Genomic DNA, 119,094 nt, shown 5'->3' with positions numbered 1-119,094 from the left:
AAACGGGTAAAACTCGTGGTGCATTCATGGATAATGTAAAATTGTCGTTTAACATATTCAAAGCTTTCAAAAAATTGTGAGACTTATTCAATATAAATTATTTTGAATAATTGATGTTTTATAAGTCAAACTAACATTTGTACAAATTGCACCAGTATTAAATGTTACTAAAAAAATAAGACTATGACAAGGGAGTACAAATTGTTTCATATGAGTTATTAAGCCTACACTGGTAACACTTTACAATAAGGTTCATTAGTTAAAATTAGTTAATGCAGCCTATATTAGCTCATGAACTAATGAACAAAACATTTGTTACGGTATTTATTAATCTTTGTTAATTAGTTAATAAAAATACAGCTGTCCATTGTTAGTTCATGTTAGTTCACAGTGCATTAACTAATGTTAACAAATACAATCTTTGATTTTAATAACGTAAATGTTGAAATTAATATTAACTAAGATTAATAAATGCTGTAGAAGTATAATTGTTCATTCTTAGTTCATGTTAACTAATGTAGTTAACTAATGTTATCTAATAAAACTTATTGTAAAGTGTTACCCCTACACTGTTACTTGGGTTACTGAATTGTGTACTTCTAAAGAAATTTTATCAGATGTAAAGACACCATCTTGTCTATAATGATAGATATTCATTAGCTGCATGTGTCTAACTAATTTTCTTTTCTAAATTTCAGTTTCTTCCGAGTCCATTCCTGGGGTTAATGCACAAAATGCAGAGAGCATGCCCCCTACGAAACTAGAGGCAAAGGAGTGGACAATTCTTCACAGTTATCTCGACATCAGCGGATTCAGCGATGATTTGTTTTGTGGAGCAGATGAGCTGTTCACCATGAGCACACCAGACCCCACTCCTCTGCCACTAATGACACCAGAGCCTGTGATTGCCCATGTCACGGCCCCCGACCCAGTTCTTCCACCAGTCACACCAGCCTCACCCTTAGCTCCAGAGAACCCACCACTGTCTGTCCTTGTTCCAAACAGTCAAGCACACTCTCCTGCTCCTCCATCAGAGCCCACAAATAGACCACCAATGAGGGGACCATGTGGAGCTAAATGCCGACGGCAGTGCTCTGGAAAAGTTTCAGAAGACATGCGGCAAGAAATCTGGTCTGAGTACTGGAATATGACGTATGCACAGAAACGGGCCTTTATCTTTGCCTCAGTCAGCCAGGTTCCAACGGTAAAGGTCTGTGCCAATCCCAGTCGGCAGCGGAGCAGGTCATTTGTCTACAGGATGCAGGATACCCACAAGACCCCGCAGCAGGTGTGCAAGCTATTCTATCTTTCCACACTAGGCTATCATACCACCAATAATAGCATAGTTCTCTCAGTCATGGGCAAAGCAATAAGAACTGCTCTAGCTCCACCCAACGACATGAGAGGGAGGCACGAGCCTGCCAACAAGCTGGACTTGCAACCATTGATTGACCACATTGAATCCTTCCACCCGTCAGTCAGCCACTACCGGAGGGAGCATGCACCATTCCGGCGCTATCTCCCAAGTGATGTCACGGTCAAGCTCATGTTTGCTGACTTCATTGAAAAAGGGAACCGCTGCTCTTATGAGACTTACCGTAAAACAGTGAAGTCGAAGAACATAAGCTTTACCAAGCTTGGAGAAGAGGAGTGCGAGTGCTGTTTGCTCCAGGACCAGCATGTGAGGGCTGATCACCAGGGGGAGGCTGCAGAAAATTGCCCTGAGTGCGAGAGGTGGCATAAACACCAAACCGAAGCAGTTGAGACCCGACTGTACTACAGGTCGGATGCAGACAAGGACTGGCCTGACGACACATCTGTCAGAAGCGTTGACCTGCAGAAAGTCATCATGCTCCCACGCATGCCAGGTGTGAAGTCGGCAGTGTTTACCCGACGAATATCCACATACCATGAGACCTTCGCGTCAGTGGGCAAAAAACAAAACAAAAGAAAAACCATCTCTGTTGTCTGGCATGAGGGAATTGCAGGGCGGAATGCCAAAGAAATCACATCGGCGTATGCAGCAGCACTAGAAAAAGAACGGGACATCAGGCATGTTATATACTGGGTGGATAATTGTAGTGCCCAAAATAAAAACTGGTGTCTGTTTTCTTCACTGCTGACACTGGTAAATTCTGAAACAATATCAGCTGAAGATGTCACTTTGAAGTATTTCGAGCCAGGACACACCTTCATGAGTGCCGACAGCTTTCACCATGGTGTGGAACAAGAAATGAGGCACAGACCTGGAGGAGTGGTTTTTGATTTTGATGACTTTTTTTCAGTGGTGGCCAATTCCAACTCTAGGAAAGTGGAGGTGGTGGAGTTGAAGAATGATAACATCAGGGCATGGAAGGATGGCCATTCTGCAGCCAAGACAAAAAAAATGCCCAGGCTGGCTGAACTCAAAGTGGTACAACTGCGACGTGGGTCAAGGTCCATGTTCGTGAAGAAATCCCATGGGGAGGAGGACTTCATAGAGCTGGACTTCCTGCAGAAGAAGTTCAATCCCTGTATACCAACCACCTTGAGGCCGCAAGACTCGGGTGTGGAGGAGGCCAAGAAGACGGAGATCCTAAAAAATCTTGTTCCCCTCATGCCTCCTACCAGGAGGTTTTTCTGGAGCTCCTTGGCAGTCAGAAACCTCAATGAGGTTGAAGAATAGGGATAAATTAAGCCCCTCTGCCCTTCTGTGGACTGATTTCCGGACTCTTGTGATTCTCTCTCTCTCTCTCTCTCTCTCTCTCTCTCTCTCTCTCTCTCTCTCTCTCTCTCTCTCTCTCTCTCTCTCTCTCTCTCTCTCTCTCTCTCTCTCTCTCGCTCTTACACACTCACACACACACACACACACACACACACACACACACACACACACAAAACATCAACATTATTCATTTTATTCACCTCTTAACATTCTTTCGTTTCATTTTCTTGTTAATTTAATAAATTTCTTAAAATCAGTTTGTTGTTAGACTCCCTTCTTTGTAAACTGTCATATACTGACTATATCAAGACAATCAATCCTAATCACATAAAATTTGTGAGCGAGAACTGTTAGTCTGTACATGCATGTGGTACTAAATACATTTTCCATTCTGTCCAGGAAAATGTATTAATACAGATTTTTTCATTGATTCTGGAAAACATACACACAATGTCATCAGATATAAGCATATTCCTATATGTTTTGCCAGAAAAGGGTGAATGATATTTGAGAAAGGGTGTCTACATATTACTGGCATAGCCAAATCAAACCTTTCAAATGTAAGAAATATTTGTGGAAGGTTACTTTAACGGTACCTATTAAAGTGTTATTTTACTTAAATTAAGTACAACGATCAAGGTTTAAAATGATCCAGTACATATAATAGCCTTCTCATTTTTTATTTTGTAATATTCTATTGATGTAATATTAAGCCTTACTAGACAGAACTCACTAAATGTTATTTTAAGGCTATCATTGTTATCATAGAAATGTTTGTATAGAGTGATAAAAGTCAAAATGGTCAATAAATTAGAAGTTAAGGTAATTTGCATTTGTATGACCCATTATTGTTTCGCAGATAATGCAAAGGCAGAATACAGTAACTTCCAAATAAGGGTCAAAGGTCAAGTTTAAGCTCACATTTTTTTTAATGTAGATAAATATATTCATTATGACAACTACTTGGCAAATTTTCAGTGTCCTACCTATCAGACAATTGGCTGGACAACAAAAAAACTTTAAAGTCATTTTTCTCAGTTTCACACTCTGGTGAGTTAAGGTCTTTTGCCTTTGTAGGGCAGTATAAAGATAACGATAAAGATATATTTCTAAAAATCGTTCTCAATATAGTATAGCAGAGTTCAACGTCACAACATAGCTATAATGATAACAGTAGAAACAATTTAGTTGGAATCACTTTCAGAACGATTTTATCCAGCTAATGAACGATAAAAACATTGGCAGCCAATCAGAATCCATCCTGCTGTAACAAGCTCTATCGTTTAAACTTTAAAGTGACAGACAAGCACGCGCTTAGAATAAACAACACTATAGGCTATCATCCGATGATGTGGATGCTAATATCTTCATAGTTATCGTTCTTGGTGTGAACGGGCCTTAAGGTTAAACAGTTCACAAAAAAATATATAGGCCTAAAAAAAAAATTCAAAACAATATATAATAATAATTCTGCAGATGCAACTAGGCTTGATATTTTGCTAACTAATGCGAAACAGAAAAATGTTATAGGCTATGTATGTGATAAGTGTTTAAATGCTTTTGGGGACAACTGTACACATTGAGATACATATCAATTAACTTGATCAGTCATACAGTTAATGAAACAATATTTCTTTATGGATATCTTTTTTTAGTTTAACCCTGATGGTGTTGCAGTATTTGGATGGTGGTTGTGTAGGCACAGCTCTCTCATTGAAGCTCTGAGGACGAGCAACAAGATGCTGTTTCTCTCTATTTCCTCAGGAGGGCGCTGTTATAACACAAAAACATGCAAAAGTTTGTATAATCCGTCTCCAATTACTGCTGTTATTTATTTGCCATCTTTATTTGTGAAAATTAGCACATGTACACACAAACTTACTCTTGTTAATGCTCGAATGAGTCTCTGTAGTATAGCATGTTCAAACTGAGGACATTGAACCACCACATGACCCACACAATCCAGCAAACAGCAGATGGTGTGCCGCTGAGACTAAAACAGCACAGAATTATAACCACACAAAGCTGTATAAAATTAGATAAATGTCTTATATGTATGATGCACACTTGTAACTATACAACTGATTACTTTCAATGCTTTTTATGCTTACAAAATGTATATTTACTACATGTATTAAGTCACACACACAATACAGTTCAACATCAAATTGTGTGTTTGTTGTAGTGTGTTCTGTCAAGGGAGGCCAGACTCAGTTCAGACATTCACCTTGTGAAGTGTGATAAGGGAGTTTTGTGCAGGCCAGGTTGAGGTCAGCCTCTCTATGTCATCTTTATTGAGAACAGGCTCCTGTTATAAGAAAGCACACCAGCTAAACTATTGCATTTTGAAACAGTGAGAAAAAACTTTGTAAAAAAAAAAAAAGTTTTTAACAGACATGAATATATTATCTGTCATTTTTATCACTGACATAATTTTGTGCCAGAACTACCATACTGTGACCTCTGACCTTTAGTCTGTCCAGCCAGGTCCATAACAGTGTGCTCAGAACGTCTGGATCTGTTTCCATGACTAATGTAACCCAGCCACATTCACTCAAGTTGAGCTCATCCTGCAGAGAATTAAAAAGAGTTCAAATCTTTTACATACCACAATATTTACTCACTGTAATTTCTTTTATTATTTACAACTGCAGCCACACTGTAAAAAAAAAAAAAGAAGTTGTTGCCGTAAAGGTGCTATATGTAACTTTTCTTCTAAAATGAATAATTTTTTTATTGCTTGTGTGTGAAGGGGTTGTAATCACACATTACAATGATCCACTTTTCGGGTTTTGCTATTACCTCTGAAGGCCAGTATTCCTATTTCTATGTGAAGTCTCTAGGTCGGATTTTCTGCGAAATCCATCGGATGTGACGTGCATGCGCGCTCCCGAGCCTCTCTCCTTTTTATTTACAGTCTATGCGACGGCACTGTAACAACATGGAGTCTGATAACACCAGAAAACGACCTGCCTCCAGCACAACAGACTCAACACAAACTCCACATAAATATAAAAAAAAAAAAAAAAAAAAATGTATCTGCTGAAGCTCGTCAGGCCAAACGTGAATCGGATCGACTTAGGACCAAAACACGGATCAACATCGGCAGAGCGTTTGATTTATGGAGAGACCTCCGCTATTTTTATTGTAATAAATTACAAGTTTTCAGATATGCTGAAAAAATGGTAAACTGTAATAAAATAGCAAGGTAAACTACAACATACATGAGACATGAAATTAATACAAAAGACTGTTCCAGGATAACAAAAAGTGGGTGCTTTAGGATGTAACTTTTATTTTATGTACTAGATCTACTGTCTAACGTCACTCATCCCACTACGATCATATTGTTTATAATACACATTTCCAGACACGTTCAGTACAGTAATGTTACTTCCTACGATCTTACTGTTACACTGAAATTGTTCAGTCTAGTCACTAACCGTTTTCGTTATCATATTATACATTCACCTATGTTGACATTGCTGATTGTGAAAGATACACGAATAGTTAGTGAAACACCACATGTCGGCTAAATGCAGTCAGTAGCCGTGTTTCCACTGCCGGGCCAGGGCCGAGCCGTGCTAGTGCGTGCCAGAGCCAGTCGCGTTTCCACTGTCACTTCCGGGGCTTGATCGGGGCTTACTCGGGGCCAACGGCCAGGATTTCTGGCCCGTCGAATACCTTGGGCCAAAGCGGGCCAGCTCGGGCTAGAGGCGTGGGCAAGGTAAAAGGCGGAGTTTATCGGTGTTATGGAACGTTATGATCTGAAGCAAGATGCACATTTCACTTTTTTATATCACGCAAAATAATCACTGCTCGAAATGGAGAATCGCCTGTACTGGTCTGTAGAAGATACCAAAGCTCTTCAGAGCATTTGGGCAGAAGAAAGGGTACAACGTAAATTTGACTTTCTAAGCTGAGAATTCAGCGAGCAACGCTTCAAGTTCAGGAAAAAATTAAAAAGTTGCGGGTGCAGTATTGTACAAGGTGATTCAAACGCAAAATGGACAAAGCGGAACTCAGAGAGGGAACTTTCCATGGTTCGACTTGATGAACGTGTGCTGGGTCACCGTCCCTCTGTTAGTGGCGACTCGCGAGACAATCGGGACACTATTGCAGCCACGGCCGGTGAGTTAATATACATGCTGTCTTCCTAACTTAAAAAATCAAATTCATAATACCCGCTGAAATGGGTTGGGTTGTATGACGTTTGATCCAGAAAGGCGTGTTGGGGGCGGGGTTTAGGGCAGCGCTGCGGGGCTACTGGCCCAGCAGTGGAAACGCAAGCCCGGTGCTTAAGGCCCGAGGCCACTGGCTCGGCTCGGCTCGCTGTTAGCCCTGGCCCGGCCCTAGCCCGGCAGTGGAAACGCGGCTAATGTAACGTTATCATGGTACGAGCATGGAGCATAGTTCAACGTCAAGCTGTAGCCTATTATTGTAACGTTGCAGTGGGAGTTTACATGAGTTTCCAGCATGTTGTGTGTTGTGCCGAATTTGGACCCCCTGCCAAATTATTACGAAATTCGGCACAACACCTGTACCATGAGTGCTCGCTCTTGTGTTGGAGCACGCGCAAGAGCAAGAGCCAACTTGTAAAAATTGGTTGCAATCTGAAACATCACCGATAGAGGCCGCTAAAAAATACATATAGCACCTTTAAATTTTTTAAAACAATCAACTTTGATGTTTGTCATTTCAACTTAAATTACATTATACATTGAATCTTGTACAACTTCTAAAAAAGGTGAAAATTGCTTTACTTATTTTGATGAGTTAATGTAAAAAATGTCATAACTTATTTGTCATATAATTTTTTACAGTGCAATATGTAATTTTAAAATATTTTGTTATACAGACACCCAGACAGAATAAGGAGACAACAAGATAGATATAAAAAAATTGTCAGTATGGTTATCTGAGTGATTTTAAAGCAAGAAAGTTTATAGATTATATACCATGATTTTAAAAAAATGAATCATTGCTCTGTATACAGTAATTAACTGTACGTGAAATGGATGCAGTCGTATGGCCAATAAAGGGAACCTTGGAAACATGATCATGCTTTGCAGTGTTCCTGCATGGATCAAAATGTTTTGTCAGTCCTGTAACTAACAAGGCTATGAATTCAGGAACATATTTTGCTTGTCAAAATCAAGCCATACATACTATACCTGCAAGCCCGCTGCTCTTTTCAATACAGTGTCCACTGGAGGACGCTGTTGTGCCATTGCTTTAGCGACAGGTCTCGATAATGACGACTGATCTAATGTATGATCCTCTCGTCCTAACTTAAAAAAAAAACATCCACAACTTTTGCACAAATTAAAAGTAATACAAAATAAAAGTTCTCAAAACCATTCAGGCAGTGATCTTATATGCAGTGAAAAAACTGCAGACATTTTAATTAGTTTCACACTGACCTCGAGGTTTGAACTGAACTTTAGGAAAACTTGAGGTTTCTTGGTTGTACATTTTGTCTTCTTGTTCACAGTCTCATTATATGAGTGAGGAGCTGATGTTCCATTGCTTTGGTCTGTCATCCAGATATAAGGAATCTTTTGGGATTCTGTTAGGATTCTCTGATCTTTTGATGGGCCGATTTCTCCATTGCTCATTTTATGGTGTCCACCAGATTGAGGAGAGTAATGTGAGAACATGAAATCCTTGCAGAGACAAGATTTCAAATGTCATTTCATTTTCATAAATTATGTGTTCATAAACAATTCCTGTGATGCAAAGCTGAATTTTCAGCATCTTTACTCCAGTCTTCAGTCACATGACCCTTTAGAAATGGCAGCCAATTAACATTATCATCAATTTTAAAAATTGCTGCTTAATATTTTTGTGAAACTGATAAACTTACAAATAAATGCTGTTTTTTAAACTTTCTATTAATCAAAGAATCCTATATATATATATCACTGTTTCCATAAATATATTTTTCCCATAAATATATTTTTAAAACAGAAAAAATATTCAAAATTGATAAGAACTATTATTGGTAAGTGAGCACCAATAATTGATAATTCAGCATAAAAGCAGCATATTAGAATAATTTAACAATGATGATCATGTGGCACTGAAGACTGGAATAATCACACAATAAATTATATTTTAAACGATAAAACTGTTATTCTAAATAGCAAAAATGTAAATAATAATTCAAAGAAAAATTTCCAACATAGGTGATAATGTGGGTGCATTCAGTCCTGAATTGATTCATCGGATTAAAGCTGCTGTAGGTAACTTTTGTGAATTTCTTTTTTTACATATTTTTTAAAGGGGTCATATAATGGTACATGCACTTTTACAAGTTGATTGTACTGAAATGTGTGTTGGCAGTGCCTGTACACAACCATCATAAAATGATAAAAATCCATCCAGTGTTTTTGTTTTAATCTCCTTATATGTTTTCCCCTGCCTCAAATTGAGCCGTTCGATTTTGTGACGTCACACGCTCGGAAGCCCCTCCCACGATTGTTGATTGACAGCAGCGTTTCAACACAGACCCGCCCTCGTTGGTGAGAGCTGTCAATCATAGTCTGCGCGGACCGGCGCATTCATTGTTGATATGCTGGAGCAAATGAGCAGAATGGCGTCTAAGCGATTGTGGTGTTCTGTTCTTGGGTGCAATAACGAACACAGCAGTCACAGGGGGGGGGGGGGGGGGGGTTAGAAACCAGTCCAAACCCAGTTAAAGATAGATACAGAAACTGGGAAGGAGGGGTTTGCGAAAACTGTATGAAATGTTGATGCTTTGTGAAATCAACCAGGTCTTTCTTTTCCAAGCTGGGTGGCTGTGGCTTGAGAAAAGAGTCCTCAGAAGAATAAACCTTTTCTCTTTATTACAATTTGCCTCTTGGAAGTTTCTTACACCTTTTGATGCTGTTTTTATTAACGTCTGAAAATTGCTGTTACAACAGTTTACTTCTAGAACAGGTACAGGCAGGCAGGATAACAGCCAGGAACACGCACACAAAACACATCTAACTACGACTAACTACTGACAAAGAGTGACAGAACTGAAGGGACTAAATACAGACATTGATTAGTGAAGACAGGTGACACAGATGACAATGACGAAGAACAGGTGGGTGATTGAGGGAGTGAGTTCAGGTGTGGAGACAAGGAGGATTCTGGGAAGTGAAGACGACGACAGAAGGTGCAGACGATGACTGTGACAGCTGGCTTATACTTTCATTTTGTATTTGTTTATTTATTATTAAACTTGTTGAACGTTCGCCGGTTCCCACCTCCTTCTTCCCATAACAACTGAACCCCGTTACAAATGTACTAGCAAACCATCTAGCATTAGGCTTACATATCGCTAGATTAATTCAGAGGTGGAAAGAGTAATAAAATATTCTACTCAAGTAAAAGTAGCCTACTACTACTTCAATGAAATTTTACTTAAGTACAAGTAAAATTACCGGTCTAAAAATCTACTCAAGTAAAAGTAAAAAGTAGCTCATTTAAAATTTACTCAGAGTAAAAGTTACTGAGTTACTTTTTTAACAGCGGGTGGGGGAATCCCCCGTGTAGGGTTGTAATGGTAGGAGATTTTCACAGTATGATAATGTCTCAGAAAATATCACGGTTTACAGTATTAATCAATTATTAAATAAATAAACGGTATTATTAAATTATGGTTATTATTATTATCATCAGTTAAAATGACAGTTAAATGAATGAAAACATGTTTTTTTTTGGTTGAACAAATGCTTTTACTATAACAAACTTGAAACCATTTGTTTGTTTTGTTTATTAAAATTTCAATAAAACATGTCTAATCGATTAAATTCAACGATTGATAATGAATTAGATTAACAACTTATTTTTAACATTAATAATTTATTAAAATGTTAAAGAATAATATAGTGTGGGAGCCATTTGCTATTGTTGATGTAGTGGTGGTGGTCAACACTAGAGGGCAGTGTGCTTGTGCTATAGTAGCGAAGGTCACGGTGGCACAGGCGCGCCAGCTGATTTAATGCACAGGTGTAGCGAGGGAAAGTATGCTAGGGTGGCGGGGAGATCACACGGTTTTTACCGCTGGCACGCCACAGCTAGATTAGTCCTCACGTTTGCATATACTTTGAACTCTGTAAACCATCTTTCTATTAAATGGGAACATCACCCAAAGACGCTAAACGTTGTGGACTTCAAATTCATCTGAAGTGGACAAACAGCGCGTCAAAAACAGGATCTAGCCCTCACCCTGCCGAGTGTCTGATTTGCGTTAAGACAGTCACTACACAAGTAAAAACCTCGATCTCGCTGAGATGTCCTGGAGGAAGAACAAATGAAAAGCTGGTTTCGTTTGGATACGTTGGTGTGTTGCCTAGGCAAACTAAAAGGCAATAGTCGACATAGCGCAATAACAAGGCTCGTGAATCTTACAAAGTAATCTGTTGAAAATGAGTGACACACAAGGCAATGATGAAAATAAAACTACAGAGTTGCAACGTGAGGGTAGCGAAAAAAGGACAAGAAAGCCTACCGCTAAAGGAATCGTTATGATAATTGAAAGACTTCAAAAGGAAAGAAGTATGATTTTTTTAAAAACAAGCAAAATAAAAGCGGACATCGTCCCGTTTTTGGTTGAAAAGGTTCCTGCAAATGTGACAAGCGTTCAACAAAAGCTAAAAGGGTTTAAGTCTCTATGTCAAAATGCCTTTGATCTTCACAACACATTGCTCAATGAGTTTTCTCTGCCTGAAGAGGAACAGAAAAGACAGGAAGAATGGTTTCAGTCAAAAAGGTCCGTTAATGATGCCTTTGTTGAGGAAGTGTATAAATGGTTGAAGGAGATGGGAGCTTCATGTGATGATGAAAATGTGAATGATGTCGCTGACATTGTTGATGATGATGATGATGATGACGATGATGATGATGATGATGGTGATGGCCAGGGTGCACAACGAAAGGTGAAAACCAAAGATGCTCAATCTGTGTGTCAAGATGACATTGGGCCAGGGGACAGTGGCCCTCATTTATCAAAAGTGCGTACACCAAATTTCCAGCGTACACCTGGCGTACACCCAAAACCACAGTGACTTTGAAATTTATCAATATGGACGTTGGCGTATGGCACGCTCAAATCCTACGCCAGCTCAGGAGGTGGTGTACGCACGTTTTGAGTTAGTGCGGAAATGCGCAGAAAAACAATTCCTAACACCACAAAACGCACTGACAAACTAAAAGATATGATATATTATGACCCACTGTAAAACAAAAAAACAAAAACATAGTAATTATTTACTTCAGTGTTTATTTTTGTGCAACATGGACTTCAATGTTTAATTTGTGTGACTTTACCAAAGCATTTGATTTATAAGCGTATTCCTTCAGTTGCGAGCCTGTGCGCTTTACCCTGACGTTTCATGGTTAGGATCGGCAGGTGCGCACGGACTGAGTTCGGTAACGAAAGGCTTTCAATGACCAACAAATAATTCAGACTGACAAAATAATAAAAAATACATTCTTCTTCTTTTAAATAATAATAATAATACAAATAATAATAATGACATTCTTCTTCTAAATAACAATAAGCGTCATTAATAATACAAATCATACTAATAATAAGAAGCATATTACAAATTGTCATGCAATTATTAATGTGAATGAATGGTAGGCCTACTCCACATCACATCATCATCATCACTATTGTACACACCAATACATGTAACGTGATTCGAAATTGAATACTAATTCAGAAGACGTGCTGTAAAATATTGCATTGTGATAGGTCATTTCGCCTCCACGTCAGAGAAGTTTCTCTTCTTTGCCGTCTTCCGTGTGTCCATGGCGTAAAATCAGGGCGTGGGGGAAGCGGAGACTTGAATATATAGGGGCGTGTTATTCTAATGACGATCGTCTTTAGCCGCGGGATTTATCAAGGGCAGGTATTGCGTACACCTGGATTTCAAAGGTACGCACAGCTTCATAAATCAGGCGGTGAGAGGAGTGTAAGCATAATCTTACGCCAACATATACGCTTGTTTCTACGCAAGAATGATAAATGAGGGCCAGTGTGTCTAATGTGTCCAGCAAAAGATCAAGCAAAAGAAGCCATGGCAGTTCCAGTACATCTTCCGCACGGTTAAAGGCAAAGGCAGAAAAGGCAGCTTTGATGGAGAAGGCTGCTGCTTTACAAAGGAAGCATCAGCTCGAGGAACAAGAGGAGGAACTCCGATTGGAAAGAGTCAAGCTGAGGAAAAGAAAGGAACAGTTGGAACTTGATGCACAAATTGCTATGGCTGCTGCAAGGCTTTCAGTGCTGGAAGGCAGTGATGTGGGAATGGCTGCATCAGATGGAATGAACTCATACGTGAGTAAGGCATGTAAAGGGCAAAGTCTTGAACTTAATCCAAACGCAAGCATTTATGTTCCTAAACAAAGCACAATGGCTACAAAACCAACCTCAAGAGAACCACCTTTGTCTCCTGTGCATGTCAAGGACCCCTTTGCACGCTCACAGAATCACGAACGGCGTCGTGTCATATCATCAGCAAGGGATAGCACTTTTAGACTGCAGTCACAGCCACACAATGGAATACATGGTACTGGCCAACAGCATCGGTTTGAAAATGTTCCTACAACCTTAGCAACTGTGCCTGCTGGATCAGTAGCTGCACAAGAACAGCAATTGCACAGGCTTCAGCCAGCACAGAACACTCCACCAATGCAAAGCACTGTGGACCGGAATGCCATAAGTGGAATCTTGCAAAAGCAGAATGAGATTACAGCAATGCTTGTGCAGCAGCAAATGTCATCAAGTTTGCCACAGAAAGACATTGCCATATTCGATGGGGATCCATTGCAATTTCTTTCATTTGTTAGAGCTTTTGAACACTGTATCGAGGGGAGAACTAGCAGCTATCAAGACTGTCTGTACCTGTTAGAGCAATATACTACAGGGCAGCCTAGAGAGCTGGTTCGAAGTTGCTTACATATGTCATCGCAGCAAGGATATCAAAGAGCAAAAGGTCTTCTGAGAGAGCACTTTGGCAGTGAACAGAAGATAGCAACCGCCTACATGGACAAGGTGTTCGGATGGCCTATCGTAAAGGCTGAGGATGTTAAGGCATTGCAAGAATTTGCACTTTTCCTACGAGGCTGCTGCAATGTTATGACTGAGATACAATGTATGGAGGAATTGAATATTCCATCAAATATGAAGAATGTGATAATGAAATGGCCGTACAGGCTGCGGGACAGATGGAGATCTATGGCCTGTGAGCTACAAGAGCGACGAGGCTATCGAGCCACCTTTCCTGATATGGTGAACTTTCTTGAGACTCAAGTCAAAATCTTGTCTCATCCGCTTTTTGGTGATATTGCAGACACACAAGTCAGATTTGAAAAACTACTTAAAAAAGTAAGTAGACCTGTAGACCTCTAGACCTGCGCGTTCACGGCAGGCTCCGCTGTGGGGGAGGAGCTGTGGAGGAAGGGCTGTAGCGCAGCAGAGAGCAAGGGGGTGGGACCTGTAAGTTGTGCTTGTTCAAATTTTCAGGCTAAGTCAACGTTTTCTCAAAACTCCCTACTGCAGCTTTAATTCCACTTTATGATAAATGTATTTTTATTTTCTGAAATTGCAAAATACAGCAAATCTTACTAAAAAAATTATTGGCTCTCACCTTAATGATGGTAATCTTGCTGAGATCTGATTCGCTGTAGCTTCGCTTGTTTAGTAGGACGTCTCTCTTCCTCTCCAAGAACCCGAATGGCTCGTCCCAGGACTTGCAGGAGAACATTCTGCTTGAGCCTCGCCTTTCCTTCAGAGCAGGAAGGTTCCTCTTCAAAAGTGTCTCCTTCACTGCCTTCTTTAGAGCCAGAATGTTCACCCTCTTCTCCAGTTCTCTCTGGACCTCTGGAGGACTGGAAGCTCCCTGGGTTAAAGTGATCAGCATGCTGCAGAGGACGTGCAGGATCTTGGGTGTGTGTTTGAGTGTTCGAGCCTCTTCCCCGTGCAGCAGAAGAGCCTGACGCAGGAGGTACTGCCGAAGACTGAAGGAAGAACCGTGGCGCACGTTCAGACACGGGAATTGGGCCAGCTGAGAGCTCACCACCCGGGCGAAATCAAACACCAGATTGATCTGTGATCGAGTCTGGATTGAACGAGGCCTTTTGATCCGGACGTAGTGGACAGCTTCACTAGCGCTGATTCGACAGGTGTAGACTAGATAACATGCGATAAGAACACCTGTAAAGCAGGACGGATATTAAAGAGAATAGAATGTCACTAAATTTACATTGAAAGTAATGATGTAGAAATTGCAACTTGCCTGTCCTGCCTAATCCAGCATGGCAGTGAACTGCCACCTTCCCTTCCTGCACAGAGAAAGCCAAAACCTTCACGGCATCCACCATCCCCTCCAAAGAAGACACTCCAAAATCAGACATCCCAAAATTATAGAAAAAAACTGTCAGACAAAAAAGGAATATAATTCAGTAATTCGTCAGCTAATTTATGGGGTGAATCTCAAAAGGAACATTCAGGTCATATTTCAAACACAATATTAAAAGAAAAGAAAAAAGATTTTGAATGACATTCATATATTAGTAGGACCAATACATATTGTATATGTTTGCATTGAGACATAATTTTCATGATAACATATTCTATTTTATAATATGTAAAGTACCATTCAAAAGTTTGGGTAAGATGCAGTAAGTTTTTTAAAAATATATATAAATTAATACTTTTATTCAGCAAGGATGCATTAAATTGCACGAAACTGGCAGTAAAGACATTTATAATGTAAAAAAATATTTAAAATAAATCCTGTTATTTTACACTTTCTATTAATCAAAGAATCCTGAATAAATTATCAGTTTCCACAAAAACATTAATCAGCGCAACTGTTTTCAACATTGTTAATAATGAGAAATGTTTCTTGAGTATAGCAAAATTAAAATATATATATAATTTAATCATTTTTATAATTTAAAGAAGGGGATAGGTATATTGTATGTATTATGGTAATACGAATTATAAGTTGCAGAATGCAAAACATATTACTTTAAAATATTTCTTTCTTTCTTTTTTGTTCTTGACAGGTTTTTGCATGTGTTTGGCTCACTTTGGCTGTCCATAAAGACCTGAGGTGAATATGTGAACCCACTGTCAGGCTCCAGAGGAGGGCCGCAGTGAGCATGTTCCCCTGGGAGCTGCATATTAATGATGGATTTAATGTTCAACCTGTAAGCACACACACACTGCCAATTATTAACCAGAAACATCCCCCTGCAGAGTGTAAGTAAATATTAAACATCTGTATTATATAACACTCACTGTTTGAACTGTTCTATGATGCTGTATCTCTTGATGAGGTATGTAGAAGGTCGTGCCATTGCAATAATGTCATCCGTCACCCTAAATGCAAAGTGAAGTGATAAATAAACACATGCAGTGAATATGTGCATGGCTATGTAAGGAGGATATTCTATAAAGCAAAGAAAGCAGGAAATTATAAATTAGGACGCAGTGTGACCATCTTGATCTTTTAGATCTTCTAAAGATCTTCTAAAGTGACATTATATATTTATGCATACATACAAATTCGTGCACACAGTTGCAATCAAAATTTGTTATACCCTCTTGACCTGCAAGACATTTTGCTGCCGAGAACAACATTTCAAACAATTCAACAAAATCGCCTTTCAGTAAACTATTATAGAAAGTTAATTTGTAGAAGATAGAATAGAAAGTAAAGAACGTAAAGTTGAATTCAACTCCCAAAAGTCAAATGTTGTGCAGAATCATTGTTCTTTATAATCTCCAATAAACAGCATGCCTGTAAGTGCTTAAAGGAACACTCCGACTTTTTGGGACTTTAGCCTATTCACCTTATCCCCCAGAGTTAGAAAAGTCCATACATACCTTTTTCATCTCCGTGCGTGCTATAAGTCTGTTTGACGCACCCACCGCTAGCCTAGCTTAGCACAAAGACTGGATGTAAATGGTTGCAGCTAGCATACTAATCCAAATAAGTGACAAAATAACGCAAACATGTTTCTATTTACATGTTGTGATTTGTATAGTCACAGACTGTACAAAAAACAAAGTCACATGAGACACAGACATATTTTAACCGTATAAATACTGGGAACTATATTCTCTGAAGGCGACTATATATTTTCTGAAGGCGAAACACTGCTACTTGGGCGGAGTGATAACCGCAGCACCTGAGACGCGCCGTGGTGAGGAGCAGAGAGCTCTCAGGTGCTGCGGTTATCACTCCGCCCAAGTAGCAGTGCTTCGCCTTCAGAGAATATAGTTCCCAGTATTTATACGGTTAAAATATGTCTGTGTCTCATGTGACTTCGTTTTTTTGTACACTCTGTGACTATACGAATCACAACATGTAAATAGGAAAATGTTTGCGCTATTTTGTCACTTATTTGGATTAGTATGCTAGCTGCAACCATTTACATCCAGTCTTTGTGCTAAGCTAGGCTAGCGGTGGGTGCGTCAGATAGAGTTACAGCACGCACGGAGATGAAAAAGGTATGTATGGACTTATCTAACTCTGGGGGATAAGGTGAATAGGCTAAAGTTTCAAAAAGTCGGAGTGTTCCTTTAAAAGCTTCTGTCACCTCTCTACTGCAATCGTGGCCCATTCCACGCTTAAAAAGCTTCCAGATCACTGATAATCTTTGGTTTTCACCAAGGGCGTAGGTTTAGGGGGGGACGCTAGGTACTAGTCCCAATCAATATTTTGAGATGACAAATTTGTCCCCACCAATATTTAGCAAGCTCCTTTGAACTGCTATTTTGATATTTGCGCTGCATTTGGATCGATTCCAACGGCCAGGACGACGACAGTACAAGATACGCCGTAATTTGATTGGCGGCGGGGTATCTGACAGGCAGGCTACACGCGCGGGCCGGGACTACTTTTTGTGCTTGCACTCACTGGCAGCGAGCGGGTGGTGACGTGTGTGTGTGCGCGCGTGACGACGCCGACGGTAAGTTACCAGGGCTGTCTCTCTGCCTGCCATATACAAAGGCCAGAGTAAAACATTTTAATATTCCGGTTTTTTGCCCCTTTTTGTACTTTGTAGATCAGCTATGTCACCCAAGAAGAAGAAAGGGGACATACGAAGCTTTTTCATAAAGCAGAGTGTAAGTAGGCAAAAATAACTAGCAGTAGTAGTGACTGACCAGGCTTTCAAATGCAGATTCTAGTGGAAAATAGTATTAACTGGTGATCCTGGTTACCCAGGATATTGTTACAGTTAAACCTAGCTTGAAGCTTCTGCAATCTTTCAAGGTTAGGAGCATTAATTAGGGGTGTGCAGCACAGATAGACTCATAGAAGTCGCACTATCATGATAGAATGCTATGTTAGCAAGTCACTGAATGTTAATTAGCCTACCTTAACTTAGAATCTTGCCGTCATAAACAGTGGATCATCTGAGACATTTTTCGTTTCTACATTCTGTTTATGTAATGTATTTGTGAGTGTAGCCTACTTGCTTAGACACATGTGCTGGAAAAACATGTTGGCAATGTTAAAAAGGCAAAAGTTAACACTGTTGGTTATTCAAATATAATAAATCATTATTTGATTGATAATATCCAAAATAACAATATCTGGTAGGAGGGTTAAACTTGCTAGCCATAGGATAGACTACAAAATTAATTAACCATTTTGTATGCAGGAAAGACAGCATCAAACCACAACAGATTTACATTTATTCATTTAGCAGACACTTTTTATCCAACGACTTACAATTGAGAACAATAGAAATGACAAAGGAAATCACCATTAAAGCACTGTTACTTATCTTACAACAAAATAATTCCCGGCTGGGGGGGGGGGGGGGGGGGGGGATTGGGATTGGGGGCGGGGGATGTCCCCACCAAAGCTGAGACCAAACCTACGCCCATGGTTTTCACGCAACCACTGCTTTCTTCAAATTCCACCAAATATTTTCAATGAGATTTAAATCTATAGACTGCACAAGCCACTCGAGAACATTCTATGACTGATCCCTGAACCAAGCTTTAGTAGATGTATACTTTGAGATGGCTGTCCTGCAGGAAATTACATTTATCATAAAGCTTCAGTTTCTGCACCGAAGGCATCCCCATCTTTGCCAAAATGGCTTGATGCTTCAAAGAATTCATGATGTCCTTCATACAGTCAAGATTTCCACTTCCTGCAACAGCAAAGCACCCCCAAAACATGACTGGACCACCTCCATGTTTGACCATGGAGATGGAGTTCTTCTGCTCATAAGCTTTGCCTTTTTGCACCAGATATATCAATGAACCATGGGTCCAAAAAGTTCCAGTTTGGTCACATCACTCCATAAAACATTCTTCAAGAACTCCACAGGTCTATCCAAATGAATGTAAGCATATTCAAGTCGGCCTTTTATGTGCTGCTTGGTCAAGAGTGGCATGAGGCAAGATGTCCCAACATGCTTGTCTAGTGTTCTTCTTATACTCTGCATTAAATTGTTTTTTCCTCCTTTCATCGGGTCATCCTGCCATTGAGGGTTTTTCTCAGTTGCTCTTATCAATCATTTTATTCCCCTTAATGATATTGTGCTTTTTCTTTAACACCCTCAACGTTTTTTTGGTACAACAAATTTTAAACAGCTGTGTCTCTAGGAACTTTTAGTGTTTTGGAAATTTTCTTGTAGCCATAGACTTTCTAATGTAATAAAACAATTTGTTCTCTATAGCTTTTGTGAGAGCTCTTTTGACATGGCCATATTTGCCACTCAGCTACCACATGCATGGGCTTAATGTGTAACAGCACAAGCTAATTCTATTTTGTTATAGAGTTTCCAAAAGCTTAATTGTGTTTTAACACAATTGTGTACAATACAAATAAGTGACTTAAAAACAGCAGCGTTGAATAATTATGACATAGCTATATTACAAAAGAAATCCTATAACTCAAAAGAATTACATTATATATATTCACATTATCACTTTTATTCTGCCACTAAACTGTTTTAGGATTATATAACTTTTATATTGCAATTTTATTTAAAAACACTATCTTTAGAAAAGCTTACATTTGTAAATTGTTACATTCTCCGGGGGGTTGAATCAATTTGATTGCAACTGTGCATTCATGCTCTCAGATATAACCATTCCTATATGTTTGGTGTGTCACTTCTAACATTAAATCGCTCAGTCAATAGAACACTGTTGGCCTCACCAGCTGCTAAAGACTCCTTCAACGGCCTGCTGGCTCGTGCTCCAGCACGCCGGACCCTCATAGCGGCAGTCTCTCCCCCCACAGGCCAGAAGACAGATGATCTTAGGAGGAACAGCCTTCACCAGACTCTCCCTGGCCTGAGAATATGATGGTCTGGGCACTGGAACTTGTGAAATCATGGAGGACAGGAGAGGAAAGGAGGGAAACTAACAGCAAATGACTGCTTCTATATGCACTAATGGCTTAAAATGTAGCAGGCCATTATGTGGATTTGCTGTGCTTTGGAAAGTCAGCTGAGGAATAGTATAGACGGGAATACAGACAGAAAACATGAACAAAACTGTCAGTTTCCTCCTACTATATACTAACAAGACAAGAAATTAATTAAAATAAGAGAAGAGCAGTCAAGCTAATACACTATAATCACTGCACCGCCGCCATGTTAGCTGACCCACATTTTAAGCCCGATGAATTATCTCCAGCTCCGAGCTTCTTTTTTTTTATACCATTTTGACAGTCAAAAAAAAAAAAACCTGACTTACCCATGTGGCTCCATCCAAAGAAAGAGTTAAATGTGAGAGGCGTACATGGAGACGTTATTACAAACATGTAGAGAGAATGCAACATGGCTATACTGCATACATGTTCATGCCTCAAAGCTGACCCAGCGATTGGCTTCTAATCCTTATTAAGTGTCATAAACACATTAGTGGATAGACATTCACGATTCGTATTAAGTCTAATTATATAAGGGTCCAGCAGTCTGATACAATAATATATACCAAACCACTAGAAATATTTTCTCATGTGCATTTTGCTTAATCAAAGGAACTTTTGAAAACAATTGGAAAGTTTTCTTTGGTCTGAATTAAGTTAACCTTACAGAAAAGTTTATTCATGTGTGCTATTAATAGACTTCTTATATATACTAAAAATAAGAAAGTATACTTTGTCTATTTTTATATACTTCTCATAAATATACTTGTACTTAAAGTATACTTAATAAAATGAACTTGAATTATATTTATTTTCTGTAAGGATACTCTTACAAAAAAAATAAGCATACTTCAAATTAATTTTATCAAGTATACTTAAGTAAAGTTCAAGTACATTTTTAAGTATACTTTATGTAGTAAGTATACTAATAATATCAATTTACTAGTAGTAAACTTGTAAGTGTACTATTTCAATACTGCTTGGGATTAATTGTCCCACTCTTTAGTATAAAAGTATACGTTTAAGTGTAATAAGTGTAACAGTTGTAAACTTTAAGTGCACAACTAGTTCATAACTGTTTCTCATTGTACTGCACCTGTACAAGTGAACTTAAAATTATAGTTTACTATTTTAATACTTTTAGTATATTTTTTTAGTTTATGAAAGTAGACTTTGAAGTATACCCTCAGTAAACTACAAGTTTAGTGGTTTTATACTGCAAGTATACTTGTAAGTTTTCTTTAGTGAACATAACATTATAGTTTACTATTGTATTAATATATTATTTTTGGACTTTAAGTATACTAATGTTCCTATTTAGGTATTCTTTTTTTATACTTGAAATACATATCTTTAACTGTACTTTTAACTCTTTCCATTTAAAAAAATATTTTATTCTAGCTTCATGCTTCCTTTTTTTTTATCAACACTTGAATGTGGGTAAGTTTAATTTAAAAAGCAAAACTTTACACAAATAGCTGACACGTTTCAGCTTTTCAAACTTTTCAGCAAAAGACTGCACTCGGACCAGATGTCGATGATCAAAAACATAGATGGAGAAACGCCTGTGTTTTCTTCGCCTGTGTTTTGATCCGGAGATTCTGTACTAGAAGATGCGTATTAGCAGTAGCCTAACAGTGAAAACATGGAAGGCCGAAAATTCAGTGGGGAAAGAAGAGTGAAGTAGATTTGAAGTTGTCCACTGACAGTTGGCTAGCCTACACAAAAATTAGGCTACTCATAATTAGGAACATGTTTGTTTGTATTACATCTTTATACTTGTATTAGTTTCATACAATGTAAGTTTATAAAACTATATAAAACTATGTGGAAAAAATAATTTAGTAGGCTACTCAAACAAAAGAGTAAACACAACTAAGCTAAGTATACTTAATTATACTTTAAATAGGTAATATAAAAAAGATATTTAAGTATATCTCGATCAAAAGATTGAGTACATGTATAGTCCAAATAAACTTCTCTGTCAGTAAGTCAGGTATATTTAAGTGTAATTTTAAGTTTATTGAGAAGTACATAAAAAGCAGACTGAAAGTATACTTTCTTATTTTTAGTTTAAAAGAAGTATACTAATAATAAACTTCTTTTTCGTAAATGAATGCTAAATGCAGCCAAATAAATGAGTCCAAAGCAATGAGACAAGTAAAAAAACACACACAAACTAGACTTTTTTTCTTTTTCTTTTTTACAACATACTTTATTTAGGGGAAGTTTCCGTGTAGCTCATTAGACTGTTATGCATTCAGGCAGACAAATGCACAGAAATCCATCTGCAATCATGATATTTTGAAGAACATCATTGTAAAAACTAAATGTATAACTTTCTAGTGATTCCTTGCCACACAACCAATCTAATTAGTGCTCAATAGGATTTGAGGGCCTCTGATGTTGTGTCACATCTATTAGGCTTCATTTCGGGGCTAGACCTGTATAGGTCCTTTGAATAGGACCATGTTCTGTATGAGATCATATCTCATTACAGGTACGTTACATATGTTGTGTAACTTTTGTTCAACAGCACTGCAATAACACCTGTGCGTGAGATTTAGCAGTGTGTCATATTGTGTAGTGTAAGTAAGGTATCTGAACCAGTGGATTCAACGAAGTCAGCACAACTTGCAGAACCGTTGTGCCTGTGAACCCTATCCTGGTGAACATGTCATCTCGCTATTAGCATGCTCTCTATAGCCAAGTGCCGTTGACGTGGCATCAAGTGAGAAAAAAATAATAATAATAAAACAGTGGGCTTTTACCCCTGACCCTGATCCGCTGCTCCAGAAACCTTCTGTTAGTTATACTGGAGAGCTTTGAATCAAGCAGCCATAGTCTGAATATATCCTTACAACAAACACACCTGGGCTTCAAAGGGGCATTGACCTCCCAAATGTGAGCAACATAGTACATCCATTGGTACATTTTCAAAATGCCCATCCAGCCCATCTCTGTTTGTATTTTAATGGATGTTTGACTACTGTAGACCTGTTGCAGAAACAGTCAGTCCTGCTGAAAGAACTTGGAGTCATGTGCGTTGCTCAATGGCACAATGGTGATTGAGGACGATTGTGATGACAGAAATAGCTGGCTCACATCTTCCAACCTCTGGAACAGCAGCTCTTTAACCATCAGGTTATCACCTCTCCATGTATATTTCATTCTTCTCTCCATGGTTTCTTCAGGGTTGCACAAAACAGACACAAAAGCAGAGCCAGTCTGAAGAAAAGCAATGGTGCTGCCACTGCACAGCGGGTAAGTTGCGAGGTCCATCGTTCCTATGGAGGATCATGGTCTACGTGTCAGGTTTGCCATGGACACACATGGCGCGGGAGGTGCTTGGGTTGTGACATTTGTCACAAAAGAAGCTGTGTGTTTCTTTGGCTGCTGCTTGCTTGTATCAGCAAGCACACACAGTTCATGGATCCAGCGTACTATTGGGTCTTTCTCAACACTGGCTGCATCAAGGTCTGAAGCAGTTGCCTACCCTTGGCGGCAGACAATTACTCCAGCACCTCCATCATCTTCATCATCATCTTCGTCATCATCCCCTTCATCACTCCCCTCGGAAAAGATCTGTTGACACAGGACAAACACTGTTGCTTAGATAAATACCATGTAAAAAAAATTGTTCACTCAACTTAATGGTACACTATGTAACTTTTGGCGCATTAGTGGTTAATAAACTGCATGCGTTTTGCGGAAGAACATTGTAGCCAGAGCTATAATTTGTCTAGTCCGCAGGTGCGCTACTCCGCAGCAGTTGTCGTCCCGCCCGGTCTAAAATAGTCAGAATATAAACACTTATTATAGGCGTACTAAAAAAAGTTACATGTACCTTTAACTTATAGTTATTATTTTGCTTTGCCTTAGTTACGTTGTATGTGCTTAGAATATTACGTTGTATGTGCTTAGAATATTAAGTATTTTTAACTTGACAAGTTATTGCCAAATCTGGCAGCCTCCCCTCCATATATACATACAGTACCTGATTATAGGCCTATACAGAGAGAGCAAGGACAGTAAGTTTCATATAGCACATGATAGACAGTGAACTCAAAACAAACATGAACTATGAGTTTAAGATGCTGCACACAAACAAAGGATTAATATATATAATGTAGTTCAAATGCATATGTATATGTTATAATAGGCTATTACAGCGGCAACTATAGTGTCAATTATTCCAACAAGACTATTTGTAAAGACAATGTGTAAAAGACATCATATCTAAAACCACACGTTGTGTGATTCAAAATGGTTGCTGAAGTGGAAAAGTTAGGCTACTTTATAATATAGTTTAGAAAAAAGCAAAATCCTACTAGGCTACACCTCTAACATAAACAGCATTGCACATCACTTCAAAAGTCATGTATTCGATTAATTCACAGGTTAGCAAAAATATTAACAACAAACCATAAAGCTTACCATTCTGTTGATTTGTTTAAGCTTCAGAGCAGCGTAGTGCAGTTCATGCAGAAATAGATATTCCTCCGTTATTTATAGTCTTTCTCCAGAAAACGGATCACACCTCACCAGAGAACCAGCAGCCAATCCGGTGCAGCCACATTACATTCGATGTTTTCACAGAAACGAAACTTTGCTTGTGAGGGAGTTTCTGAATCATGTGAGTTATCACATAACAATTCAGAACAAGGCTGTAGGCTATTATTATTATGTAAGATAAGCAAAGACGGTCACAGTGTCTGGTTTGTGTTTCCCCGGGTGTCCACTAGAGGTCTCTTCCCCATACTGTCACCATTCACTCTGGAACTGCATTACCCACAATCCTTGACCGTACCAATCACTGTTCATTGCACTCAGCTGTTCCCCGTCGTCATGGTACCCAGCTTTTTCCTGTTATACATTGTTTAGTTCTGTGTATAAATACCCTGTCTGTTTCTGTCCTTGTTATGGAGTCATTGTATATGGTCACCACACTTCTGAGTTCTGTGATCCTTGCCTGTTTCTTGTTTTGTTTATTTGGATTTGGATTGCTAACATGGACTTTGAACCTTGCCTGGATGACTACGAGATGGATTACGCTTCAATAAACACCTACTGCCATACTGCATTTGCGTGTCCCCGTGACAAAGACAGTCTTGTTGACATTATAAGAAACTATGAGAGCAATTAAGATTCTATTCTGTCGCACCTTAATCCTATAGGGCCTAACACACCCTTTTAGATAAACACATTCCCTACAGAGGTGAGTGAACAACACAAAACATTTACATTTTACATTTATTAATTTAGCAAACAATTTTTATTTATTTATTTTCTTCAGGCAATGGCACAGAAAGTACAAGGCAGACAACAAATATTGTTAAGTCATACAGTGCAAAAAAGAAACAAAAAAAACAAAAACAGAACATACAGTATTTAACTGACAATCGAATTCTGCCTGAAAGGGAGTGGGAAGAAGACAACTTATTTAATCCCACCCCAGTTCCCCATTTGGTGATTAATACATTGAGCTTCATTGTTACTTTGGTCACGGATTGTTTACATATGTTGTATCATGGTGGCGTTACCACAGTAACAAGTATTTATTATAACAACAGTACCAACAATTTAAGAAGAATAAACAATGCCAACAATGGTAATGGACAATACAATACCAACGATGGTAATGGACAATATACCAACGATGGTAATTGACAATATACCAACGATGGTAATGGACAATATACCAACAATGGCAATGGACAATATACCAACGATGGTAATGGACAATATACCAACAATGGTAATGGACAATATACCAACAATGGTAATGGACAATATACCGACAATGGTAATGGACAATATACCAACGATGGTAATGGACAATATACCAACGATGGTAATGGACAATATACCAACAATGGCAATGGACAATATACCAACGATGGTAATGGACAATATACCAACAATGGTAATGGACAATATACCGACAATGGTAATGGACAATATACCAACGATGGTAATGGACAATATACCAACGATGGTAATGGACAATATACCAACAATGGTAATGGACAATATACCAACAATGGTAATGGACAATATACCAACAATGGTAATGGACAATACACCAACAATGGTAATGGACAATACACCAACAATGGTAATGGACAATATACCAACAATGGTAATGGACAATATAATACCAACAATGGTAATGGACAATATAATACCAACGATGGTAATGGACAATATACCAACAATGGTAATGGACAATATAATACCAACGATGGTAATGGACAATATACCAACAATGGTAATGGACAATATAATACCAACGATGGTAATGGACAATATACCAACGATGGTAATGGACAATATGCCAACGATGGTAATGGACAATATGCCAACGATGGTAAGGAAACATTGAGCACATGTTAACACTATAAGACAGAGTACAACAGCAATGTAAATTAAAGATCCTCATCTCTGTATTTTAACCAGACCCTGACCCAATGTTTATATAACAGTTTAAATTGATGAATAGTTTGACATTGCTTTTGTGCAAGTCCAGTTTGTTCCAGAGTTTCACTCCGCATACAGACACACAATAATGTTTACGAGTGGTTTGGGCTCTTGGTAATGAAAAATATCCAAAGCCTCTCAAGTTATGAGCTTGCACTGGAATTTGAAAAAAAAAACGTTGTAAGTTAGGCGGTAATAAGTTGTTAAATGCTTTATATAGGACTATTGATGTATTATATTTTACAAGATCATCAAATTTTAACAACTTTGACTGTGTAAACAGCTTATGAGTATGTTCTAAAAAACCAACCTTACGAATGATCCTCACAGCTCTTTTCTGTAATATGATCAGAGGATTTATTGTGTTCTGGTAATTATTTCCCCACACTTCAACACAATACGTATGGTAGTACCAAAGTGCAGTATAAAGTACGGAGTGCATTTTCATCAAGGTATAGTTTTGCTTTATTTATAATTGACAGGCTTTTGGAGATTTTTGTTTTTATGTGTCTGACATGGGGTTTCCATGACAATTTACTGTAAATTTTTACCCCCAAAAATGTATTCTCATTCACAATTTCCACTGTTATGCATTCAAATAAGACATCCACATCTATGGTCATATCAGTTGAAACATTCAATTGAACATGTAGCAACTCTGACAGGGTTTTCGGACAGATGTATCTAAATTAGCGAATCCCGATTTGCAAACAAAGGTCAGTTCTTCGTGAGTAAACAAAGGGGCATTCTGTATACGACCCCCTTCGGGCATGTTGACCAGATTGGTGCCACTATGGCTAGGAGTCTCCCTAACACATGACACATTTGGAACAAGCCAGCGTTGTCTTCAACAAATGGTCAACCATTCAAACCTCGCCGTCTCACGGGACACGCATCCTGACCCCCCCCCCCCCCCCCCCCCCCCCGACCCCCACAGAAAGAGTCCACAAAGCTGCCTGAACGCTGAAGGACAATCACACATTAATGCACACACACACACAAATGTCCTATAATGTGTATATAAATGTATATAACACAGAAATTGTATCCAACCTTCCTGTATGCATGCATATCTTATTAGCTTTGCTTTATAATAAGAAGTGTGGTTTGCTAGTGTATAGCTCTGAAGTCTAAGAGTTCATCAAAAGAATGTTCCAACACATTAACACACAAACACCAGCCATGGAACTTTTCAGAGAAAAGTACCTCTACATGTTTTAAATGTATTCATTTTTGTGCTTAGATGTCGTCACATGCCATACTGGAAGTACTGACAATTTTATTATGTGTTAAGCAAACTTTAAAATGCTTGTAATTCTACATATGAATGTAACTCTATGTTCTTCTACTTTTACCTGCCATGTCTGGTAGCTGTTTGACCGTCTTGTTTTGACTGAACCAGTCATACATAGGATATTACTGTAAAATCTATTGTCCGGTTTGTACAATCTTTCTGGGTAGGAATGACAAAATGTTATACCATCATAAATGATCCTGACAAGACAAAGAGGAATCTTCCGCGGGCACTTTTCTCCCAGCTGATTGGTGCCTTCATGCCAGAAGGGGCGTGAACCTAAGTGTCCTTAAAGAGACGCGCCGAGCTTCCCTTTTTCCCTTCTGAAAACGCTTCTGAAACTCTTCCTGAAACTCTCTTCCTGAACGCTCTCTTCGATGCTTCATCATGTGACTCCTCGTGCGTCTGGACATCGCCTTAGTGTGATGATCCATCGTTTCTCTTTTTGTTTTCTTCAAGTTTATTTTACCTTTTTCGAAGTCTCCTCTGTTCATGTCTTCTCGCGAAGAAAATGAACACAGCCAGACTGGCAAGCTTCACCTACAAGGACATTCAAACACGCCGCGCTCGCTGGACGAACCCGAACTCGTGACACGAGGACAGAGAGAGACACACACGCTTTCTTCACATCAACCACAAAAGAGCTTTACCTGTGCAAGTAACCGTTTACCATTCTTTCGAGGTTTAAGATTTGTGATTCTTGTTGTCTCAAAAGGTTCTGTCTGTGATGAATTTTGCCAAACCAGAAGATCTCTCATCTTCTTACTCTCTCTCTCTCTCTCTCTCTCTCTCTCTCTCTCTCTCTCTCTCTCTCTCTCTCTCTCTCTCTCCCTTCCACTCTTTCTCTCTCGCAACCTCTCTCTCTCCCACTCCTGTTTGTTATTCGTCTGTCTCGTTAGTGTTACTGTTTAACTGTACATACATGCATCCTGTGTTCAAATGTAGAATTCTGTATCCGTAGTTTCAATTATTAAAACCATATTCTTGATTGATCCTGAAGTGCTCATTTACAAGTCAATGAAATGAATATCTCATAGCTACAAAGCTTTACAAGTTGTTACTATATCAGTAACGTAAATTTTATAAACACGAGAAAATTAATGTTCACGGCCGGAACATTGAGATTTCTTGGAGTTTATAAAAAGGGTTAACTTTGTTGAGAAGTTGGTAAGTTAATCTTACGGCTGTTTGCTGGACAAACCGATTGTTTGATAACTAATTAATTCCCTTAAAGTTATCTCATATAATCGATCTGTAATGAGACCATTGATATATGAATGAGGAATTATAATTCGTTATGATTTACCATTCATACATACAATCGATCTGTTTTCAATTTCGATAATATAACTGTAATATGCAAATATATTAATCATATTTCATGATTAATTATTAAAATTCCCTATAAATAATTTGAGCTAATTAAGGCACATCTCAATGTGGCAACAGTATTTGGTGGAGGACGCTTAGCACATTTCAAACGTTGTTTTATGAGCAAATTCAGTTGCAATCTGTTTATATGGTTATTAATAATTTTGTGCACGCACGCTATGGAATTTTGAATGTGAGATAAGTCGCAACGCGATCTCACTCCTAACTGACTGAGGCAAAAACCGACGTCAGTCAGTAACGTCACATTTTAACAGCTGCTAAAATATGCAGACAGGTTTTTATCACTGTTAAATGCTGAGTACACTGCAGTATTAATATTACAGATGTCCTGTTAAGAGATGAAGAAAACTCTCTGCAGGTGATACATTTTAATATGTTTAAAACCGCCTATTAAGACGAAGAAATCTCTTTTTAGTGTGAGACGTAAATCTAATCAGAGCGAGATTCCTTTGATTCAGTAGTAAAAGGCCTGATATATAATCGTTAGATTAACGATAACTCCTGGTAAGAATTGGCTTAGCTAACCAATTGTAAACCTAACATTTGAATCATAAGTGCTATATTGATTGTGTGTGTACGGGAGCCGAAGCAACAGATGAATAATTCCTGTCGTCCACAATTTACGTGTAGTGCAGTGAAGAAGCCTGCCACACACTTTTGTGAAATATAGCACCAAAAATCCGCCGAGATTTTGAAATAATTGTGATTTTTGCAGACCACTGACGCATAGAAACGCACTCAGAGTTAAATCACTCTGAAGCCGAGCGGTCGTAATTCCGCTGACAAACACTGGAGGGCAGCCTTCGTAACAGCCTCAGATCACTTCCGCTCCGTGACATCATTCTGCGCGAGCAAAAATTGCGCCATCGTGTGGGCATTCGCAAACAGGTCACTCTATTCTCATTCTCTCTTGTTTTTTTTTCTCTTCTTCATTTTTCCTGTGATTATGAACTTTGTGGTCTAACTTTCAATACATATTTGCATTGAAAAGCTTTGCTGGTGTTAATATTATTGGATGTTAGATTTTCCTGCCTCTGACGGTGTACACTTATTTTGAATTTGATTCAAACAAGATTTGAATTAAGATTTAAGTAAGTCTCAGCTTAGACTCAGTCACTGATACCCACTTAAAAAAGGGCGCCCCCTCGTGGCATCCCCTGCTAAGTCGGTTTATCACTTTTCCTGCTTTCATTCTGTTTTGAAGTGGTCAATTTCCAGTTGGTTTTATTTGATGTGCCATCACTGATACCTTACAGTAATCGTGATCATCATCAGATATTATTCTGATCTTCAACTCGTCTTACACTTATTCAAATTTGGTTTGGAATATCAAATTCCTAATTTAAATTTGAATGAAGTTTCTCATGTCAATTCCTCTTTTCTCTTTTTTCCATTCCGTTGTGAATTGTTTTATTTCTACTTCTCCCTTCTGACTATGGTATAATTATTGACGATACTTCACTGTTGTCGTTAATTATTATAGGATATCATCTTGCTTTTCAATCCCCTTACACGCATATTTAAATTTGGTTCGAGACCAGTTTGAACTTAAAATTTAGATTGTGTTGGTCTGTCAGCCACTGATATCCACTTGGAGGAAACAGCGCCACTGTGTGGCCTTGTGGATACCAAATCGGTATCACTCTTTTTCCCTTTTCACTATCTGGGAGTGTGCATGTATATCGTCTTTCTCTCCTGATTATTTTATAAATAGGACTGATACTTCAGTGTATCTGGACTATTGTAGGATATCAATCTGATTGTTACATTTCCTTACACGTTTATTTAGATTTGATTTCAACTTCTGTGAATTTAAATTTAAATTAAGGTGGCTGATTCAACCAGGCTAACCACAAGTGCGCCCCCTGGTGGCAAAAACCCACTACTACGGTTCACTTCCTCTTGCGTTCAGCCTGCTTTCTTCAGTTCTACCTTTCGTTTTTGATTATCTCATAATTATGGATGATACTTCACTGCTATCATTAGTGATTATTTGATATTATTCTGATTTTCCTTTTAATTCTTCGTACATGCTTATTTAAATTTAATTTAACCCTCTTTGAATTAAATTTGAATTAAGTTTGTCTATTCAAGTGACACAAACACGCTACTACCTGCCTCCTCCTTTGTGCCTCTGGCTTTCGTTATTTTCTATTTTCTCTTTTGGGTTAGGTAATTTTGATAATTACCAACATTATCATAATTTCCTTTTGTTACTATTATTTAATAAAGCCTTTGCCTTTATTTCTACATACATAATTACTCCATTGGGTTAAACAAGAAAACCTTAATTCACTTTGAGTTTCGCTTGCTAAATCCTGTTCTGTATTTGTACGTAGAATTCCCCAGGACGGTCATCTCTGGCTGGTTTCCGGCAAGCTGGTTTGTCTGACTGACGTTACCGGCGCGGACCGTGAGTGAGTCTCAGACTTTTCTGTCTCTCTCCATTGGTGCGACACATAAAACTGTGTCATCAGAAATCTGGCACTCCAAAGTCGCAGATTGTTTGAGAGGAACGCACCTTGGTAAAGATGAACAGAGAGGCCCGAGGACACAGCGGTTGAGCGTGGGGGACGACGGAAGGATTAACCACGATGCTGGCTCCAACCAGAGTGACCTCAATTCACCCAGGCAAACTAAATAAGGCTTTCCACCGGTAAACCCACTAGCCCGTGGGCCCGGCTATAAATCCAGCTGGATAGCAGGCTCAGGCTCCCTATCCCCTGTAACACTCTCTGTGTTAGTATATCTCCCATTTTATTACAGACCTATTGATTTGTTAATTTTACTGCAATCTTTTCTATCTCGCTATTTTTCCGTTCTGTTGTGATTTGTTTCTTTCAGTTCACCTAGAGACAGAACCTATGAGAGACACCCAGAAAGGCTAAATAACAGATCGACCACCGAGCAGCTAGCGTCACCACCTGACCCACTAGGCTGCCGCCCTGTCAAAATCTTTATTTAGGCCCTGCGCTGACCTACGCGAATTGTCCCAATCTAACTGTCTGCATCAGTTAGCCAAAATTCTCATAGACGGCCTAGGCCGTATTAGCATAATTCATTAGCTCGTAAACGAACTTGCAGTGGTTTTGCTTTCTTGTGTGTGTGTACTGTGCTCTTCTCGCCCGCAGCAAACTAGTTCTTCCAGTCCCGCAGCCCGCTGGGACAACCTGGAGACATGGCCGAGATCCACAACACCTCTACTCCTGCCCAAGGTCGCCAGTGACTCAGAGCCCCCGAGCCAAGAGCAGCTGGACGCCGACTTGGACAAGCTGTTGGCTCACAAACCGAGCCAAAGCTACAACGACAAAGACTGGGCCCGACACGTCGGAAACCTCGCTCGCAAGCTCATCGCACAAGCACGCCTCCACGAAAGGAGCCGCATCGCCCTGGAGCATGAAGGAGCAACGCTAAAGATGCAAGCGGAGGAGGCCCAGATCGTCAATCGTCGAGATCAACTACTCCTCGAAACCGAGGAAGAGGATGACACCGACCCCAAGCTACAGAAGGAAGTGGAAAGGCTTCAAACTGCCCTGTCTGATCTTCGTCTACACACAGACCGAAAAGAGCAGTCAGAGAAAGAAACCAGAGAGGAGCTCAACATGAAACTCCAAAACGGTGAAGCTCTCCTTGCAAGAGCAGAGACTGAACTAAAAGAAAGAGACACTAAAGCCACGGCCTGCGAAAAACACTTGCAAGCGACCCAAGCTAAAATCCACGAGCTTGTTCAGCAAAAACAATATCTCGAATACGAACTTGACATTGTTCGCACAGAGCTGAAAAGGGGGGCGAAAGTCCACCGTTCAAGACACTACCAGCCAGCCCACAAGAACCCCCATCAGCGAAAGGGGGAGAGCCTTTCCAAAGAACCCCTGCCACTAACCACGGCATGGCTCCCCAAGAATTTGACAAGCTGGCCAGAAACATCCCGACATTCACTCCAAACCCTGCAAGAGGCCACGACGTGCACGCCTACCTGCAAGACATTGACTTTCACTTACAGACTGTTACCAACGCAACCGCGTGGGACAGATTTAACCTGATAAGGATTACGTCCAGCAGTGAGGTGCGCAGCCTCCTAGATCGTCAAAAAGACACTGTCAAAACTGACTACCAGCAGCTGCAACAAGCTTTGATCCGTGAATTCTCTGATCCAGAATCAGACCAAGGGTTATTCACCGCCATGGACCTCAAGCAGGCCCGACTTGAAACCCCACAGACCTTCAACAACCAACTCCGACAAGCCTATTTCGGAGCCCAAAATCACCCAGGTATGGAAGAAGATTTCAACTTCAGAACTCTGTTTCCCCGAAATCTGCATCCCACGGTGAGTCATCACCTAGGTGTCCTGGCCTGTCCCCGTAGCATGTCTACCCAACAGCTACGAGACTTGGCCCACAAAGCTCACATTAAGCAAAAGATTGTGTCCGAAAAGACTTTGAAAGACCACACGATCTACTCTGTCTCTGAACACTACTCAGAGCTGCCCATAGAGGGCGCCCCACAACACCCAGCCACGTCAGAGACGGCAGAGATCCTGAAGGTGCCGAAAGAGCTTCTTCACGGGAGATCTCACAAGAGAAACAAGAGGTACGAGCCCGACATCCTGTGTCTAAGCACCCTGAACACTGCTCGTTGGCCCCAGGCCACAGAGCCAGCTGTCACACCACAAAGTGACAGCATCACCCAGCCACCACAGCTGACCGCTGCACAGCCTGAGCATGACAGCACAGTGTCACACAACTGGGACCAAAGTCCCGAAAGACCAAGAAATGCTGTTTTGGCTACCTGCCTCCGCAGCGACCCACACAAGGCCGGCCCTAACCTCCCATCGATCAACACACCAGCCCCAACGCCAAGACTTCTGGGAAACCTGATCCAAAGGGGGGGTGGCCCGAAAACTCTACCTAGCCATCACGATAGGCAATGATTTGAGCATTAGAGCCCTGCTAGACACAGGCTCAGACCTCATTTTGATATCAGCTGAACTTTTTGAAAGACTCAAAGCTAAGAGACAAGATCGAACTCTTACATCTCAAACGTGTGAGCTGAACGTGCAGTCGTACAGCCAGAACAACATCTGGCTAGAACAGGTAGCTCACATCCACCTGACAATTGGTCCTTCGAGTCCAGCCCATCACGTGCTCATCTCACAGATGAACACTTTTTCACTTCGAATTGGCAAAGAGCTGCTAGATCGATTTGAGCCTTTAATAGACTTCAAACAACTGCAAGTTTGGGCTCAAGTGCGAGAACCTGACCCCCTTCAGTCACACAGGTCACCAGAGCCAGACTGGCAGGCAACAGAGATCACAGGAACTCCCACAGCCAGCCATGAAAAGACACAGACTCAACACCAGGTCAAGGTTCAACTGTGCTACCCTGCACCTTACAGCTCACTAAAATACTTTGACACCTGCTGCCCAAAGGTCATGACTGACCTGCAGCTATATGATCAAACACATGCCCTTGCCAAACCTGGCGCATTAAACGAGCTGGGGCCACTTTCAACCCATCCACCTACCCTTAAGGTCAAGGTGAATGCACACTGCTTGGCAACTTTACGAACTAAACTGCCTACCTCAGAGCCACTTCCGCTGGCTCCGCTGTTTACAACAACCAAAATAGCGGACATGCGGGCTTCTGACACAATAAAGACTTTGCTTAACCACCTCTTGACCCCCTCCGTCTTGGTTTCACTTTCGCTTTCACTTTCAAATTGAAACCCAGATACTTTTTGTAGCGCCCCTAGTGCTAACCAATACCAGAATAGGGCAACTAACATCTACCTAGGTCCGGGGTGTGGTCTGCCTTGAGTGACTCACAAAAGAGTTAGTATTGAGTTGAACAGTTGACAATTTTATTGCCTCACTTAAACACAACAATGCACACAGTGCTGTAATGTACCAAGAATGAAAATAAAATAAAACAAAAATAGAGCTCTTTCAATAATTAAAAGAAAAGAAAATGTCCGTGTGAGCTGACACTTCAGCTCAATGCTCCTTTAAGTTGAGGAGTATGAAATTGAGTTCAGAGTTCAGTCCCTGGTCCTTTTGTGTGTGTGCACAAAGTCCACTACTACTACTCGAGTAGAGTTAATAGCGTAAGTGTATTCTTATCTGTATCCTGTCTGAACGAAGCTAGTCCGACATCCTCGGTAGCTGGTCCCACGGTTGGCCACACCGTTCTCACAACCATCCACCGTCACTCTGGGCTGGGCTCGCCATCTTTGATTCGTCTATTTCTCTTGTAGTAGTCAAACAAACAAAAAAAACAACCTACACAAGCAGTGTAAAGTAGTAAGTTATTCTGTTCTATGTCTCCATTTCCAACATGAGATCTCATTAACTTATTTCTTCCATTTAGTGCATCTTACAGCGTATGACCAATGGCTAAAGACATACCGTGCTTACTGTAAAATGAATTACCACACGTAATGGCAACTGGTATTTTAGCACTAAATACATATCATGAACTTCAACATATCAACAATTTGTACTTAACATTGAGAAATTAATCATTTATCATCACATTTATATGTAACATCTTTTTTCCTTAGCTGCTTTTAAGGTAACACACATCTTAATATTAACGCTTTTCAACATGAATTGAATTAAATTATCAGTGCTAACACATTTAACACATTGTAATAAACCAAATCAAACTCTGTAGTTGGCTACAGATCATTAGTGTGTCATTAGTATTTAACTCCATTAACTGGATGTTATAATACCAAATAAAATGAATGTATTGCACTTTAATTTCAAACACTTCCACCAAGCTATAAATCCTCCTTAATACAGTATAATGAACCACTTCAACCAAGATGAACTATTAGCTTGGCGCTTAGCAATTAATGATTAACGGTAAGCGATCAGCTAGCGATCTTTTGAGAGCATAGATACAATGATACAATACGCACCAAAGTACATTGAAACATTAGACAACAGTCTTATAACCCCGATTGGTTTTTATGTTTAGTATCTGAACTTTACAGCGGTTTTTCTGCTCACTGAGGTTAACAACAGGCTAACAAAAAAAATGTTTCAACTCACCGGAGTTTCAAACAGCAACAACCCGACTGAGGCTGCTCCTCACGTGCTCACAGTTGATGCTCTACTAATGAAGGAGCTTATCAATGTAGATACATGTATATAATCAAAGTTTCACACTATTATATTGCATTTCTTACCAGCGATTGTTCACAGCTTACACACGGTTTCAGGACGTTTCAGGAAGAGATCTAAAAGACGCGAGAACTGCACGTCGCACTTTTTACCAATCCTGATACAGTCTGTTTATAACGCTCTAATGTATTGCGCTCTCTAGTGGGACAACATGGAACTACACCTCTAAACAACATATATGCTTTTAGTAGCCCTGTGTTAACCTGACTCCGCCAGATGGATTTGCTCCGCATATCCATCTGGAAACCTTCCGTTGAAGTAGTTTTGGTAAGGGGCGAAAATACTGGTTAGCTGATTGGCCTATGTTGGTGATAGACGGGCCAAATCAACCAATCAGATCAACGAAGCATATGACATACTAACAGAGCGTATCTTTTCCTCTGAGAAAAGCCTCCAGAGCAGTGTTTTGCTCTTCTTTCAGTGAAGAAATACTCTGTAATTCCGATAAAACTTGCTCGATAGCCACGCTGATGCTAGTTTCATCCGCTGAAGCCGACATGTTCTTTAGACTGAACTGACGCGCTTCTCGTTGCGTCACACCTCAACCCGCCTCAAAGCCAACGCTGATTGGACGTTCGTTTGGTGAACTGCTCCCAAATTTTCTTTAACGGAAAGTATCCAGACTGATCTGCGAGTGAAACCTTGAAAGCTCGCGAGATCAGGATGGTCTCACGAGGCTAGCCCTGTGTTTCATATGGGTTACATTTTGTTTTCATTTGTTATTTATTTTATTTTGACTTAAGGCGACCCCTATTTTATTTGTGAGTGTTTACACCTGTTGAGCCTGAACATTCCCACTCAGTTCAGTTGAATTAAATTAAATTTGGGATTTAATTAAATCAATTTGCTTAGTCGATTTCCATTCTAGTTACTAGAGCTATGAGAACACTCGATGTTTACCCTTTTATTTTGATTTTATTTCAATTTATTTACTTCAGGTTTCAGCCTGAATCCTTATTCAGCTCAATAAAGCTTAACTAGATTTGAAATTTAATTTCATTGCCTGATACGCTCTCCCTTTAGTCTCCTAGAGCTATAAGGACGTTCTAACTTTACCTTTACTTTATTTTAGATAAAGTCACTATCACTAGTCACTATCCTCATCTTCTTTCTCTCTATAGGATTACAATATCTAGCGACTGTTGTTTCCTTAGCGAGTTACACAGGTCAGTAATATTCTACTTCCTGTTTGTGTTTTACCCCTCCTCACTCCTTAGCACCAAGCTAAGTACATGAAGTACGGCTAACACAAACGCACAGTAGGCCCCAGACAGAACTGCAAACACTTCCCGTGGTTTCTTCTTCTGTTGATCTTGATGTTTGATGTGTCCCTGCCAGTTTAGTCTAAGTTTAGCAGCTTACCCATAAGGAACACCAGTTTACTTATGTCTCCTAGCTAAACTTAAATAGGTGAAACACTCCTTTCTTCCTCTTCATTTCTGGTTTCATCCTATCTCTTATTTTTGGTTTCACTCTATTTGTTACTCTCGAAGTGTAACATCTGAAAAGAACCAACAGCAAATTTTTTTTGTTTTTGTTTTGAGTAATAGGTTATGACATGTAAGAAACCAGTCATCAGTCGACGCTGCTTAATGCACATCTACTAAGATAATCAAAACCTTTTGTTGTGTGTGCTCACCAACTCTTAAATTTTAGCTGCATCTACAAGCAGAGAGATAGCTAGCGGTCAAAACTGTTCGCTAGCTGAAAAGTCTGCTTTTATGCATAAGAGGGACGTAACTATATAGGCTTAGACAAGCTTTGACTTACAGCTAATCTAATTTCTTACTCTGTAAACAAATAGAATAAGTTGTTTAAAGTAAAGAGAAGAGTTCCATGAGTAAAAGTAACAAATGCCAAAACACATTTGCATTTTACTGAATGTAACACCAAGTTCTTGAAAGACTTAAAGTATAGGAGTCCCCTTTTAACCCGTTCAAACATGAATAACTCAGTAAAATGTGCAGACACTCTGCAGATACTGTTGAATTGTTCTGACATGCTCTGGTTCCCATGACAACAACTGGTCACAGGAAGTGCTAACTTGTGATGTCACGTTGTAAACAAACCAGCCTACATGGCTAGGCTAACCTACCCTAGCATTCACCCAGCTTAGGCTAAGCTAAATAATAACTTCTACAGTTAGCAGTTAGCATCATTCACTGGAAGCCTTAAATTGGCTAACAATTTACTAGGGCACAACTATAGTCCAAAGGATTGATAATAGGCTTAATTTAAATAGAAAAGCTGTCCTTTTTCTCCCCATCATTCACTTCGTCAAGCCGTAGTGAACCACTACTTAAGTCCAGGAAATACTCCCGGAACCACATAAGTCTTAGCCTCCTAACATCCACAGCTAAGATGATAAAGATACAAGAAACACATCACTAGCTAGATACACATCACTAGCTTGATACACATGAAACACCTAACTTTATGCTACATATCTAGCAAACCCATTAAACCGTGGTTCTGAACTTTTAGGGTCATGCATTAGTCTCTCACCACAAGTATGACCAAATGTCACAGAGCCCCTGCTTCACCTGACCTTAACCTTCTAGCTACCAAAGATTGTGACAAAACAATGGACACTATGAGAAACCACCTCTCATACCCCTCCAACCACCCACGAAGCCGTCTGCACCCAGCGACAACCAGTGCCCCTGACAACCTACGTCAACAAGCACATGCTGCGTGCACAGGACAACATTCAGCGTTCTGCACCTGATGCCATCACTGCGCCAAAGCTTGTGATGCCACAGTGCAAAAGGGGGGTCATGCCAATGTACGCCCTGGACGCACCACGTGCTGCACAGCTCAGCACCAGAGACACTTGCAAGACACCGAAGCAAGTGGCATACCGGCATCCTCAAAGCGAAAAGACTGTCCGAGCCAACCGAGGACGACACTCGCTGAAATTTTTCCTCCCTTTCTCTTTCTCTCTCCCTTTCACTTTTACCAGGATGCTGCTGTGGTTCGCGATGCCTGTGCCTCCAGCCAATCAGAGGACAGCCGCAATCGGACATCTCACCAGGTCCGGCAGCAGGCATCGTCCGGAGAGGACAACAACTCCTGATCACCAACTGCAGGACCCACACCCAGAAAGTGTGTGTTCGACGCAACCCCCGCAACGTCCACAGAGCACCTCACCCCAGCACAGTAGCCCAATACAGCTGGACCCGTGCCCGATGGACAGAGGACTCCCTCGCTCACGCCAAGGCCAACGTCGAGCACATGCTCAACCAACTCGAGAAACTGACTATCACACTAGCGGAGTTAGGTGGACACAACCGCCGCTCCAAACGGTTCCTGGGAGCTTTGCTCGGAGCCGCCGCTGCTGTCAGAACTCTGTTAAGCATTGGTATGCCCAGTGCCAACGCAGTGAACCATGTGACTGAAATTCGGACTGAGGTCCCACAGCTAAGACTGCAACTCACAACACAGAGTGCATCCCTACAGACCATCGGAAAGACATTGATGGGAACTGTGGTAATTCTCAACATTCACAGCGTTCTGCTGAACCAGACAGTAAAATCCATGAAACAGTTGTTTACTGTCTTCCAGAAAGACTTTGCTCAAACTCCGCTGGTCACAGCCCCGGACGGGGCGGCCTACCACATGACCAGCGACACACCGCTGCACCTGGCCCCACATGTGCAGCCCACAACCAAAGACATTCACTATCTCTGCCCTAGCAAACCCTTCCTCAAAGACAACACTGACGGAATCTGCGGTTTGCAACCCATGATCAGCGACACACGCTGCCTTGCAGAAGCCAAGCCTCGCACGCAAGTCACCGGGATACAAGCAGAGACTGTAGGTGACGGATGGCTTGTCAACACTCCCGTGCAAACAGCTACTCTCACTCACAACCAACATGACACTGCCACCCGTGTCACCTTGCTTAACCAGAGCGTGTGGTTTCAAGTACCGAAAGGTGCCATCCTCCACCTGGATGACCTGACATTGTTCCATCTTCCAAGCAGAGAGTACAGGTTAGCACTGGAAACCCCATCCTTCTTCCGGAACCACACTGTCACCCTAACTCCAGAACGGGAATTGTGGTTTGCAAAAGGGGGTCCCAGTAAATTGACATTGCTCCTATCAACACAGCCCTCCAAGCCTTGTCTCGACCGCCAGTCTTGACTACCGCACCTGTGGTCCAAGCCTGGACCGCAGCCGACACTGCGCGGTGCATCTCTACGGTAACCGGCCACACTCTGACACTAGGTTTGGCCTACACTCTGCAAAGGAGACTCAACGAGATGCAAACTTCAGCCAAGCTCACGAAAGCTGTGCCTGAAGGTCTCAGACAGCATCCCCCGAAAAGGGGGAGCCAAGTCAGAGACCACGCCGAACCTCATCGGGCTGAGCCCTCAGCTCTAAGCTCCACCTGCTGCCTTACCATCCTGGCCCACCTGCTACAAGCCCATCCTGATTCGCCTGTCATCCTGCCATCGTGATGTCGTCCGATGATGTCCACAACAGGGACGTCATCCGACGAAAAGGGGGACTGTAGCGACTCTGACAGGGTATCCGGACAGATGTATCTAAATTAGCGAATCCCGATTTGCAAACAAAGGTCAGTTCTTCATGAGTAAACAAAGGGGCATTCTGTATACGACCCCCTTCGGGCATGTTGACCAGATTGGTGCCACTATGGCTAGGAGTCTCCCTAACACATGACACATTTGGAACAAGCCAGCGTTGTCTTCAACAAATGGTCAACCATTCAAACCTCGCCAGTTCATCAAAAGTATGTTCCAACACATAAACACACAAACACCAGCCATGGAACTTTTCAGAGAAAAGTACCTCTACATGTTTTAAATGTATTCATTTTTGTGCTTAGATGTCGTCACATGCCATACTGGAAGTACTGACAATTTTATTGTGTGTTAAGCAAACTTTAAAATGCTTGTAATTCTGCATATGAATGTAACTCTATGTTCTTCTACTTTTACCTGCCATGTCTGGTAGCTGTTTGACCGTCTTGTTTTGACTGAACCAGTCATACATAGGATATTACTGTAAAATCTATTGTCCGGTTTGTACAATCTTTCTGGGTAGGAATGACAAAATGTTATACCATCATAAATGATCCTGACAAGACAAAGAGGAATCTTCCGCGGGCACTTTTCTCCCAGCTGATTGGTGCCTTCATGCCAGAAGGGGCGTGAACCTAAGTGTCCTTAAAGAGACGCGCCGAGCTTCCCTTTTTCCCTTCTGAAAACGCTTCTGAAACTCTTCCTGAAACTCTCTTCCTGAACGCTCTCTTCGATGCTTCATCATGTGACTCCTCGTGCGTCTGGACATCGCCTTAGTGTGATGATCCATCGTTTCTCTTTTTGTTTTCTTCAAGTTTATTTTATCTTTTTCGAAGTCTCCTCTGTTCATGTCTTCTCGCGAAGAAAATGAACACAGCCAGACTGGCAAGCTTCACCTACAAGGACATTCAAACACGCCGCACTCGCTGGACGAACCCGAACTCGTGACACGAGGACAGAGAGAGACACACACGCTTTCTTCACATCAACCACAAAAGAGCTTTACCTGTGCAAGTAACCGTTTACCATTCTTTCGAGGTTTAAGATTTGTGATTCTTGTTGTCTCAAAAGGTTCTGTCTGTAAAGAATTTTGCCAAACCAGAAGATCTCTCATCTTCTTACTCTCTCTCTCTCTCTCTCCCTTCCACTCTTTCTCTCTCGCAACCTCTCTCTCTCTCACTCCTGTTTGTTATTCGTCTGTCTCGTTAGTGTTACTGTTTAACTGTACACACATGCATCCTGTGTTCAAATGTAGAATTCTGTATCCGTAGTTTCAATTATTAAAACCATATTCTTGATTGATCCTGAAGTGCTCATTTACAAGTCAATGAAATGAATATCTCATAGCTACAAAGCTTTACAAATTGTTACTATATCAGTAACGTAAATTTTATAAACACGAGAAAATTAATGTTCACGGCCGGAACATTGAGATTTCTTGGAGTTTATAAAAAGGGATAACTTTGTTGAGAAGTTGGTAAGTTAATCTTACGGCTGTTTGCTGGACAAACCGATTGTTTGATAACTAATTAATTCCCTTAAAGTTATCTCATATAATCGATCTGTAATGAGACCATTGATATATGAATGAGGAATTATAATTCGTTATGATTTACCATTCATACATACAATCGATCTGTTTTCAATTTCGATAATATAACTGTAATATGCAAATATATTAATCATATTTCATGATTAATTATTAAAATTCCCTATAAATAATTTGAGCTAATTAAGGCACATCTCAATGTTGCTACAAACAGATTTATGAAGGTACGAAGCAACCCCCCCTCCTATTTTGTTTATTCTGTTTGTATATCTTAGTTCATAGCCATCAAGACAAAAATCAATACCTTTATCATTGTTAAACCAGGTTTCAGTAATTGCAATAATGCTAAATGGATTTTATCCAGAGCGACTTACAAATGAGGAATAGGCCTACAACTAATTTATCATAAAGAGGCAATAAAGTTTCAGAAATCGTTTAGAAGCTAACTGGGAGAGATTGCTTTTAAAAGTGAAAGCATAAAGATTTTATTTATTTATTCAGCAGGATGCAGTTAAGTGCTGACGGAAAGATGAATTATCTGTTCTGCTGTTTCTTGAATATGATTAAATGATTTTGTGTCTCTCAGTCAAGATGTCTTAACGGGGCTTCACTTGGGCCTCGGGCTTTTTTTGCCACGCACAAACAAAGGATTAATATTTAACTTAAAGGACTATAATGTAACTATTTTTCCTAAATTTACATAACTTATCTAATGATCGAGTACATCATGAATCCATCTTCCAAACAGTGTTTTTGTCTTGTCCTGAATTACGGTACGCCTATAATAATGTTGTAATTCTACAGAATTGGTGCGAACTGCTGTCCCACAACCAAAAGAAATATTTAAAAAGCAAAGTATTAAAATCTTAGATGTTTACTAAGATCCTTCTATTATCTATTGAAACCTTGCCTGGTTAAAACCAGACCATTCTCAGTTGTAACTGAGTTATGGTCTGGCAAAGCGTCATAAACAAATCATTTCCAGAGGGGCGTCACCAACGGACGTCGCGGATAGACCTAAACCAATCAGAGCGATGAAGGAGATGACGTATGCAGAGCGGCAGAAACATCTCCGAGTGTTGTTCTTTGCTCGGTTTTTAACAAAAAGGAAACGTTCAAATCGCTTAAAACAGACGTGATAGCTGATTCGAACGAGTGATGTTCGACGGCGGCATCCATCTTTGTAATGTAGGCTACAATATCTGTTTCAAAATCCCAGCGCTGTCGTCATCGTGTAAAGCCCGCTCCAACGTTTCTGATTGGTGCCTCGATTTCGGCGGATTGGAAATGAGCTTGAATGAGCTCTTTGCCAGACTAACTTTCAGAGCAAATCTAAATTTGCCGGAAGTTGTCTGGGTTTTCCCAGGCTAATTGAAACCCATAATGATATGTAAAATATCAGTAAGCTTAATATATATATAAAATCATAATTTATTGGGTAGGCCTACTTTCAGTTGAGAGGTGGCTGTCCCGAACCCAAACCCTACATTTCAACTATATATTGAAATAATTTTAGCTTTTTTTCCATTGTTGTTTTTAAAAATATCTTTTTGATTTTTTTTAAAAAGTGAAGTAAAAAATTTTTTATATATATTTGCTTTGTAAATCATGAAACTTTATGTAAAAAAAATGTGTCCCGTATTTTCATGTCACTATACCGAAACAGTGTATGTTTTAGTCCATTGGCTGAGACTGATTTTAACTACACCCCTACATTTTTTATCAGGAAATATTCTTGTGCCCCTCTCTCTCATAGAGGGGTTTCACCAACGTCACGTTCTGGGCGGTAACCCGGATGCGCGGCCATTATGGAGGCACTCGGATGTAAACAACAGCATGGATTGCACTGTTTATGTACTACTAAACACATTGTTACACTAATAAACCACGGAAAAAACACGTGGTAGGTGCGAAATCATATAGAGAAGGACTTGGGAAGCAGGAGAGAGCGCAACATTTTGACAAACTAAAGTTAATATGTGGTATAAAGATCCGAACGAGTTAGCTTCTCTAGCACGTAACATTACTGCAATTCTTCCATCTATTTATTATCCCGACATAGGATACGTTCAGATTGTCAGTCCAAAAAAGCACATGAAATCCGTTTCAAGTTACATCCATATGTGGTTTGAAATCCTATTCAAATCACATATCAGGACATCAGCCTCAGTCTGAACGATCGGATTTCGCGTGGTATGTCTTAAAATGCAAACGTCATTTATAGGAAACATGCTGAAAGTCACTGCCGAAACAATGCTGTGTTGTTGCAAAGTGCCGGACGAGCAGAAAAGTATTATTTCTGAAACCGGCGCAGACGAGCGTGGGAAAAAAGCAGTAACGTTACATACCAGCCTCCTACAGTTCTGCCGCAGTAGTCCAGCGCGGCGGCTACACATTTCCATGTTGTAACATTTAAATAAGACAACATCTACATTATATTGCAAATGCAACCCCCTCCATCAACGCAAAGTCATTGCCATATTACCAAATAACATGCATGGACACACACGTCGGATCTGAACAGTTGCGATACACAGTGTGGACATCATTTTAGATCAGATTCCAATTTGATACAAAGATAATCGGATTTGGACTGACAGTGTGAATGTAGCCATAGTTAACTACGTCGACATTTTAGCCATAGTCAATGCTTCATTTACACGTACGTGTCTGATGCTGCTCTCTCAACCACAAACGCCTTCTTTCATCAGTTTTTTTGCACTCTTCTCTTTAACTTTTGACAGTCTATAGCACTCGACATATTTTTTCCCGATGTGACCGATTGGTACAGACAAAAACTCGACCATTTTTCAGCAGCAATAATCAGCTAAATTTGCGAGTCCATTCAGTTCAGTGGCATTATTTACATTCTGTGCCTCCAAAATGGCTGACTTCCGGATTGATGACGCGTCGTGAAACCCCTCTATAGCTACATAGTAGTCCCATCATTTTGAGGTAGGCCTAAATGTGCTCAAAAGTCTGAAAATCTGTGTGTAACTTTAAGGAACGTCATTACCAAACACCTTTTTTCTGCAATTAAGCACACTTTTTTTCCCCATAAAATGTTATTCCATAAAATTTCGTTTTTATGTGTGTACAATTGTTCAGAACTGTGCTAACCATGGGCTGATTAGCATCTTTGAGCTAGCTCAAAAGTATCTAAAATTGTCACTATACCTTTTACAAAGAAAGATTGGATTCAAAATACAACAAATCCCATACATTTGAAAATGTTAAAATTGTAATTGTTGATTTACGTGTGAAAACTTTTCAATTAATAGCAAAAAAAATATTTACAAGGTAGATGTAGCTAATCAAAATCTTAATAGCTCAATATAACTCTTATTAAATTATATGTGTTTTGGTAGTGACAAATTTGGGGAGAGGAAAATATTCTAAAACCTATACAATATGAGAATTAACTGCACAATTACTACTAGAAACTAGACATTTTTACTTTGAATATTAAATTGCATGCATACAATATATATAGCATATGTAAGGAATAATTGACGACAGGCCGTTGAATTATTAGAAAAATAATGCACACCCGAGGTGGTAATGCGGTCACGACGCGAAGCGGAGTGGCCGTTACACCTCGGTGTGCATTATTTTTCTAATAATTCAACGGCCTGAAGTCAATTATTCCGCTTATACTACAGTTACCACACCTCAAAACATTGTTCAGATGATGCATTTCAAGATGTTTGTCAAGTTTTTGTCATTAAAACGCTCTTGAATGTAGGACTAATTTCTTACGCATCTAATCCCATGCCTCCGTTGCTAATTCCAAAACGTCATTTTAGAGTTAGTAATGGAGGTTTGAGCCACTGATAGCAGACTAATGATGGGGACACACTTACGACTTGCTGAAACATTCGAAGACTGACTGTTTCCATCGACTGTAGCAGCTGTTAAACACAGACTGTGAACAGACTGAACGCGCTGAACACGTGTTTGGGCATGTAATAAGTATCAAATTACATTCATAACTGGCCTTATAATCAGTGTGTCCCGGCTTTATGCAGTTATTAATGCCGTTTTTAGAGAGAGAGAGAGAGAGAGAGAGAGAGAGAGAGAGAGATGTTGCAATAATGAGACAGAAAAGCATGTGCGTCAATATTATTATTTATTTATTAATTAAATTTGTTTTAATTAATTCGTTCATTCTTGTTTTCTATAATTGACAGTAGATAACCCAATAAATGAAACACACAAAGCCCTTTTAACAAGTAGGCCTATCAATAATTATTTATTTGTTATATTATCTGGAATAATTACGAAAACCCAGCAGGACAATCAATTTATTTATATAGCCTATTCAATTTAATTTTCTATTTAGCCTATAGATAGGACTACATACTTTATTTATTAAAATTAAACTGTATGTGTCCATTGATTGTGAAGTTAGACATAGAAAATTGCAGATCAAGTGCATGGGGCTGCATGTTTTTTCTTGTTATGAATTGTATCCTATTTTCCGTTATTACGCGCAGTGATATGGAACTGTAATGCGGTCAAACCTGCCTGGAACTACTTTAGCCGTGCGTTTCCCTGAAAATAATTGCACACCTTAGAACGTTCTCAACCAATCAGAATCAAGCATTCAACAGCCCTGTAGTATAAATATATATATATATATATATATAATTATTAGACTTATTATAATATTATATTATGCAGCCGTTAACGCCGGACAGAAGGAGATTCACATCAACATATGGAAAGAAGCGTAAATGGATGGAGAGATGGAGAGAGAGAAGCATAGGTTACTGTAAAGCTACGTCTTAGCTTGTGCTTATCTTGGCAAAAATCGAGTACAAATCAGCATGAGGTTTAACATCTACTCTTGTGTAATAGAAATCATGAAGATCTGGATACGTCTATAGTGACTGGGGTGAATAGTGCTGCTGGCAACAAGGGAAAGACCTTGTGACAGCCTGGAGAGACAGCTGACAGGAGGAAAGAGACCCCAAATCGGGCTGGTGAGGGTTAGCTACCCTTGTCGGCAGTATCCAGCTCCGTGATTACAGGATGCTGGAGACACCCGCCCAAGGCTTCTGAGAAATTAAAGAGAAAAATACCCCTAGAGTCTGCGAGAGCGGGGGCGGAAGATGACTCAATGTTGGACAACATGGTTAACGACTTAGGAATGGAAACGGATATGAGTATGGAGAGTAAGACTAGTTCAAGATCTGCAGTTAGTAAAGTCATTGAACTCCAAGCTTGTGTCTGTGGCTGGAGCAAGGCGACAAGGGTCAGGGGTCTGAAGATTCATCAAGAGAAAATTAAATGCTTGAGGGAGAAGGGACAAGGGTCTCGCATTGATCAGTACTTCTTACGAAGTCAGTCAAGTCAGTCGAATGAAATCCAGCGACAGGAAGCAAACCACAGCTCACAGGATATCAGCACCCCTGTCATAGAGGAGAGGAGGGTTTGCACAGTTGGTGATGAACATATTGATACGTGTGAACCCGGTCAGACTAACCAGCATAAGAGAGAAAAGAACCTCAACGGGCATAGGCCTGGAGTTAGATGGCCAAGAGCTTGTGAGAAAACTGCATGTGACACGGTAAACACAGGTCTATGCTTCGCATTGGAAAGATTTACTGGTACAGTTGAAAAGAAGCTGGATACATTTTGGGACATCATTTATGAATATAGAAGTGAGAGGTTTGGTGTGGAAAAAAGGAAGGAAAAAGTACAAACTACTCCTGGAATGTCTAGACGGCAGCAGAAAATTGAAGGCATAGTTAGAGAAAGGAGACAGCTGAGGAAGCAATGGAAAAGAGCAGAACAAAGTCAGAAGGAGGGACTCAATCTCTTACAAAGGGCCATAAAAGATAAGCTGGCAACATTACGCAGAGCTGAGCGCCTACGGAAACGCTACAAAAAGAAGGAACGTGCGAGGGCTAATTTCTAGAAAGACCCATTCAAATTCGTAAAGAAGTTATTCACCAGTGAGAAGAATGGCATCTTAAAAGCATCTAGGGTTGAGCTAGAGAGATATTTGGGGGAAACTAGGGATGGCCCGATACCATTTTTTTTTCAAACCGATACGAGTACGAGTATTTACATTTGTGTACTTGCCGATACCGAGTACCGATACCGATATTTCTACCGCAAAAGTAATAGGCTCCCAGAAAAGAAGACGACTATTTTAGAACACAGGTTAGAAGACTGTTTTTATTTTCTTCTCTGCTTGTTTTAACAAGTCTAAAAATAAATAAAAATTAGTAAAATAATAAATGTATTAACACACAAACCACTGTTAATTTAACATAAAAGCAAGCAGGCTACTGCGTGCATGGTCTGGCATGACTGAATGCGCGCAAAGTGCGCTCCCTAAAGGTACGCACCATGAAAAAAGCAAAGGAAAAATTATTTCTTTGCATTTTTTATTCAATTATGATAACAATAACAACAATCAAAAAAAAAAAATTTAATTAGACCTTACAGTATTTTAGATACAATCCTCTACCAAACGGTTGAGATGTCTGTTCATAATAAAAGAACAACATTCAGAACAAGTCATATTAAGTGCATTTTCTTGACCAATAAAAAAATCTGATGGCTGCTATTGATGGCTCTTACAATGCTAGTCATATAGTAATACACAAACATAGTCAATTTTAAATTATGAAATTAATAGTAACACCAGAATTGGTATTAATTCTTCAAATGTATTCTTGATATTTACCATAATACAGTACAGAAATGCTGAAAAAATGATATTGATCAAATATTTTTTATCAAATATGTAATTGAATAATATTAAAATTAATAATTTTAACAACACTAACCCTTTTGTTCATTGTAAATAGCTAATTTTACCAACATTAGCTAATTTTATTAGCTATTTTTTACTACCTTAAAAGGACAACTCAACCGTTTGGTAGAGCATGTTTTAAAAAAATTATTTGACCCTTATAAGACTTATTTTTGTTTAATTAAGTTACATAATTCTGTTTAACAACTCCTCTGCAACGATAATATGTCAACCAAATAGTCTTACCTTTAAAAGTCCCGCCGATATGCGTCATCAAAGGAGGAGCAAATTTCCGCTGTGTCATGTGCTGTTTGAAGGAACACTGAAATGGCATGCTGCTCACAGACACAGTGCCATCTAGTGGATTTTTTTTAGCATTGCACAACTACACCAAACGGTAGAGATGGATTATTCAGGTTGAGTTAAGCTTGATGCATTTTTCAATAAAATATAATGACTTTAAGTGTGGTCTACCAAATGGTTGAGTAGTACCTTAAAGGGTTTTAATAAATCCTAAAAGCTGACAGTTCATCGCGATCTCACACATCTCTGTTATTATCAATGAAGCTGACTGCACAATTAATCTTTCATAATATCCACACTTTGTTTGTTATAATTAGAGGATTTGCCAGCATACAGAATTCAGCACTGAACAAAAAAGTCCGTTTTGAGCGGTGAGGGGAGTCTATCTTAAATGCTTCTGATTGGCCATTGCGTTCAAGAAATCAACACATATGTCTGTGATTGGCTACATCGCTCAACGCTGTAACCATGTTATGAATAGAAACTCTGGCCTGTAAATCGTTTCTATTTTGTTGTAGTTGTTCTTGTTGCTTTTCTGCTAGAGATGAATAAAAATCTTTTAGTTTTTATGTTTTATTCATAGATATTTCTAGTTTGCGGGAGTCCCGCGAATCGTTTTATTCTCCCGTAACCCGCACACACAGAGTGAGTGCATTACCGCCCGCGCGCGCGCTCGGCCATCAGATCTATGATGCGTCTTCAGATGTTTAATTAGATTGCTGGTGTTAAACGATGTACTTTCTTTCCCTCCTCTCGACACCTTAGCTGAACATAACTCACAGTCTGCCTTGCTGTTGTCATCATCCCTTATCTTGAAATGAGCCCAAACCGCCGACATTATACTTTCCTATGCCTCAGTTCACCTCGACAAAGTACTCGCGGCGGCCAGTTTCGTTTTGCAAAATGTACGTGGTATCGGTGCGTGGTATCGGCGAATTTTTATGAGTACGAGTACGAGTATATTAGGACAGTATCGGCCCGATCCCCGATGCCAGTATCGGTATCGGGCCATCCCTAGGGGAAACGCATACAGATGCAAAAAGGCATGAGCCTATGTCAATTCCATCAGACATCCCACCTATCAATCCACCAGAATACCAAATGGAGGTCTGTGCACCTAAGTGGAAAGAGGTAGAGCAGGCTGTGAGAAAGGCAAGGGCTTCATCATCTCCAGGGCCTAATGGTGTTCCGTACAGAGTGTACAAGAGTGCTTCAGGAGTTCTGCAAATTCTGTGGAAATTGATAAAAGTGGCATGGGAAAAACAGGTTGTACCTAGAGCATGGCGCAGAGCAGGTGGAGTCTTTATACCTAAAGAAAAAGATGCTACAAGCATCAGTCAGTTTCGTCCTATCTCGCTATTAAACGTTGAAGGTAAGATTTTCTTCAGCATTATTGCTCAGAGATTGTCCACCTACCTATTAAATAATGGCTTCATTGACACTTCAGTTCAAAAAGCGGGCATTCCAGGGTTCTCAGGATGCTTAGAACACATCAATATTATCTGGCAACGAATTCAATCAGCTAAAAAGGAGAGGAAGGAGCTCCATGTGACATTCCTGGATTTGGCTAATGCATATGGTTCAGTGCCGCATGAGCTTCTTTGGGCAGCATTTGATTTTTTCAGAGTACCAATGTCATTAACAAATTTAGTGAAAGCCTCTTTTGGAGATTTGCAATTTAGTTTCTCAACTCCTGAATTCAGCACTACATGGCAATGCTTAGAGGTTGGAATAATGGCAGGATGCACCATTTCTCCACTGGCTTTTACCATGGCAATGGAAGTAAATCATTAGGGCATCAAGATGGGTAGTAGGAGGAGAGCGCTTGGCTTCTGGGTTGCGACTACCAACAATCAGAGCATACATGGATGACATGACAACCATGACTACAACAGTAGCCTGCAGTAATCGGTTATTGGGTAAGTTAACCGATAATATTGAATGGGCAAGAATGCAATTTAAGCCCTCTAAATCAAGGAGCATCTCGATAGTTAAAGGAAAGGTAGTAGATAAAACATTCTTCATTAATGGTGAGGCAATACCAACAGTTTCTGAGAAGCCAGTGAAGAGTCTTGGGAGATGGTACGATGGGGATCTAAAGGACACAGTTCGAGTGGGAGAAGTTAGACGACAAGCAGTGGAAGGGTTGAAGAGCATAAACAGCTGTGCTCTACCAGGCAAACTAAAACTCTGGTGCTTTCAGTTTGGTCTACTGCCGAGGTTGCTATGGCCACTGACTGTGTACAAGGTTTCTTTGACAACAGTGGATAAGCTGGAAGCGTTAATAAGTTCATACATCAGGAAATGGTTGGGAGTTCCACGCTGCCTCAGCAGAGTAGGACTTTATAGTAAAGGAATATTGCAGCTGCCAGTCTCTGCTTTAACCGAGGAGTTTAAGTGTGCCAAGGTCAGACTGGAAATTACCTTAGTAGAGTCACGCGACAAATGCGTAAGGGACGCAGCACCTGTGTTAAAAACTGGTAGAAAGTGGTCAGCAAAGAAATCGGTGGTAGAGGCAAAGGCTGCCCTTCAAATTGGTGATATCGTGGGACAGGTACAGCATGGAAGAGGGAGTTTTGGGCTCAGTTTAGCTCCTCCTAAATGGCACAAGGCAGGCCCAGCTCAAAGGAGGAAGCTGGTAGTCAACGAGGTGCGAAAGCAGGAGGAGAGGATGAGGTGTATGAAGGCCATTTCCCAGGCCAAGCAGGGAAAGTGGATGAGATGGGAGAGTGTGGAACAACGCAAGATGGGCTGGCAAGACCTTTGGTCAATGTAAGAGAGTAGGATCAGTTTCCTTATCAGGTCAACATATGATGTTCTCCCATCACCACAGAACCTAAACCTCTGGGTAGGAGACGATCCCTCTTGTCCTTTGTGTTCATCACCTGCCACATTAAGGCACATTTTGACAGGATGTAAGGTGGCTCTTAGCCAAGGTCGGTTTACTTGGCGCCATGACCAAGTACTGCGATGTTTGGCTTTAGCATTGGAAAGCAAGCGCAACATGACCAATAAGTTGCCACCTGTTCTAGCAAAACATTGCACACAGAAGACAATATTCCTCCGCCCAGGCGAGCAACCACCAAGAAAAGGTGTTAACACCAGTTCTCGCCCAGGACAACTGGAAGCTGCTAGGGACTGGAAAATGCTGGCTGATCTTGATCAACGGCTTATTTTTCCACCTGAGATTGCCACCACTAACCTCCGACCAAATATTGTTTTGTGGTCTGGATCAGCACGCATTGTTCAACTGATAGAGTTAACAGTGCTATGGGAGGATGCGGTAGATGAGGCATATGAGAGGAAGAAACTGCGGTATGCTCATCTGGCCACTGGAGCAGAACAGCGAGGATGGAGAGTCCAGGTTTATCCAGTGGAAGTGGGTTGTCGAGGATTTGTGGCACACTCTACAACCCGGTTCCTCAGAGACGTCGGATTCAGTGGCCAAGAGTTGCGTCGCACAGTAAAGAACTTATCTGAAGCAGCAGAAAGGAGCAGCAACTGGCTGTGGTTGAGACGGAAAGATTCTAGCTGGCTGTGTACAGGCCGCCACGCTACGGTTTCGTAGAATTCTTGAAAAACTCAGAGTCTGTTGGTTTATTTGTATGGTTTGCATAGTAATTACTGTTATTATGTTCTTGTGTATATTGCGTGAATGAGGGTTGGTGTTTGGGCAGATATTGTGTTTTTGCGGTAGGTAGTATGCCATACGGAACCGTTGCCACTGAAACTGCATTAACGCACCAGTGGGGCTCGACAGCCTTAGTCAAACGGGTTGGCGGCGCGTATGGTTGGGTTGCGGAGAGATTGTGAGATTGTGGTTAGGTCTCAGCAGCAGGAGGGATGTAGAGGTCAGTAAGCTGGGCTGAGTTGAGTGGGGGACGGAGGGGGCTGACTCTGGGACGCCAGAGTACAGTTGAGCCCTCTTGAGGTGTCGAGGGCTAGTCGACGAAACACTGAGGATGGAAGGTGCCCACTTGAAGACCCTAGAGATGTCCCCTACTCGGCTCAATCCAGACGGTTGTCGTGCTGGTCCACTGGGGAGACCACACTGTAGTTGCAGCCGTTGTGTGTACTGACGCGCCAAGTATACTGCAGCCGTTAACGCCGGACAGAAGGAGATTCACATCAACATATGGAAAGAAGCGTAAATGGATGAAGAGATGGAGAGAGAGAAGCATAGGTTACTGTAAGCTACGTCTTAGCTTGTGCTTATCTTGGCGAAACCCGAGTACAAATCATGAGGTTTAACCCGAGACACGGCAGGCAAAAACATCGTTTTTTGGTAACACTTTATAATAACTGCATGCTATTAATCATTTGTTAAGCATGAGTAAACAGTTAATTCATCATTTATAAAGCATTAATAGACATTAATAAGCAGTTTATAAATACAGCTATAAACGCTTATTTTTCTTGATTTATAAGCATATCTATTATGCGTTTAATAATTGTATTTTCATACTTTGTTAATGATCAATTAATAATTTCTAAATGAAGTATAGCATTATTTACAAACAAGAGTTGTCAGTCATTCATAAGATCACTTAGAAAGTGTAAGTAAATGTAGTAAATACAGGTAGTTATAAAGCATTTAGTAGTGGTCAGTTAACTATTTTGTGAGCTAATCTAAAGTGAGGACTATTCATGCCTTGTAAAGCATTTATAAAGGAGATTTAAAGGCGCATCAATCTTCTAAACAGTAAAATGTAACAAACACAACACAGTGATACAGAACATAGAAATATTTAACAGCCTTTAAATCTCCTTTATAAATGCTTTACAAGGCATGAATAGTCCTCACTTTAGATGAGCTCACAAACATAGTTAACTGACCACTACTAAATGCTTTATAACTACCCAAATTAACCCTGAATTACAGCATAAATACATGTTAATAAAGCATTTATTAACACACTAAGTAACCATCACTATATGTCTGAATAATAAGATGTATGAATGTACATTTAAATAGTTTATTAATCATTTACTTACACGTTCTAAGTAATCTTATGAACCACTGAAAACTCTTAAATAACTGGCTTATAAAAAATGCAATTATTCATTTAGAAATAATAAATTGATCATTAATAAAGGATGAAAATACAATTATTAAATAAATTATAGATATGCTTGTAAATCAAGAAGAAAGCATTTATAGCTGTATTTATAAACTGCTTATTAATGTCTATTAATGCTTAATGAATGATGAATTAACTGTTTGCTCATGCTTAACTAATGATTATTAGCGTGTAGTTATTATAAAGTGTTACCCGTTTTTTTTTTTCACTGGTCAATTTTGAGATTTTGGGCTATTTGTCTTCTTTCAGACTTGTGGTGAAAAAATTTCCAAAATACACATTTAGGTCTTTATTTTACTACACTTTGTCTGTTTGCGTCAGTAGATTTCTCCTAAATTCAACAAAAAGTTGTCGTTCTAAATCAAAATGCTGCTCTGCGATCGCGATCTGCACCCAAGGGGGTAATCCCAAGGGGGTAATCCATCGACCGGAAGTTGAAGCCGGCCGGGTGCCGCCATGTTGTAGCAGAACTTCACTTGCGTTAGCATTTCCATTGACTCCCATTCATTTTTGCGTCACTTTGACAGCGAATAACTTTACATCTGAGGCGTTTAAAGACTCCATTTGTCCATTATTTATTTCTAAAGAAACACGACAATGTATAAAGGGCTCCATTACCTTCTATGTTACACTATGGCCCCGTAGAAACAGATTTAGTAAAAATAGGCTAACGATTGCGTCATAACCACTCGACTCTCTGTCGCGCTGTACAGAAATTACCGTACAGACAGGAGGAGAAGCTCGCAGGCAATCGGGGGGACGTCCCGTCAAGGGAGAAGCCCATAGATAATGAGTCCATAAAAGCAACGGAATACTTACTCCTGCTCACTCACGCCAAATAACTCTTTGCTCAAGTTCCCCGTCTCTGCAAGATTAACGTTGGCAGTTTTCACGCACAGCTACTAGAAGATTAACGTCTGTCAGACAGGTTGCTCACGTCATCAAGCTTAGTTTGAGTCGGTTTGAGTCTGCGCGTCAGGAACGGAAGTTCTCAAAAATCGCTAAAAGTGGGCTTCAACTGTCTCAACTGAGTTCCAATGAGATCGCTCTGTCCATTTCTTTTACTGTCTATGGGTAATCCATTAGCCGGAAGTTGAAGCCTCGCGGGAGCCGCCATTGTAGCAGACCATCACCTGCTGTTAGCATCCCATTGACTCCCATTCATTTTGGCGTCACTTTGACAGCGAATAACTTTACATCTGAGGCATCCAAAGACTTCATTTGTCCATTATTTATTTCTAAAGAAACACGACAATGTATAAAATGTTCCATTACTTTGTATCTTACGTTACGGCCCCGTAGAAGCCGTTTTTTTTTTAAATAGGCTAAAGATTGCGTCCTAACCACGGGACTTTCTGTCGCACAATAGAGACATTACCGTATAGACAGGAGGAGAAGCTCGCTGGCAATCTTTAACTGTCTATGAGGCAATCGGGGGGACATGGAGGCACAAAGTCAAGGTAGAAGCCCATAAATAGAGAGTCTATAAAAGCAATGGGACAAAATATTTCAACAACGTTTTTGAGGAATTAGGTGATTCAGATTTGGCTTGGCACAGCTACTAGAAGATTTTCAACTGCCAGACTGTCGTCACGCTCAGTTTGAGCCTGCGCAGTCGCTCAGACATCAGACAGGAAGTGCAATAATCGGGCTTCAGTCTTCTCCGTTGAAATCAATGGGATCGCTCTGTCCATTTCTTTTACTGTCTATGTCTGCACCCTGTCATCACATACACCGTTGGGAAGCTCTCTCTCTCTCTTGCACATTGTTGTCTGATCCAAATATGGTCATTTCCTTTTTATCAGCCACCAATCGTGAAAGTACAATGGGCATTTAACTCTAAAACCGAAATCTCATTGGCTGATGTCAATTTCTGACAACGTGATTCGTTCAGATGCATCACGTGACGTGCTCTGACATTTAAGGCTATGGACAGTATATTTTGATGTAATGCAAGCATATACCTTGAAATCCCTCTGAAATTATTTTTTCATCTTGTGTGTGAACAAAATGAAAAAATAATTTTGCACCTGGCTTTATCATATGTTCAGATCTATCTACCGAAAATATATGCAAAATTATGCATATTGTATGAGATAATGCCTAATTTGCATAATTAAACATACATTTACATTTATTCATTTAGCTGACGCTTTTGTCAAAAGCAACTTACAATTGCTATATTTGTCAGAGGTCGCACGCCTCTGGAGCAACTAGGGGTTAAGTGTCTTGCTCAGGGACACATTGGTGTCTCACAGTGGATTCGAACCCGGGTCTCTCACACGTCACACCAAAGGCATGTGTCTTATCCACTGCGCCATCTGTTGAAAACATACAAGTTTCAAAAACTTGTAATACATTTTTTATATATACTTGTGTAAATAATCAACTGAGAAAGTTTCATGGTGATATCTATTATTTAAAAAATTTACCCTATTCACCTGTAGTGTCTCGCCATAATATCTACTCTCGTGTAATGGAAATCAATCATATATATTATTATATTAGTGCTGTCAAATCGATTACCGGTAATCGTGATTTATCATTACTAGAAAGAAATTACTAGACATTTGTACTTTGAATATTAAATTGCATGCATACAATATATATATATAATTATTATAATATTATATATTATTATATTAGTGCTGTCAAATCGATTAATCGTGATTTATCACATCTAACATAAAAGTGTTTGTGTTTATATAACATGTGTATGTATATATTATTATATTTATATAATCCCTAAAAATATTCCCATATTGGCCTATACTGTAAGATGTGCTGTCGTTAGTAAACGCATCATAAAAAAAAAAAATAGGTAAATGATCAAAAAATAAACACAACACAATATGGACTTTCGTTGCGGATTTTGCTATTTTTATTTAGTTTTTAGTTGTTGTTTTTTTACATTTTGTTCCGGGGCTTTTGTTTTATCAGCTGGGCCCCGGACCAACCGAACCAAGCAATGCAGAAACCAAAGGTTTCACCAAAAAAGACACTTCTTCATTTCAGTTCACTTTTCATTTGTAGCATTTTTCAAGAGTCGGCAATGTTAAAGAGGTTTCTCGGTTCACTTTTAGCATTACATGCATTGGTATGATTTTTTTTCGGGTCGGTTCTTCGCTTTGTATAGACTTTGTTGTAGACTTGAGGCTTCACGTAAGATGTCAGGCTTCGCAGTATTACGGCGCTGGCCTCTGCGCATCTGGACACCAACGCAAAACAGAGAGTTTCCCCTCTGAATGGTGCTGGGCAAGATGACCCCGCCCGTGGCAGCGAGGATTTACATGAGATCCGCCTCCTTCATGATGCTACAACAAACAATAAAACCATTCAGAGACAGGTACTGTATATGGTTTCAAATACCAACATGTGGTACAATTATATAACAATATTGCATTTGAAAGAAGTCGTTTAGCTGTAACATTGTGAGGTTTGTTTGTTTAGTTCACTAATGTCTTTTACAGTATCTAAAAAAAAGTTTGAAATATTCAGTATAGGCTACTCACATATTAGTGCGACGAGATCACTCAAGGTTTCATGGCGTCTCCCACAGAGGAACCACCATAGACCTGTTAAGAGGATTCAGATTCCAGGTTACACAGTGACAAACCACCAAAATAAATTTTGCATTACAAAATTGTGATGATAGAAAACACTTTAGGAAAACTTTTAGGGAATACATTATTCTAAGTAATTATCATAAGTAATAGTAATTGTGAGAAATGATCTCTTACCCTGCTAATCCGTCAGCAAGAGGCTCTCATGAAGGACAGATCAATGCGTGTCGCTGTAATTTATACTGGTACACCGTTGCCAATATCCCGCCCTCAACTGATCTGAGAACTGCTGTTGCCCTGGTTTTCATAGGTTTCTTTTTCTCGGTAAGTTTCTGTTCTTCTGTCTGCCCATCCCTCTACAGGACGGGTTTGTTATTCTTGGTGAATGACACAGCATTTTTGTTAATACTTCATTAGTTAATATAACATCCACTAAAATGAACTCTTCTTTGCTGAGATAACAAATTTTTCTGACTGTTACGTCGTCCCAGGTCATATATTTATTTTTGTTCATTTTTATTGGGCATGTGTGTGTTGCATTGTATTTTTGGAGTGTGATTGGTGCCAGCTGTTCCTCGTGATTGTGGAGAGGAGCCTATATTTAAGCAGAAGGAACTGGTTGTGCAAAGAAAGACACTGAGCTATATTATTTTAAGAAAACCTGTTGCTCCTGCTGTGGTGGCAGCCAAAGTTGATGTGTTGTAGTTTTCTTGTTATTGATTGCAGAAGCAGTGCTATTGCCCTTTTCTCGGGTTAGTATTAGGAAGTCAGGGAAGAGTTTTGTTGTTTACTTGATAGGTTATTTCGACTTTCTTACTCCCAGTTTACTTTATCTTTGTTATTTTGGCCTTATTGGAAATTATTGTTACTATTATTATCAACATTTTTATCATCTGCAAAGACCTTGTAAATAAACCCTTGAGAAGTATGTAATTTGTGTGATGGGTGGTGGTGCAGTCATCTCTCTTATGTTCTTGCTCTTTTGATCTCGTTGGTATGTTTTTGATATGCTACCGCGGCCGCGCAATCATGCCAAGGGGATGTAACACTGACCAATTGCTTTGCATCCCTTTCTAGGATCAGAACACTTTTGTTTTATTATATATTGTTCGAGAATATATAAAATTGGGGCTGGTAGAAATCTGGCTTGGGAAATGATTTCAACAGCTCTCAAAAATTAAAACGGTACTTGCCAGTATTAGTCATTTCAGTAAAAGCCTATTACAAGGTTCCATTCGCATTTGCATGAACTAATAAAGAACGGAAAATACTTAAACCATTCATTAATCTTAATTGGAAATTACACTTTAAAAAGGGCCGTGCACAGAAGATGCAGAATTGCAAAGATGAGTGGAAAAATATTCCCAAGTTAAGATGTTCCAAGCTGATAGACTCATATCCAAAAATATGGATATGAGTCTATCAGCTGTAATAGGGTGCTGTAATAAAATCATAGTTCACACTTCTGCAGTAGTTATTTTTTATTTTTCTCTGAAATGTGTCACTTTGGTTTTCAGTGGCATTGCATATACTGTAGGTTGTAATTTTTACAATAAAGGTGCAAAAGTCCTGATATGATTTTTACATCTCAAAAACATTTAATAAATTAACCAGTGTTGTTACTAAAACTGAAAAATTTAGGGTATTATAAAAATAAAAGCTAATTCAAAATATGAATAAATACTACAATGGCATACAAATAATACTAAATTAACGCTTTAATTTACCCCAAAGTCTTCAAAATGGAGCCAAACAACATGACATTATAGACTATAAAATATGAAACTATTGGCTATCAGGGGGGAAAAAACACACACAGACAAAATATGTTTTACATTTTATTAAGAGGGAGTTGCCTGTAGCACATTAGCATTAGCACAAAAAAAATTGTATTTGAACGAAGAACTAATGTCCCTATTGCTACAAACCAAGTGGCTATACTGAATGAAAGCCGCTGATGCCGAAGCGGCATTAGCGGATTCCCTTCTGGCTAGATCTAAAGGTCCTTTGATTCGGACAGTTTTGTATGAGATCATTTCTCAATACAGACACTATAAGTTACCCAACAAAAGTTGTGTAACTTTTGTTTAACACTGCAACAGTGTCATCTTTAGGAAGATATTTGATCCACCGGATTACTACCAGGCCAATCTGTATAATCAGAGGGCCTGTGAACCCTACACTCATAAAAATAAAGGTTATAAAAAGATTTCGCAGAGGAACCATTTTGGGCTCCCTAAAGAACCTTGAACAGTTGTTAAAAGAACCATTTTTTCTAGAACTTTTTAATAACCTAAAGAACCTTTTTCCACAAAGAACCTTTTGCGCAATGGAAAGTTGGAAGGTTTTGTCCCATGGAATAAAGAACCTTTATTTTTAAGAGTGTATCCAAGTGGACATGTAACAAATACATCTGAGCGTCAAATGGGCATTGACCTCCCATTTATAGCAATGTAAAAAAAACAATGTAAAACATTTTCACATATACTGAACATATGCCCGTCCAGTTTGTATTTCAAACAAATGCTTGACTGCTGCAACTACAGAGAGTCTATGCAGAAACAGTCAGTCCTGCTTAAAAGTTTTTGGAGTCATGTGTGTTGCTATGGCACAATGGCGATTGAAGAAGTTTGTAATCACAGAAATAACTGGCTCACTTTTTCAACCTCTGTACCAGTAGCTCTTTAACCATTAGGTCATCACCTCTCCATGAACATTTCATTCTTCTTTCCATCGTTTCTTCAGTGTTGCACAAACAGACACAAACGCAAAGGTTTTCTGAAGAAAAGCGATGGTCCTGCACATAACAGCAGGATTGTTGCAAGGAAATCATACGTGTAAGGTTTGCCACGAAGATGTCACAACAGAAGATGTGTGTTTGCCTCAGCGATACATATCAGCAAATACAGCAAATATACACTCACCGGCCACTTTATTAGGTACACCTGTCCAACTGCTCGTTAACACTTAATTTCTAAGCAGCCAATCACATGGCGGCAACTCAGTGCATTTAGGCAAGGGCGTAGGTTTAGGGGGGGACGCTAGGTACTAGTCCCAATCAATATTTTGAGATGACAAATTTGTCCCCACCAATATTTAGCAAGCTCCTTTGAACTGCTATTTTGATATTTGCGCTGCTATTTGGATCGATTCCAACGGCCAGGACGACGACAGTACAAGATACGCCGTAATTTGATTGGCGGCGGGGTATCTGACAGGCAGGCTACACGCGCGGGCCGGGACTACTTTTTGTGCTTGCACTCACTGGCAGCGAGCGGGTGGTGTGTGCGTGTGTGTGTTTGTGTGTGTGTGCGCGCGTGACGACGCCGACGGTAAGTTACCAGGGCTGTCTGTCTCTCTGCATGCCATATACAAAGGCCAGGGTAAAACATTTTAATATTCCGTTTTTGCCCCTTTTTGTACTTTGTAGATCAGCTATGTCACCCAAGAAGAAGAAAGGGGACATACGAAGCTTTTTCATAAAGCAGAGTGTAAGTAGGCAAAAATAACTAGCCACACAAATAAATAACTAGCAGTAGTAGTGAGTGACTGACCATGCTTTCAAATGCAGATTCTACTGTGGAAAATAGTTTTAACTGGTGATCCTGGTTACCCAGGATATTGTTACAGTTAAACCTAGCTTCTGCAATCTTTCAAGGTTAGGAGCATTAATTAGGGGTGTGCAGCACGGATAGACTCATAGAAGTCGCGCTATCATGATAGACGTTAGCAAGTCACTGAATGTTAATTAGCCTACCTTAACTTAGAATCTTGCAGTCATAAACAGTGGATCATCTCAGACATTTTTCGTTTCTACATTCTGTTTATGTAATGTATTTGTGAGTGTAGCCTACTTGCTAGACACATGTCTGGAAAAAACATGTTGGCAATGTTAAAAAGGCAAAAGTAAACACTGTTGGTTATTCAAATATAATGAATCATTATTTGTTTGATAATATCCAAATAACAATATCTGGTAGGAGGGTTAAACTTGCTTTTTTTTAAGGATAGAATATATCAATAGAACTTGATATAGAATAGAAGATACATAATAATTTATGTTAAATAAAATGTTTGGTTGTTCAGCATTACAGTCTCAGGTTTTTATTTTTTGAGAGTGCATTTTTGAGATTATACAGTTATACTAGCTCTTTATTGACAGTATACAGGATGGTGTATCGGGGGTCAGGATACAATATAATGAGATGAGATGAGATGAGATGAGATGAGATGAGATGAGATGGGGGGGGGGGGGGGGGGTCAGATGGGATGTCCCCACCAAAGCTGAGACCAAACCTACGCCCATGCATTTAGGCATGTAGACATGGTCAAGACAATCTCCTGCAGTTCAAACCGAGCATCAGTATGGGGAAGAAAGTTGATTTGAGTGACTTTGAACGTGGCATGATTGTTGGTGCCAGAAGGGCTTGTCTGAGTATTTCAGAAACTGCTAATCTACTGGGATTTTCACGCACAACCATCTCTAGGGTTTACAGAGAATGGTCCGAAAAAGAAAAAACATCCAGTGAGCGGCAGTTCTGTGGGCGGAAATGCCTTGTTGATGCCAGAGGTCAGAGGAGAATGGCCAGACTGGTTCGAGCTGATAGAAGGGCAACAGTGACTGAAATAACCACTCGTTACAACCGAGGTATGCAGCAAAGCATTTGTGAAGCCACAACACGCACAACCTTGAGGCGGATGGGCTACAACAGCAGAAGACTCCACAGGGTACCACTCATCTCCACTACAAATAGGAAAAAGAGGCTACAATTTGCAAGAGCTCACCAAAATTGAACAGTTGAAGACTGGAAAAATGTTGCCTGGTCTGATGAGTCTCGATTTCTGTTGAGACATTCAGATGTTAGAGTCAGAATTTGGCGTAAACAGAATGAGAACATGGAACCATCATGCCTTGTTACCACTGTGCAGGCTGGTGGTGGTGGTGTAATGGTGTGGGGGATGTTTTCCTGGCACACTTTAGGCCCCTTAGTGCCAATTGGGCATCGTTTAAATGCCACGGCCTACCTGAGCATTGTTTCTGACCATGTCCATCCCTTTATGGCCACCATGTACCCATCCTCTGATGGCTACTTCCACCATGTCACAAAGCTCTAATCATTTCAAATTGGTTTCTTGAACATGACAATGAGTTCACTGTACTAAAATGGCCTCCACAGTCACCAGATCTCAACCCAATAGAGCATCTTTGGGATGTGGTGGAACGGGAGATTCGCATCATGGATGTGCAGCCGACAAATCTGCGGCAACTGTGTGATGCCATCATGTCAATATGGACCAAACTCCCTGAGGAATGCTTCCAGCACCTTGTTGAATCTATGCCACGAAGAATTGAGGCAGTTCTGAAGGCAAAAGGGGGTCCAACCCGTTACTAGCATGGGGTACCTAATAAAGTGGCGGGTGAGTGTATGCAGGCTTATATCAGCAAATACTGCACACTTTTTTGTGGATCCAGCCTATGAGTCAAAGACTGTAAGCAATCTATCCTTGGCAACAGATGCTTATTTCAGAATGTACATCAACTTCTCCATCATCATCACTGTCCTCCTCTTCATCACTTCCCTCGGATAAGATCTGTTAATGGAGGACAGGCATTGTCACTCAGTTAAATTTATACAATATATATATATATATATATATATATATATTCAATTTTAATGAGTAATTAAAATATAATGAGAAAGCATCTGCTATAATATTATTGTAAATATATACATAATGTATATATTCTTAGTTTAATATTAATCTTCTGTTTGTGCGTGCCACCTTTAACTCACTATTGTTTTGTGCGCACCTGTGTTTATCTAAGAGGAAGTGCCTCCTATCTCAGGTTTCAGGTGGAGTGCTCTAGAACAGAACATACATCAATGTACACATAGTTTCTTCCACATAGTCTGTGCTTTTGTTAATCTTCAATTTGCATTATTTCAACTTTTTTTAAAGAATACTTATATTTTTATTATACTTACATTTATTCAAATTATATTTTACTTATAGCAATACTTATTTCACTGTGCATACAGTAGTCAACATTTGAAGTGGAGCAAAACCTTTCATCAAAGTTATACATGAATTTTGAACAATACCCGTTCTTGTCTTAGGACAACTTTGATTAACTTTTTTGACCCACTTCAAATGTTGACTCTGTGTGTGTGTGTGTGTGTGTGTGAGAGAGAGAAATGGAGGATTTGGTGGTGTAAGAAGTTTTGGGGGAAGTTTGAGGTGCAATTGTCAAATTGGGGAAACATTTGGTTAATTTTTGGCTCATAATGGTTTCTGATGCATATGTCCCTCTCTCTCAGATGCAGGAAGAAACTATGTGTACATAAATGAATGTTCTGTTCTAGAGCTCTCCACCTTAAACCTGAGATAGGGGGCAATTCCTCTTAGATGAACACATTCTCTAAAGATGTGCACACAAAACAATAGCCTGAACTGTGAATGCACAAACAGAAGATTAATATTTAACTAAGAATATATATATATGTATATCTACCATAATATTATAGCAGATGCTCTCTCATTATATTTTAATTACTCATTTACATTGAATTCTAAGTCCCGATATGCCATTTGCCAGTCATACCTACAAGACCTGTTTCATGTGTACATTTTTAGCCTATGCAGTGACACTTCGCTGCATTCCATTGCTGAAAATTACGGAAGTTGAGTTCACAAATAAATGATTTAGATATCGTGATGTTATTTACAGCAAAAACTAAAAAACCTTGTAAAAGTAAACTTAGTCTGATTCAATTTTGGAAAAGTTACTGTAACGATGTTAACATTGCTTAAAAATTCGAATTTCTACCACTTACAATGTTAAACAGCAAGTATTTGGCATGTAGGCTATTTGGTTGTTTTCACATAATTAAATATGGACCCGACCCACACATATCATTAAAACTTGTATACTTACCGATGATTGTTGATTTGCAATAATAACAGCATTGTTTGCTTAAGTTTATTGAAAGAAATCGTTCAAAAAAGCTTACCATGCTGATATTTTTTTGTTGAAGTTTTGGAGCATTGCAGCCTTAAGGAGAAGTGAATCATCATCCATTATTTATACTCTTCCTACAGAAACTGTTCACACCTCCTCAAAGAACACACAAGCATATGGTGACCTGCAGCAGCCAATGAGATGTTAGATGTTTTCACAGAAAAGAAAGTGCAAGAAAATATTTAGTTTAGAGGGACTTGAGAGCTTTTGAATCCTGTGTGTGTGTGTGTGTGTGTGTGTGTGTGTGTGTGTGTGTGTGTGTGTGTGTGTGTGTGTGTGTGTGTGTGTGTGTGTGTGTGTGTGTGTGTGTGTGTGTGTGTGTGTGTGTGTGTGTGTGTGTGTGTTCTTTGTATCGATTGCTACCTGTTGGATTATTATAAGTAAAGTTGCCCGTTTGAATCTTCATCTTCTGTATCTACGTCTTCGTCTTCCTATCTGCACGCACCTGCTATGGCGTAAAATGAGGGCGTGGGGGAAGCGGAGACTTGAATATATAGGGGCGTGTTATTCTAATGACTATCGTTTTCAGCCGCGGAATTTATCAAGGGCAGGTATTGCGTACACCTGGATTTCAAAGGTACGCACAGCTTCATAAATCAGGCGGTGAGAGGAGTGTAAGCATAATCTTACGCCAAAATATACGCCCATTTCTACGCAAGAATGATAAATGAGGGCCATGAAGTGTCATCAATGTGCCGCTGTAATTTATACTGGTACACTGTTGCCAATATCCCGCCCTCAACTGATCTGAGAACTGCTGTTGCCCTGGTTTTCATAGGTTTCTCTTTCTCTGTAAGTTTCTGTTCTTCTGTCTGCCCATCCCTCTACAGGACGGGTTTGTTATTCTTGGTGAATGACACAGCATTTTTGTTAATACTTCATTAGTTAATATAACATCCACTAAAATGAACTCTTCTTTGCTGAGATAACACGTTTCTGACCGGTTCTGAACTTAATATTGTTTGAGAATATTAAAAATTGGGGCTGGTATATCTTGCTCAGGAAATGATTTCAACAGCTCTCTCCCTAACACAATTTAAAAAAAAAAAAACAGTACTTACCAGTAATTTCGATACTAAGGTTCCATTTGTTAAGATTACTAGCATTACCATTAACTAATACGGAATGAAGAATAGGCTACTTTTACATAATTTCTTATTGTTAATTGATGACCATTGCGAATTAAACATTGTATCTGTGAATGTGAACTAACTTGAATGCACAACAGAGATTACTAAATGCTGTTAATAACTATACTCTGTTAGTTCATGTTAGATATGCATTAAATAATGCTAGCAAACGAGACTATATTGTAAAGTGTTTCTGTAGTTGCTTTATGCTATTTTAGGATTTCTTTCTCTGTTTGAAATCAGCAGGGTTTCTGTGGTGTCAGGTTTTGTTAAAACCCTTGGCCACAGAATACATGAGCAGAAGGGGTTATAAAGATAATGTTCATAAATGTGGATGATAAAATGTCATTGACATCTGTATGTTTAAAACTCAGATTAGATTAAGGTAAACCAAAAAAAAAAAAATGGAACAATGGAAGTTAATGGGGTCCAAATGTTGTATGAATTCCCTGAAATTTATTTTTTTATGTTTAAAACAAGAAAGTAAGTCATACATGTTTGAAACAACATGGGAGTGATAAATCTACATTTTCCTTTCACTATCCATTTAACTCTCTTATTCTTTAAAACAAAATTTGTTTCAATACTCCAGGGTTCCTATTTTCCATTTACAAATTCCATACTTTTCCAGATTCAAATTTCCAAACCTCTCTGTAGATTTTCAGACCATTTTTAATATAAATGGTTCAGCATTATTTTCAGCTTTATATTTGGTATAGGCTGTAGTCATCTGCAAATATTTTTTTATTTTCTATGGGTTTTTTTCATCGATTTTCTTGAAGTGACAACATACATAGCCCCTTAAATAAAATAATAATAATATAATTGCAGGCTTTTGCATATACACAAAAAACTTTTTCGTGCCCTCAAGACACTATTCACATGCGTACTGGAATTTGTTTGCGTGCTTACGCATTACAATTTCTAGTATGTTATATAACCCATTTCCTTTGTGCGTCACTGCCATCTTACTATGAAGAAAACAAGCTGGATGGCGCCTTGCATGGCTGACACTGCCGTCGGTGTATGAATGAGTGAGTGAATGAATGGGTGAATGTGAGGCAAAATGTAAAGCGCTTTGGTGGCCATTAGGTCTGTGAGTAGTATTAACATAAACCATGTGTCAAAAAAGGTGATTTATGACTTTGATTTATGGTTCTGAGGTTCCCCTGTCTCTGATTTATGATGGGTCGCTGACAGGCTCCGGTATGTCTAGGCTGCGCGACGCCATGTGACATCCTCCTGCGTTGACATCCTGGGCCAGAGGTGTAAAAGAAAGGTGTCTGGCCCTTGGCCTTCCGGGTTTATTGGCCGTCTACCTGCGCGAGATAGGTGTTATGTCGTTGTGTATTCTGTCTGCTGGGGAGGCCCGTTTTCACTCTTCGCCAAAAGCTGCGTGTATAAATGTGTGTTGAACGCGAGCACAGTCACTGAAGCGTACTAGTGTGTCGTGTCTCGTGTCACGCTCCTCTGCAGTTTTTTCTCGTTCTCATAACGTTACTATTTTCCAAGCCATATTGTGTTGTTGGATACGTGAGTGCAAGAAGATGGAATCCAGTCTTAACAGTAAGTATTTTTTATTATTTAGTAACATTGTTAAGGATGATTATTTATTTATATGAGTGTCGCTGTTCTATTGCGTTACTTAAGGTTTTATCTGCCCGCTTCAGATGGTGATAGTTTGAGTCTCTTCGATCTTGTTGAGGAGATTAATTTCCTAAATCAAGCCAGCGGTACATATAATTATGTTTAAATGTTGCATACGTTGTGTGTGTGTATGTGTTTGTGTGCGTGTGTGTGACGGATGATGTTTTGTTTTGTTTTCGCCAGGAGGCGTGGCTAGACCTAGCACAGCTGCTGCTACGCACAACGCTGTTGCCTCTTCACGAGCGATCACGGAAGTACTTGTGCCAGGTATTGTTAAATGTTGTTACACCCGTGTTTAAACAGTGTTGTGGCTGTGTGAAAATATCTTATCTTCTCTGGGTTTTTTGTTTTTACCAGGGCCGAAACGCGTAACTATCAAGGCCTTAGTACATGCACCACTGCGAGGCCGCGAGTCTGCTAACGTTGAAGTTATTCCCCTGGGTAAGTGCATTGTAATTTGGCTTTATCAAACAATGTTATGCTGCTATGGTTTGTTGATTTTGTTTTAAAACTTTAACACATGTATTTACAGATGGTTTATCAAACGTTGTGAGCAATGTCGGTGTGTCTGAATGTGTGAATAACCCGGATAAGGCTATCTTGAAGGGGATAGTGGCGAAACCGAAAAATAAGTTGAAACGTAAAGCTGCAGTGGTGTCCCATGCGGACGCAAAAGCTTCTGCTGATGGGTCATCGAGAGACGTACCACAGACATCTGTCCCAAAAAAGCCAAGACGATCAGCTGTTAAAAGTAAGTAATGAACAAAAGCTGATGGATTGTTTTCTGTTCACACTAAATCAGAAAGATAAATATTGTTTATTTGAATGTGATAGTGAGAGGTCGAATGTGTTTGTGGATGTATAATGTGCCAATACGCTAGTTTAGAACTGTTGTTATCATACATTAGCATTAATTGTTGGAAAAAAAAAAAACACAAAACACAAAACCTGCATATCTCTTAGAGTAGGTGATTATTTATAATTTTAGGTGACACCATTGGAGAACTGTGTGTAAAAAAAAGTGTAGACATGTTGATTTTAGGCTGCTGCGCCATTCCATATTAGCATGGTCTTGTTTGATTGTTTGTTTATATATATATATATATATATATATATATATATATAGAGAGAGAGAGAGAGAGAGAGAGAGAGAGAGAGAGAGAGAGAGAGAGAGAGAGAGAGAGAGAGAGAGAGAGAGAGAGAGAGAATTTGACACTACGTATTGTTTTTTAATGTTACATTAGTACCAGACTTATTTTTAGTCTTAGAAAATATAGTTAATATTAATATTACTGTTATCATTATAATATTAACACACATTTTTACTAACTTTTTTTTGTTTGCACCCTTTTCTACTTCTTAACAGAGGTGGTCGTAGTTCCCGATATAAATGATGTTCAGAGCTGGAGTGAGGGTCTGATACAATCGTGGGACGGCTGTGTATTTACAAACGACCCTAAAGAAACACCGCAGTCTGTTCCAACCAGCGAACGGGTCGTGGTCGTGGAAGAATCCGACCCTGAACAGCTGCCTTCAAATCAGGAGGCTTACAAACAGGAATCACAACCCGTTATAGACAATCAGCACATAACCGGACTGATACAGGACTCTGTCAAGACCGCATTGAATGCCTTCGAGGTACGTTTTGACAAACGCCTTAATGCCATTGAGAGACGTTTAGATGCTTATGAGTCAACACAACAACAACAGGGAATTTGGCTTAAACAATGCATAGCAGCGCAACGGTTGCATAGTGGTACTGTTCAAAAAGTAGCCAGAGAACAAGGCCTGACTACAGAATTGTTAAAGCAGCTGGTGCTCATGCTTAAAAAGAAACTTGGGTGAGTTGACAACATTTTATATATATATATTTTGCATACTATGTTTTTTTTTGTTTTTTTGTTTTTTCTTCAACATTTGTCACAGTTTTTCATTCTATCTTTTTTTACTGTATGGACACAGGGTTTATTATCCATAGTTTTTAAGGTGTTGCTACATGTGATTTAAATAAATAAAATAAAAAAGATCTGATTTAAAAATGCCTAAACGTTGTCGGGAGCCAGATGGTTTTGATCAGGGTCCGGTAGCTAGGTTTAGACGAAACGATGGTAGCGTGGTGCCCCTCGAACAGTGCAGTAACACAGAAACATTGCTCTATTTAATACAGACTGTGGAGGATATGAATAGGTCTGAGTCTTCAACTGATACGTTGGTAGAATTATTAAACATCGTGAGATCAATGTCCGATGAGGATCCTGACCCAAATAATGATTTTGAACATGTTGTAAATACCCAACAAGCAGGAGAGGTGTTAGAACCTCGTCCAGAACCAAATTCTGCATTTGATCGTCTTGTGTCTTTTCACCAGTCAGGCGAGGGCCCAGGTACACAGACACATCGCACACTCAACCCTGAAGCGCCCAATATGGGTCTCACAGATAGAGATATAGAATCACTTGTAACAGTAGGTGGTGATGTTAGTGGGTACACGGTACTGCCACGACCATGGTTCAATGGTCTGGAAGTCCACAGGCTTATAAATTTGCGAGAGATATCTTCGACAGATTTAGCAACCTAGACAGCGTTTTTACATGACACACTTTCTGAAATTGTGGAGTTTTCCAAACTGTTAGGCGGAGACGGGTGTTTAATCTGCATCACGTTGAGGGGATCGAGTTTGACATCAGATGTTAGTACACTTTTGACGGGTAGCAATGGTTATAGTGTAGATCTATTTATAAACGACCTTGAAAAAATAATGCAGAGCAACTCTGACGTACAGTTTGATGAGAGATTGAATTTAAGACTGTCGATAGCGAGAAGTAAACACGGCGGTGTTTATCGAAAGATCCGTGATCTTGCCCACAATGAAGTGATTACCAAAAACAGACTTAATCTGTTCTCCCCCACAAACATTTCAAACAATCTTTGTTTTGCAATCTGTCTGGCACATTTCCTAAATCCACAGAAACCACACGTAGAGCTTGAGTCTGTAGCATCTTCAATACAGAAGTCAGCTGGCTATGGTGATCAATACAAGATAGCGTTTAATGACATCAGACGGTTTGAACAGATGCTGAGCGTTAAAATAGTTGTTTTCTATCGGTCTGATACGGGTGTTTTGGAGAAGTATACAAACACAGACGATCCGCATCCTAAAACAGTATTTTTGTACCTGCATGACAATCATTATTTTATGATTAAAAATCTACGTGCATTTATTGGCACCCCATACGTGTGTGAGTTCTGCCACCGAGGATTCACCTGTAGGAGAGATCACAGATGTCGGTACATCTGCGATGTCTGTAATGACCCGGAATGTCATAAACACCCCAAAAAGCCAAAACATTGCGGCGACTGCCTGCGCTACTGTAAGTCTGACTATTGTTTCGAGATGCATAAAAAACCACCTCGGGGTATGCAATACGCGCAGTGCGACGTGACTAAATATTGCGGTAAATGTAATAGACGTTACCATGTCAGCGGTACTAAACCCAAACCCCATAAATGTCCTGCAGATCGTTGTGTGCACTGTGGTGAGAGTTTGGTCACCGATGGTATGCATCAGTGTTTTATCCAACCAGTTAAGCCGGAGATGCCGAACGATCGTTACGTTTTCTACGATTTTGAGACCCGTTATGAAAATGGTAAACACGTTGCCAATTTTGTATGTGCTATCACGTTTAATGGCGAGGAATTCGTGGCTGAAGGGACCGATTGTGTGGATCGTCTCGTTAAAAAATTCAGACAACCACGTTACCTTAATTACACATGGCTTGCGCACAATGCATCAGGATTTGACAATTTCATAATTTTGGAATTCTTTACTAAGATGGGGATTGCTCCTAAAATCACAATGCAAGGTTGCAGGCTAATCTTAATGTATGACACAGCTTTCAAGCAACGTTTTATTGATTCATATTCCTTCATACCCATGCGTCTGGCCAAGACACCCGTTGCATTTAATCTGACTAATGCAGAGAAGGGGTATTTTCCGCACCACTTTAACCGCGTTGAAAATGACAACTACATAGGCCCGTACCCTGACAAGAAATTTTACGGGTATGCAACAATGTCGAACCAAGACAGGGCTGCGTTTGATGATTGGTACAATACCATATCTGACAAAGTGTTCGATTTTAAAAAAGAACTCGCGCTTTATGGTAAAAACGATGTCGTTTTGCTGAGGGAGGCATGCATGAAGTACCGCGACAAATTCATTTTGTGTACAGGCCTTGATCCATTTAATTACACCACTTTGGCAGCAACATGTATGGCCACATATAAAACACACTACATCCCAAAAGACACAATAGCTCTGACACGTAACAATGCGTACACCAACCAGAACAAAACATATTCGAACATTTCAATTGAATGGCTCGAATTCATCCGAAAATCACGGGGCATAGAAATTCAACATGCTTTAAACACTGGTGAGGCGTCATTTGGGAAATACTATGTGGATGGTTTCTACGACGATGGCTACGTGAAAAATGCATTCGAATTTCTCGGATGTTTCTTTCATGGTTGTGAACGATGTTATAACCCCAACGACCTAAACCCTTTATCAAAAGTGCCTTATGGCGTTTTGAGAAGACAATGCGACGACAAGATTGAAATTTTGGAGCGTGCGTACGGTCTTCAGGTCGAGGTGATTTGGGAATGTGCATGGATGCGCGCTAAACAGAGTGATGTTGCAGTTATGGATTTCATGTCCACATACAAACACACTGAAAGATTGAAACCCCGTGAAGCTCTATTCGGCGGCCGAACTAACGCATTAAAACTGTATCACAAAGTTGCGGAGGGCGAGCGGATTAGGTATGTTGACTTTACATCACTATATCCCTACTGTCAGGCTCGAAAATGTTACCCAATTGGGCATCCGGAAATAATACACAAGGATTTTCAAAACCTTGAAGATTATTACGGACTCGTCAAGGCAACAGTCCTTCCGCCACGGAGGTTGCTTCACCCCGTACTGCCTTATAGGACCGGGGGTAAGTTAATGTTCCCGCTTTGCAGCACGTGTGCTGAACAGCAGAACCAGACACACCCGTGTGTGCATACTAATGAGGAAAGATCAATTCATGGGTGCTGGGTTAGCATTGAACTGTTAAAAGCCGTTGAGAAGGGTTATGTAGTGACAAAAATCGATGAGGTCTGGCATTTTCCCCAACGCTCTGAAACATTGTTTTGTGATTATGTTAAAACATTTTTACAGTTCAAACAGGAAAGTTCAGGTTTTCCAAAAGACGTTGTGACCGACGCCGACAAAGAATCTTATGTTAGAGATTACTTTGAGAAAGAAGGGATTAAGCTGAATCTGGACAAGATTGAGTTTAATGCTGCACGTAGATCCATCATGAAGCTACTGCTTAACTCTTTGTGGGGGAGGTTCAGTATGCGCGAGGAGTTACCGACAACCGAAATACTAACAGACCCTGAACAGTTTGCCCGATACATTTTTGGCACTGAGTATGACCTCAAGCATTTCTCATTTGTGTCAGACACTGTTGCAATCGTTCAGTGGGCTTACGCAAATGGGAAAGGGACCCAGACTCGTGACATTAACGTCTTTCTCGGGGCTTTTACAACAGCCCACGCGTGGTTAGAACTTTAAGATCTTATGGACAGGTTGGGTGATAGACTGCTTTATTGCGACACAGATAGTGTTGTGTTCACGTCTAAAGAGGGTGAATATGAGCCCCCACTGGGGCCATATCTTGGTGACCTTACTGATGAAGTTGGGGATGGAGACCATATAGTGGAATTTTCGGCAAGTGGTCCGAAAAGTTACGGGTACAGAACTGCTAAGGGTAAGGTCTGTATGAAGGCCAAAGGCATCACACTGAATGCTGTAAACTCCGAGACCATTAGGTTAGACACATTAATTGGGCTTGTCGATCAATATGTGAGGGGGCGGGGTGACAGTAATTACATTCTCGCGTACACCGACAGTATAGTGAGGAACAAAAAGCAGTTCACATTGCACAACAAGTCAGTTGTGAAAAAATGTAAAGTCGTATACAACAAGCGTGTACTGCTACCCGACCTAACTACGCTACCATATGGCTACTGACAACGTTTTTGGGCACCGGGGTGTGGTAGACCCGGATGGTTTTGATTTTAGATTACAACATCCTTTTTCATGTGTGTTAAGCGGTCCTTCTAGCTCAGGAAAAACATTTTTTGTAAAAAAGTTGTTGGAAAATGCTAAAAGTGTAATTTCTAAAAAAAATTGAAAACATTGTGTACATTTATGACTGCTGGCAACCTATGTATGATGAATTGTTGAAACTGTATGATATTAAATTTATTGAAGGTATACCGCAGACTCTGAATGATGATCGCTTGTTTCCCACCAACAAGACCAATTTTGTGATATTGGATGATGTTATGAAAGATGCTAGCAGCAATTCAGAAGTTGAACGTTTGTTTACCAACTATGTGCACCATAGAAGCTTGAGTGCAATATATATCGTACAAAACTTATTTTTTCAAGGTAAATCCAGTAGGACTATCAGTTTGAACACTAATTATTTGGTATTGTTTAAAAACCCTAGAGACAATACCCAAATTAATGTCTTAGCGCGGCAGATGTACCCCAGGAACACAAAATACTTTATGGAGTGTTATGAAAATGCTACCAGCAACCCTTTCGGGTATCTATTGATTGACTTTAAAGCGAAAACACCAGAACAGTACCGTCTCAGAACAGATATTCTGTCACAACATCCAGTTGTGTACATTCAGAAAAGAAAACATTGACAGAGAGATTTGAAAATGTCTGCAAGACTTTTAAGAAACCTACCTCTTTTAAAATTGTTATTAAAAGCCACGCCTAAACAAAGACGCGTTATTTTAGAGGCGGCTGCAGACAAACTCATTGTGACATTGTGTGAAGTAGCTCTTAACGTAGTCCACGGTAATATTCCGCTAACACCACAGCAATATCAGAAACTGAAGAGAAGAAGAAGTGAGATCAAAATTGTTGCAGATAAAAAGGTTGGAGTTAGACGTAAAAGACGGTTAATCAACCAACAAGGAGGATTTCTACTACCTTTGTTAAGTGCGGCAATCCCGTTTATAACCAGTTTGGTTACATCTAAATAAGTTTGGTGATGGATAAGATGCCGAGAAGATGTTTTTAGTACCGCAACACCAGTTGGATAAGCTGAAATCCTCTAACACCCGTGAGTCTATACAACAGGTTGTGGAGAATGACCTGGACATGACTATAAGAAATATTTTGCACAGGTCTGATCTGGATCACCATGAAAAAGCTAAGATGTACACAGGTGTTTTGCAGTGGTTTTTAACACTCACTAGACAAGGGGATAGAGAATCCGGTACATTAACATTAAGGCTACCACAGCCTAGTAATGTTGAAAAAGAAGACCAACCCGCACCAGACCATGTGCGTGCCCATGACGATTTAGGTGATTTTGCAGATGAGATTTTAAAGAATATTCCACAGAGGAGTGTGAAAAATGTTCGTTACATTTTAGATAAAATGTCTAAAACTAAAGATGTTACTTCATGGACTGAGTCGGGAGAGTTTGTGTTTAAAGGCAGAACAATCCCTGGTTCACACATGCTTGACTTAGTTAAAAGCGTCACGGCTCCACAAAAGATTGTTGACGAGCGGAGACCTGGCGGGTGGCGTGAATTTCTGGAGGCTTTTGCTAGTTTAAATTTGCCATACTCTGTGGTACCAAACCACAATGTCAGACATGCAATTAACTCTTTCAAAACCAAATCGACCACGTCTATAACAGGATCATCTAAGAGGAGTAAGAAACAGAAAGACCCGAGTCGGTGGTTAAGTTTTTAAACTAACAGTTTGTATGTATTGTGTTCTCAATTTCTCTCTTTTTTTTTTTGAGAACTTATGATGTGATGTATGTGTAATAAAAGTGGGGATAAAGAAACAAAATTCCGTTCTTTAGTTGTTTTTATTAAAATATTAAGCATGAGACATGAACATTTCACCCATTTGTACACACTGAACACATTTGAAAACATTTTCACTACATGGTGCTTGTTTTAGTTTTCTCACAAATGCTGACACCTTTTTGTCATTTTTAATAAAATCGTTGGTATACAATTTCATCACATAATCATAATCAAATCCCTTTGCCATGTGGTAGAGAAAGAACACACAATGTTGTCCACATGTATCTGATGAAAAATCTTGGACTTGCACAGTTGAATGTAGTACTTGACTAGAGTTGAGCTTTAAAAAGTTTTTGATAATCGGCGGAAAACCATGATAATCTGGTTTATTACCGAAGCTGTCGAAAAAACATCCTACACCATCCTCATTTATGTAGATAGCCAACCAGTGTTCCCCTGGGAGTCCTGAAGGATGTGTATTGATCAAAACCATTGCTGGTAGTTTTCTTAAAGGGGTTTTTGGTAGGTAGTCACATGGTAGAACTCCGAGAAAATAAGTATTGCATGAAACCTTATCCATGACAGCCGTAAGCTGTACAGTGTTCATTTGAATGTATTAGTAGTAATCAACCAGGACCTGTCGGCGATTTGACACTTCAATCAAACTATCAAACAAGGCATAAACAATTAAGTTAATCGTACGTGGTAGCGGCTGTCTAAAACGGGCTTCTAGTCTAATATTGCCACTTTTGATAAGCGATACGTGCTGGCTACACTCCTCATCTGGTGTGAAATTGAACGCATAGAGTGTATAGCCGTGCAGAAAATCCTCTCTATCGATACATAGAGGCTGGTTTTTAAGATGCCTTCCAGAAGCCAGCGCTAGCTGGTAAAACTCCCGCACTGCAGAACCATTTTCATATTCAGGTTGCAGGGGCTTCGCTGGGTACTGTTGCCCATCCAGATAAATGGCCAGAAATTCTAAATCATAGTTTTTAAACGCAAATGGGTTTTTATTATAGGCACCCACAAATGCATCATTATCAACCATAGCTAGAACCAGAGATTTTGGCAGATTTCCTAAGAACAAGTTTTCTTGATTGCAGACACGTGAGCCTGCAGGTATTGAGAAGTTTTTCAGACACACTCTGTCGATGGGGTATTTGGCTGTGGTTGAGAGTAGGGCTTGTGCATGCCCCAGTCTCACAGCTGGCGACACAGACACTTTTTTCACAAATAGCGACGCAGACAGGATGTTTAGTTTATAGGCTGTAGCGTTGCTCCTCATCAGGCAGAATTCATCTTTACCTCTAGTCATTCTAATTTTAAGATCTAATCCATTAAAGGGGTCATATAATGCCATTTTTGTACAAGCTAATATGATTCTTTAGGGTCTAAATTAAAAGTTTGTAATATACTTTAATTAAAAATTCTCATTAGTATTGTAAGAAAACACTTATTTTACCTGGTCAAAAACAGCTCTGTTTTCAGCACGCCGTTTCAGTGCATATGACTTTAAATGATAATGAGCTTTGCTCACCCCGCCTCTCTGTTCTGCGCATACACCGTTTGTAATACAATAACACAATAACCACGCGTTGTTCATTATAAACGTGGGATTATGAATTATATTGAGAACGTTGTACATAGAAAACATGCTGTAATGTACCCTGAGTGTAAACCGACGCATTCATCGTGAAGCGTGCAGCTGGCGATTTGCAAAGATTATATAAATATTAATATAAAGATTAATAAAACGTTACACTCACTTTAGTTCTTCTGAAGGTTCAGCAGGAAGACGAATAGGTTCCGATCCTTTATTCAGGTGCAGCTTCTCAGCAAAACCAGCTTTACACTGATCCTCGTTTATAAAGCAGTCCACTGAGAAATGATTCGGCAAACATGAGAGCGTTGCTCGTGGGGAATATTCCCTTCGAAAACAAACTCAGCCACTACGTCTTCAGCGGTTTGGATTTAGGAACATTAAAATGACTGCTGTGTTCGTTATTGCACCCAAGAACAGAACACCACAATCGCTTGGACGCCATTCTGCTCATAGACAGTGCTCCAGCATATCAACAATGACCGCAACGGTCCGCGCAGACTATGATTGACAGGACGAGCGAGGGCGGGTCTGTGTTGAATCACAAGCTGTCAATCAACAATCGCGGGAGGGGCGTCCATTTTATTGACGTCACAAAAACGAACGGCTCAATTTGAGGCAGGGGAAAACATATAAGGAGATTAAAACAAAAACACTGGATGGATTTTTATCATTTTATGATGGTTGTGTACAGGCACTGCCAACACACATTTCAGTACAATCAACTTGTAAAAGTGCATGTACCATTATATGACCCCTTTAAGTAATAGTTTTTCCTGAAAGAAGATATCACTGTGAACAGGTGCGAGTAGTTCGACCACATTACTAGCGTTGGTGAAGGCTGCTCTCTTTGTCAGCCCGCGATTTCCCCCAGCCGGGTCAGCCACATCCATATGGCCCGCAGTGTCCAGGTAAAAGAGCCCTGCTGAGAAAAGCGTTTCAAGGGCGTCTTTACCATAATTGGTAAGACATTCTATCATACAGCGGTATGGGTATGTGCTAGAACTCTGTGATATAAGCCGATCTCCAAGCGACACATCCACTTGTGAAAAAATCGTAGATCCAGGATAGTTCACAAGACCTACGGGATCTCCGTCTGCAATATCCGTCCCATCAGCATTAGTGATTTTGAGGCGCAAAAAAACTAATGTGTTGTTTAGATCTATGTAATCCTCTCCATTCCCCGCAATAAAAAATTCCAGCGGAGATGTGTCGGATATCGCTGATAGTGGTGGAACTTCTATATAAGTGTTTTTTTCAATTGCTGTTTGAGTTAGTGGTACAGTAAACAGATCCAGTTCAGTCTTTAAACACTCTTCTGACATGTTGTGTAGTAACGCCATGATTTAAAATATTGTTTTAACAGAGCTCCTTGATCTTTTTGAAGCAGTACGCTTAGCTGTCTCCTTGCGCTTGCGTTTTACAACTGATGTTTTCTTGGGAGGTTGTTTTGTTTTCTTCTACTTCTGGCCACTCCTCCGCACCCCTGGCGGCCTAGATGCTCTTTTGCGAGCCATTACCATTAGTCCGGATCCGTCTTGAGCATCATAGTTGTTGTTAAAAGATCTTGATAACGTATTACTAACAACGTCACTTAGTATGTTTTTTGCAGCTGATTTAAGATGCGGCTTGGCTATGCTAAATCCTCGTTTTAGTAGGGGTATAGCCATTCTAAAGAGCCCCCGAAAAATCCCCCCCAAACCGGCCCCATACATGACTCCACCTCCTGCATACCCGGGGAGCCCGCTGCCTGCCTGATTCTGGTAATAGGCAACGTAACGCATAGGGTCAACATTGTGATTGTTGAAATATGCCATTTTAAACAAAGTGTTTTACAGGCCTGAAGTGAAGTTTGATGCACACTTTCACGTAAGAAAATGGGACGTGCTGGTTCTGATCGTCCTTCACTTCTATAACAATATCTGTGATGACTGATTTGTTGATAGACGCGTAGTGGGGTTTGTCGTATCGAACACTGACTGTGCTATTGTTGTCCCCTGTTATTTGTACACACTCCAGGAGCGGTACAAAAGCATCACCCACTGATTGGTAACGGATAATGTCCGTGTAGATATAAAGAGTATAGAAACCACCGTGTATGTCCGACTGATGCATTGCATATGTTACAATATCCTTTTCATAATTCGTTTTTTCAGGGTTTGTTTTTTGCAGAATAGAATCTCCTATAGGGACGCCTGGTTTCAATCCTAAAATAATGGCTAGTTTTCCATGGAAGGTCATTGAAATGTTAGGTTTTGCTTTCAGAAATACTTTGTTTTTTACGTGGTCATAACCGAGTTCCCCATGAGGCGCTACTAAATCATTTATTACACTAACTAGAGATGGGACATTGTCGTAATACCCTGTTTTTATTGGTATGCGTAGTTTCGATAAGCTGGTCTTCTTCACATCTACACCATGGCGTAAGCTGTTAGTGTACTTTTCACCATCGGTCGTGGTGGGTCCAATGTTTATCTCGAAAACGGCGTCATTGCTGTTAAAGGTGTACCAGCTTCTAGGATATTCAATTTGAACAAGCCCCACCTCCCATTCTCCTTTTATATTTATAGTGGTAGCCAGTCTTGTTCTATAATTAGAGATTTTATTATTAGGGTATACAGACTGCGAAGCGTTGCAGGGTAGTGTGACATAAAATCCACCCTCAGCCATGTCTGGTTTTTATACAACTGTATGCATCCTGTGTGTGTGGTTTGTATTTATGGCTTCTGTACATCAACTAATTCTTTCTGGTCGATCCATGACGCAAACTTCGCTGGCCATCCGAGCCACTGCACCAGCACTAATGTTTTGCGACCCTTCGTCTTCTTATCTAAAAATTTTTCAACTTTAAATGTCTTGTTTTTACTGACAAATATTTTTTGCAATTCTTCCGCATAAAAAACGCCGTCGATAACATCCCCGTCGTAATCACTCAATCTGTAAACAGGGGGTTCTCGTGGGATACACGCTGATATAGTAAAATACTCTTGTGTGTAGTTTTCCTCATACCCTTTTGCAAACGGTCCTCTGACTTTAGAAATTCGAACCACTTCACCAATCTTGTATTTAAATACGGGGTTAACACTATGAGGTCTGGTATCACCATAGGTTATGCAGCACCACAGACTCGTTTTCTTTCCCCACATCAATCGGCCTCATCTTGATGCTTCTGTGATGGCTCGCATTATATCCTTGTGTAATGTCTTGAAGTATGTCGATGTAACGTTTGGAGTTTGTAGCAGTTAAATATCTCCACATTCTACCTTTTAAGGTTCTATTAAACCGCTCGACAACACATGCCTTTAATTCTGTGGCTGTTGCGAAATGGGCTATATTGTACTTTTTTGTTACATTTTGAAAATGTTTGTTAAAAAACTCCTTTCCTTTATCTGTCTGTAATTTCTGTGGTACGCGTCCCTCTTTCAGTATGGATTCAAAAGCTTTAGAGACCTCTACACCACTCTTGTTTTTTAACCCCTTACTACTCGCCCCACGTTTTGGCAATCGAGTGCAAAATGACATACCCATAATAAAATGGTTGTTGCTAACTAGTCCTTTTGGCTACACACAAAACCAAGGTATCATTTAAAAGCTGACACTTGGCAGTTTACTATGAAAGACTTAAAATTGCTCTGAGCAATTACTAATAGAGAGATAAATAAGCTCAAAAACAATGGACGAGAATTTGTTTTTGTATAATAAATATTTATGAAAAAGAAAAATGCTTAAGGCAAAAATATACGGGCCTGGAAACACAAGCAAACTAAAGCCATAGGTCTTAACAATGTATGTTTCAAATTTGAAGTTTATACAAGCAAAAATGATTTTTTTACAAGCATTTATTTCAGCGCATGTCAGGGCACCTACCCAAAAAGGCCACTTGGAGACTCCAAAGGGACACTTGGTAACCAACTTTTACCATGAGCTATAACAAGTTTTTTTGATCATTTCAATATATTTTCTTATTACAATACGACAAAGCACAACTTATATACTTTCTCTGGTGTATTGTTTACATCCTAAATGTTTATAAAAATGCAGTTATGTGCATTTTTGGAAAAGGCTCAAAAAGGACCCTAAAGTGACATTTGGCAACTTGCTTATAAAAAGTATATATAACAAAGTCTTTTATTTGTTCACTACCATCCATTTAATGGTTAAGAATGACACATTATTTAGCAAATAAAACTTTTTTTATTTATACATCTGTATATAGTTACAAACAACTGTTTCTTAGTTCAGTGCAATCAACAGTGATACACATTTCTCAAAAGCCCCCCCAACTTTTTTTTGAATAAATAAATAAAACAAATGTACTATTTACAAAGTATTGCACAGTTTGGCAGTGCTGTTCTGTTGATGGTTTGTCAATTAGCTGGTAGTTCGTTCACCCGGTACATATACTCTCACAATCCCTATTGCAAATTAGCCATTCTGCACTGGACTAAAAAGTCACAGGAGGTTGTCATTCACACTAGAAGTGTCCAGCACACATAGAGGACAGTTTTACCACAGGTAAGGACGGTTTGTCAAGCCCACTCGTCCACCCGGTACATATACTCTCACAGTCCCTATTGCAAAAGTGCTATCATTCGTTGGACTAAATATGAAGTCACACTAGGAGGTTGTTCTGTGCATGATAATCCATAAAGCAGTTCCTTTTAGGGAGGTAGCAGAAAGCTACATCACAGTTGTGACACTTCACAGGAGAATTCCAGTGGCACACCTTACATTTGCGTCTACCTGCCCTGCTGTCGTTGGTGATGTGCACGGGACTGTGACACCCACAAAAAGTATGAGAAGGAGGGTCAAAAACCTTGCTTTTGGTGGGATGTCCTGTCAGCTCCTGTCTCTTTCTTCCGTTCTTTCCTCTTGAACTTCTGGATGCAGCTGAAGATGTTGCAGCCACACACGGACGCTTTCATGTTGTCCAGAGGCCTCTGGTACCCTCGCATCATCTGAAGTTTCGTCACTGTTGAATTACACAAAAAGGATTAGAAATACACCTAACATAACTGATTATCTTACACATAAATAAATATTATTGCCTTTTCAAATCTGAAATTCAAACAATCATTCACATACAGCAATCTACCTCTACACCCACTCTATTGTTGCCCTGATTGCACATTTACACTACCAGCTTACAGATTTTATATTCAAAAATAATTCACATACAGCAATTCTCCTCCATACCCACTCTATTGTTGCCCTGATTGCACATTTACACTACCAGCTTACAGATTTTATATTCAAAAATAATTCACATACAGCAATTCTCCTCCATACCCACTCTATTGTTGCCCTGATTGCACATTTACACTACCAGCTTACAGATTTTTTTATTCAAAAGATCATTCGCTTACAGCAATTCTCCTCCATACCCACTCTATTGTTGCCCTGATTGCACATTTACACTACCAGCTTACAGACTTTTTTATTCAAAAGATCATTCGCTTACAGCAATTCTCCTCCATACCCACTCTATTGTTGCCCTGATTGCACATTTACACTACCAGCTTACAGATTTTATATTCAAAAATAATTCACATACAGCAATTCTCCTCCATACTATTGTTGCTCTGATTGCACATTTACACTACCAGCTAATAATGCAGACTGTAATCAGACAATAATAATGCCCTCAAATGCTATTTTTTAAATCTCACTAAACATTACTTTACTTGCTTCACGTTATTTGCTTACCACAAAGTGCTGGGCTGTCTCTTTCTTCCGTTCTTTCCTCTTGAACTTCTGGATGCAGCTGAAGATGCTGCAGCCACACACGGACGCTTGTTGTCCAGAGGGGTTTCTGGTACCCTCGCATCATCTGAAGTTTCGTCACTGTTGAATTACACAAAAAGGATTAGAAATACACCTAACACAACTGATTACCTTACACACATATAATTACATTTTCTTCTCTGAAAAGTTTGGTTTTGTAAACTTCGTCTTGCGTTCTAACTTACACACAAAACAATAGCCTATAGCTAACATTACATAGAGTAATATGTTCAATGTTGTATAGGGTTTCTTCTAATTCAGCGCTTGAATCACAACGAATTTTCACTGTTTTTCAATGTACTTATAAGCCGCAATAGTGCAGAAAATCAAAACGAAAAAGCAATATTATACAAACTCACTAAAATGATTAGACACTTACCGATCTGAAACTGATCGAGACCTTCCAAAAACATATCCTCTTCTTCAAAGTCGACGCTGGATAACGTTACAGCACTCTCTTCTGAATATTCCACGCTTTCTTCATCACTGCTTCGCAGAAATTCCTCCAATATAGCAGCAGGAGAAAATAACTTCTTTCCCCGCCGTGACCGCATTGCAGCAGGCTAATGTACACAGAGCGAGCGAGTGCTACTGTGCTAGCGCGAGCAGGTGACCTCTGTGCGTCATGACTGTCACGTGTGCGTAAATTTCCAGGGAAGCAAATGGTTGCGCTCACAAAGAAACATGTTATAAACGCGAGATTATGCAAATCAGCACATGTGCGTATTCGTCATGGCATAGGCTTTCACTTTGGATGACAACACAACAGTTTCCATTGCTATTGGTTTATTTTTTACCACACATATATGCATTATGCATGATCATACGTCACCAAAAGCGTCTGACATCCTTCAATTCTTTCTAAAATTACATGGCCAGTTTTTATCGGACATCTTCTGGACCGATCTCATTAATTTCCAGACACTCTAATAAAAACACTGATATGTTATGTTTCATTGAATAATGCGCTAGATGTGGATAGTTCGTCGAATAAACGGGACAACGCCCTCGTGATTAGCAAATTTCAGGATGTAAACAATAGAAGTTCTATGGATATTTTTAACAGTTTGCATATTTTTGGACAAATTTTTACCATGTACATCATATACTGGACTCTTCCCATGGTAAAAAGATCGATGTCATCATTATTCTGCCAAGCATTACATTTCAACAACACAAAAAAGGTAAGCCCCCCCCCCTCCTCTTCATAGTTGTATCACATTGTTTATGTTGATAAAGAATAACAAAAAACGGTTGCAAAGTTATCTTGATTGTATAATGCTTATAACGAGACGAATATACAGTGTCGTATCTTTCAAACAATGTATTGGTTAACCTTATTACTTGACAAAATGATATTGTAAACACGCGATAAATGTAAACAATAAAAGTTGGGGTCACCGGTGATCCCATGCCGCTCAAGGGGTTAAAGCCCTTGTCCATGCATATTTACTAAAGAGATCGATGCATGTCAGCAAAAAATGGTTGTTGTCATTTACCGGGGCATATGCAGACATATCGACTAGATCGGCCTGGAACTCCATGTCGATACCGTAGACAAAAACCCGATTCCTTTTGTATTTTAGTGGGGCCGTTCTGTGTAGTGTATATGCATCCTCGCCAGCGAGCCAGTCTGAAACCTCTTTATAGGTTAAACGAACACCCGTTTCTTTTAAAACAGCTTCTTTTAAGCGTTTTTTCCCCCTAAAGAACCAGGGTTAGAAGGTGTGTAATAAGTCTTTTTCATTTCTTCTGACATGTTTCCACTTCACGCTCCACAAAAAGAATAACACAGATGGTTTAAGTAATTTGGGTTTTTATTTCTTAAACAGTAAAAGAAAACAAAGGTATCATACAGCATCAATGTAGTGTAAAAAATGTATACACATCACAATGTTTTTTTCAAGAATGTAATCAACCAGGTTTTCAATAATTTCACAAACATCAGCCTGACTGTTTCTTGTCAATATGTCTACACATAGATCAGTCACATATGTACACAAGCACAATATATCAGCTATTCTAATACAGCTGCCGCATTCAGTCATCAGGTCTAAAATCTTTCTGATAGTCACACAAATTGGTTCACCAGCATTAACGCATAAACGCATCATATCTGTCCATTCATTTGACACAGTTCTTACAACAGACATTTGTTTCATGAGGTTTGTAAAACGATTGGTATCTACAGCACATCTGTTTACAGTAACAGATACATTGGCACATTCATTTATAATCTTATACAACAAGCCTGTCATCTCACATCTAATACGTTGTTTAAGTAGACACTTTGCCAGACCTGTTGCAAAACACGTATTCCCCATGTCGGTGTTACAGTCACTCAACTTGGACAATACCTTTCCAGCTGTCCACAGCGTCATAGACAATTTGTTCGCTGCTGACGTCCACAACTTTCTCTCTGACTTCACGAAGCTTTTCCACAATGAAAACTTCGTCACGCAGTTCATGTAAAATAGCCTCCACTGAACCTTGAATCCTCTGGGGGTGAACCCTTAAACCACAACGGCTCAATGCTTGAGCAACGATGTGCTTAAGGTCCGGTTTCACCAGATTACGTGTCAGTTCCTCAAAGTAGGCGTCAAAGAAATAGGGACCCGGTTCAAACAGGCAGGAATGTCTAATCTGACTGGGGTGATCCACTTCACAACCCAAACAGATTTCTTTCAGCTTTTTGTTGATGACGTGTTCCAGAAGGACCACAACAGTCGCTTTTATGATTTTGAATCCGTCCGAGCGGATACAACTGTCTGTGTTGTCGATTCCAGCAAGGGCCGCAGCTCCAGCTATTGCACCAGTGTTGCCGTATGGTGTTGTAAGGAAGGTCATGTTGTGATATCCAAGATCCATGCAAAATTTATCCAACCAACTGTTGTCGCAAGTTTGTGGGTGGGGCTCCAGCGGCGTAGCATTGTCATCAGGCATCGCTGAGGGAGCCTCAGGGTTGTTGGTGTAGCAGTAGACTGTTGTAGATTCTTGAGACATGGTGAATGAATGTAGCAATTGTACCGATCTGCAGGCGTTTTTAATGGCTGTAATACGTGGGTGGGGTTAAGAGGCGGTCTTCAGCGTTGGTAACGCCCTGCTCAGGGTGAAACAATTTAATCTTTACAGAACTGTAACGGTCATACATGTCGCACCATCTAAACATCTTGTCAATGCATGTAAATACGTTGTCAAGCGTACGAACATCTTTCCACTGAAACAAAAATTTCATGTCGTAGCACAAGTGATGCTCAGATTCACGAACAGGCCACGCACGTTCGCAGAGCTTTGTCTTGTCGTTGCAGCAGAAAATATAAACACAATCGTCTGGTAACTTTTTACTATGGTCCCCGACCACACGAAATCTTGTGTCAGGAATTGAGCCATCCCACTCGGCTACGTACAACGGATCATCAACACAGTCGTTCAAATCTCTCCAAACGTAGTTGAAAAACAGAAACCAGTCCTTCTTGTGGAAAATCACACATGGGGTCTGTGATGTAAAATCGTCTTCAACATCTCCTGTGTAGAGTTTCACAGTACGCATCACCTTGTCAAACACATACCTCACCACACGACCACCAGACATTGAGAAATCCTGTTTCACAAGAGCACTGTCTTCATGAAGAAATCTTGTCAAGCTAACATTTAGCTTTTTCCTTGGAGCAAAAGTTAGATCTTCTCTCATTTCAACAGGTCCTCTTGTCGGCGAAATACACATAACCTTTCTAGGGGTTTTAGGAGTTCTCGGAGTAGCCATTGTATCAGGAAAGTCGTAGAATGTCTTCTGTGTTCAACAGTGTAACCCCTAACCTTATTTAAAACTGCAACAAAAGACGTAGGTAGTGACGTAGTTGTGAAAAAGGCACACCTCATACCATAAAAACTACAATGGCAAGTTGCGAGGTGTGAGTTCGTTAACCCAGTCGTAAAAACCAGTCAAAAATTTAACATCTGTTTGATCTGTTTGTTTGTTTTTTAAAAGTCCCCGGACATCGGCACGGAGGATGTCACATGGCGTCGCGCAGCCTAGACATACCGGAGCCTGTCAGCGACCCATCATAAATCAGAGACAGGGGAACCTCAGAACCATAAATCAAAGTCATAAATCACCTTTTTTGACACATGGTTTATGTTAATACTACTTCTGTGAAAGCGCTATATAAATGCAGTCCATTTACCAATACGACTGTGTATTGTCTAATTGCCAAGTTCAAGAGTCTATAAAAAAAGCCTTATCCTATAAAAAAGGTGTTCAAAAGTGCTTTCGTTAGGGCAGTACATCATATTTCAAGGCTTTTGGTCTGCTTTAATGCATACTTTGTGGCGGCCAAGAAACCACACCACAAAATGGCCTGATGTTGCAATAGGTGGCTAAGATATGCTAAGATTAATGGTTTCTCGAGCACACACGAAAGTCTGTATATTTTTTTATTTTTTCAAAGGTCCTTTTAGAGGCTCTGTAATACGATGTTAAGAATATTGTGAGAAGAAACCTAAAACGCTTATAACCTGCATTTTTGCATAATGAGAAAGTGCACCTTGAATTTATTCAGTCATGTTTGAGAATCACTAAGCTGATATAAAAAAAAAAAACCTTCTTGTATGATACATTTATTTTCATTACATTTATAATTTTCTTTTATAGAAAACTAAATAGTCTGGAAATGCAAATATTTTTCCATACTCTGTTTCCTTTTTCCATACTTAAAATTACTCAAAATCAAATTCCATACTTTTCCAAACTGCGTAGGAACTACTCAAATAAAATAAAACACAGATATTAATTTTAGTTCAGGTTTTTCCATTTTTATTGATTTTTAATTTTTTGGGGAAAAAGTTGCAGTCAGCCTTTTTACAAAACATGGTTGGTTTTACAGCAGGTCATCCCCATAACCTGTAACCAAGCAACAGACAACCAGAAGCCGACCAAAGGAAAAAGGTATGGGGATAGTTTTCGGCTTTTTGGTTGTTTTCGGTTGCTTCTAGTGTACTGGTGCTTCGTCAGCAGGTCATGGATGGACCTGGTGCTGTCCACTCCAGGTCCACTGGACCCCAGCCAGGCATCCAGTGTTGCCAGAGAATGCACTAGAACAGGGCAGTGGACCCGAGTGCCGAATCCCTTGGCAGATTGGATCTCCACCTCTCCTCCTTAAAATCAAAACATGAAATGACAACATTATTATTATATCTAAAACTTCCATCTGATCTCAGTAAAAAAAGAACAGAATTTACAGTGAAATCCGCTTACAAAAAATAAACGCAAGCATGACTTAAGTCAAAGAGATCCTTCGGCAGCGTGACGTCTCGACTCGTATGCAGTCATCTGGTGGCAGCTGAAATTGAAAGGAGACGGAGAAATAACATTAATACCATTGATTATTAATTAAAAATATATATATAATCAGCTTGATAAGTCTGTGCATATAAATCACAAATAATCAAGAATTTGTCTATCAACCAGGAAGTGTTTTCCTTTTTTTTCCTCCCCCATTTCAGTTTTCTTCAGACTACAATAAAACTGTAGGTCTCTAAATCGCTTAGACAGAACTTTTTCAATGGATGTGATGTGATTTTATTTGACAAACGGGTGGAGATTTTATTCATTACATTCCTCAAGGGCAACGCCCTTACTTTTTTGTCAGTAAAGAGGTCACAGAAAAAAGATAAACGATTAAAACATTATGCAATTATTACTCCTGCGAGTTTTAAAAAGCAAAAAATAGACATGATCACTCACCAGACTGCACACTAGATCACAGCATACAAGTAGAGTCATTCCGCTCCATCTCAGACAACAGAGTCTGCAGGATCGAAAAGACTGATCTCTGCTTCCTCTCGCTTAAATACCCTACAACATTTCCTTAATAAACTCCTCCCTCTCCTTACCAGGCTCAGTTTCTTAGTAAATACAAAGCAAAACTAGTGACTTGTCTTAAGACATTTGTTATTGTAATATTTCATTCGACATTTGTATTTACATTTATACAGAAAACTCAGGATACAATTTAGTTACAGATTATAATATAAATAGTTTTTGATGATTTGTCTTGAACCCTCAAATGGATGAATGTTTCGCCAATCATTATTAGCCTACATATTCGGGTCTTTACCCGGATCTATATCTAACACGGATGGATCTTTATACTGTCGCGATAATATAAAACTCTCCTGCTATTAAAGTAACAATTACAGAAGAATAAAATAAAGCTTATTTTGTTACCTTTTGGAGCTTGGAAGGGTTCAGTTTGAGCAGATGTTTTATACTATCAACACCTCTTAGAATGGCCTAAATCAATATTTTGATCGCTGACAGCTTCTTCACCAGATCCACCATCAAGTGACACTAATATTTGCTAGCATTTCACGAGTTCACACTTACGAATGATCAGAGAGTAAATGGTTATGCGTATTTGGCGTGCTGTCCGGTGGGAGGGTTCCGAGCTCGGAAATTGGGCCCGAACCCAGAGTACTCCCCCCATCTCTGTTTAGGAAGATAATCAGGCAAGTGTGAGGAGATGGGGTGGTGGAGGGATGCTGAAAACTGTCGAGAACTATGGGTGATTCGACTGCGTATATAGGCTTTACTCATGCTGATTGAGTGGACCTGTTGATTACTGATTGCTGACAGCTGGTTGGAATGACTTGATTGTTGATCATTAGAACGTGTTCCTCCCGAACCTTGTTAATAAAACATCAATCAGTACTTGCTCTGCAGTAAATGAGCCGTCAACCCGATTACTAAAGTATTATGTAATATGTGTATGGGTAATTCTACACAAAACCCCAATTTTGGTATGGCAATATGTCTTAAAATTGATTTCTTTTTCTAACATTTAAAATTATACCACATTATTAGATTATCCTTTGACTTTATGAATACACATAAATGACAGCTTAATGATTTTTTATATTTTTTGTGCATTGACCGCATGTAGCATTATTTTTTTTTTGTCACTGGTGTTACCTTACTTCTTTGGCAATATTAGAGGTTTTTATTAAAGGTTTCTCTTCCGTTGGTGAGAACATAGACTGTAAAAAAAAAGAGAAGTGAAGCCGCCAGTGTCCCGATATGACACTGACATATTGGGACCTGCGTCTGCGCAGTAGTGAGTACTTTTTTCACAGGATGGTAGGGGAAGACTCATGAATATTCATTAGGGAACTCATCCCTGATTGGTCTGATGACCTACCCCTAACCCCGCCCCTAAACCTACCCGTCACTGGGGGTCTGATGACTTACCCCTAACCCCGCCCCTAAACCTACCCGTCATTGGGGTTAAGACCAATCAGGGATGAGTTCCCTAATGAATATTCATGAGTCTTCCCCTACCATCCTGTGGAAAAAAATATCGCGCCCCGCCCTCACTCTCGCAGAATCAATCACAAGCACACGCCCCTGCACTTTTTTTGAGTGGCCTCTCTCTGCTCCGTTTCTCCGTTCTCCTCCAATTTTGATGTCTGCTGATTGCAGTAGCTTACGTCAAGAGGCTTGTTAAAATAAGGTAAAATACAACTACTAACCACATAGTCATATTTAAAAAGTAACACATCTATACTATTAAATACGAGTACTCATATTATCAATTTTATTAGCAACATTTCGGTCTCACGACCATCATCAGGCTTGTTCATATGCCTGATGAAGGTCGTGAGACCGAAACATTCCTAATACAATTTTGATACTCATTGCAAGTATGCGGGAATTCCTTAATTCAACCCAAAAATACCGAGATATGTTGTTTTGACCATATCGCCCAGCCCTACACTGTAGTCACATGAACTAATTTAGCAATGTATTTACTACCTTTCTGGGCCTTGAAAGTGGTTATTACATTGCAGTCTATAAAACAATCAAACAACAAAACAAGGTCAGCAAAATGGGATTGCAGATGTTGTTTTTTTATATGTATGGAGTTTGGAATTTACACATTATGTAATCGACAATGTAACTGAAGCTTTTATTACATATATCTATGAACAGTTCACTGATGTATCTTAAGGTCTATTATTTACCCATTAGTGCTAGCAGCAGGTTCTAAGGCGTCCTCCAGAGGAATCACCAAAGACCTGTAAAACTGATTCACGGACGTCCGAGTTTATTCGCAAACCTAACAAAATTGACCAAGCTAAAAAAATAAACATTTCAACACCCTCCTAGTCCTACCTGTGACGTGGACAGATGTTGCCCTGTACAGTTCTAGAATCATCTCCAGTTCACACCCAAATCTAACCATGACTGACAAACGCACGCTAGAAGGCAATTCCTGTGGCTGTGGTATCAGTTGTTTACAACAGTGGCAATAACTTTCTATTCCGCTCTTAGTTTTGGTTTCTCAGTATGTTTCTCATTGCATGCACTAAAGACACTCGAGTTGCTTTTATGACTTTTATGGAGAGGAATGATTGAGCAGAGTGCATATTTAAGTCCTATACCAAATTCACTAAGATTAAACATGAAGATCCGTCATTTTAAAGGCGTTGCACAGCACACGTAATGCTTCTTAAAAATAAACAAGAACACGAAAATACTTTCAAAAGAGTTCATTCAAGGAAGAAATATTTCAATACACAGACGTCCTGAGTCTTGTATAACTGTACTGTATAGTAATTAGAAAGATTAATTTCTATCTCTGCTGCAAATAAATACTGATGTGATCTATAAAATAAACCAAAAGATAAAATATTGTAAATGCACACAAAGTGCTATTTATATTAACTTGTTAGTGTTCTTTATCAATATCCTTTTCAAATATTTTAGTAACAGTTTGTTGGCTGAAGTTGTTAATTCCAGGTGCCATCTGCTGGATTGATGCATTAATGCAACTTAGATGAAATACAACTGAGAAATTTACAGATTTGTGTTGTTGAGAAAATTACTATAAACATGAAGACTTTTGGACGTTTACACATAAATGATTTTGCTCCCAAAAAATGGGACACCTGAATTTAAAGTCTGCATTTAAAGAGCAAAATAGATTTATAACATTCAACACAATATGTTCACGATTATGTTTTATTCTAAAACAATATCATACATATAATACACAAACAAATTTGTCATGATAATAGGGTAAAATAGATTTTATCTGTTACACCTCAGTTCAGGAAAGCATACCATTTCAACCAGACATGGAATTCATCAATACATTACATTTGCATTCCGGAGTCAGATTCAGTCACAAATAATGATAAGCTCAAGAAACACGCCTGAGCAAAACATTTCTCATGGCATGACAAACATAAAACACATCAATCAATTTCAACTTTAAATTCTAATGGAAAGAACTTCAGAGATGTTATCATTGCATCATTGTGGCTGAAAAACATAATGTTCCCTTTGACTCTGAGAGTAAAACCAGTTGCTCAAACATTTGCCACAAACAACAATGGATTGTGGGGAGTAAACTAACCTAATAAAAGAAAGTTAACCTTTTCATGCCATGCATGCCATGTGCTGTTGATGTGGGGAATTTCAACCAAGATTCAGAATGAAGTAAACTCATGCAGACAAGGATAATGTTCAGAAGGACCACAGGACTCCACGCCACTACAGCGGATAATGTGATGTAACAAATTTTACAACGTTGCATACCTATAAGGATTGATGGAACAGGCATGGCTTTGATTTGCCCAACGACTCCACATGTAAAGACCAGTTCAGAAATATTACTGACCCCACAGATTCTCCAGTGAGCTCCTTAACAGAAGTTCTCAGCTAGATGCTAAAACATGATGGTCAGATGTTAAGGACACTAAAGCAAAACCAATAACCCTGCTCACTGATCAGGGACTCCAGTGTTTTTGGTTTTGCATGAGGCCTTTCTGAAAAAATTAAAAGTCAGAGTGAAGGAAGGTCCTTCAAAACATTTTTTCCTCTTGCAAAATAATAAACTAAAAGTTGTTTTTGTTGGAATTAAAACAAAAAAAGAAGAAGAAAAGAAATAGATAAACTTGTGCTACAAAATATTGTAAAAAAGGAAAGCTAAGACAGGCGCAGAGTGTTTGATGGTTTCTCCCCAGCTTCCAGTTCTGTCACACACTTAAAAATTCTAAGAGGAGTCTCTTGCCTTTCCATTGGTTCATACACCTCATCTCGCCTCTAGCAGACCCACTAGTGCTTGGAGAGCTCATTGGATAACCAGTCCAGTCCTTCATAGAGTCCAGTGCCCTGTGTAGCGCAGGTCGCTTGAACGTACCACTGTAAGAAGCCCAGACAGAGGAAATCAGCCAAAATGTAAAAAAAAAAAAAAAATGCCGGTAAGTAGGTTGAAGCAGCTCACTCTACTTAATCTTTTTAAATGTCATGTAAACACTTTATTCCGTGCCAGCCAAGTCAGACTAACAGACCTAGATAATGCGATAGCAGCACCAGTTTCGTCCAGCATGTTCACTACTATTCACAAGTTAGTGGTCAGTAAGGTTTTTTTTTTTGGAAGAAATTACTTGGCAAGGATGAATTAAATTGATGGTAAAGATATTCATGCTACAAAAGATTACAATTTTAAATATATTTTTTTCTTTTGAACTTTCTATTCATCATAGAATCCTGAAAAAATGCAATGGTTTGCACAAAAACAGTAAGCATCACCACTGTTTTCAACATTGAAAATAATAGGAAATGTTTCTTGAGCAGCAAACCAGCATATTAGAATGATTTCTGAAGGATCATGTGACACTGAAGACTGGAGGAATGATGCTGAAAATTTGCCATCACAGGCATAAATGATATGTAAAAAAATAAAAATAAAAAATAATTTTTTTTTATAATAATAAATATAAATATATATATATATATATATAAAACAGGTATTTAAATTGTAAGAGTATTTTACAACATTACCTTTTTACTGTATTTTTCAAATAAATGCAGCCTTGGTGAGCATAAGAGACTTTAAAAAACATTTTAAAAATCTTACTGACCCCAAACTTTTGAACGTTAGTGTATAAATGTTAATTAGATGTTACTCAGATTTTGTGCTGTTTAATAAAAGGTATGACTATGTCGAAACTAAAGAGTAGAGGAGCACATTGGTCTCATTAGTGTGCATGTGCGTACCGTTCTGCTGCGTAGACTCTGCAGCCCGAGTTTGTCTGTGAGTTCACTGACAGCCATGGCGTTGGGCAGATCCTGTTTGTTTGCAAAAACCAGCAGCACGGCGTCCCTCAGTTCATCTTCCTGCAACTGCACATATGCACAGGAAAAGACACTGATGAGGCAACTTAACCACATTAAGCCAACAAAACACTTCCACAAATGTCCTTAATCCTTGCTGCCATTAGAGATGCTCACAATGATATATGCTTACCATTTTAGAAAGCTCCTCTGCAGATTCTGCCACTCTCTCTCTGTCATTGCTGTCCACCACAAAGATCAGCCCCTGAGGACAAAAGAATGAATGGAAAAAGAGAAATGAGTCTATAAGAAACTATAAGTAAGTGTGCAGTGAAATAATATTTCATACAATATTTCATGCACATCAAGATCATACCTGTGTGTTCTGAAAATAGTGTCTCCAGAGAGGACGAATCTTGTCCTGACCGCCGACATCCCACACAGTGAAGCAGATGTTCTTGTATTCAACGGTCTCCACATTAAAACCTGCCCAATAGAAACACAGTGCTCAGAAATACACATCATACAATAATAGAACTGTTCAGCCAGTTTCATTAAAAAGCAGAACTCTTTAGTGGTGCAAGACAGGACAATCAGGCATTCACAGAAACCACATGGATGACGGACAGCCAGTGGATGTTGACATATCATAAAGGGAGACAAAAGTAACACAAATTCAGAAATTGTTCCCAGTGGATGATGGAATACTCATATGACTGTTGCTCAGAAGACAATCCAATGACCTCAATCTATCCATGAGAACTGCTCTGAGATCATAAAGATGAGCTAATGATGTCACATGTTTACTAGTCCTGTCCTCTTACCTATGGTTGGAATGGTGGTCACTATTTCTCCAAGTTTCAGTTTGTACAATATTGTGGTTTTGCCAGCAGCATCCAGCCCCACTGTAAAACACCAAGAGTGCATGATGGGAATAAGGTTTTCAAATATATAAGACAGAAACGGCAGTAACGTGACTTTAAAACTCTCAAAAGAGCTCATGCCATGTCCTTAAATGGCCAAGGATATAAACTAGATTGTACTTCTATTAAATATACTGGAAATAACATTTAACATGAATTAAACGATACTACTCTTTATTGTGGTTTTACAGTTTTACAGTGTACCAGTTTTACACTATAATTAACTAGAGCACAACTGTAACTCTACTATACTAGTATGGAAACCTATACTAAAAATGGTGTAAAAAAAAGTGTGCAAAAAGTGCCAGGGGGTAATAATATATATAGCTATATTTAAAGCTTTCTTATTCAAAGACTAATACCGTATTTAGAGCCTTTCTTTAGTCAACAAAACCATAAAGTTGAGTCTTTATAATTTCGTAAACCTGCATTTCAGAATGTGAAATTTGGTCAAAAATGTGAATGGATTAAATGAAAGCACTTTTCATTCTTTTTAGTAGCAAAAAAGTACTTTTTCCCCAAAAAAGTGAGAGGTCTTGTCTTGAGCACTGAATATTTTCATTAATAAATTACTGAATAGCACAACACAATACAACTGTATAAGTATAATGGCATAATAAAGTGGTTTTCATGATGAGAAAAAGTAGTATGCCATTCCATAAATGCACAGTATAAGGCACGAAAAAAACAAGACACACTATACTACATTATACAATGAAATAATTTACACTTCATTCGAAGATAAATTATACTAAACCTAATCGGGCAGTGGCTCATCCGTTCCTGCTCATGAACTGACAGTATCTTAGAATGAAATTATTTATCACATACAATTATTCAATTTTAAAGCTTGTGAGATCATATCGCAGGCTATTTAGCCAATATATAAATGCCCACTTGACTTAGCTATGTACCTACATTGTAAAGAAAATCAGGAGTCAGTTTTAGTTTTCTATTTCATCAGTTATTTTCTGGGGAATGACAGAATTGCGAAAGTTGGCTAACGCCGCTAGCTTAGCTAGCATGAGACTCAATAACCTTACTCACCCATGAGAATTCTCATCTGTTTCTTTCCAAACAGCCTGCTAAAGATCGACGAGATGGTCAGACCCATGATGAAGGACACAAATCACCTAAAACTACGGGATTACTCCTAATGTCTAAAGTTTTTCGTTGTGATGCTCGTCTGGTGTCAAGAAACCTTGTCGACTCTGCGCTTGCGTAATGCCACGTCACGGCCGCCGTGGAAGATATGATGCCACGCCACTTCCGACAAGGGGTTTTTCATAATGACAGCTTTTAGAACAAAATAAACAGCTTAATAATAATAATACAAAGTACACATACTGTTAAAAAACGAATAATAGTAATAGTGCAATTATTATTATTATTTATTGATATAATTATAACTGCTCAGTAATAATGATATCAATAATTAATACAAATAATAAGTTCCTGTTTGTATTATTATACGCTGTTTTTGGTTGTAATTGTTGGTTGTAAAAAAAATGTCATATTGTGACGGTACGTGGTCTATACAATAACGAATTAAAGAAATGAGAAAGTACTTTTGGTTCTCAGGTATTTTGTCGATGTTAAATATTTGAAAATTTGGCATCTCGTCAGCTTTCGTTATTTTATTGCTATGATTTCGTTATGTATATAACCTAGTGGTGCTATAATAATTATTCAGTTTACAAAAATATCTTTGGTTCATATCCAGATGAAATTTAAATCATAACATTAACCTCCTTAAAAAATACTGCAATATCAGCGGTTTGTGAAATGTACCAGTCTTTCTCTGGATTTTGTATGATTGTTTATATAGTGATTATTGGAAGGGAACAAAGCAGTGTAAATCAACAATAAAATCCAGAAGGCATTATAACTTGTTGGTACATGATATGTCTTTTTCCCACTTCTTTCTCTATACATTCAGTCCACTAAGCAGGCTTTTTATTTTAAACAAAACAAAAAAAACAACAAACGAGGCAACAGCAGCTACCTCCTCATTTTAAAATTGTACATGTAAAAATAACGAACACTACTCTGCCAAAGTGAGGTAATCACTACAGACAGACATTACAAAATTACTAAACCAACCTTTTTGCCCTTCTATTTGGAATTTTCCCCCATGCATATATGCACACTTGCAATATATTTAAGATAGATATTTTCTGTATTTTTCACATATTCATGAAGCAAAAAAGCAGATGAAATTAATTTATGTCATTTAATGACTATGTCATATTATACCTGGAGGAAACCCTAAATAACTCTTTTAGGTTTAATAAACAAAATCTACCTTCGGGTACAAATAAAGTAACTTGAACTTAAACATGCATCTCGGTTTTATCTCCCATAACATGAATTTGAGGCAAGTAAACCATCTTATTAACAGATTTTTTGCAGTGATTAAAAATTAGATTAAACAACCAGTTTGATCAACTGGTAATCTTGAAAATTATAAACAATCTATCGGTTTAATCCATCTCAAATGAGATAACCAGCATAAAGCTGTGCAATAATGCAGCCTATAGCAATGGTCTTTAAGAATAGAAAATCCCTTTGAAAGGTTTGTAACCAGAGTATATCAATGAAAAAAATACAAATAAATAATCACCAGCATACAATGTTTCCATTCAGTTTTTATCAGATCTTTATTTTCTCACAGGTGTGGACCTTGTGGCACAGTTCGAGCAAGAGTAGGGAATTTGCCGCAGTAGGGAAGTGTATAAGATCAGAAAATCCTGCTCAGGAAAGGGGAACCTTATTGGTTTACTGGAGTGTCCCATACAAAATTCTCACAGAATGCACCTTGATCATTGATATATTAAAGGTGCCAGCATACATACATACGATGCAAAAAGAAAAGAAACATGGAGCAGATTGAAGAATCCACCATGTCCATCCCACCTCAGAAAAATCAAGCAAGGTACTATGATCTGTTCAAATGCTTTCAACTAAAACATTTACTTACATATTGTTCAATGGAGGTATTTTACATCAAAGGCGGTTGGATATCATTGGGCTAATCAATCATGGACGACTCCATATTGCTGTCAATACTTCATGTACCATTTTGTTCCAAGCATCTTAAAAGCTCGGTTGGAGGCAAAGTCCCTAAGGAGGAGTTAATGAGATTTTGCAAAAAAGTTAATGTGTAGCTTTACAAAACCTCCTGGAATAAAATTAACTGCCCTGAAATGGAATGTTTATGGAGCGGCGAGTCCTACGACTCGCATGTCAGGTTAGGCAGCACTGCAACAGAGACTTTGGAGTGAGCGTCAATGCACATAGACTGGCATTTGCTCGCTCTTAAGCTACAACTACTCCAAACTTGCGTGATAGGGATGCCTCAACCTGGAATTCCACCTAAACTTCCTCTCTGTTGTGCCATAATGCTCTCACAGTTATCAAGTAAACGTGCAATTTAAGCATTATTTTACAGTCCTGAAAAACAATCAGATTTGTAAGGGAAAAAAAATTAAAAGAACATTAGTAGGAATACAGCATAGAAAAAGACAGATAAGATAGATTAGACATGATGCCGAACACTTGATAGCTCCTCCACACGCGCGCACACACACACACACACACACAAGTTCTTCAGGACAGAGTCTATCAACTGACACCCTCTGTCTTTCTAAAGTTCACTATCAGCGTTTGGAGAGCTCATTTGATAACCAGTCCAGTCCTTCATAGAGTCCAGTGCCCTGTGTAGCGCAGGTGGCTTGAACGTACCACTGTGGAAAACGGACAACGGACAATAAAAATGCAGTCACTACTTAAACAAGTGAATGTTGGAGTCAATCAAATAAGTGTGCGTACCGTTCTGCTGCGTAGACTCTGCAGCCCGAGTTTGTCTGTGAGTTCACTGACAGCCATGGCGTTGGGCAGATCCTGTTTGTTTGCAAAAACCAGCAGCACGGCGTCCCTCAGTTCATCTTCCTGCAACTGTATAAATGAAGAAAGTGAGCATGATGAGGTTGATCTAACAATGTCAATAAATCAACAGATTTATATATTAGTAATATATAAATGTGTTGTAATTTACAGGGCACAACAATAAGAATGGAGTCACGGGCCACCTGCCAAATTAGCTAATACTGCACAAAGTATTTTTGTAATAACAATTTAAAAAAAAAACTTAGGTAAGAAATAAATACTTTTCCTGATATTCAAAATAAATTATGAAAGTCAATATGAAATATTGAATTATTTATTATGCACATTTTCTTTTAAATTCATGTGCCCTCATAATCTTTAATCAAAATAACTTCCCCTGCCTCTAAAAGCGACATCTCTTCATTGAAGATGTGTTTCCTGTGGTGTGACAACCTGTCACTCACATGAGATCACAGCAATAGCAAACTAGTCATCCAGCGTTCCAATCAATTCACAGTTGGAAATTAAATCCTGCTTTTTCTTGTTAGAAAAGTCATTTCACTTGGATACATCTCACAACATAATATTCAACAACAATTGATGGGCCCCATTGACTTCCATAGTATGGAAGTCGAATGGGGTACATCAAATGTTTGGTTACCAACATTCTTCAAAATATCTTTTGTGTTCAGCCGAAGAAAGAAAGGTTTGGAACAACTTGAGGGTGAGCAAATGACAGTTTATTTTTTGGGGGGAAACTATCCCTTTAAGCTGGACAATGACACTATTTTCTTCTAGAGCTGCTCTACTGCTGAAACAAACCTTGTTGCATTATTTTCCTGTAATCACTGTAAAGCTGCTTTGAAACAATCTGTATTGTAAAAAGCGCTGTATAAATAAAGGTGACTTGACTTGACAATAGGGAAGAAAATGCAGTATTATTCCCAGAAATAAAATGGCATTGTGTGTTTTGGCAAATGGCAAAGTCCCTAACAAACATAACACATGGACTTTGTCATGACACTTTGGTAAGAAAGCTCCGGCCAAGAACATAAATGCACATGTAAATACAAATACATTGTGTAACGTGATCTCAGTTCAGGTCACTGAAAAAGTGACAGGTTCTTGAGCGTGATCCAAGACTTTAGATTTAGAATGACGGTTCACTCCTATTATGAATGGGAGAAACTGCAACATCTTCTGAGTAAAAGAGCCAATAGTTGATTGGTAAAGTCACTGCAGCTCCCGCTAGAACTTACTCTGCAAGTTGGTTCCCATTGAAGCTTGAGACTCGTGTTGCCCGGAGGCATTGCAAATATGGCCGCCGAGTGAACACACTTTCCTTGAAAGGGACTTTGGCGTGATACAGATTTTATGTGATATCTGAAGGTTAAATGGAATGCTTACCATTTTAGAAAGCTCTTCTGCAGATTCTGCAACTCTTTCTCTGTCATTGCTGTCCACAACAAAGATCAGACCCTGAGGACAAAACAATTTAACAGCTAAAATAATGATCCTAAAAATGCTTCAAATGAATAACATTCACAAAAGCATCCGAGTTAAAGTTCACAGTACATCTTAACCACATAGATTAAGAAAGAGACTTCAGATCAGTATGCTGCTGAAGGGGCACAGTGCCTGTAACTGATTTATTATAAGTTGCTTTGGATAAACATATTCAAGTGGCACCTTCACCAAACAAAATGGCCCTATATAAAAATCATACCTGTGTGTTCTGAAAATAGTGTCTCCAGAGAGGACGGATCTTGTCCTGACCACCAACATCCCACACAGTGAAGCAGATGTTCTTGTATTCAACAGTTTCTACATTAAAACCTGTCCATCAGCAGAAAACAAATACATTTCAACAACAACTTACTCAAGGTGCATCGTAATATCGAAAATATTTGATTGGTTTTGATTAGTGATAGGCAAATACATCATCCATGGCAATTCACTAGATGATATTTACCTTAAAAAAAAGATTATTGCCAATGACAGCACCTAAATTTAGACCCTTTGTTCCTCAATTACTGTAGCTCGCTCAGAAACAGTGAGTGTGACTCTGCAACAGTTATTTTTGACCATATTTTTGAAATAATTTCTGTAAAAGCTTGTGATAATGTGGCAGACAGCAACAGTTACTAAGGTAGGATTGGTCAGTAATGTTTTTAAGGTGGGGCTTAGTGAAGAGTAAATTAACAGCAGTAGCCATTACACCTTTTGGCAGCTCAAAGACCAACTGAAAGCATTGCCAATGAATACAATATTTTATCATAATTGCTAATCATATTTTGTATTTATATTTTGATTAAAAATAAAACCACTTAAATTTCAGTAATTCATATTAATTGTATATACTGTCAATAAATTGGATTATGCATAAATTAGTAATATATAAGCAAATGGACTCATCTAGATATCTGTACCAATAAAAACAATTATAAAAGCTTCTAATGTCAATGTCAGACAAAACATTACTTTAAGTGCAAATTCTCCCTGAAAACACTTGGTTAAAACCCACACTGAAGTTGTAAAGGCAATGGCTGTGACATTACAGATATTGATCACCAAAATGAACAGAATCTTGAAAACTGATTCACATACATCACATATAAGATTTAATAATGAGCTGCTTCTGTTTTAAGTGAAAAATGTAACATTGTGAAAGTGAGTCATGTCAGTGTAATCTCACCTATAGTGGGGATGGTGGTGACAATTTCTCCCAGCTTTAGCTTGTAAAGTATTGTGGTTTTACCTGCAGCGTCCAACCCCACTGTAATATAAGTTTTAAAAAAAAACTTTAGCTGTCATTTTCATTACAATGAATGGTGTGATTTTATCTATTCATTCAAGCTCTATCTGAAGCTAACGTTAGCAAGCTAACATTAGCCACTGCCCAAGAAATATGACATTGGTTATTGAATTTAAATGAGGAAATGACTCAAATCATCTTTTATTTAATCTTACACTCACATACTATATCCATATAGTCTTAGAATTGAATATTTACCACACAAATACATCAGAAACACAGAAGTGTAATGCACTTGAAACACTTACCCATCAGTATTCTCATCTGTTTCTTGCCGAAAAGTCTCCCAAACAGCGATGAGATGGTCAGACCCATGATGATTTAAAAGAAGAGCTGAAACCCTATCAACAAGCGAAACAATAAAGAAAATGTAATAACGTATTTTAATGAATATTCTGTCTCTTTGTGCTCAGTGTCTCGCGGTCGCTTGACGCGTTGCCACGTAAGAAAGGAGCCACCGTGGAAGTCTCGGCGTCACTTCCTGCTGCATTCGCATTCTGGCCAATGATGTCATAATTATTCATAACTTCCGATATGTTCTGAAACGCCCACGTGCTTTTTATTCCGTCTGATGATAGCGATAGCATACAAACTAGACTTGCATTATTCTCTTTTTTTGTTATATTTTTTATAATAAAATCTCCATAATTAGGGGCACGGCGAATTTGAAAGCACTGGATAACCTTATTTTTTTATATTTTTTTATCTTATTGTTTTGTTTGTTATTGATTAATTATGGTAAATGGACTGCATTTATATAGCGCTTTCACAGACCCAATGGCCACCAAAGCGCTTTACATTTTGCCTCACAATCACCCATTCATACACCGACGGCGGCCGCAAACCAAAAACCAAGGCTAAATTAAGAACAACAATCCCTGTGTGCTTTATATATATAGTTGGTTGTTGTTTTTTTAAATTGATTCATTAAATGTCATATTATCTCCCCGGACCCATCAGCCAGTATTTTTATATTATTTTTAAATTAAGTAATCTTTCTAGCCAACTATGCCATAGCCGAAATACTTTTCAGTTTTATTTTATTACTTTTAAAGTTTTTTATTTCAGTTTTCATTGGATAACTGATTTTGTTGCACGTGACATTTTGACCAGTAGAGGTCACTGCGTGCTAATTTTAGTGGTGAGGGTCAGAGTAAGTGTAGGCTACAGAACACAAACAACAGAAACACAGTTTACAGATTAGTAGTTCAACACACACATATAGGCTATGCATTATTAATGTTTATTAATGCCTATATTCGCCATTTGAAAGTGTTTCCAAAGATGTTAAAAGTTGTAGGCTTATAATAAGTATGCTGTTTGATATATCATATAATCATTTAAGGAGCTTGACTTTTATGTTGTATGTATCTTCATGATAACACCCACACAACACCTACCTGTGGCACAAGCTCTGTAATGTAAAACACATGAGGTTTTACCCGCAAAAACCAGGTATGAAAGCAATGAAAGTAGCGCAGCCGCGCCATAGCTACAGGTGAGACTGTAAATGTCACATGATCAGAGGTTCAACGTCCAGGTGAGACGGCGGGAGTCAGTCAGACAGACAGACAGACAGCGGCTGTACTGTACATGTACATGACAGGATACACAGAACAACAACGAGCTGGCATGTAGTTTATGGAGTTAATCTCTTTATCATGAAGTCAAGCGGTGGATTATCAGATGATGAAGAAAAGGTAATTAATCACACTTGAAGTCTACGAGAATACAACTTAATGTGGAAAAAACAGTATACTGTATATCATTATTTGCCACTATACAATTTGCTTTAAAATATTTAAACCAAAAACAGACAGTTGGCTATTGATTTGATGACTGTTAAACTTATTACTAATTTATTATTACAAATATATTATAGCTACATATTCATATTCTTTGTTTCGTCTTTATTGCACGCACAGATTACTGCTTTGTCTTGGATCTACGTCTCGACCTTGAGTTTAAGGTGAGAAATAAAAAGTTGATTCGACTGATTTGTTCATTTCCAAGGAAATGAGAAATGTTAAATAAGCGCTTATACGATCTATTGCTTTTAATAAGTAATACATCTATAATGCATTAAAATTAAGTATGTGCGTTTCTTTTTTAATCAAAGAGAAACCATTACTTGCATCTGGACTTATGCATTTTTAATGCATTTAACATTTAATACATTTAGGCTACACATAAACATGTTTTTTAGAAGTAAAATGTATGAATTGGTTTTATAATTTACTGAGGTAACGTGTGAAGCACGCATTTGTTAAAATTTTACTTTAAAAGTTAGTTTTGCCTTATTGTTATTAATTATACAAATTGTAGTTTTATACTTAATTTTGTGTTGTTTATGCTAATATGGTGTGTGTTTATAGTTCCTCAATACAGCTTTGTGACCAACCGCAGCAACCATGTTTTTAAAATTAAATTAACAAATAATAATACATTTAACTAACAAAATGTTAGTTAATGTGGTAACATCTTAAGTAATTTATTTTATTTTATTATTATCTAAATACATTTACATGGACTAACTAATTCTAAGGGTTAAATCAGGTAGAAATATGGAGCGACAGGGACAGAAGTTGCTTTTTTAAAATCACAAAGTAGAATTCTTAACTTGAATGACCCTTTTTTCTGTTGCAGTCTGATAGGTAGTTGTTCTGTGGTGGTGGTGTCCATTATAAAGAGAAGGCATCTCAATGAACAGGTAAGTCAATATGCGAATGTGAAATTTCATTTCATCTTGCGGGAACAGATCTGATCAAACCACCAGCTCGGGCAGATTTTACATTCATAATCTAAATTTTTTAATTGACAAATGGAATGAAATGATGGATTTGATGGATCTGCATTCCGCAGCTGAATCACAAAATTCTTGCTGCAAAAGTCTACAGTTAGGGTCAATATTGGCTAAAAGTGTGCCAGTGTGCGCAATGAAAACTAAGCCCTCTGATTACATCATTGATACATCTCTCTTTATCAGCATAACAGGCTTTAGAAAACTCTTTTGCAAAGTTCACCAAAACATTTGTAAAAAATATTTCTTCAGCAGGCTCCTTAAATTGGGCCTCCCCGTTTGCAAATATACAGCATGTTCTTTTTAATGCTTCATCACATTCACTCTTATAAATAAAGGTTCCAAAAGGGGTTTCACAGCGATGCATAGAAGAACCATGAGAGAACAGTTTTTAAAATAACCATTTTTTCTTAGTGAAGAACATTTTAAAAATCTAAAGAACCTTTTTCCTCTTTAAAGAACCTTTTGTGGAATGGAAATGTTCCATGGTTGTTAAAGTTTCTTCATGGATCCACCAAGGCCAATAAGGAACCTTTGTGTAAGAGTGTATGTTTCTTTATCATTGTTCTTGTATTACAGACTAAACCTCTTCTTCAGCTGGCCCTGGCAGATTTCCTGGCGTCGCTTGTTTTGATGTGCACTGCCATAATTAATTTGCCTTATGAAATTTGGCCACTCAGTGAAAAGCTCTGCAACCACGGATTGCCTTTGTCTCTGGTGAGAAACTTATATAGAAACATGTAATCATGCGTAGCTGTTAAAATAATTTAAGTCTAATAAAAGTCTGAAAGTATTTGTTTAAATCTCCAATTGGGATACTAATACTAAGTGCACACTTAATGTGTTTGTGTGTGTGTGTGCACGACACAGTGCATTTACTGAATAATGTCCTTGTTATGCAACAACTTCCTTGAACACCTGAGAAATGAACATCTTGGTAACAGTGAGATCTTGGTGTCGAGTTACACAGCAGATGTTCATTCAGTGCTTTGTAGATTTCCAGCATTATTGTGTGTTGCCATAAAGCAATTGGAGAGTCTCATCTTTGCACATGTAGAACCACTGAGTCATGCACTGTCCTGTAATATATTATTGTTACATATGAGGCCACAACAGTAGGAAGGAAACATTTCTTAATACTGCTTAAAATACACTTTGTTTCCCAGTATTGCAGCACACACCTTTAAATTGAAATATTAAACATAAAATTAGTCAGGTGTGTCTAAAGCTTTCACTGTGGACCTATACGGCAGCTGTGATGAACTTCAGTTGTTTAAGCATTAACTCTCTGTCTCTTCCCAGGCCTTCTACTGCGTCTCGTTTCTGCTTGTCATTGTTTATGCCTGTGAGTCAGCACTTGCGTTTCAAGGATGGAGAGAAAAAGCAGAGCAAGAAGCATTTGAAATCCAGGTGAGCAGGGTTGCTGCTCACACACACACACACACACACACACACACACACACACTCACACTCACATACTGTCGCTGTCACTGTCACTGTTATGTAAATTAAATCAATGTCACTGGTATTACCTAACATGACAGCAGCTATGAATGTTTGTTGACGCAGCTTTTGGCAGAGTCTGAGACCTGTCAGGCTGTGCCACATTCCTCCCGTATTTTCTTTATATAGCCACGTATAATTATCTCTGTGTGCAGTACATTTCTTAAAAGTACCCAACACTAAACTAATATTTGTTGTTGTAACCTGGTGTAGTTCAGTCATAATAAATTATATTTTAACTCAAATCCTGTTCATTTAGATCAGTGTTACTGTCATTAAACCCTATTAAAAATGTGTTACTTAAAATAAAATAAACGTTAACTGAAATAAAATATAAAAAAGGTAACTTATTTTATTTCAGTTGCAAAGGCACAATTCTCATTTTCGTTTAGTTTAACTTGAAGTACTAAATAACCCAAACTAAATAAACTAAAACTAATAAATACAAATATTAAAACTATATAGACGTATAATAAAACACACAAAAACACTCAACAAAATGATCAAAATGAAACAAAATAGTATCACTGAGATACTATTATAGTTTTTATAAATATTTTTAATTTGTTTTTATTTAAAAAGGTTTCATTTTCAAGTTTCAGTAAATTTGTTGTGTTTTTGTCATTTTTAATAGTTTTTTAATATGTCTATTTAGTTTTTATTTTGGTTTTTAGTTATTTTAGTTGAGCTAAATGAACATGATAAATTTTGCCTTGGCAACATAGCTGAAATAAAATAAGTGTTATTTTTAAATATTTTATTGCAGTTATTTTAATTTCAAGTGATGAAAATGTTTTTTTATGGTTTTAGTTTCAATTTTAGCTTTAGTTAACTATAACACTGACTAAAATTAAAGTGAAAACAGAAATTGAAAACAGATGTAGACATTTTTAAGTTACCCACTTTTTTGATTATTGTCTATGAATCAAAATTGTAGTTATTGATTCATTATAGGCTATATATATATATATATATTTAATTGTGTGCAAATTTTTTATGTATTCATTGTCACAGTTATCACGCAGGAGGAGGAGATTTTGTCTTGTCTATGTAATTGCATGGTGAGTAGTTCCATTTCAGTTTTCTTAAATGCATTTAAATATGATTTTTGTTAAACTGTAAATATGATTGATTGCAATGTGTATGTAATGATCTATATGCTTACTACATGTAATTTCTATAGGCTTGTACCAATAATTGGATACCTCGTCTATATTAATACCTTCAGAGTTATGGAAGCTATTCTCGTGCCAGCAAATGAACCAGCCCAGATGTCTGATATGACACACGTCAGCAGGGTGCCCTCCGCCAGGTTCTGTGGCAGGTGAGGATGAGTTTCTCTATGTGAGCTTGTGTAACGTACGCATATGTGAATCATTTACCTAAATTCATGTCTGTTTCTTCTTGCAGCTGCATTCTCTTCCTGCATCTCACAAATGACTCCTGCACAACAGTGGTAAGAAATGTATAGACAACAAGTTTAAATCTAAATAATCTCTGGAGCTGTTCCATCACGCTGTCTTTTGTCCAACAGGATCAGGTTCATGCCGAGTTCATTCCTGTTTTCACTCTCAGCAGTGTGTTGATCGTCATCATCAGCTGCACAGTGGGTACACACGTTTATGAATAATACTGCTCACAAATCACATCATTTGACATTTTTCGTCAATTTCGTCACTTACCCTGAAAATGAATAGTGGACTCAATATGTCATGCTTTGCTTGAAAAGTGTCTTTAAAATAAATGTCACTTTCTTTTATATGTTATAATCTAATGCAATGACAAGTGTCCAGATATTTTTGGGGTCACTGTTGGTATTTTACATAAATAATCTCCTGTAATATGTGTCTGTTGTCCTGTAGGTGGTGTACTGTAGGTTACAAAGCTGTTATAGGCATTATGAGAACACAAGCATGTTCACAATGTCACAGAGACATCCAGGTGGGATTTGGTCCTCGGCTCGATACATGATCCTTGTTATCATTTTCTGCTGGGCACCAGGTCAGTACAATAGCACACACGTGTTCTCAAATGCTACACATATGCAATAATGTCTATATGCATTTCTCTGAATATGAATGGTTGTATTTGTCATTTTAAACAAAGTTATATTTTGATTTTTTCAGCTCTGGTTCTCATCTGTCTGTCCTTCGCACAATCTCAGATAAAACATATATTCCCCCTCTATGTTATACAGGTAAAACACATTTTCTAAACTAGAGCATGTTCTGTTAATATGTGTGTGTGTGTGTGTGTGTGTGGGGGGGGGGGGGGGGGGGGGGGGGGGATGGGATGGGGATTATGCATTAGTAAAAAGTAACATCTGTGCATTAGCAGGGATTTGTGACTCTTTCTGCATGGTGCATTTGTTACGTCAGTAGGTGGCGACAAGTGACTGTCTTTATCAATGAGTCGTTTGATTCATTCCCTCAACCAATTCGTTCAAAAACACTGATTCATTCAGGAACGGAACAAGTGACTGAATGAATGAGTGAGTCATTGAACTCAACCATGAAAAAACAATGTTAAAACAGGGTTGGGATAGCCTGGATGCCAGCCCGGACCCCGCCCACAACATTTTTTGGTCGGGAAAAATCGGTCTGGACTCGATCCATTGAGGAGTAATTATGATCGGTTCAGAAATCGTCGGGCTTATCAAATTGCCAGGGCTGGCTTTATACAATGATGGACAGATGATCTGCAGTTACGTAATCATCACGTTATCAAAGAGCGCTTGGGTTGAACTGGTTTCCCTCAAAGGTGACTGCCGCTGGAGAATTGAGATGTATAGATTCCGCTATCGCATCTGTTGTAAAAGAAATCGACAGCGCATTCATTTTAAAAGACGAACAGAGAACTGCAATCAAGGCATTTGTCGATCAGAAAGATGTGTTTGCCGTCCTTCCTACGGGATTCGGCAAAAGTTTAATTTATCAGCTGGCTCCGATGGTCACTAAGAAGATGGGGCGCAATGAAAACCCTGTGGTCGTTGTGGTTTCTCCTTTGGTCGCAGTCGCACTCATGGAGGACCAAGTAAAAGAAGCAACACTGACTCATTATTTTACTACTTCTTCCAGCGTGAGTGCAGTTCTGTTGACAACTATGCTGACTTACTGCGTTGCTCTGATTGGTTGTAGGTCTATCCAATTGAGTGCAGAGTTTTTTTTTCCTGGTTCGGTTAAGACACGGCTCATAATCAAAGCCCTATGGAGCAGTATCAGACTCACATTCTGACTAGAATATGAGTATGACGAAGTCAGGCTAGGGTTGGGAAGCACTGAGATAAAAATCGCTACTTCATTCAGGAACAATAGTGACTTGATGAATTTGGATACTTGCATACTACTCTACTATTTCTGACATATAAAGATTTGGTAAATATAGTAAGAGTAGTATGCAATTCATTCATTCCATGCAGTTCCGAATTCAAATATGGACAGCATGAGTGAGTGATTAAATCGATTCATTAAAAAATGCTGATTAAAGGTCCGTTCACACTTCACAGCAAGAACGATAACTATAAAGATAACAATAACGATAACTATATTAGCGTCTACGAACGATAACCGTTTATTCTAAGCCCGTGCAGCAGGTTTGTCGTCTGCTGCTTTAAATGCTCAAGCTCTTTAAAACGGAATAGATTGTGATTGGCTGTCTTTATGATTGGATGTTTTTATTATTCAACAGCTGGGAAAAAAATTGTTCTGAAGGTGATTCCAACAATATTGTTTCTCTGTGCCGTTATCGTTAGAGTTGTGGTGTGGAGTAGACTCTGCTATGCTTTTATATTTAGAATGATTTTTAGAACTTATCGTTATCATTATAGTTTTCATACTTGGTGTTAACTGGCCTTAATTCTTGAATGAAACAAGTGACTGATTGTATGAGTGACTTATTGAATCATTCACTTAACCAATTCATTCAAAACATTATAATTCATTTAGGAACAAAACAAGTGAATTACTGTATGAGCGACTCATTGAATCATAACCGATTCATTTTCAAACGATGATTCATTCAGGAATGCATGTTGCTCGGACACGCACAACATTCGCGTTTGCGTGATACCTTACAGCAAAAATTTCTCCATTACAATTTGCAAGTCATAAATTTCAAAGTCTTAGAGTATCTGTTTTTAACAATACTTAAGTATTTTACTGTTACTGAATGGAGGCTCAAAGATGGACAAGTCCTCAACACCTAAGAGACATGCCAGTGAAAAACAAGAAACAGTTGATTTGTGAGGAGAACAATCACATTTTTATTCTGTAAAGTGGAAATAACACTGAACACCTCAACATTGCAATCGACACGGTTGAAAACTAGAAACATCTCCGCCTTTCGCCGGTAAAAAGTATTTGATTAGTAGGTTTTGTTGTTGTTTGAGAGGTATGCTATTCACAGAGCTTTTAATGGTGTGGTATATTATCTCCCATGTGTTGTTGTACAGGCGCTGTCAGTGTCACTCCAGGGTTTTCTGAACAGTATTGTGTATGCGTGGAGACGACGCAATTTCAGAGATGCTGTGCTGGGGGAACGTCTGCCTCTCATGGCTTATTCAAACAGAGCCTTCTTTGAACAATCATTAAATGAGCCATCATGAAATCGCAGTATGAAATCATGTAAATGTTAGTGTGTATCCACATATATTTGTTTAAATGTTTTCTATTTATTTTTATACATATATTTGTGATACCTGTTGATAGGTAAGTGTACTGCTGTCTGCATATAAACCATAACTTGAAATGTATTAAACAATAGCTGAGCTTGAAAAAGACAAATTATTAGTTGATTATTTTCAAACCATATGTACCTTATTTACAAAAGTGATATTATATGGAAAGTGTATTTCTGATATATCAGAAGTTGAACTGCAGTTTTGTTCAATAAATGTCTGCTTAGCCATGTGCCGATACTTCTAGTTCTTGACTGAAAGTTTTTTCTAGTTTATCCCTTACCTAACAATGACAAAGCAACATATGCCACGGTTGTAAAAAAAAAAAAAAAAATTGTCTCATAAAGTGTGATCCCATAAAGTTTTTCAGTACAGAACAGTCAAATATGTACTGAACAGAAGGGTCATGATTATGTCACATGGTGAGTTCACAGCATGCACTTTTCTTTATGTGCAACCTGAAACCACCGGCAATCCAAAACTAAAAGAATAATCAGTGAAATAATCAAGATTCCAGTTAGCCTTTGTGTTTATTGCCGTATCAAAAGGGCCATAAAAATGTAATAAGTCTGATCATGTATATTACATAATTAAGGGTGAATTCATAAAAATGCCCTCTTGCTATCTAGGTGACTGGAAAATGTGTATGGTTGTAGACAGAGCACAGCAGTTGAGTTCTGGAAGTAAAAATGTTTTTATTTATTTTTGCCACATGAAAATGATTTTCATTAGATTATTTCATAATGCTTTATGGGATACTTAATTTATTCCACAATAAAAATGTATTGAAGCATAGTTTTGCACCATTGTCTTTTTTTCTGGTTTTCTTTATTTTGATTTGTGTTAATTTTGATTTGAGAACCAAAGCCCATCTATTTATATTTATATAACCCACATATTTACACAACAAATTAATACAATTTAAAGAATCTGATTACATATTTGCTACATGTTTCTTTTATTATAAAAAAGGATTTATTATAATATGGATGTCTGCCTAAGGGCTGTTGTTTAACCTCAATGTTTATTGAAGTTAAAATCCAGTATTTAACACTACATACCTTTTGAGCTAGGCTTTTAGCTTTGATTTCTTTCAGGTCCACTATCTAGAAGCTTGCACCTAAATGACAAATTATATGGTGAACATTTGATCACAAAAAAACTATTATGCACATAAAGTAAATTATATGGGATCAGCCCAGGTATGGTATTTTTCTGCAGCAACCTCCAGACTCAAAATAAATATTGAAACTGACTTTTGCAGCATTTGCCTGCGTTATCAATAGGCCTGATTTCTAGATGTGATTAAAGGATTTGCAGTACTGGTAACTTGCTATGGAAGCATATGGGTAGCAATATTCAATTTGAAATGTAATATGCAAAATGACAATGCAATATGTAAAATGGCCAGTGGCGGATTTAGCAAATTGGGGGCCCAAGGCGAAGGTAGTATGGGGCCCCCCATCCGATCTTTAAAAGAGAACGAAAAAAAAAAATCAGAATTTTTTTTTTTTAAATAAACTATTACATGGCACTTTCTGGAGAGTTTTGTGCAAAGAAATATAGAAGAAAAAGTAGGTCTAGCAAGTCTTATATTTCTGTAATTCACAGAGATCAAACACAAATATGCTGACTGAATAGATTGCTAGTTGAGAAACACTGCTTTAATTAATGTTTTTATGATGACTTTGTGAAAGGTTAACTAAACAGCATGAGCCGTCTTCCTGCTGGCCAGTAAGTTATTTGGCAAATTTCATTCATACAGATCTGTATTATGCTATAGTTTTTGATAGTGTTATACATTTCTTACAGATAATCACGATGATCATTGCGTTTGTCTTACCGAATGTGGTAGCTTTATGCAAAACAGTTTGTCTATAAGCTTTTTTTTTATTAATGCCGACAGTAAAATGTTGCCAAATATTGCTACGAAAAACAAGAAAACAAAATAATAATCCGAAATAAGTTCAAAGCTTGTGTTTTGGAAATAAGATTAATATATCACTAACCCTAATATGCAACTTTCCACTTTAATAATTTCCTAAAGTGTCACATTAAATCAGAAAAACAGGTCCAGAAGACTACTGCCACCTTTTCATTAGGTGGATCTGGCAACACGGAGGCTGCACGCGCGCCCTCCACAACGCACTCTCAAGCCCCGTTCACTGCGCTAGCTTCTCGCAGCAACATGCATTGCAAACACTCATATGATGTGGTTTAAACGGCTAATTAATCATTCAGAGAGCTTGACATTTTATTTTTGAATGTAAAATATGACAGAGTTCCGGACCTCGGCTACGGCCTTGGACTTGTAACATATCGTTAGCACGTACCGGGCATCACAAAAAAGTTTGTTACCTTCTGCAATTTTGCTAAAAACGTTTTGCTTTCCTCCCGCTTCCTGCTTTTTCAGCACCGCTTGGGTAGCTTCTCTGTCTGTCACTCTGTAGCCTACACTGTCTGTCAATAACCTATTTTTCTCCGTCAGTTTTTTGGCGCATTAGCCTTGTCACTTTCGCACGCAGAAAGTGAGATAATGGAATAGTCCAATGTAGTGAGGTGGGGGGGCCCCTCCTGTCTGCGACACTAATGATTTTATGCCTTTTTTCGCAAATGTTTTTTAGAAATATATAATTTGCGAAAAGTAAAAAATAAATAAAAACTTAAGCATAATTTAATGGGGCATTTTGGGTGACCCTAGGTAGCTCGGGGCCCAAGGCAATTGCCGACCTTTGCCTAATGGTTAAGTCCGCCCCTGAAAATGGCATGGCATTCTGTATTTAAATTTACATTTTACATTACCATTTAGCAATGTTTGGTGCAAAATGAAAATGAAAATGAAATTACATAATTTACATTTGCCATTTCATACACTAGTTTTAATATGCATTAATGAAACGCTTTATAAGTTGCAAAATTAAAATGAAAATGCATTACAGAAATTATTAGATATGTGTAGCATGTTCAAGCAAAAACTGTGGCAAAATGATCATTCAAATGTTATTTTTCTTAATTGCATTTACACTCACAGTCAAGACACTTGCGATTGCATTTTCACGAAATGTTCCGCAATGAATGTAGCAAAATTCAATGTGCACATTGAAAATGCATTCCGAGTCGATCACGCCCCCTCCTGCCCTGTCAATCACTGCATCAAGGCGGGGCTTAAGTTGTGTTGTTTCTCTCTATGGCACTGGTGGGGGGTATTACGCAGAGGGTCACGAAGGTTCAAGTGAGGCAACATGGACAAGTCAGTTCCACAGCTTCTCCGAGAAGCTGCACAAGCAATAGAGCGACAAAGTGCAAATGCTGCCCCTTCAGAAAGACCATCGTCCAGCTTAAGCATGATGCCTCCGGATCGAAGTGGTGGGACACGGGGTAAGTTGGCAGAAAGAGAAGAGACAAGGGGTCGGTAGTGTGACCGCAGCCGCAGGTAAAGGCGGGTGTCACCCTGTTTTTTGGGGGGGGGGTTTTGGCCAAAACGAGCACTTTTCATACATACGCTCTATGGTCACGGCCTTAAGCTGTGTACTAGAATTACCCTCAATTACCCTTAAGTCTCAAGGTGGGAGAATTTCCTTTCCACCCACAAAAGCACGACCGCCCACGAAGAAAGCTGGCTTGCCATCTTTCCGAGCCTGATCAAAAACGGGCCACAGTTTCTTTCTTTTCTCTCTGTCCTCTGCTGACAAGTCCTCCGCCAGTTTCAGGTTTTTGGTCTTCAGGAAGCCGGAGTTCTTTGCGGAGCGCCACACGGCATCACGGTAGAATCTGGAAGAGAAGCGCACGATGACACCTCTCGGTTGAATGTTATCAGGCTTCCTGGGGCCGAGGCGGTGAATGACGTCTATGGCATCTGGAAGCTTGGTTTTGGCCTCTGGAAGCAGACCCTGGCATATCTGGATAATCTCATGTCGCAGATCCTGCTGATCGTTTTCTTCTAAGCCGTAGAGCTTGAGATTCCAGCGTCCGGAGTACGCTTCTAATTGAGAAACACGCTGCTCAGTCTTGTCAGTATTAACTTTGCAAGCCTCAATCAGCGATTCACAGCGGTCAACTCTCTCTTTAACGCTTTTTACTTCAGCACAAACAGCATCAAAGGAATCTTTAATACCGGCGATCTGCTTGGTGTTTTCTGTAACTGCCATCCTCACGTCGGCAATCACCAAGGAGTTGTCACTGACCAACTTTTCCAAGGCATCTGACCTGCTGTTTATCAGCTGAGAGAGGGAGGAAAGCTGGGAGAGGATTGCGGTATAGTTGTCGTATCTTCCACACGTCTCCATTTAGGTGCAGGTGATTTAACCGGGGTGATGGGAAGTTGCGGAAAATTGTCATCCACTAACGAGACCTTCAGTACCTCTGTGTCTGACTCGAGATAGTCGTGCATGTTGTCAATGAGCATGTTGTTTGTATCTGACTGCTCAGTGGGAGCTAACGTTTCAGCCATGTTGGTAGAACACGTACTAGCAAGCGTTTTTTTAGCGCCGCTTTTCCTCTTCTCCTGAGGCTTAATTTTACCAGCAATGGTAACCAGAATACAGCCGGACAAACTCAGTACATGAACTAAAAGCAAAAAGTCAGTTTTGTACACACTTTTAACTATATAGAAAACAGTTCGGTTTGCGGAGCTCAGAGAAACACATTCACTCAGAGCGCCATCTTGGTAGACCCCCCCCACCAATTACAAGAGGTCCTCGCTGCAGCCTGTAGCGCGATGACGTGACTGGATGGTCCAATACGTACTGGACGCTGTTACGCGCATGCGCGGTGGTGTGTTTTGGTGACGTCATACATGCATACGCATTACTAGAGAGTTGGTGAACAATCGTGGAACAATCAAAAGAAAAATGATGTAATAATTAACAACATTGATTGTATATTAGTTGGTATTTCATCTTTGGAATCTTTATTTACTCTTTTGATGTTTCAACATGTATACTTGTGTGTAGTGTTATGCATCCGAAGCGAAACGTGTTTATGAGTGGTTACAATAATATATAAATAATAGTAGATAAATATGTGTTGTGATGTAAGACGTGACAAGACAAGAGAATGTGTTTCTTAAAGTTTCTTCTTAAAGAGTTTATTTCTTTGACGATTGATGTTCCCTGCTCAATCGCTCAATTATTTGATTGCTTTTCCCTTAGGGAGTATTCGCCTGCTGGGGGAGGGGGCGCGGCACAGACTTTCCAATCCGTACGACGTGATGCCATTTGTAAAAGATAAAAAAGCGCAGCTGCTACTCTCTTCTCCACAGACACCGACGACCGCAGCAGAGTATTTCTCCGTGACAGCAGAGGCCGCAACTTCTCGCAGATGTAGTCGAACAAATGTCGGTTCATTCTGAAGTTTGCCATCCAGTCATCTTCGCCAAAAGACCCCAAGACAATACGTTCCCACCCACCACTCATTACTCCGTTCTCTCATCCACAGAGACCGGTTCACTGTCGTAGCATTCACAGTAGCCGCAAAAACAACAGCTGCTAACAGGGCCTGTCGTCTTTTCTGTTTGCTCCTAATAGAAAAACGTTGAAAATGACCCCTACCGCGACCCCTACCCAGAGAAAAAGTAGAAACAGGCAGTACAGTAATAGCATCTCTAACGATCCTACACCTGCCATGTTGACAAACTACAGCTGATTTCCCGCCACCTCAGTGCTCACACGCAGGTGTCACTCTGGAGGACAGAGATCCGAACTCAATGTGGATAACGAGAACGCATTAAAAATACAAGGTGTAAACGCAAAGGTAAGATCAGAACACTTATTATCTGGATAACTTATCTGGATACAGATCTCATTTTAATACCAGGTGTAAATGGGGTCAGAGAGATGGCGCAAGATTAGAGTAAATCCACAAATATGATGTATTTTGGTTGGATTATGCAATGATTGCAGGTTGTGAGTTTGCATGTGATTGAACATGACGTGTGAGTATATTATATGTTATAACTGCATATTATTTTATAGTTTAATTTTTGGATACAGTAGTCAATGAAAGACTTTATGTATGTACTTTTTGTTTTCTATATTGTAACTTCCCTTGAAGGGATGCTTTGTCATTTATTGACAAGTGGAATGGAGTTTGAACCGTTTTGAATGGTTGTAAAAAAAAGAAAAGAAACCAATACACAGACTCTCATGATTGATGCAGCAGCAGCTCCGTGTCCTGTGTGTATTTATTACAGATTTCTCCCCTCATCAGGCGGTGAGGGTACTACATTTAGCTGATATGACTTTTAAGACAATAAAGTCTTTTTTGAGATGGTTAGAGTTATGAGGTGTTTAAAGACTCAATTTGTCCATTGTTTATTTCTAAAGAAACACGACAATGTATGAAAGGCTCCATTACCTTGTATCTTACGTTATGGCCCCGTAGAAGCAGTTTGGCCCTGTCCCAAATGGCGCACTTCATGCGGACTTTCAGTCTCGTGGACTTAAATTGCGCGTGCTCGCCGAGTCCGTACACTCTCAGAAATAAAGGTACAGAAAAGTAAAAAAAAAAAAGGTACAAATGCTCGTCGCTGGGGCAGTACCCCCAAGGGGAACAAACTTGTACCATATTAATGGGTACAAAGAAGTACCCCTACGGTTTGTGCCTTTTAGGCACAAAAATTGGCTTAGCAGAGGCTGTCTCTTTATTTTGTACACAGCAAAAACTCCAGTGTTAACCCTCTGGGGTCCAAGGTGTTTTTGGGGTCCTTGAGATGTTTTGACATACTCTGACATTTGTGCTTTTTTCAGTTGCTTATAAACATATTACTGGCAAAGGTGTAATTACACTCTATTTAGCACACACAGGGCTACCATAATGTGTTATCAACATGTATGTACATTTTTGTTATTGAAAAAACTAAAACTTAAAGTTTCTGAAATAAGGCCACAAAACACATACTAAATATCTGTCCACAATACTTTTGACTAATGGATGTTGTCGCCTAGAGTTTTTTCTTCAAAATGATCTGAAAATCATCCTGCCTTATTATTTACATAAAACAATAGATTGGTTTAAATTTAAAAATGACGCTTTTTGTTTGGAAAGGCAATATGCGCAGGGGTGTGAACTGCTGTGATTCACACCTGAGAAGACAATGGGCCCGCATAATGAGCGCATAATGGGGCTGCATACTAATGACCCTTTCATTCAGGTGTGTCACTGAGCTACAAGAATGGAATGACAATATATATATATATATATATATATATATATATATATATATATATATATATGCCTATATAATACAAAATTGGTTCACAGTCCCAATTATTTATTTATTTTTCAAATTGTGCTTGCAAATTGTATAATATCAAATGTAAAAATTTCTAGTAATTGTGCAGTTAATTATCATACTGTTTTTACAGAAAGTTTGGGAATGTATCCCAAATGTGTCACTAATAAAACACAATACAAATAATTTAAAGAGGAGGCTTATATTGAGCTTTTAAGATTTGCCTAAGATTTATTTATATGTAGCCTACATATATTTTTGCTATTTTAATAAAAAGGTTACAATTACAACAACAATTAAAATTTTAACTATATTTCAAATGTAATCTTTCTTTGTAATATATACTAAAGTATACATTTTATCATACATATTTCACAGTTGCGGATTAATTAGTTTGAATATAGCCTACAATCGAACAAACACTATAATAACATCTTAGCAAACAAGCTTATTTGATGTGGCAGTATTTTACAGTAAAAACGACATCTTGTCTTTCATATGTAACATATCGTTTTTATGATTAGGACATATAAATGTTAATTTGCAGTTTAATACGTTGCTTATACAAAAATATTTTATTTCAACATATTTCAGTCGATTTTTACTCATCTCAGTATTGGAATATAGTTAGGTAAAAGCTGTTCATTCATTCACACACAAAAACGCGATTCAAACAGTCTTTTTGTTTACAGACACTATTCCATATCGCGATTAGCACAAAGCACTTGAAAATAATGTACCTATTTCCTCGGCTGGATCCGTTGCTCCTCCAAATG

General features: G+C 39.0%; 4 protein-coding genes and 1 long non-coding RNA gene across 6 annotated transcripts; 1 reads left to right on the top strand and 4 right to left on the bottom strand.

The window, feature by feature from the left end:
* Positions 1-4,242: 4,242 nt before the first annotated feature.
* zgc:77752 (uncharacterized protein LOC393862 homolog) lies at positions 4,243-20,763 on the bottom strand. The gene is made up of 12 exons (XM_056236016.1): positions 20,439-20,763; positions 19,897-20,189; positions 16,008-16,088; positions 15,796-15,914; positions 14,998-15,135; positions 14,350-14,915; positions 8,128-8,370; positions 7,879-7,995; positions 5,173-5,274; positions 4,932-5,012; positions 4,587-4,697; positions 4,243-4,475 (listed from the first exon to the last, which is right to left on the bottom strand). Exons 2-12 carry the CDS (start codon positions 20,073-20,075, stop codon positions 4,356-4,358), a joined length of 1,857 nt encoding a protein of 618 aa, XP_056091991.1. The 5' UTR covers positions 20,076-20,189; positions 20,439-20,763; the 3' UTR covers positions 4,243-4,355.
* A 1,538-nt stretch (positions 20,764-22,301) lies between these two features.
* Positions 22,302-58,495, bottom strand: LOC130071264 (uncharacterized). The gene is made up of 4 exons (XR_008803988.1): positions 58,455-58,495; positions 58,227-58,289; positions 24,550-24,739; positions 22,302-23,697 (listed from the first exon to the last, which is right to left on the bottom strand). It is a non-coding gene; the product is annotated as an uncharacterized LOC130071264 (long non-coding RNA).
* A 33,874-nt stretch (positions 58,496-92,369) lies between these two features.
* LOC130071284 (ADP-ribosylation factor 4-like) lies at positions 92,370-96,644 on the bottom strand. The gene is made up of 6 exons (XM_056235986.1): positions 96,454-96,644; positions 95,308-95,388; positions 94,860-94,969; positions 94,677-94,748; positions 94,427-94,552; positions 92,370-93,568 (listed from the first exon to the last, which is right to left on the bottom strand). The coding sequence occupies exons 1-6, from the start codon at positions 96,518-96,520 to the stop codon at positions 93,482-93,484; spliced, it is 543 nt and encodes a 180-aa protein (XP_056091961.1). The 5' UTR covers positions 96,521-96,644; the 3' UTR covers positions 92,370-93,481.
* A 1,397-nt stretch (positions 96,645-98,041) lies between these two features.
* On the bottom strand, positions 98,042-102,587 carry arf5 (ADP-ribosylation factor 5). The gene is made up of 6 exons (XM_056235969.1): positions 102,358-102,587; positions 101,990-102,070; positions 101,021-101,130; positions 100,702-100,773; positions 99,238-99,363; positions 98,042-99,152 (listed from the first exon to the last, which is right to left on the bottom strand). The coding sequence occupies exons 1-6, from the start codon at positions 102,422-102,424 to the stop codon at positions 99,066-99,068; spliced, it is 543 nt and encodes a 180-aa protein (XP_056091944.1). The 5' UTR covers positions 102,425-102,587; the 3' UTR covers positions 98,042-99,065.
* A 1,106-nt stretch (positions 102,588-103,693) lies between these two features.
* Positions 103,694-111,053, top strand: si:dkey-30c15.2 (uncharacterized protein LOC558938 homolog). Of its 2 annotated transcripts, XM_056235967.1 has the most exons (12): positions 103,694-103,809; positions 104,035-104,078; positions 104,756-104,819; positions 105,489-105,626; positions 106,212-106,319; positions 107,427-107,473; positions 107,596-107,736; positions 107,823-107,868; positions 107,947-108,018; positions 108,275-108,413; positions 108,539-108,609; positions 110,863-111,053. In XM_056235967.1, exons 1-12 carry the CDS (start codon positions 103,771-103,773, stop codon positions 111,013-111,015), a joined length of 1,062 nt encoding a protein of 353 aa, XP_056091942.1. In that variant the 5' UTR covers positions 103,694-103,770; the 3' UTR covers positions 111,016-111,053. The 2 variants fall into 2 exon arrangements, with proteins under 2 accessions (XP_056091942.1, XP_056091943.1); XM_056235968.1 differs by lacking the exon at positions 104,035-104,078 and having other exon boundaries at positions 103,708-103,809.
* The last annotated feature ends 8,041 nt before the right edge of the window (positions 111,054-119,094 follow it).

The sequence above is a fragment of the Rhinichthys klamathensis genome, unplaced genomic scaffold (genome assembly GCF_029890125.1).
Source record: "Rhinichthys klamathensis goyatoka isolate OS25496 unplaced genomic scaffold, OSU_Roscu_1.1 h1tg000436l_1, whole genome shotgun sequence".
NCBI lineage: Eukaryota > Metazoa > Chordata > Actinopteri > Cypriniformes > Leuciscidae > Rhinichthys > Rhinichthys klamathensis.
Note: the sequence above shows the minus strand (reverse complement) of the source record. Positions and strands in the feature narration are given on the sequence as shown.

Excerpts from the sequence above, each read along its gene's own strand:
- zgc:77752 (XM_056236016.1), bottom strand. The coding sequence starts at position 20,075 with ATGATTTCACAAGTTCCAGTGCCCAGACCATCATATTCTCAGGCCAGG. Across the intron at positions 5,275-7,878 it reads AAAGAGCAGCGGGCTTGCAG|GATGAGCTCAACTTGAGTGA; the intron begins GTATAGTATGTA and ends AATTCTCTGCAG. Across the intron at positions 5,013-5,172 it reads CCTGGCTGGACAGACTAAAG|GAGCCTGTTCTCAATAAAGA; the intron begins GTCAGAGGTCAC and ends TTCTTATAACAG.
- LOC130071284 (XM_056235986.1), bottom strand. The coding sequence starts at position 96,520 with ATGGGTCTGACCATCTCGTCGATCTTTAGCAGGCTGTTTGGAAAGAAA. Across the intron at positions 95,389-96,453 it reads ACAGATGAGAATTCTCATGG|TGGGGCTGGATGCTGCTGGC; the intron begins GTGAGTAAGGTT and ends GGTGTTTTACAG. Across the intron at positions 94,749-94,859 it reads ACTATTTTCAGAACACACAG|GGGCTGATCTTTGTGGTGGA; the intron begins GTATGATCTTGA and ends TTTTGTCCTCAG.
- arf5 (XM_056235969.1), bottom strand. The coding sequence starts at position 102,424 with ATGGGTCTGACCATCTCATCGCTGTTTGGGAGACTTTTCGGCAAGAAA. Across the intron at positions 102,071-102,357 it reads ACAGATGAGAATACTGATGG|TGGGGTTGGACGCTGCAGGT; the intron begins GTAAGTGTTTCA and ends CTTATATTACAG. Across the intron at positions 99,153-99,237 it reads AGAGTCTACGCAGCAGAACG|TGGTACGTTCAAGCCACCTG; the intron begins GTACGCACACTT and ends CGTTTTCCACAG.
- si:dkey-30c15.2 (XM_056235967.1), top strand. The coding sequence starts at position 103,771 with ATGAAGTCAAGCGGTGGATTATCAGATGATGAAGAAAAG. Across the intron at positions 106,320-107,426 it reads AAGAAGCATTTGAAATCCAG|TTATCACGCAGGAGGAGGAG; the intron begins GTGAGCAGGGTT and ends TCATTGTCACAG. Across the intron at positions 108,019-108,274 it reads TCGTCATCATCAGCTGCACA|GTGGTGTACTGTAGGTTACA; the intron begins GTGGGTACACAC and ends GTTGTCCTGTAG.